Source organism: Ambystoma mexicanum, chromosome 1q (assembly GCF_040938575.1).
Source record: "Ambystoma mexicanum isolate Mex_15411 chromosome 1q, UKY_AmexF1_1, whole genome shotgun sequence".
Lineage (NCBI taxonomy): Eukaryota > Metazoa > Chordata > Amphibia > Caudata > Ambystomatidae > Ambystoma > Ambystoma mexicanum.
In genome coordinates, this window is record NC_090922.1 from 480,068,223 (window position 1) to 480,212,401 (window position 144,179).

Genomic DNA, 144,179 nt, shown 5'->3' on the forward strand with positions numbered 1-144,179 from the left:
TGGCCAGCTATGGTTACTGGAACAGTGGGTCTCTCAGGTAGCTCTGGGACCACACATAGAAAACACTGGCCACAGTAGGAACTGATGTAAGATGGTCACTTTCAAATCTTGACATCACTTCAAAGTTCCTACAAGAACAATCTATCAAATGTGTGCAATATCCGGCGCTAAAGGTTTACTAGCAGGGGAATCACTGGGGAACCTACCATTGCAGGCCCTTAAGTTGGATGTCATATAAAGAATGGCCACTTGTTTTACACTTCCTTATTTTCTCTAAGATTTTGAGGCTGCTAGTTCCTCAATTCCCCAATTCTTATCTTCCTCCTCCATATTGTCATTCATAATGTCTAAAAGCTCATATTGGAGATTAAAGTCTCCCATAATCATAATCATAAATGGATTGCAGGGCTTGTTATTAGGATTGGATAAGCAGGAGCTACAACCAGCCCCTGAGTATCCAGCAGTAACTGGTTACCAGGAGCTACCACTGGGAAAGGAGAACCTAATGCATAGTGTTACGCAAATCTTCTACATAAAAAGCAATAGTATAATATATCCATTATGTATGAACCCTTCTGCTTTCAATGTCATGTAGATGTGTGATAATGATTATTTATATATTGTCCCACCCAAATGCACAGGGATCAGTTGGCCTGGGGAGTCAAAAGTAGCTCCTGGTAACTGCTGCTTTTAAGCTAACCAGGCTCTTCTAGGCTATAGGCAGAAGCTAAATAGCTCACAGCTCCCCTCAATTCTGAACCCTGGACTGTGGGAACTCGTCCTCCAGGCATCCACCCTCTCTCGGAGGAGAGCAAATAGCCTATTTCCCCCTTGTGTGGAGTGGCAATTGTACAAATTAATAAGTAATACTTTAGTGCCGTCCACAAGCCTCATATGTAATTCCACAAAATCTTTTGAGCCATTATCAATAACTCTAACACTTGTAAAAAATGCAGCATTGATCCCTATTAGTAATCCTCAACTTAGTCTGCCTCCCTTGCCTTGGACAGCTGGGATGGAAAATGTTGCATATCCCTGCAAATTGGGTGCTGCTAATGCCAAGTCCCCTGGAGGCTTATTATATCATTGGTGCGAATAAACATTGACCAATTCTCAGCCATTATATCTCTGAACCCCCGTGATGTTCCATGAAATGATGTGCTCCTTCAACCCTGAACATAACTCATCCACAAGAGAACATACTACAGCTCTAGAATCAGGGGCTGTCCCATTGAGTGTACAAGCTCTATCAGTGATGGGGTGCACAACCCGTCAGTCAAGTAACTCTGGAGTCAAGTTATCAGAAGTAGTTTCATGGGGAATGGATAATAATGGAGTTGGCAATGACAATGGCAGGTTTTGCCTCCTTCTTTGCTAATACTTAAAAAGTCCAAAGAAAGGTAGCAGGCGCTCCTCTCCAGAAGGAACATGGCATGATAACCAGTTCTGAGATGAGAGTTTGCAGCACACACTTTTTGCTCACTGTACCTTTCACAGATAGGAAATATCCATTTGCATATCAGTCTTTGTCCCGCCCACATGGGCAGTCCAGCACCGAAATGCTATGGCAATTCCTCTCTGAACAAGAGTACCAACAGCAACCCCATACACGTGTTTCAGCCTTGTTGGGCCTCATCAGTGAGGTGAAGCGGCGCCTCTCTGAGCAGTGAGCAGGGAGTCCACGTCTGGTTGCCGCGAGGTAACTCAGAGTGACCAACCCCAAGTTCCCTACAAACATTTCAAAAAAATTTAGCAGGCGCTCCTCTCCAGAAGGAACATGGCATGATAACCAGTTCTGAGATGAGAGTTTGCAGCACACGCTTTTTGCTCACTGTACCTTTCACAGATGGGAAATATCCATTTGCATATCAGTCTTTGTCCCGCCCACATGGGCAGTCCAGCACCGAAATGCTATTGCAATTCCTCTCTGAACAGGAGTACCAACAGCAACCCCATACATGTGTTTCAGCCTTTTTGGGCCTCATCAGTGAGGTGAAGCTGCGCCTCTCTGAGCACAGTGAGCAGGGAGTCCACGTCTGGTTGCCCCCAGGTAACTCAGGGTGACCAACCCTGAGTTCCTTACAAATATTTCAAAAAAAGGTAGCAGGCGCTCCTCTCCAGAAGGAACATGGCATGATAACCACTTCTGAGATGAGAGTTTGCAGCACACGCGTTTTGCTCACTGTACCTTTCACAGATGGGAAATTATCATTTGAATATCAGTCTTTGTCCCGCTCACATAGGCAGTCCAGCACCGAAATGCTATGGCAATTCCTGTCTGAACAAGAGTACCAACAGCAACCCCATACACGTGTTTCAGCCTTGTTGGGCCTCATCAGTGAGGTGAAGCTGCACCTCTCTGAGCACTGTGAGCAGGGAGTACACGTCTGGTTGCCCCCAGGTAACTCAGGGTGACCAACCCCGAGTTCCTTACAAATATTTCAAAAAAAGGTAGCAGGCGCTCCTCTCCAGTAGGAACATGGCATGATAACCAGTTCTGAGATGAGAGTTTGCAGCACACGCTTTTTGCTCACTGTACCTTTCACAGATGGGAAATATCCATTTGCATATCAGTCTTTGTCCCGCCCACATGGGCAGTCCAGCACCGAAATGCTATGGCAGTTCCTCTCTGAACAAGAGTACCAACAGCAACCCCATACACGTGTTTCAGCCTTGTTGGGCCTCATCAGTGAGGTGAAGCTGCGCCTCTCTGAGCACAGTGAGCAGAGAGTCCACCTCTGGTTGCCCCCAGGTATTCCCCATTTCCCTCAATTCCCCAATTCTTATCTTCCTCCTCCATATTGTCATTCATAATATCTAAAGGCTCATATTGGAGATTAAAGTCTCCCATAATCATAATCATAAATGGATTGCACGGATTGTTTTTAGGATTGGATAAGCAGGAGCTACAACCAGCCCCTGAGTATCCAGCAGTAACAGGTTACCAGGAGCTACCACTGAGAAAGTAGAACCTAATGCATAGTGTTACGCAAATCTTCTACATAAAAAGCAATAGTATAATGTATCCATTATTTATGAACCCTTCTGCTTTCAATGTCATGTAGATGTGTCATAATGATTATTTATATATATTGTCCCACCCAAATACACAGGGATCAGTTGGCCTGGGGAGTCAAAAGTAGCTCCTTCTAGGCTGGATAGGCAGGAGCTAAATAGCTCACAGCTCCCCTCAATTCTGAACCCTGGACTGTGGGAACTCGTCCTCTAGGCATCCACCCTCTCTCGGAGGAGAGCAAATAGCCAATTTCGCCCTTGTGTGGACTGGCGATTGTACAAATTAATAAGTAATACTTTAGTGCCGTCCACAAGCCTCATATGTAATTCCACAAAATCTTTTGAGCCATTATCAATAACTCTAATACTTGTAAAAAATGCAGCATTGATCCCTATTAGTAATCCTCCACTTAGTCTGCCTCCCTTGCCTTGGACAGCTGGGATGGAAAATGTTGCATATCCCTGCAAATTGGGTGCTGCTGATGCCCAAGTCCCCTGGAAGCTTATTATATCATGGGTGCGAATAAACATTGACCAATTCTCAGCCATTATATCTCTGAACCCCGGCGATGTTCCATGAAATGATGTGCTCCTTTAACCCTGAACATAACTCATCCACAGGAGTGCATACTACAGCTCTGGAATCAGGGGCTGTCCCATTGAGTGTACAAGCTCTATCAGTGATGGGGTGCACAACCTGTCAGTCAAGTAACTCTGGCATCATGTTATCAGGAGTAGTTTCATGGGGAATATCTAATAATGGGGTTGGCAATGACAATGGACAGGTTTTGTCTTCTTTGCTACTACTTATAAAGTCCACCCTGCATGATGTGGGTGTTCTAATTTGAATGTTTATTTTCTCCCACCGTGTAGCAGCTGTGCCTTCTGACGTAGGTGTTGTAGACGGCACCAATTTTGTGTTGGGTCTAAGGGATTCCTTAGTCAAAGGATCAGGTAGCTTTATGTTTGATGCTCTCGGTAGTAGACCTACCTCCTAGTCTTCTCCCCTGGAGTTACTATTTCAATGCCTTGTAATATAGGAGGATTCATACTAATTGCGACTTCTAGGTCTGGCTGTTGGGAGCACCCTCTGCTCCGTCATCACAAGACCCTCAACTAAGTTACCTTCCACCATCTGGACCCTAATATAGACCCTCATTGTAGAGCCCAGAATATGATCACATGCAGCAATGTCTCTTCTTATAATGTAGTAACAAACTTTTGTGGCTCTCAGGCAATAGATGACCTTATTTGTTAGACTGTCCCTAGACTTCCTTTGACTGTTCACTATCTTTGGGACATTAAGCAAATAAAAACAAGATTTGGAGGCATGGGATTGAAGAGGTACTTGCCTGTCACTCTTGCCCGGTTCTTTACTGTCTCCACATTGCCTGGTAGGAGGGTTCTTAGCCTCATATATGCATTAATAACCCTGGCAATTAAATCATTTGCCCCCCTGAATTAACCCTGGGGTGCGAATGGCTATCACCCCCTTTTCGAGGGCAGATAAGGGCCGTAACGACCTACAGCCCTGATTAGGCTCAGGCTAGTGGGCTGTTATCGACCATGTCCACCCCTGGCGTGGGTTGATTGCCATATTTCATCCATTCTGCCCATGTTCTCTGAACAGCCAAGAATAGGCACACTGTAGTGTCTCTCATATAGTAATCAACCTTGTCCAGAGTATTTATTTTTTCATGCAGGTTCATAAAGTGCCTAAACATAAACCCAGCTCACAGAGCACTCCACATCATGCCAAAATGGTATCCATGGTGACCCACTGCTGGTAGTGCCATATGCAGCAAGTTATGACTATCATATAGTAGCACAGTTGCTGGGTACTGGACGGTGTCCGCTAGGTAGAACTGTAGGCAGACTGAAGAAAGAGGGATAGGAGGAAAACAGATAGCAGAGTGATGTATATAGAGAGACTATGCTCTGGCTTGCACTGAGTGCCCACACTATGCCATGATATGACTTTCTTTCTCTGTACGCGCCTCATATTGTTTGCATAACTGAAACTTGGCTTAGACATCTGGGCCTTAGTTAAAACAAGCCCTTCCTTCTCACTATAATATTATTCATTTTGATCGTACTTCCCCACATCCCGGCGGTGGGGTGGCACTGATATTTTATTCTGATTTTACCCTGATGGTAATTCCATGTAATCATTCTATAAAAATTGAAGCATTACTGATTTGTAGTTTATGTTTCTTTTGTAACACATATTTTAATAGTAAATCATCCTCTTGGTGCAGACTCAGCTTCTTGTGACTAATTTACTGCAGAACTTCAAATCAAATTTACTGACTTATAGTTGGTGATTTTAATTTAAGATCTAATTCTTCTTCTGGGTCCTCTACCCAATTTCTTAATGCAATGTGTGAAGGCATCATGAAGCAAGCCACAGAACTTCCCCTATGCTAAGGTGGGGTTTCCCAACCTGAACAAAACTAAGGAAAGTCTGAGTCAGAAAGTTCAACTTAAAATTCTGTCTGTTTCCAAAGCCTATCTTTGCCCTCACAACTAAAGCTAAGAAATGTGCAGGGATGTCAACAATAAAATAAATGGTGATCAAAACAAAGTTCTGAGCTTCTTCCAGCTCCTAGCTTCCTTTTCAGGTCCCCTTCCCCAAGTTCAAGAAAGTTCCACAAAAGTCTCGGGATTACCTTTTCCAAGTTCAAAACAATTCCACAAATCCTTGGTGCTCCCTTCCCCAAGTTCAAGGCAACACAGTTTCAAAGAAAATGGTCTTGAGGCTTCTGTCCTCAAGACAGCATTGCAGTTCATCAGGTCTCAGGGTTCCCTTCCCCAAGACGTCAACTTGCCAACTTATACTTCAAAGTTCAACACAACTCAAGATCACTTAAATGACTCCTTCTCAGTTTACTTCCGCAATGTCTTTACCTTTCACAATTGAGGGTTCCCTGGTCTAGGCGCAGTTGTCAGACCACAGGGTCCGCCCATTACAAGTCGTGCGACCAGGAACCCTAGGCTCTTCAGCTCACACAGGTTCTTTTGTATTTGCTCCTGTGTACAGATTCAAATACACTTAGCTTCTCCTTGTCGGCCTCTTTGCTTTATGTGAAGTTTCATACTCTCTTGGCTTCTCCTGGGTGGCGTCTTGGCTTTGCCACAATGTGTCACATATACTCTGCCAGTCTTTGGCTTAGACTCATTGTATTCATGCATAATGATCATTGGATGGTGGTTTTATTTCTTCCCCACTTTTCTGTCATTCCCTTTTGCAAACTTCCACACTTGCTGTCTTATTTTGTGTGTTGCTTTCAAATGGGAACTTTCACATTGATCTTTCATCAGGTCGTAGCTGTCCCCAAAAAAGTTTTCATTCAATTCGGTATTCAATATTCGTTACTATTTACTTTGCTGCTTAATTTCCATTCAACCTGTGGCTTTGGGTTTGTTTCAATCTGTACATGCCATTTGGTTAATTCAGCATTCGTCTGGCTTTCACACAGCCCCAAGGAGCACCCCAGCTTCGAGTGACATTCCCCCTCACTCACTGATCCTATGCCTTCCTTTCGGGCAGCTGTGTCACTCCACTTCTGTTTCACCTGCTGGCTTGCATGAAACCGTGAGCCTGGCCCGCACTTCGATGCTTCTTTGTGCTCGCCAGCAGCTCTGCTTCCCTTCCGTGGATGCTGGCAGTGACTTTGTTTCCTTTTTTTTGCCTGCAGCTCCAGCTGCGCCTTTCTGACCACATAGGCTCCAACACCTGTGGAATTCTGACTGCCCAACTTTCCCTGGGCTCCACAGGCCCTCGGGATCAAATGCCAGCATCTTGGCTCCTCTGCATGACCCACCACGGCTGCTTCCTCATAAACAGGGCTCCTTACTGGTCTCTCCCACAGAGCCCTCCCTGGTGGTTTCTCCCACACAGGCCTCCCTTTTCGTCCCAGTGTCGCTGGTTTCCTCCCTTCTTATACACCTGCAACCACTTGACAGGTTGCATGTATGAGTTCCCAATTAGTATTGCCTGACTACCATTAGAGGGGCATGCCTGACCTTTGTAGTACTCTGCAGGCATCTTCCTCTTCTCAGTACTGGAATGATGAAATTACCTACTGGTGTTCACTGCTCCTAGTTGCCTCTTCCTCGTCCCAGTACTGTAGTAGGTTGAATGCGGAAAATTGAGGGGAGCTGTTTTACAGTAGACCATAAAGGCCGGGGGAGGGTTTGGTTGGTACTCAGAAGGGAAAGGGGAATACCATGTCCCTCCTGTCTCACCCTTAATCCTTCTTTTCTTCACTCTCTTCCTGGTGGTTCTAGATTGGTAATATCTCCTGGCATTTTGTTGGTCAGTTGGACAGGGGTAGCTATACCCCATAACTGCTTCTAGGATCGAGGGTTTCTCCTGAATTGGAAATGCAGGATACTGGGTCTCACCTAACGACATCTGATCCCCAAGGACCCTCTACCCAGTTGATCCTCCCTTGCTTTTCCACCACCAGGGTCAGGATCCAAAAGTGATGGCCTTTCCCTGGCCAGCTGAGTCTTCTCAGGGGAGTACCAAGGGGAGTAGATGTGAGGACGCCCTCAGGTTTCTCTCAAATGCATAATTTGGATTTTGTGCAATTGGTTTTTGGTCCCTCTCACTATGTGGGTAACACACAGGACCTGATTTTTGCTTCTCATAGCTGAGGACCCCGCGTGAACGCCAGCACCAGACGCACTGCGATATGGGACCCACTTGGCCCTTTCCAGCTCACAGGACCCTGAGAGATGCCGGCCGTCAGTAACCTACGGCTTTCTTTAAGTGCATTTCGCACCCGCAGTCCAGCAACCATTTGAGGATTGTCCACAGCATGCCACTGATATCGCAGCAGCAGATTCAACGGACCACACCGCAACTGGTGTCCCTCCAGTCGTACCGCAATTGGGGAAGTGAGCCGACGCTGTGTGCAGCGTTCCAATAATACCGAGCCGTGCAATTGATGCGCCGGTATTATGCAAAATCCACTGTTCTATCACTTGAACAGCGATGCGATCAAGTTCCCTCACTGACACCTTTGAAATCATTTTATGAGTGTGTCCCATGTTGCCGCACATGCCCAGTGCCGTGAGGGAGTATTTCCAATGGCACAACGTTCCGAGACTGCGAGACCGCCCTCCGTTATATTTATTCTTGGTTTGGCAGTACCTGCAGCCTCGAAATTTGATTTATTCCTCCTAAATTCTACCATTAAGGAACATATTCATGACATCAGTACACCACCCACAAGGCCTTTTGTGAAGAAATGACCCATCCTGAAGATGGCCACAATATCCACCTTTGTATGAACATCTGAGAAAATGTCCAATCTAACTTCTGGCCGAAACATGTCGACTTTTTACATCTCAGTAAACTCCTAAAGTTAGGCGTTTCAAAATATCATTACATAGGGCTATAGGGTGTATTTATTTACCCATTTACCTATTAATTCCCCTTTTTTCTTTGGTGTTTTCCCTTTTGCCTTGGTTGTTTATGCGCTGACAAAAGAGTTTTGTTTGCCTTTGTGTTTTTTACTATGCAGTTGTATTTAATTGTTCCCTTTTTAACTTTTATATACAGAATTAAAAGTTGTTCTCATGTATGCGTCTGTATTTGACCTTTTGTATCTGCTGACCTTGGTGTGAATGTTGTCATGTAGATTGTTGTGAGTGTGACCATAAGTGTTTCAACCTCCTCTTAGGATCCTTGTAGTGAGGGGTAAGCAATTCTCAGTGCCGGGTTTTCCCGACACATTTTTTCCTCCTGATGAAGGCCAGCATATAGACAGGCTTCAATCAAGCCCTACCTGGCCAAAACACACCGTGTCGATCCCCTGTGACACAACTGTGCCATCCCCCTCTCGTGTATGTTTTGTAAAAACTGTTGTGTACACCTTGTGTGAACCACACTTGGGACCATTCTCAGTCCCGGGCGCACCCGCTTTCAACTGTAGGTTCTTCCTACCTCATTTTGTAAATGTGCCTCCATGTGGAGTTTTGACCTCAATATCTCTGAGGTTGACACTTACCTGTGTTAGCACTGTTTACAATCACTCTGGTCCTTTTTGTCTCAAACCTTCGTGCTTATCGAAAGTACTTTAAAGTAACTATTTAGTCACCAAAAATGTTCGGTGTTGTTTTGAAATAAATATAAAAACATTCAGAACCACACATCCGCTTGTAGGATCTTCCATCCTGATTATTTTTCATATGTATACATGTACCCACCTAGGTAAATCAGGACTCCGCCAGGTGCCCTAATTTTCTATTGAGTGGTTGAGGCCAGGAGGGAGGAGGAGAGGTCAGCTCACTCAGAGAGAAAAGAGTTGATTTGCCCAGGAGGCCGGTACAGAGTAGCAACAGTAAGATAGTGGCTAGGAGAGATTGAGAGCCTGCAGACATGTATGCTTATTAGTTTGTATGCTGAGATGGGGATGCAGGGTTTGGGTATGTATGGGTGTATGTATGCATGTAGTATGCTTGTTAGTTTGTATGCTGAGATGGGGGAGGGGGGTTTGGTTCTGTATGGGTGTATGTATGCATGGTGTATGCTTGTTAGTGTGTATGCTGAGATAGGGGTTGGGGTTCGGGTCTGTATGGGTATATTTATGCATGGTGTATGCTTGTTAGTTTGTATGCTGAGATGGGGTGGGTGTTTGGGTCTGTATGGGGGTATGTATGCATGGTGTTTGCTTGTTAGTTTGTATGCTGAGATAGAGGTGGGGGTTCGGGCCTGTATGGGTATATGTATGCATGGTGTATGCTTGTTAGTTTGAATGCTGAGATGGGGTGGCGGTTTGGGTCTGTATGGGGGTGTATGTATGCATGGTGTATGCTTGTTAGTTTGTATGCTCAGATAGGGGTGGGTGTTCGGGTCTGTATGGGTATATTTATGCATGGTGTATGCTTGTTAGTTTGTATGCTGAGATGGGGTGGGGGTTTGGGTCTGTATGGGTGTATGTATGCATGGTGTTTGCTTGTTAGTCTGTATTCTGAGATAGGGGTTGGGGTTCGGGTCTGTATGGGTATATTTATGCATGGTGTATGCTTGTTAGTTTGTATGCTGAGATGGGGTGGGTGTTTGGGTCTGTATGGGGGTATGTATTCATGGTGTATTTCTGCTAGTTTGTATGCTGAGTTGGGGGGTGGGGGGTTCGGATCTGTATGGGTGTATGTATGCATGGTGTATGCTTCTTAGTTTGTATGCTGAGATGGGGAGGAGGGTTCGGGTATGTATGTGTGTATGTATGCATGGCGTATGCTTGTGCAATGCACACCCCTCAGTGCCTCCTGAAGACACCCATGGGAAAGTTGGTATTCTGAACATTTTAAATCACATCCCATTTGTCAGATCAGGGTCTGCTTTAAAATGTGCAGAAAAGCCCCCTGGTTTGTGCAAATGTGTAATGGGGGAGAGGAGAGGACTTTTAAATGCACACATTCAAATGCCATTTGTGATTAGCACGTCTCATTTGAGACAAAAGAAACTGCAAATGTAGTTGCAAATGTAGACTGTTCTATGTCCTTATTTTATAAAGCTTGGTAATGTTTACCCTGAAGAATAATAGCTCCTTATTGGTTATTTAGGATGCTGCCTCTTCCTACACATCTGTACACTTCTCTCCCTGCTTATGACCTGGGTGAAACAATCCCTTCCAGGTCTATTTTGATCTCTCGCATCCTTTCCCAGATCCCATATGGGTTATTGCAGCTCAACACCCAAACACTGGTTTTGTCATGTTAATTGGTGGGAGGACCAGGCACCTTTTCTGCTTCATTACCTGTTCATTTAATGATAAACAAATCCACAGGTTCATGAGTAAATAAGCTCACCTATCAAGTGTCTGTAAACGAGTTTGTAAACAAGGCACAAAGGGCAGGGAGCAGTGTCTTTGGTCCTGGGAGGAGGAGGCCGACCGTGGCTTTCTTGTGGCTGTACTTCCTGCTGGGCTTGGCCTCTTTCCAAGCAGCTCATTTGGTAGAGAATATCCACCTGGTCCCCCAGTGTGGTGTTGCCTCCTGACTTCACGCTTTGAAAAGGTGCATTGTGAGAACAGATTACTCTTTCTGAAGTGTGGGCGATAGTTAAAAGTTTTGTGGGGGCAGTATGCAGCATGGACGCACACACAAGGCAGCCGACAACTGCGCTGACACTTTTTAATGGAATGCAGTAGAAAAAGGAGGGGAAGAACAAGTGTTGGCTGAAGCCAACCGGTTTCTAAAACGTCAAGTACCAGAATGAAAAGGGAAAACAGGACTGGATGAGCATCTCAAAGATGGCATGGGGCGTAGGTGCATAGGTGTGTTTTCGTTTGGTAGCCGTCATGTGGTGTTGGGTGATGTTTTGTAATTTTGCAATCTCATCTCCCAATTCCAGATAGACAAGGCAGCAGAGAGGGGAACGATCAAGAAAGTGCCCGGATCCACCTTCATGCAGACAGCCTAGAAACTGGGAACGAACATAGACTTCAGACTCCCGACCAGGTAAAAACTGTTTCTTATGACACTACAGTAGCTTGGGTTCTCTGTGTGGCTCTTTGAACAATATAAAGCTAAATCAGGCAAAGTTAAGATATCTACCTCCTTTGCCTTTTGTTGAAACGTGACCCAAGAGTATGGCCGACCCAAACAGCAAAGTATAGCAGTCCAAAATACTGTCCCCGCCACTGCCCTCCTATATTGAGCACTAACTTTCCAAGGCATGTACTCCTTATGGCAGTTTTAGTTTTACAAAAATGACTTTTCGAGAAAGTTGAGGTTTCCAACAGTGCATTTCTAAATTTTGTGCTCTGGCTGAATGTTTGTTTTGAAGGTTGGATGTGTACGGCGCAGCTCTGCCACAATTTCAAATGGCTACTGTAGAAGGGCCAGCCAATCTCTGCATTCACCACCTTAATCTCAAACATAGCAGTTTGATGTGCTATGCAGCCTGCTATTCCTGAAGGAAGTATCCATCAATAAGTGCGTGAAAAGGTATGCTATGTTCTTTATCTGATCTTGTGCTTTTGTTGCTTCTAGGCCTGTCTAGGCTTGTCTAGAAAGTATATAATTTGTATATACCCTAGACTTGGCCCGTCGTACTGGGAGCATAACAGTGCATAGTGTATCTTCCCTGAAGTAGTATTGAATCTGCCCTTTACTGTTGGTACTCCATCTCAGTACACAGGCCCCAGGGTGCATTGCATCACTGTTTGTGCTCCAAAGATGTCCCTGCCAAAGTCCAGTGCAGTTAAAAAAAAGAAAGATTGACCAGGAGTGTTAGGGAGATTTCTCACACAAGTGCTAAATTCCCTCTACATTAGAGCCATCCAGCTCTTTTGCTATATGTTTGGGCTCACCTCATAGGCATTAACCTTTTCTTGTGTATCACCAAGCACCTTCAGTGCAGTGACACAGGGTTGTCTTTTCAGACTTGCCACTTTGAACTCCATTTTCTGGCACTGACTACTGTCTCCCAGAACATGTAAAATTGCTGACATATTTAACGCCTTTCAAAAGTAATCAATGATTTAAATTTGCCATTAAATACTCTGGTAGACGTGACGACTGATGGGGTGCCAGCCATGGTTGGGGAGCAAAATGGTTTTATTGGCTGCTTGAAAAGACACTTGGGCGAGAAGGCTGTCTACTTATAAAAATATCACTGCATCATACATCAGGAGGCATTATGTGCATTCACAGGAGTCATTGACTTCATTGTGAAAACTGTTAATTTTATCCGTGCACGCTCTTTAAATCATAGATTGTTTCAGGCGTTTTTAGAAGAGGTAAAGGCGGATTATGGTGATGTCATATATCACACTGATGTTCGATGGCTTAGTCGTGGCAATGATTTGAAGCGATTCTTTGCTTTACGCCAGGAAATTAAAGCATCCTTTGATGAAAAGGGAATGGACACTTCTGTCATGCAAGTTATTGACTGTGTAGCTGACTTTGCTTTTCTGACTGACCTGACAGGCCATTTGAATGATTTAAATTTAAAGTTGCAAGGAAGCCAACATCTAATATCTGATCTGTTTGAGGTATGTGAAGGTCCGGAAGGAACTGCAAAATGTTGTTGAGAATCGTTTCACACAATTCAAATCACAGCAAGCCTCTTTTAAACTTTTTGCAGACCCTTTCTCTGTTGATGTTGAAAGTGTGCAACCTGAACTTCAACTGAAAATTACTGTCGGAGGAAGCATTAAAGATGGTATGGCAGTACTTACAATTGTGAGCACATTTTTTCACAAATGAAACTACATAAATCCAGCCTAAGGACAAGGCTCACTGACCAACATCCCCATGCCATCCTGAGAGTATTTGTATTTGTATTTATTTTTATTTATATAGCGCCTTACCTGAATGCGCTTTACAGTTTAACAACAAGAATACACAAAACATAGAACAGTAGAAGCAAACAATATAAATGAATTAGACCAAAAAACAGTATGTAGAACAATTTGCATGTGAGAAGGAGGAGAAGGGAAGGGGGATGGGGAAGGAAGGGTGAGGGAGAGAGATTAGGGAGTAAATTACATAGTAGGAAGAGAGATCATAGGGAGGAAGTGGGAGAGTGGCTAGAGCTGAGATGGGGGTAATAGAGGAAGAGAGAGAAAGAAAGAAAGAAAGAAAGAAAGAAAGAAAGAAAGAAAGAAAGAAAGAAAGAAAGAAAGAAAGAAAGAAAGAAAGAAAGAAAGAAAGAAAGAAAGAAAGGGAGAGAGAGAATAGGGTGTCAGGGGGAATGAAGGAGTGATTTCAAGGAGGAACGAAATGAAGACTAGGTGGGGATGGAGCGGATGGAAAGAGGCAGGGAGTTCCAGTGTAAAGGGGAAAGGAGCTGAAAGGAGCGGAAACGAGAAGAGGCACAAGTGGGGAGGGGGAACAGAAGGTAATAAAAGATCAGCAGAGCGAAGGGAGCGAGAGGGGGAATGAGAGGAGAGAGGAGAGATGTAGAGGGGCAAGGTCATGGAGAGATTTAAAGACAAGACAAAGGAAGTGAATTTTAAGTTGGGAGTGGAAAGGAAGCTAGCCTAGGTTGGAAAGTGAGTAAGAGATGGAGTCAAGGGGAGAGAGAATGCAAAGGGTGTGGATAGCAGAATGGAAGATGGATTTGAGGGGGGCAAGGTGGGATGCAGGGAGACCAAGGAAGAGGGAAGAACAATAGAAGAGGCGAGAGAAGATGAGGGAGGAGATTAATAGTTTGGTATCATGAAAGGTGAGAGAGGAACGGACTTTACGGATGTTAAAGAGGTAGTAGCGACATGCACGAGAAGTAAGGGATATATGATGGGAAAAGGAGAGCGAAGGATCAAGGTAAATGCCTAGGTTGCGAGCATGGGTGGAAATGGGAAGGTTAGAAGGGGGGAAATGATTGGAAGGAGGGGGAGTGGGAGGAGTAAGTGTGTTAGAGGGAAAGAATAGTACTTCAGTTTTATCAGTGTTAAGAGAAAGATAGTGAGATGACATCCAGTTTTTAATGGCGGTAAAACAGGAAGAGAGCTTTAGATGTAGATCATGGGTAAAGGAAGAGAAGGAGAGATATAGCTGGGTGTCATCAGCATAGAAATGATGAGAGATCCCGAAGGAAGAGATGATAGGGGTAAGGAGCGAAGTGTAAAGAGAGAATAGGAAGGGACCCAGGACAGAGCCTTGGGGAACACCATGGTCCAAAGGGAACGTAGGGGAGGATCGACCACCCCAAGAGACAGCAAAGGAACGTTGGGAGAGGTAAGAGGAGAGACAGTTAATGACAGAACCTTTGAAGCCAAAGGCGAAAAGAGTATTGATAAGTAAAGGGTGATCGACAGTATCGAAGGCAGCCGAGAGGTCAAGGAGAATGAGAATAGAGGATTGCTTAGAGTAGCAAGCGGTGAGAAGGGAGTTAAGGACATAGGTGAGAGCGGTCTCAATGGAGTGTTTAGGGTGGAAGCCAGATTGAGAAGGGGGAAGGAGAGTAGGAACAACATCACTGGAGACCGAGATCCAAAAACTGATAGCTGAGAAACGTGGCAATGTTTCTCAGTGATCAACTATGTCTGGTTTAATGTTTCATCCTGTATGATTTGTATATTTATTCTAGTGCCAATATGTCCTTTGCAAAGAAAGACATGATAAAAGTGGAATGGAAAATGTGTACTACAAAATGTAAGTTTTAAATACAAATAAAGACCGGTGCACCTCCAAAAAGTTATTCTTTTTCCATGTGTCTAATAAAAATGAGGGCTTGAAAAGGCCTCCCACCCCGCAACCGGCCCCACCCCACCCCTTCCACATATACTTTCTGGCCCACTATAGGCGACATGTAAGGTACATTCGGCCCTCTACCAAAATCACTTGTGCACCCCTGGTGTACATAGTCAATCTGCAAAGGGAGGTGGTGCAGTAGATTAGAGCATGCAGCATTAGAATGTAGAAAGTAGTGATATTCCATATAACATTTATATCTGGGATTACTTAAATGGTATGGGGCCAAAATAAATAAAATTAAAGGCATGAAGCTTTGGTTTGTCAGAGGTTTATGCAACTATACAGAAAGGGCTGCAGCTCACAACCTGTGCTCAAGCTTCAGCTCTTACTAGCTGTCTGCATGTACGAGACTCTCCAAAGCTTCATTCATCAAAATTATATGGTGGATCAGCACATTTTTTAAATCAAAATACTGTGGGGGTCAGTACATGTTTGTAGGTATGCCACTGGTAATACTGGCTGGATACTGGCAAACTGGCCTACCATTACAGGTGCCTGATATCCTGTTATTATTGGGATATTCGCGGTTGCCTGCAACAGCGGTCTTTCCCCATTCCATGGTGTCCCATAGGGCTCCATGGAATTGAATGCCAGTATTACCAGCACCAGCATTACCGGTGCCGGTAATACTGGGACGTTTTTGCCTGTGGGGGCCTGATTTACCTCCAGCTCTTAGTGTAGTTTGGCGGTGCAGTAAAAGTACTGCTAACAGAATTACCATCACTTTTCCCACCACTTTTCCTGCACTGCCAAACTTGTAATGACCCCCTGTATCTTCTAAGCTGTCTATTGTAGACATTTTGTATTGTGCTTCTGACTCACATTTTCTGATTTTTCATTTTGCCAAAGCATTTTGTTATGACGACAGAGACTGAGAATGGGTTCAGTAGATGAATTGTGACCAATGTGGTCTGGTTGTGACCTATCCACTCTGATTGACTGTTCCATTGTAAAAGTGATTGGGTTTGGGGTCATCAGAGCCTTGTTTCACACCTGGTCATATGATGGCTTCTTTCAGAGTTGAATGCAGCCATTTCTCATGAGACAATGATTTCAAAAAAGGATGCTTGAATATCCATTCTGCCACCTAAGTGTGTGGGCATTGCAGTCTCCAAGGAAGATATTTTAAGAGTGTTCTATCAGTTACGTAGTGGTGTTATGTTAATTGTTTTTCAAATAGGTTATTATGGAGAGATTACATTTGTATAGCACTGTCCTGATCTCGCCAATGAGTTTTTGTACCGGCATATAGCAGTGACAGACCAGTAAAACAACAGCCATCAGTTGACAGTAAGGGTTAAATATATTCAGGAACATGCAGGAGCTCTAGGTTAACATTATTGTCGTCTTTACAGAATGATTTTGCAATTGATGCAATGGGGAGGATCAATGCCTGCTCAGCCACTCATCCAGCTGCCCTTCATTATTTATTTGTTTATGAGCATTGATTATGAGTAGATGCACCTTGGCTTTCCCAAAATAGCTATGATCTCTCTTCTGCCTTTGACACAGTCAATCATGCCATCCTGCTCAACTGTCTCTGTGATAACCTGGGTATCACTGGTCAGGCTCTGGCGTGGCTGACTTCTCTCACCTCCGACTGACCCTCCCAGGTCCATCTTGGGTCCTTCCTCTCCGATATCTTTATCTATACCTGTGGTGTCCCCCAAGGGTCTAACTTCTCTCCCTGGCTTTTCAACCAATGCCTGGCACTCCTTGCCCACTGCATTGCTGCTTTTTGCCCCAACTTTCAGTGCTATGCGGATAACACCCAGCTCATTTTCAGGCTACCCTCGGCCTCCTCTGCTCCCTCCCTCATCTCTGATTGTCTTTCTGCCATCCATGAGTGGTGTGCCGCCAATGACCTCCGCCTTAATGCCAGTAAGACTGAGATTCTACTCATCGGCACACCCGGTCCCTCCTTCCCTGCAGCTCTCTGGCCGGCCTCTCTTGGCGCTCTTCCTGCTCCCACCTGCACAGCAAAAAATCTAGGAGTCATCTTCGACTCCACACTCTCCTCTCCTCACATCTCCGATGTCTCTAAGAAGTCACACTACCACCTGCACCTCCTCAGAGGTATACTTCCTTTCCTCTCCTTCCCCCAGAAGTTCACTGTCTCCAGAGCCCTGGTTCTCTCTAAGCTGGACTATTGTAACAGCCTCTATCTAAATATGCCTGCCTCTACTCTCTGCCCTCTGCAACTGATCCAGAACAGGACTGCGAGACTTGTCCTTGGCCTCAAGCCCAGGGATCGTATCACTCCAGGACTGAAATCTCTTCACTGGCTCCCAGTGGCTATGAGGATTAAGTTAAAAAACCCTCTGTATTGTCCAAAAGGCCTTCTGGGGCTTGGGACCACAATACCTTCAACTCTCTCTTCCTAAATATCTTCCTTCTCGAGCTCTCCGCTCATCCGCATCCAACTACCTCAGGGTCAGTCGCTTCTCCAAGCAACGAGTTGGTGGTAGATGTCATGATCTCTGCTTCCAAAAGATCAGGACTTGCCCGACTCCCTTGGAAGCAGACCCATAACCCCGGTTCCGAGTGCCAGCCAGTCCCAATTGGGACCTTTTGGACCCTGTCCTGGCGCCAGTGGCACCAGGCTCATAAAGATGCCCAGTCCCAGCGCTGGAAGCACCGGGCTCATAATGCTTGGGTGGACTTACTTGCAGCAGACCATGCTGCTTACTTACCTGCCAGTTGAACCCCTGATCCTCTTCTGTTTGGGACTACTTTTCCTGTTGGGTGGGGCAGGAGCCACTCCCTAGGTTCAGAACACTGGAACTCTTCTGGAAAGCAGGAACTCTTTTCTTTCCTAGGCGTGGCTGTGGAAGGAGACACCTAAGCACTACAGGAGGCTATTTAAACCACACCCGATGGATGAATCTTGCTTTGTGTTATTCTGCATTATCTGCAGCAGAACGCTCATCGTGTCTTCTGCTTCTGATCCTGGGCCTAAGGGAACAAAGGCTTACCATCCTGGAATCCAGTCTTCAGCAGCACCTGTAAAGACAAAGAAAGAACAGGTTAGCACTACGGTCTTCAGTGGCAGCGCATCTCTTACCTGGTCCATCGACTGTCACCAACGCCTCGCGCTGCATTCCGGCATCTGAAAGACAAAGGCTTACCTACTCTTCGCACGCTCCGGAGGCCTTCGGCGCTGCATCCCACATCTGAAAGACAAAAGAAGGTGCGTTTAAAGACATTGGGCAACTTTATTACTCACGTGCCATTACTCCTTCCCACGCCGAATCCAGTGGGTATTCCAGCACCCTTCAGCTTCTCTAAAGCTCCGAACTTGTACCTGCAAGATAAAAGGGACAGTTAGTGCGCATCGTGAAGCAGGCTACAAGCGCTTACTTAGGTGCTTCCAGGCGCTTCTATTCCTCACGCGGGTTCGATCCTCAACTCTCATCAGCCCGCCATCCGCCATCGCCGGAACCCTGCAAAACAAGAGATATCATTACAAAAGACTTTTAAGACATTTGAAGTGCCCAGAACTTACCGTTCGTGCAGTTAACGACGGACAGCAGTCCTCTGAGGTCAAGAGGCCTGCACCCTTATCCAGTGAAGAAACTGGTTACGGCACCCTGCCCCGAGGCAGATGGAGAGCTCGGCGTTCACTTACCTAAGGTGAGGGCGTTAACCTTTGGGGTTCTACAGGAGAAGAGAAAGGGAAGAGGAGAGAGGCACCCAATAACCCCAGTTCGTTAATCCCATATTTTCTATCTGCAGACATCTTACTCTTCAAGTCAGACATACAGTGCACAGAGATCCAGCCCAAAGAGCCAACCGTGTGTTACACATCACCTTTGAAGATACGGCATTCACCCAGTCAAGACCGGCGCCTCTGCGGGAATCAGGTGAGCGTTACAGAACACAAAGCCTACCGCAAAACTCCCACCCAGGCGCTATGGAAACCTCGGATACCGACCAGCTAGCCCAGTTACTTGGGGAACTAAGAGCAGAAGTGCATGCAGCCCGTCAGGAAACGAATGCTCTAAGAAGGGAACTGATTATTTCCAAGGAGCGAACAGACGATCTCGCTAGACAATTGCTACAGTCACAAGCCGGACAAACTCCGTTACCCGCATCAGGGGCAAATCTTCCTTCAACATCCTCTACGAACCCAGTGCAGATCAACCTACCTGGGAATGTACCTCTGGCTCCGCCCGAACGATTTTCTGGTGACCCAAAGAGGTTTGCAGTATTTATTAATCAGTGCCGGTTGCACTTCTTATGCCGGCCAGCAGCCTTTCCAACTGATCAAGCTAAGGTAGCTTTCGTGCTTTCGTACCTTAGTAGCAATGCGGCAGACTGGTCGATCCCTCTAGTTAATCAAGATGATCCGGTTCTCCATGATTTTCAAGTTTTTCAGCTCAGTATGGAAAAACTGTTTGCAAGACATTCACAGGGGCAGGCCTTGGACAATGAGCTCCTTTCATTGCGACAGGGTAATCAAGACCTTTTGGCTTATATTGCGTCTTTCAACAGACTGATAGTGGAAACTCGATGGCCTGAGGACAAAAGGATTACGCTGTTTTATAGAGGTCTACGTGGAGAGCTCAAAGATGTGTTAGCCCAAGTAGTGAATCCCCCGCAAGACTGTTCGGACTATATTGACTTAGTCGTTCAAATTGACCACAGACTGCAGAACAGGAAGGCCGATCGTTCCAAGTTTGATGCTCGAGTATTTTCCAAACCACCAACTCCTACCAAAGGAGTAGACACCGGGGAACCCATGCAAATAGGGGGCCTGAAAGGACCACTAACACAAAAGGAGCGGGAAAGGAGAAAACAGCTGCAATTATGCCTCTATTGCGGAAACTCGGGGCACTTTCTTCGAGACTGTCCGGTGAAACCAGCCAAGAAGGCAGTAGGAGCTGCAGTTACCAGGGTCACAAACTCTGAGCAGGGAAACGACCTCGCCCGACAAGAATAGAGGTCCTCTTGCCGAGCGTTAAAACCAGTTCAGTGACCTCGCATTTCGTGATACCTATGGTCCTCATTAGCCCTGAACATCCGGATCGATTACATGCGATTGAAGCTTACGTCGACAGCGGTGCCATCGGCAATTATGTGGATCATGAAATGGTTTTGAGGATGAATCTGACTCTTTGTCCAAAGGCTGTAAAGGACGTCATTACTACGGTGGATGGTACGGAGATAGCCTCCGGACCAGTAACGCATACCACCCAAGAAGTGACGCTAGTAAGTCAAGATGGACACCATGAGAAGATCGTGTTCGATGTGATCAAGGCCCCTCAGTTCCAGATTATTCTAGGAATTCCTTGGTTAGAGAAGCACAATCCTCAGATCGATTGGCGAGCAAGAACGGTTCAGTTTCCAGAATGTGTCTCTACTTGTCACCCTCGACCTGGTGTTGCACTGGCAGCAATTTCCTCGGAGGCTCCCCAGTTACCTCCTGAATACCTAGAATTCCAAGATGTTTTCCGGAAGGATCAGGCTAACTCTCTACCTCCTCATAGGTCTTATGACTGCCAGATAGACCTGATACCTGGATCTACTCCTCCTTGTAGTAGAATTTATGCCCTCACCGAGCCTGAGAATCTTCACCTCCGACAATACCTGGATCAATACCTAGCGAATGGGTTTATTCGTCCATCCAAGTCCCCTGCTTCCTCAGCTTTGTTCTTCGTTCCAAAAAAAGAAGGGGACCTTAGAACTTGTATAGATTATCGCGCCCTGAACCAGATCACCGTTAAGAATAGATATCCGTTACCTTTGATCCCTGAACTCCTGGACCAAGTCAGAAAAGCATGCATATATACAAAGCTGGATCTTAGAGGAGCCTACCACTTGGTACGAGTAAAAGAGGGCGATGAATGGAAGACGGCCTTCCGCACCAAGTATGGGCTATTTGAATATCAGGTCATGCCCTTCGGACTTTGCAATGCCCCGGCCGCCTTTCAATATTTTATGAACGATGTCCTCGGAGAGCTCATAGATGTGTGTGTTGTTGTTTACATTGACGACATCCTCGTTTATTCTTCATCGGAAACTGAACATCGGAAACACGTGAAAATGGTCCTCGAGAGATTGCGTCAACACAAACTTTTCGCTAAGTTGGAAAAATGTGTTTTCAACGTGACTGAAGTTGAATTCTTGGGATTCATATTATCACCTAGTGGAGTGCGTATGGATTCAAAGAAGGTCGATGCAATTCTCAAATGGCCATCGCCATCCTCCGTAAAAGGTGTTCAAAGCATGTTAGGCTTCGCTAACTTTTACCGCAGGTTTATCCCCGAATTCTCTCGAATAGTCCAGCCCATCACCGCCTTGTTAAAGAAAAACAAACGTTTTGAATGGTCTACCGAGGCGGAACAAGCTTTCCAGAATTTGAAGACTAGATTTATCTCTGCACCGATCTTAAAACATCCTCACCCAGAACTCCCCTACATCGTTGAAACTGATGCTTCGAGCCTTGCCATGGGGGCAGTTCTATCACAAAAGGACCCAGTAACCAATCAGTTGCATCCCGTGGCATTTTGGTCCCGCAAATTCTCGCCTCCTGAAATCAATTACACTATTACTGATAAGGAACTTCTAGCTATCAAGTCCGCCTTTAAGGCTTGGCGGCATTATCTTCTGGGGGCCCGACACACCGTTACTGTGATTACAGATCACCGAAACCTGCAATATTTGAAAACCGCAAAAGCTCAATCCTCTAGGCAACTCCGTTGGGCACTATTCTTTGCCGAGTTTGACTTCATAATTACCTATCGACCTGGTACAAAAAACGGTAAAGCTGATGCCCTTTCTTGGATGGGAGTGGAAGAACATTTGATCAATCCTAAACCTGTACCTATCATTCCCGAACAAAGAATTCTAGGTGTAATCGCCACACAATCCATAGAGGAAGTTAAGGATAAAGCCAGGCTACTGGTAACTCTAGCAGACATACAGAATTGGCATCTGCAGGGAAAGGACTTTACGGTGAAGGACAACCTATTATATTTCCAAGAACGGTTATACCTGCCCAGCACAGATTTACAGAAAAAGGTAATCTCTTGTTATCACGATTCTTTAATGGAAGGACATCCCGGTATGACCAAGACCTCGGAAAAGATCAAGCGCTACTTCTGGTGGCCGTCTTGGCAAAAAGATATCAGAGACTTTATAATGTCCTGTGGAGTATGCGCCCAAAACAAGAGTCAAAAGGAAAAACCAGCCGGCCTCTTACGCCCTATTGACATCCCGCCTCGCCCTTGGCATACGCTTTCTATGGACTTCATCACCGATCTACCTCCATGCTTCGGATACAATACGATCCTAGTAATCGTGGACCTATTCTCCAAGATGGCGCATTTCATTCCACTCAAAGGCTTACCAACAGAAGAAACTCTGGCCCGAGAATTTCTCGAAAACATCGTCCGACTGCACGGTTTTCCTTCAGTTCTAATTTCGGATCGAGGTAGTCAATTTATTTCTCATTTTTGGCAAAGTTGCTGTCGGTCGGCTCAAATTGATGTGAGACTTTCGACCAGCCACCACCCTCAAACCGACGGACAAACCGAGAGGACCAATCAAACTCTGGAACAGTATTTGCGCTGCATGCTACAACAAACTGAAAAAACTTGGAAAGATATCCTTTGGATAGCCGAATATGCCTACAATAACTCTGTCCACTCGGGAACTGGGAAGACCCCGTTTTTTCTTTTATACGGTAGTCACCCTCGAACCTCGGAGTTGGATCCACTCCAAGATCTTGGAACACCAGCAGTAGACCACCTGCATTCTACAATCACCCAAGCCTTTAAGGAAGCTGTTTCTCACCTTCAAAGGGCTAAAGAACAATACAAGAAAGGAGCAGACCAACATCGGAAGGAAGCCCCCCAATATCAAGTAGGAGATCAAGTCTGGTTATCCACCAAATATCTACCTCTAAAAGGACCACGCACATTCAACCCAAGATACCTTGGTCCCTATTCCATCACTACCATAGTAAATCCAGTAGCGGTCAAGTTGGACTTGCCCCCTCACATGAAGATACATCCGGTCTTCCACGTCTCTCTATTAAAACCCGTACAACCTCAAACCCGACTAACTACATCTCCAAAACCTATTCTAGTTGATGGAGAACTCGAGTTTGAAGTCAAAAGCATCCTGGATTCCAAGATCCCCAAATCTAAACTATTTTACCTGATTGACTGGAAAGGCTACGGTCCCCAAGAAAGATCCTGGGAACCTGCAGAATATGTCCACGCGCCTCGTCTAATCAAAAGATTTCATCGAACATTTCCTAACAAGCCCAAACCCCCGGAGAAGCCCGGTTTGGGAGGGGCCTTGAGGGGGGGTGCTGTCATCATCTCTGCTTCCAAAAGATCAGGACTTGCCCGACTCCCTTGGAAGCAGACCCATAACCCCGGTTCCGAGTGCCAGCCAGTCCCAATTGGGACCTTTTGGACCCTGTCCTGGCGCCAGTGGCACCAGGCTCATAAAGATGCCCAGTCCCAGCGCTGGAAGCACCGGGCTCATAATGCTTGGGTGGACTTACCTGCCAGTTGAACCCCTGATCCTCTTCTGTTTGGGACTACTTTTCCTGTTGGGTGGGGCAGGAGCCACTCCCTAGGTTCAGAACACTGGAACTCTTCTGGAAAGCAGGAACTCTTTTCTTTCCTAGGCGTGGCTGTGGAAGGAGACACCTAAGCACTACAGGAGGCTATTTAAACCACACCCGATGGATGAATCTTGCTTTGTGTTATTCTGCATTATCTGCAGCAGAACGCTCATCGTGTCTTCTGCTTCTGATCCTGGGCCTAAGGGAACAAAGGCTTACCATCCTGGAATCCAGTCTTCAGCAGCACCTGTAAAGACAAAGGCCCTCATTAGGACCCTGGCGGAGAGGGTATTACGCCGGCGTAGTGCATGGCGTACCTCTCCGCCAGACTACGAGTTCCCGTAGCGCCATGGAAGGATTTTTACGCCTGCTTTTTGCAGGCGGAAAAATCCATGGCGCTACGGGACTCGTTGTTAATTACGCCACCGTAATCTACGGTGGCGTAATTAACGCCTTCCCCACTCCCATTATACCCTATGGGGCAAGAATGGGAATGGGGAAGGGTAAAATCGGGATTGGGGACTTACCGCCCCGCCAAGGTCGGCATGGGGCGGTAATTCCGCCAACCACCTTGGCGGAGTTGGCAGCTTTGCGCCATGGACCATGGTGCAAATTGCACCATGGTCCTCCGCCAAGGTCCTAATGAGGGCCAAAGAAAGAACAGGTTAGCACTACGGTCTTCAGTGGCAGCGCATCTCTTACCTAGTCCATCGGCTGTCACCAACGCCTCGCGCTGCATTCCGGCATCTGAAAGACAAAGGCTTACCTACTCTTCGCACGCTCCGGAGGCCTTCGGCGCTGCATCCCGCATCTGAAAGACAAAAGAAGGTGCGTTTAAAGACATTGGGCAACTTTATTACTCACGTGCCATTACTCCTTCCCACGCCGAATTCAGTGGGTATTCCAGCACCCTTCAGCTTCTCTAAAGCTCTGAACTTATACCTGCAAGATAAAAGGGACAGTTAGTGCGCATCGTGAAGCAGGCTACAAGCGCTTACTTACGTGCTTCCAGGCGCTTCTATTCCTCACGCGGGTTCGATCCTCAACTCTCATCAGCCCGCCATCCGCCATCGCCGGAACCCTGCAAAACAAGAGATATCATTACAAAAGACTTTTAAGACATTTGAAGTGCCCAGAACTTACCGTTCGTGCAGTTAACGACGGACAGCAGTCCTCTGAGGTCAAGAGGCCTGCACCCTTATCCAGTGAAGAAACTGGTTACGGCACCCTGCCCCGAGGCAGATGGAGAGCTCAGCGTTCACTTACCTAAGGTGAGGGCGTTAACCTTTGGGGTTCTACAGGAGAAGAGAAAGGGAAGAGGAGAGAGGCACCCAATAACCCCAGTTCATTAATCCCATATTTTCTATCTGCAGACATCTTACTCTTCAAGTCAGACATACAGTGCACAGAGGTCCAGCCCAAAGAGCCAACCGTGTGTTACACATCACCTTTGAAGATACGGCATTCACCCAGTCAAGACCGGCGCCTCTGCGGGAATCAGGTGAGCGTTACAGTAGATCTCTCTCTTCGGCCAGGGCCTCCTTCTGAAACAGCCCTCCTGCCTCCTTGAAACTTGAGGAGAACCATCTCCGGTTCCGGAAGCACCTCAAAACCTTCCTCTTTGCCTCTGCTTTCTCTCCCCCTCTCCCCTGCTAAATTCCTGGCTGAAACGGCACTGGTTACCTGGCCACCCTTCTGACTCTCGGCCCAGGCCCCACCATTTGCCCACCTGCACTGCCTCCCTGGCAACCCCTGCACTGGGGACTGTTTTCTGTATCCCTACAGTCCCCCTACTGGCACTTATGTGTGCACTTCCTTGCACTTGCCACCAACGGCCTTTTTATTTATCTATTTTTATTCTACTGTCCTATGTACTGCATTTTCCCCTCTCCCTTGTCCATGCACTTTTCCCTTTCCCCCTCCCCATGTACCTGTGCGCTCTGAATGATACCTGGCCTAATAGGATCATTGTTCTTTCTTCCCTTTGTTCCCCCTTCCTTGCCTCGTCACGCCTCGAAACACTTGTGTATAGGAGCGTTATAAATGCCATATCATATCATCATATCATATCAATCTTTAATTCGTTTTTTCCCCTTGGTAGAAGTATATGAAATAGAGGGTTTTGCATAGGTTTTTTTGGGATATTTAATTCAGGCCTAGTACTAAAATGCAACACTTACTTAAGCTTTGAATATTTCATTCTTAAAATTACTGCAAGGTCAGACCTTTCACCAATTGCTTAAATGATTTATAATCCTGTTAATTATAATTCCAACTTCAAGTTAAAAATCCATCAACTTGTGAATACTTACAAATGCTGGAGAGTAAGATAATAGTTTTATGTGATTTAAATCTACACAAATACTGTCAGAAGTGTCCTTTCATTCAGAATTGTCTTTATTAGAAATGTTAGGTCTAAAGCAGTGCCAATTTGGTCTTATCCTTGCCACGGGCCATCTTTTCAATTTCAGTTTAGGTTTTAACATGAATGTAAAGGAGATAGATGTATTGCTTGTTTCCTGGTCAGACTCTGTCCTAAAAAATGTTACTGTCAAATATGACCACAAAGTCATGGGTGATTCCAAATCTAGTGGCTCTAAGCAAAAGATTGAACTTTGCTGGCAATTAAAGACAGTCGCAGTAGCATTTTTGAAGAACACCATAATGCTTTGCCATTTTATTGGGAATAGTTCTGATTCTCCTGAATTGTTGTTATCTAATTTTAATGATAACATGATTACAGTTCTTGATATTTGAGCACCTACTATCACATTCAAAGTGAAATCTATTAAACAGAAAGAACTTTCCACAATGAATTTCTGAAGAATGTTCCAATCATGCAAAACTCTTAAAATGTATCTTGAGTTGGCTACCTTAAAAGAGAATATTAATATGGTGTTCTTTTTCAAGCTGTGTATGATTCCTTAGCTTCTTTTTTTCATTTCCAATAATGCCACAATTCAGGCTTCTCTTACCGCTCAATCCAGGTTCTGTGGTTCTCCCTTAAATGCTGCAAATAATAATTCTAAAGGTATTAAACATTATAAATGTCGTTCTGTGAATAATAGGGTTAAACATCTAAAGCCTATATCTTCATCACGTGATCCACGCCCATCTTCAAGATCATGTACTGTGCCACAGATGGCCTCAAGAGCACACAAACTCACAGGGGAGGATCAAGGAGTTTTCATATTTTATTTTCAATGGGCCTAATGGCGGTTTATAGTGATATTTTCGAATTCAATAATTTCGAATGCATTCATTTCGAATCAATAATGTCGAGAAAAAAATGGTCGAATTTATTTATTTTTTTATTTTTATTTTTTTTATGGGGGGTTCCCCCAACCCCTTCTTTTTTAAAATAATCCTTTTTTTACGAGCCAAACCCCCAAAAAAACATATAAAATCAATAAATAAATATTCAACATTTTTTTTTACATTCTTTTTTTTTTAAATGAATGCATTCGAAATTATTCATTCAACATTTTAACTGCATACCCCTAATGGCCAATCCTCACTCTCTAACCTAGGGATGGGCAATTCTACCCTAAACCAGGCTTCCCTCAATCCCAGGATTGGTTCTAATGATTGGTGCCCCCTATTATCTGATATCTGTCTACCATCTTGTGATGGCCTGAAGGCAAGTGCCTGTAACACTTATCTCTGGGGCCCAGCAGGAGTGCCTGGTCTGGTCTGTAGTGCTGGTCTTTCATGGTTCTTCCAGACCACTCCCTTCCCTCTTCACACTGCTGGATGAATATCCAGTGGACAGAAGACTGAGAGTGATGTGGTATACGTTGGTGGTTTTTGCTTCCCTCAGGAGAGTCTATCTGGTTCTCTCAGGAATCCTAGGACAAGGAGGATAGGGCTTAGATCATGGGCATCCAATCCAACCTAGCACCACCTCCCTGCACCAATCCTTGTACAGTGACTACTTCCACCATTGGCTCACCTTTATGTTTGCTTGTAACAGTCTGTTCCTCTCTTTGCAGGTTACTCCAGTTTCTTCACTGGGTAGGGTGACCCAGACCAGCTGTGGCACGACGTTACATTTGAGGAAGTCTTTTGGAGCACGAGGTAGGATCAGTTCCTAGTGCTACCACCAATGTCTATTTACAGGCTTGGTTATAGTTTTTTTTTATGTCCTCTTTATGGTGTCTGTATTCTGTGGTTTACTTTGATTGCAGTGCGCTCGCGCTCACATGTGTACCTCTCTCTCTGTTTTCCCTTTGTAGGTCCCAAGAGGTCCTGCTGTTCGGTTCTGACGTGTTGTTTTCAGCAGACCCTCGCCGCGCGCTTACCGGAGCTTGGGGAGCAGAGCATAATAAGTATGGCAAGTGATGGGGGCGGAGCTGAGCGCGGGATCCGCAAGAAGACACATCGATGCAGAGCGGAATTGCTGGATCAGGCGATGTGCTTTGGGTAAGTGTAGCTGCAGATTGAGGCGCTGGAGTCTGCATTCAGCACACCATAGCTGCAGCTGGATCTGGACGAGATGCCGGAGGCGGTGGATCCTGCACAGGGATCTGAGGAGGGAAGCGTTACGCTGGCTTCTCTTCAGCCGGAGAAAATACTAAGTGCCGGGTGTGGCCCAGGGTGGGGCTTATATAGCCCTGGGCCTCACCCAGCACCACTAGACCACCACGAGTTCTTGTATTGTAGGCCCACTGGAGGACATTTTGGATTTCGCCGAACGGCCTGTCCTGGGGGCCATTTTGGAATGGGCACTTAATGTTATGTGCAAGCACAATGTTCTTACGCCAAACACCCATCCTCTTAGTCCAGCCATTACCTGTTCCACATGCTGGGGCCTTGGGGATCATGACAGCACTCCCCCTCAAAACCCCCCAAGGAGAGCTACACCGGGACCTGGGGCTCTGGATGATCTCGATGATACCGAGCCACTAGACGTAGTGCATACACGTGGTTTGCTGGCTCCCAGGTTCTGTCCAGAGCACCATATCCCTTCCAGTCAATTAGGTAATAGAGTTTCTTCCGAATCACCTTGGAACCCAGGATGTTCTTAACCTCGAATTCAGCTTCTCCCTGCACTGTTATAGGAGGAGGTCGCTTCAACGTATCTCGGGTACCCAGATGCATGGGTTTCAGTAATGAGACATGAAACACGGGGTGTATGCGGAGTGTGGGAGGCAAGGTCAATTCCATGGCCACAGGGTTGATGATGGTCTTTATGGTACCGTGGCCGAAATTTCCTAGGCCCCTTCAGTTGGATATATCTTGTGGCCAACCATACCTTGTCCCCTACCTGGTTTCTTTTTCTGTCTGCAAAACGTTTCTGTGTAGCCTTGGCTTCTAAGAGGGCCGTGGTGGCTTTCTTTGGGGTGTTTTTGATATTGGCGTGTAGACTGCTTACAGCTGGCATGTCCAAATGTGCTGATGAATCAATGGCTCTCCCATGCAAGAATAAGAAAGGAGCAACGCCAGTGGAACCATGTATGGTGCTATTGTAAGCATACTTGGCTGCCCATAATAATTCTACCCAATTCAGGTCCGTCTGGGTAAGCATACACCGAAGGTATTGCTCGAGTGTCTGGTTCGTTCTTTCCGTTTGACCGTCTGTCTGTGGATGATGACTGCTAGACAGATGGATGTAGATCTGAGCCTTGGCACAGCAATTCCTCCAAAATTTAGACACAAACTGGCTCCCCCAATCAGATATTATCGCCGGAGGAAAGCCATGTAACCTGACGATGTTGGTTAAGAAGAGTTGTGCCAAAGTCCCTGCCATAGGTATTCCTTTCAGAGCAGTGACGTGTGCCATCTTGGACAGAAGATCAACTAACACCAAGATAGTGTTGTAGCCTCCACAGGATGGCAGGTCCGTGACAAAGTCCAGTGAGATAGTATGCCATGGGGCCGGTGGAATGGATAAAGGGCAGAGCAGTCCCTGTGGTTTGGTCTTTTGTGTCTTATTCCTGGCGCAGATATCACAAGACTTCATGTACTGTACAATGTCCTTTCACCAAGTAGGCCACCTGAAATGTTGCTGGACCTTTGCCGTGGTCTTGGCTATCCAGGATATCCTGCGGTAAGAGTATCATGGTACGTATTCATAACCTGATTGTGCATTGCAGAGTCTGGCAGGTACAAACGGTTCTGGTAATATGGAAGACCGTTTGCTTCCATTTGTTGTGGTCCTTGAGTTGTGCAAGTTTGAACCTGTGCCAGGCTCATGGATCTCCTGATCTTTTCATGTATATTATCCAATGAGATAAATGAGATACTACTGCTAAGTCCTAGTAGCTTCTCTTCTGGTATAATCGGCACGGGTGTGGGACTGGCATATGCATCTTCTTCATCGTTGCCCCAACCAATCCTAGATAAAGCATCCGCCTTTTCATTCTTTACACCCGGGCAATAGGTGACAGTGAAGTCATATTCTGAGAAGAACTGGGCCCACCGCAGGTGACGATGGTCGGTGAGAACCGTGATTGGATGTCGTGCTCCCGAGAGATGATGCCGCCATTCCTTGAAGGCAGCTTTGATGGCAAGTAGCTCCTTGTCTGTCACAGCATAGTTAAGTTCTGCTGGGTTGAATTTCCAAGACCAAAAGGCCACTGGGTGCAGACGGTTGGTGTTAGGGTTTCTCTGTGATAACACCGCTCCCATGGCCACATTGAAGGTGTTGGTTTCCACCAGGTATTGCAGTTCTGGATTTGGATGTTTAAGTACCGGGGCTGAAAGGCCTGTTCATCGTCGTTGGTCCAATTGAAAGTGCAGTTCTTACAAAGTAAGGAAGTAATAGGATGAACAATCTCAGAGAAACCCGCTATAAATCGCCTGTAAAAGTTAGCGAATCCTAAGAAGCTCTGGATGGTCTTGATTGAGGTGGGCGAAGGCCATTGGAGAATGGCTTCTACCTTGCGGTTGTCCATCTGTATACCCTGAGGGGTGAGTATGTATCCAAGAAACCCCACCGTGGTTACATGAGAAGCACAATTAATGTTATGTGCAAGCACAATGTTCTTACGCCAAACGCCCATCTTCTTAGTCCAGCCATTACCTGTTCCACGTGCTGGGGCATTGGGGATCGTGACATGCCATATCTATCTATCCTCCATCAAGGATCAATCTAGGGTTCCGATCTAGGATTTCCCCAGAAGGTGGTTAAGGGTCATGCTGTCCCGACACCCTGGTCTTCACCCTTTCTATTCCCTCTTCACTATTATTTTTCTCTTCCTCAACATCATTGCCTACTCTTCATAACTCCACCCACTGTCTCTCTGCTCTCTCTGAGTTTCTAGTTCTCCAATGTTCTCTTTCTAAAGTGTACCTCCACCCTTTGATCTTACCCTCTGCTATTTCCTTTCCATTTCCTCCCACCAATACTACTCTCAATGATTACTCTCCCCTTTTCACTCTACTACTAAGTCCCTCCTCTACGTCACTAAAAATCTCCCCTCTCCATTTCCTTACTCTTCTAACCTTTCTGCTACTATGCTCCCCTCTCCACTTGACTACTACCACTCTCCCCTGTATTCTTTACTATTACCAGTCCTCCCTCCACTATTAGTCAGTCATTCTCCTTCCACTCTCCAGTCACACTTTCACCCACTCCATACCTTTCCAATACTATTCTCGCTCAGACAAATAGCATGTATATTCCATACAGACACAAAACAATAACTCACAGTTTCTAGAAATAACCTTCACGCTCCTCCAGACTGTCCTTTCTCCTTCTGGTCTCAGAGTCTGCCACCTACTTCTCCTCTGACCTCATCTGAAGAAAGAACATCTTTCTGTTTACTCGTCCTGTTCCCCCCTCCTTCTTCCATTGGTGTTTCCCTTCTTGTTCCCATGTGCCAATCAGCCCCTATCTTCCCAGCGAGGTAGGTGTCCAAGGCAAGTGAATATATAAAAATCCCCTCCGCTTTTCCTCTCACATGTCCACTAGACTTTGTCAATGGCATCCTGTGCAGAACAATGTCCAAATTCATGACCGAGCTACAGCGCTCCTCATGAAGCCACTCCATGGCTAGTCTGCAGGTGGGCACATCAGAACATGAGAGAGGAGTGTAGCGATCCATACTGCTCATTACAATAGTTGGTGCTGCGTCACACAGCAGTTCACTCTCTATCCGGTGGCAGTGGAAATGCACTGGCAAGAGGCATCTCCCTGGAGACTCCAGTGGGCTGCTTTCTTGTGAGTGATCTGCCAGGAATAATGTGTACATGTGGTTTTCAGAAAGTAAAATAAAGGGACTGGGCAGTAATGTCATACAGAGGTATGGGGTGTCTGATCAGCAATGAGTCAGGCAAAGGTGGAAGGTACAGGGAACTGGGAATCCTCCCAACTGCCACCTTCACCCACTGTGATAAATGGATCTGGTTTCCAGCCTGGTAGGTCTACCACCCTAGGCTGCGAGGGGTCCCCATCTCTTCTTGACAAGGTCAGATTACTGATCATGTCACACATACCACTAGTTGAAGATGTAGCTATTTTTGTAAATGTGTCATTTCAGATAGGGATTGTCTCTAGTTGTTTGAAAGAAGCAATTATATTAACCTAGCAAACATAACCTAAGATGTGTGTCTCTCATCCTGAGAATTACAGGCATATCTCCAACATCCCCATCTTCAGAAACATCCTAGAATGAGAGGAAGCAGATAATTTGTCAATGGAAAAGAAGTGTTAGAGACAGAGGAAGAAAAACAAAAATCTTTAGTAAGATCTTAAATGAAACCCTATAACTCAAATGTCACTATTACCGAAGCGAAACAAGTCATAATACCAGATGCACCACCCCTCGTGAATGATTGAAAGCGGAACAATACACAACAAAATATGTGCACAAGCCATGCAAAATAAAAATATTGCATTGAACTCTACAACACAGCATGGTGTGAATTCCTCTAAGAGCCTGTGTGAACATCATACGTGCTCCTTATTATTAGCACCCTCAGTGGTGGAGCCAGCCAATCAGGAGGCATGGAACGTGGGCTGACACTGCTATTGTTAGCCTGCATTCCAAGCCACCTGATGGCCGGTTCCCCTACCGTCCAGCTTCCCCCCAGTGACCCTGCTTGTAGTTTTCCACCCTCCCCCAAGCCCATTTACCTGATTGCTACGTTGGCGGGACCCGTGCTAAGTAGGATTTTCAATGCTATTATATGCACTGGGAAAATACTAGAATCTTGGTGTTTGGCTGTGGTTCTACCTGTATATAAAAAAGGGGGAAGGGCCTCACCCACTAACTTCCACCCAATGGCCCTCATTACAACCTTGGCGGAGGACCATGGTGCTGTTAGCACCATGGTCCATGCCGCTAAGGTTACGATTCCGCCATGGTGGATGGCGGAATTACCACCCCATTCCAAGGTGAGTGGGGCGGTAATTCCCCATTCACCATTTGCCCTTCCTCATTCCCATTTTTGCCCCATAGGGCATAATGGGAATGGGGAAGGCGCTAATTACGGCACCGTAAATTACGGTGCCGTAATTAGCTCCAAAGTCCCTTTGCGGGTTGGATTTTTAACGCCTGCTAAAAGCAGGCGTTAAACACCAACCCGCAAAGGGACACTTGTAATCAGGCGTTAAGGGTTAACGGTGCCGACGGCGCCGTTAAACCCCTAACGCCTGAGTTGTAATTAGGGCCAATCTCTTTTAGATTGTGTTAGAAAGCTGTTTAGGAAAATCAAACTAAAATATTTGCAGGAGTGGGCACACAGGAATAACGTTATCAGTGATCCTCAAGCTGGATTTAGAAAACACATGGGAACGATGGATCAGTGCGTTATGCTTTTTATGTTCATCCAAAAATACAGTGTTTTAAATAAAATATATATTTGTATTTGGTATTCTTGGACTTAAGGACAGTATTTTATTCTGTCTCTAGAGTGACTCTCTGGCAGATTCTTGCAACTCGTAAGGTACCAGCCAATCTCCATTGTACACCAGTTATGTTCAGGAAATAAGGCCTGTGTACGTTGTGGTTTGAGTGGTGAACTGACGCGAGCCTTTGATGTTGATATGAGAGTTAGACAAGGCTGTGTCTTGGCTCCCCTACATTTTAATATTTTCAGCTAAGAAATTATTGATGTTTTTTTGAGGGAGTGCCAAGACTGTCCTAAAATGGCATCTGTGAAATATCCTGCATTGTTTTATGCAGATTATGTGATTTTGATTGCCACAAACCCACAAGGCTTGAGAAAATCTATCTCTGTCTATTTCTTTGGCAAAATGTAAAGAGTTGTCTCTTACATTGGACATTGATAAATCCAAGGCAATGGTGTTCAAACTCCAATCTTCCAAATATAGACAAGTGATGGTGAAGGTAGAAGGTTTCCCACTAGAAAATGTAACGTTTTATGATTACCTGGGAGTGAGATTTCACATGTCTCATGGCTGATAACACAAGTTGATACATCTGCAATTACCCTGGAGAAATCTAGCAGAGCTGCAATGTCTATTTATTTTAAATATGGTAGGGATGCACTATCTCCAACCACGGACTTGTACCACAAACAAGCTCTATCTGCCTCAATGAATGGCTCGGAGATATGGGGGTATGACAATGTTGGTAAAATGAGCATCTGTGAACTTGTACCTTTACCATTGTAACTTTACCATTAAACTTGTTCTTTTATGGGTCGGATTATGGAAGCAGCATGGTCTGGAAAAACTTCAGGATGCACTGTTCCATCTCATGTCATTGGAGGGTGGGGAAAGTTTGAAATGGCTTCAACATGTTAAGAGAAATTTCCAAAGTCTGGATGCTGCTGACATGTGGGTGAATCCCCAAGGTTTGACTCACTTGACTAATAAGATTTTAAAGAACATAGGGAAAGTGAGAGCTAGCTAAAATCTTATGGTAGATGTTGCAAAACTAAAGACAAGCTTGGATTATCTTGAGTTTAGGTTACAGCTTGGATTCAAAGGTTACCTGGACACGATTGAAAAATCTTTGTATTTGCATTTTAGGCTGGAGATACTCCAAGTTGCCTTCTATACTCAATCATGGAGGGCCTTGGAGTCGAGTGCATTCCCAATGTGTGGGGTAGTCAATGAAACAACCTTACAGTTTTTGCTAATACGTGATAAGACCTTGCGACGGAGATGTATGTATCTTCAACCAATTTTAAGGGAAATAGGGATTCATTTATCTGTCCTTGCTTTGAGATTCCTGGGCCAGTGTTTAGATTCTCATGTTGTTTTCTCAACTGCCCATTACATATAGAGGGCGTGGTGGCAAAGGTGTAATGCTCTGAAATATGTAAATTTAGAATTAGGAGGTTGATGATGGTCTGACAAGGGAAAAACTATTTGGAGTTTTATTAAACTGCTATTGCCTGTTTTGTTCTAACACCATTGTGCTGTGTAGGGTGACATGCTGAAAGCAAGAAAACATTCAAAATGCTAAACATTTCCAAGTGCTAGGAAATCTTCATTTATTTAAAACAGAGCAATGATGATGGAATGTGTGACTTGGGAAGGGTGTTGGTAGCAAATGTTGCATGTAGACCCAGCGGAGGGCAAAGGGAGCTTTCTATGTTGCAGTTATGAGAGAACAGGGTTAATTGCTAGAAAAAGGTAAAAGTACAGAAAAGGTAATGTGTGGGAGATGGTGCAGACTACATAGAAATGTATAGAGGGACAAGATGAGAACAGAGGTGTTAAACGTGGCTGTATACAAGCTTTGGGTTGGTCAGTGTTTTGTGTGTTTTGGACTCCTTGAGGTGTCAGGGAATAGATAGTGAGTGGCAGGGGTTGAAATCTGCTTAACAGGGACAGTGTAGACCGTGAGAAGCTGTCCCTGTATTGGTGATGACAGGCTAAAATACAGACCACTGTTCAAGGCCTCAGCCAGGTACATAATTCCATTATTTTCAACGTCACTTTGAATGGTAAATCGCATCTTTCAGGCACCAAAGAAATAATACTTGTAGATCCTGTCTGATAACAGGTTATATATTTGGTTTGATTGGTGAAAGTTCATACTTTGATTGCAACCACAAGGAGTTTAAACCGTGTTGCCCTAGATCGTTACTTTGCGTATTACACAGGGCGGAAAAGTGTTGTATCCATTTAATTTGGACTATCAAGTCTGTCTAGTTATGTGGAGGTTTAAAATTAGCATTCAGGCCATCTGCAACCATTCTCCAATAAATCTGTTGGTTACCTCTTATCACTGCCCTTTCTAGATTGAAAGTCTCTCTACTGCAGTTCTAGTTTACTAAATTATACTGTTTATACCCTCTTTCCAAATATCGTGCCGCCATCATATTTGCAGCGCTTTCAAATTCTGACTCTCTATTACATATTCTCCTTGCTCCGAGAAATTCGCCCTTTGGATTATTTGTTTATGTAATTTTTTTATCTGCACTGCTGGTGTGATACACAGCCTCGTGGGTTCTTTACAACTACATTTTCTAAAGGGAATGCGTGGCCAGCTGTGATGCGTTGAGCAGCACTATCTGTGGGCTCCCGTACGATCCTTCATTGATGTGCCTATAACCTGATTAAATTTGCTTTTTGGACCGACTTCGGAGCTCTGGACGTGCCTGGAGCTTACTCGTGCGAGGGGAGCCATGGGATGGCCCAGGGCTGGCTGTGGAAGATGTTCGAGATGTGGCACTCGCCCTCTGAAAATGGCGCTGCCATATGATGGAGCAGGCGACAAGGAGGGCACTGCAACAAGGTGTTGGATGGATCCTGCGAGGTCACCACAGCAATAGCAGAGCAGCCTCTGCAGAATCAGTGTGACGTCTGGTGAGGGTCTTGGATGCCGATGGAGGAAGCAGGCGGTGGAATACTGCTCCTACACGCAGAGAAGCAGCCATTTCAGCTCAAACAGTGAAGATGCAGGGGGGCACTGGAGCACACGCCTTGAGTGATGTTGAGCTGCCGGCTGGTGGCGGGTGCCTGCTGGCAGAGCTGGTGCGCAGCCTTTAGGTACTGAGCGGTGGCACGCCAGTGTTGCTGCACTGTGAGGCTTCCCTCCACCTCGAGGGTTTGCAAACCAAGCAAGGGCAGCAGGGATTCTGCTTGTGGATGGGCAGACCACGAAGCAGCCTAAGGAGCCTGCTTACTTTGTGGAGGAGCTGCAGCAACGGAGGGAAGAGGGCCCTGTATGCATTGGTACTACCCTGGCAGACACTTGAGGCAGCAGAGCATTGGGGGCACATACCTATTGATTGAGGCTGACAACTATGTGGGGTCCCACAGCTGAAGCAGGGACATTACTGAGGGAGAGATGCTCCAGTGAATGTGCACGCTGCCATTACCTATCTCAGTGCTCCTGTACTGGCTCCTGGTGAGAGGCACATCATGGATGGTGCACTTTGTGGCCACCAGCTATTGGCACTGTGAGGCTGCACTTCATTCCTGGTGCATTGGCCTATGTGGAATGGGCTGCAGGGATTCAGCCTAGAGTCTGGCAGGTGAACGAGCAGACTGGGGTGCCTTGCTTGATTTGTAGAGGAGCTGCAGCGATGGAAGGGCACTGCAGTAAGACAGTGCTGCCCTGGCTGGTGCTGAGTTGGAGAGTGCGGGTGGGGCACAGACCTATTACTTGAGGCGGACTTCCCTGTGTAGTCCCGCGGCAGCAGTGGGGTGCCTTCAGGAGGGAGACATGCTCTGGTGACTGCAAACACACCCCCATAGACTGTCTTTCGGTCACTGGGCTGGCCCCTGGTGACGATTGCTTCAAGGTTAGCGGTAGGCTGTGGCCACCAGTGCTTGTAGCTGGATTTTTTGGGGAGGTGCCTGTTCTAGAGAGAGCAGTAGAGTCTGCTTGTGTAGAGGTAGTGTGCCCTTCCCTCGCAATGATCTGACAGTGATATAGGGCTGCGAGTGGCGAACTGAGCCTTTATATCTTGACTACCCATCTGCTCACGGCTGCACTGGTTATGTGTTGTATAACAAGGGGGGACGCGGACACTGCTGGTTTGTGGTTGATGGGGGAAGCCAGCATGAGGGGCCCAGGTCTGGGTGGAATCCTTTGAGTGACCACAACTGCCTAACATTAATTTCAAATGCTGGACACGCACAGCAGGTGTAGTGCCAAGCATACAGTCATGGAGGACTTAACCCATAAGGACAGCTGCGGTGCAGTTGCCTTTGCCTCAGCGGGGGAATCCTCATCTGTGTCAATGAGACAGCAGGGAGAAGACACAATTTGGCAGTGATCACAGCATTGCAAACGTCCTTGAATCACAAAGTTGAAATGGTCACTGTCAACGTTGGTCTCTTGCGGCAAGATGTGTGTTCCCTTGCAGATTGGCTTGGTACAACAGAAGCGTTGGTACAGGAGAATAGAACTAATATTGTTAGCAATCAATCGGAGGTTGCCACAAGGATGGAGAAGGTTTGAGCCTTGCAGCATTGTGCCGAAGATGCAGAAGGCAGAGCAAGAAGGAATAATGTCCAGATCCTAGACTTCACACAAGATGGGTATCCCCTAAACCATGGAACTGGGGAGCAACAATCGAGCAGTGCGTTCGTCTGAGCAGGGAGATTATTGAGGGTTTCCTACCCAAGGTTTGCACCTTTTGGACTTTTTCTTGGGGCACGACCTAACATCGTCTAAGACCCTCATGTTTGGAATGTCTTCAGATCTATCTACATTTCAGTCCGCTGGCGACATGACTAGATTCTGAAACATTCAATACTTTAAGATGTAAATTCAATTTCATCTCCAGTCCTGCTTGGGTGGCGGATTCGAAACAATTATACAATTTTCGGCCCAAACGAGGACCAATTTAGGGTTAAGGCTTCTAACAGACTTCAAGATCTACAACCAAGTCTTTTGAATTGTCTAAAGCTTCACCTGTGAGAACTACTGTGTTATTGTCAAAAGTTTAGCATCAACATTTACAGCATATAGAGCGCCCTGAAGAAGGCGACTACTGGCTCACTTAATTGAGCCAGATAGGTTGATTTCGCCGAAACTGTAATGACATTTGAAGATCATTTATGTACAGTAGGGTCATGAATTGTGGTAATTAAATTGCGACTGAATGGTTTAATGTATTAGATTGGTACAAGTATTTTATACCAACATTAATTCATCTATTTTATTGTTGTTATACTGTTTACATATTATGCAATTTTATAATGTTTTGTGATGATTATTAAAATATGAAAATATGAATCTGTTATGATTGAGCCACTATTCCTTTCCACCTCTATTCCTATAATTGTGTACTTAAATTAATATAGTACTCCTCCATGTGAACTCTTCCCCTTCGGGGTTTTTTTTTGCCAGATCCTAGACTTGCCAGAGGAGGTACAAAGGGGGGCCTTACCTCCTACGCTGAGCACTTGTTGTTGCAGGAGGTAGTCCCAGGAATACTGACACAGGGCTTCACAATAGAACAAGCCCACAGATCCTTAGCTAAAGGCAGCTGCCTGATGCCCCCCGAGGCCGCTGATTGCAAAGATCCTAAATTATAAAGACAGGGAGCAATAACTGGCTTTTTCCAGGGATGGAGGAGTGATAGAGCATCCTCAAAGCTAACCATCTATCTGAATTACACACAGCTGGTGTAGAGGAGGAGGGCCGCATTCAGCCTCACCAAAGAAGAGCAGCTGCGTCGGGCAAACGTGCAATATATGTTAATATGCCTGGCAAAACTAAAAGTGCTTTATGATGGTCGATCAGATTTCTTTGAGGACACTACAGCGGCACATACCTGGATGGATAACAAACTTTAACTGTTGCTGCTGCTCTGTGTCGTGGTATGACTGGCAATCACTTTTGGGCATCCAAGATTAGCAAATGGCGTGAACCTGGTGATTGACACCCCTATTTTTTCCCCCTTGTGAGGGTGCCGCTGCCTGTTGCATTTGCGGCTGACACTTTTCTATGAACGATGAACACTTTCTTCTTTTTTATGCCAGTTTTAAGGTATTGGCTGCAGTGCGTCACCTCTGGTGTTTTATATGTTTCTTATGTGTTATAGTTTTTTCTGCTCATGTCTGAGGTCCGGCTTGTGGCAGTGGCCGCACTTGATGATTGATGGGATGATTGGGTGGATATCGAGGAAGGTACTGTTTGGGGGTCAGGTAGCCGGTGTCTCAGAGGGGTTGCGAAGGGCCTATGGAAATGAGTGGGACCCGAGGATGTTTCAGCATGACCAGTAGTGTGTGTGTTGTCACATGGAACGTCCACAGTCTGAATGGCTATATTAAAAGACTTTGGCTGTTTGCATATCTGTGCAGAATGGGAGTGGGGATAGCTTTATTACAGGAGACACATCTTACAAGTGACAAACAGAATACGCGTGCTGGGAAGTGGCGTGGGCAGCTGTACAACCCCCCCTTCTCTGCATTTGCTAGAGGTGTACTTGTTTGGATTCCTTTAGGAACCTGGAATCCAAGGCTGATGATGAGGACAGAATAATACTAGTCCTTGTGCTCCTGGAGGGAAGGAAGATGTGCATTGTAAATTCTTATGTCCTCAACCCTGCCACTATTCTCTTTTTGCTTCACTTTACTCAAGACTGTCTCCTTATAGAGGTACCCTATGGATATGGGTGTGATTTTAATTGTACATTGGTCCCGGCCATCCAGATAACACATTTAAAAGGCCTGCTCCTCCAGTGAAAACTTTAAGGGAATTGTTGAAGAACCTTGAGTTGATAGATGTATGGAGGGTGACAAATGCAGAACGGCCCTATTCGTACTTTTCTGCCCCTCACAGGGTGCATACCCGCATAGACTATTTTGGTGGAGGAGATCATGCAAATTTGATTTTGCGGAATACACGTGGATGCTACACGAGGAGATAGATAAACCTGGGAGGCTATTGGCCTGATTGTGTAGACGAGAGGATAAGAAGGAGACTAATGCTATACAGGATGCACAGGGAGTCACTGGGCACAGGCAAGAGGAGATTAATGTGGTCTTTGCTAAATATTATTGGACTCTGTATTCATCTGGAGTGGAGGCTTTTTGCCCAGGCATTACCGAAGCCTTGTCTCATATCGAACTGCCTTGCCTCCAAGCGGGCCAGAGGACAGTGCTGGATGCCCCGCTCTCAGAGCTGCTGGTTGCTATTTGAGCATTGCCGTCTAGTAAAACCCCAGGAGCAGATGGATTACCAGGGAATTTTACAAGGAGTATGCTGAGAGGAAGAATACAAGATAAGGATGGTATTTAGCAGCTTGCAGGAATCAATTATAGCCCCTCTGCTCAAAACAAATGTCATCACTAGCCTTCAGCTCTTACAGACCCTTTTTCATGGTCAACCAAGACTTTAAGATTCGCACACCCCTGTTGGCTGCCAAGTTAAAGAGAGTGATTGGCACCCTGGTACATGTGGATCAGACAACACCACGTGGAACATGAGGAAACTTCACATTATAAATAGTACTTAGGAACATGGACTTGGATTGTGCGATCACCTCCTTAGACACTATTAAGGATTTTGATTCAGTATGATGGGACTGGTAGTATGAGTATCTGTGTCACTTTGGTATTGGGGATTGTTTCTTGAGATGAGTGTGCCTGGTGTACACTGGACCCATGGCCAGGGTATGAATGGGTAGGCAGATTTCTAATGGGTGGGTGCTGGGAAAGACACTAAGCAGTGCTGCTGTTTACCCCGTGGTGGTTTCTTCTTATGCTAGAGCCGCTCACAGTCTTTCTTAAATCAGAATATTCATCTTGGTTGACGGTGTCAGATGTACGCAGATGTATGCTCCTCTACATTATGTACCCAGAGGTTAATTTACAATATCTACTTGATGTGATTGACTGATTTGCTGAGGTCTCCGGTATACATATCATCAGATCAAAATCCTGCTTGTTTCCGCTAGCCAGGCTGCACAGCCTCCGTAGTAGCTCGTTGCCCATCTTAGGATTGCACTTTTAGATACCTTGGAGTGAATGTGCGGCACAACTTCCCCGCCTCGCAAGAACATGATACGCAGAGGGCTTTAGACGGTACAGTTAAGTCTACAACTGGAGAAGGCTACCATTGCTGATGATTGGTAGATTGGCACTCTTGAAAACTGTGGTGTTCCCTCGCCTGTTATACTGTTTTGTCAACATACCTTACAACATCCCCCAAAAATTATTTTATAAGTTGGATTCTGTTAGCAGTGATTTTGTTTGGGCGGAACGGAGGTACAGGATTGCACTGTTTACCTTACAATGGAACTGTGGGAATAGAGGGGTCGGATTACCCTCTTTGAAATGTATTACATGGCAGGACAGTTGCAGTTTGTGATGGGCTAGGTTGCTGATGAGCCTTCTTTGGACAACAGTCTATTACAACCTGCTATTAAGCAGTACTTCCTAACGAAGGTGCTGTGGGTACATGAAAGCACATTTTTGTGCATGCCTCACCTCTTGGAGCTGGGGAAGACCTCGCGACACAGGAGGTGTCGGCTTCTGGGAGTTGCAGACCCTTACTCCCCTAACATCTCCCTGGTTGTGTAGGCGGTGGCTAGGGTGGGAGACCTGTTGCAAAACAGGAAGATGCTGGATTTCAGCTCTTTAACCCAGATCTCAGGAATACATGCAGGCCAATTTCTGTTGCATTCAGGCCTCGTGAGGGAGATGAGGAACTTTGTAAGGGTGTGGAGTCCGATCCAGTATTGGAGGCCTTGCATGATATGTCTGAGGGAGGCCACGTTTTCTCCAGTATATAGAAACTGGTTTCCAGTAAGATGGCGGAGCCAGCTCTAAGGGTGCATTTTCAGTGGGAGTCGGGCCTGGAGAGGAACTGTACAGATGTAGAACGGGTTTGGGCCTTGAAAGGTCTCCAGAAATGCTGATTCAAATTACTGCAACTGTTTGTGACACACAGGACATGTATGACCCCAGACAACATTTCTCAGTTGCCTGGCGCAGTACAGCAGGTTTGCAATTGATATGCGGACGATGGGGCATATATGTTGCACATGTTTTGGAGCTGGATGGCAATCACAGACCAAGTGGCCCATGGGGTATTGCAATGTATTCTTGGCCACCTGAAGACTGCCTTCTGGGGATGTTGCCACAGGGGAAGAAACACAGTGCAAAATGAAGGAGCTGAACTGCAGACTGGCCTAATGCAGGTTTGCTATCACATAGAAGGTGAAGGAGGGACCCAGTGTTGAGGCATGGTAGTATGATTTGTATAGATGGGCAATGGCGGACACTTACATCTGTATAGCACTGTAAATAGAGGTATGAAAGAAGTTATCAATGATATGGTTACTTGGAATGCCCTGACACAGGTGATGTTTGCACCCCCGGATGATATGCTCCCATAGAGGACCAAACTGAGTTTGCAAATGGATGCAAACCTCTACCCTGCATTCATGTGCCCCTGTGCCCTAGTGAAGATTTGTTGGGATTCCGGACTGGGACTGTATGAGCAGGTGTTATTGTATGTTTATTTTTATTGTTTTCTTGTCTTTCTTCCATTTCCTATTGTTTTTTCTTTTGATATTGTATTGTTTGCTATGATGTTATGAACAGTATTGATTACAAGCAATAGGTTGTATGTGTTGTTTGTTATTATAAAATAAAAACACAGTTAACAAAATGACATTTTCTCAAAATAGCAATAAATTGGAAAACATTCTATGCAGAACATTGCATCAGTCGCTGTACAACTATCCAAAAATGGTATATAGGAAAATGGCTACTTTCCAAAATAGATTATATCCAAGTTTTTTAAGAACAAGTAAACAAGAAAATGTATGTTTAATGAACCCAGGGGCTTTTAAAAAATGTGAGGATGTGTGATCTGTCCTTATGCACTTGATAAAACCAAAGTAATTAAATGATCAATTCGAAGATAAATCGCAGTTAGAACATTCATGAACTGTAAAACCAAATTTGTGATTTATGCAATAATATGGATTTGGGGAAAATATTAGATAGGAAACACAATAATGAAACTGCATGAATGTATCAAAGAACATCTAATAGGGATTGGTTATAAAGACCAATGTCAACCGATCAGTGTACACTAGAAAAAAGAACACATCAATGCTGATATACAGAAACGTAAAATTATAGTCTGAGTGGATTAAACCATTAGAAAGATAAGGAAATAAAGAGTTTGAATTGTGACAGCATGACACAATTTGGATAAAGTATATGAGTAGGGCTGTAGTGGGTCTTATTCAGGACATGACCAACATATTTTTTTAATAAACCAGCTTTTACTTAGAAGGGGGTTTGGATTTTAGGATTTTATGTTGTACTGATTGGGAATATGAATATTGGTAGGCAAATTCAAATTCAATTATACGAAAAAGGAAATAATATTTCAGAATATCGCTTTAGAGTGAATGTTTTCTAACACATCTTAAGTAAAGAGTTAAAGCAGGGTTTACACTCAACATCTGACAATGTGCACCTCAATGGGCAGGAAGTTTACCGATTTGAAGACTTAATATGTTGATTTTGGCTGATCACGCAAGGGTTCTTTGATATTTCAACATTTTTCATCATGGCTGGAACTCTTTATATTTGGTGAAAAATGGAGATATAATTTGTGGATTTTTTCTATTGAACTTACTATAGTCTTCTTATATACACTTATAAACATTAAATAATATAACCTTAAAAAAGTAGGTATCATACCACAACAATAAATGATTTAAGTGTATGGCATGTTGCTATCATCCTAATTTAAAACAATACGGGTCGCCTGATGAGGTCATGACGAAGTCACGTGGGTGACATCGCACACTAAGCGTGCACATGCATGGCGCCATTGTGGCTCTTTTGTAGAAATGATGTACCAATTATATAAGTAGAGATAAATTGTGTGGCAGACACTTAAAGGTAAAGCAGAGGTCTTGCCGAGAGGCTTAGCTACATTACAATGCTTTTTATAATGCATGGTCATATGTTGAAGGGTGACCTTTGAAAGCGAGAGCCTTTAGGTAATGTAATAGGTTATAAGGGGATATGAGTACAAAACTATGCTTAATTGGACTAAGAATAAATGTTTGCTAGAGTAAGGTGATCCATACTTAAGTGTTACATAGTACTAAGCAGAGTAATTGATTTCATATCAAAATGATATTGGAAATCAAAATATTCTCTATATTGTATATTTTTCATACAGCTGAAAAGTAACAACAGAAGATGAGACTACAAGAAGTTGACAATTATGTAGCTAACTTGCAACCTTTGGAAGATTGCACGTTATCAATATCAAAAGTACAGGTAAATACACAGTTTTTATTCTAGAACTATAGTAATATTATTAATTTCTTGTGGGAAAACATTTTTTATTATTTTTTATTAATACATTTGGTCAATATACCAAATTTGGATTTAATGAGCACTTAGCAGAATATATAAATCTTCTGTTTTCAGATGTAAGCATTCTGATTTGAAATTTGGATGAATTTGGAGACAATAGTTAAGAAGGTGAAACCACAATTTGAATGAAGGGAGATTTTAAAAGCTGGTGTCAACACTAATTAGGAAAGGTGCCTCACTGACATTGCATTCCACTCTTTAGATATTAATTTGTATAAGATTCAAGGTTAAAACATGACATATTAGTAAATTTTTGGATATTGTGTGTAGAGTTTGTCAATACTGTATGTAGGTGTTGAAGACCATTATTAATTATGTGCTTTGATTCATTGAGGCCAAATGTGTCATAGGTCATCTAATATATAACCAATGTTGTTAACTATGTCTTGATTGTGTATATTTTATGTTTTACGATTATTTTAAGATTCTGTTTTTTTCTTTGATTACCCTATATGCTTCCTTGAAAAAGATCCTAGAAGGATTATAAAACGTGTTGGCACAAAGGAATTAAAGTGAATAGAACCAGTTTTTTTTTATTATCCAACCCGTTGTTTCTTAGTTCGATCAACAAACTTTTACAACTTTAGTGATGATAATAATTTCCTTGTTTTTACACTTAATATTTACAATACTTCCATCCATTATATTACAATTCTATTCTCTTTTCATTTTTTATACAAATTAATATAATTTAGAAATTTTAACAACTTAGAACTTTTCCATCAACTATGCATCATAAAGCAAGTTGTTAATAAGCATGACTACATGCTTCTCACCAAGGATAGACTATTGCTTCTTTTGTTAATGTTTCAATATCACATTAAGATAGACTCAGTTATTGAAAAATAAAATGACATCAAGGGCTTAAAGTAAAAGGAATTACTGTAGATGAATAAGTGATTGTTTGAAAATATTGTGTTAAACCAAGTCATTTATTTGATTTCTCATAAAATCGGCTGTGAATCAGGTCTTTCAATGAATCTGAAAAGTGGGAAGTGTCTTTGCTCTGTGGTTGTTCTTAAAAAATGTATACCTTTCTGTTATCATGGAAACATAATAGAAAATTAGGAACCCCCACAATAGAGGTAAATCCAGTTAATGTTTGAAAGCGAAAAGGCTTAGGTCGTTTAGCACTAGTCTGAGGTTAGGTTGCCCTCATGCAAAAATCCTCATTACTAGGGAGTAGGCATTTGAAGTTCCTCCAAAAATACTAGCAGTTTTTGTTTTGGCCTTTTGCAACCGAATACTCAAAAATTATTTTGAGAAATTTGTAATAAATAATAATTGTTACACTGACCTGAAGGCTTTTTGGCTTATGTCTGACCACAAAGGTTCTTCTAACATATTTTATTCTAAGAGTGTGAACCATTGTCCTTTTGAATTCAAAATATTTTTCATAGCTAGACTCAGTTCCTTCTCAGTGCACAGATGTACCTCATGCAGAATATCCTGAAAGCTTCTGACCTTTAATAGTAAATTGGTTTCTCGTATTGTCTTATTCAAAATCTGCATAGAGACCAACATATTTAAGCAATGAACCCCCATGGGTGGGGGGACTTTACTGGGCCACGTATTGCCCAGGCAATTACAAGCCTGAGTAAAGGAAGGGCTTCATTGGAGACCGGGCATCAAATACGCATGAAAAAGTACCCCCAGCTGTAGGAGTTTATTCTATTAGCATCTCAGAATGTTTTACCAGGGTGCTAATATGTTTTGAAACAGAGTGTTTGCCATTTCTCAACTTGGAAAAAACTACAAATCAAGATGTCCACCAGGTAGTCCCTTCTCCCTGTCCATGGTGGCCATTGCGGCGTCAGGGAGGTGCTGGGAACACTGAGCCTTCCTGGCGCTGGCAAAGGACAAGGGAGCACCAGGTAAGTATGGCATTGGTAGGGGAGAGGGGGATGCAGAAACTCAGGTTAGGGGTCGCAGGAAGGGGGAGAAGGGGACCATAGCATGCTTTTACCTGCTGTCCCGCTAGGGAAGCTCAGATTAGTGGCTTTACAATGAGATGAAGACCCCGTTTTGAGCTTTCTGATTGGCTAAGAGACCGCCACGCCCCCACCGGGTTGCCAATAGTCCTCATGGCGATGTTTCTTGCATTCTGTGACTGTTCTCTTGAACGTTTACCATGGGCTTTTATGTCTATCCAAAATCAGCAGGGACAAATTGCATTCAATGTTTTTATTGTAGTCCCTTCTGTAACCATTTCCTTTAATTCTGTATGAAAGACACATTCACATATTTGCAGTAGCTGAAAACAAAATGTATTTATTTTTCAAACACAATGTCATGTAAGTTATTTGCTGTTTTAATTATGGAATTTGTCATAGTGTGGTATATCCTTTGTTGAATACTGGGACTCTGACAATTTGCTGTTAATGGACAAGTTGCCCATATGATTACATTTTCTCTTTTTCAACACAACTGTCGCAGAAAGCCTACATAATTTCATAGCAAAGGAAGTTTTACCTCCAAAACAATACGAAAAGAGATTAGGGAGGTGGGTTGTTCCTGGGATAGCAGGAGATGCAAGTGCCAAGCCTGTGATGCTGATGTGTACAGGTCAAAAGTACCTGGGTCCTGGGAACTTATCTAGTTGAGCAGATTTGAAAGAGACACTTGGGGATATATTACCCGAAGGGAAGAGGAATATTTCTAATAGGTTGAAGTGCTTTGAGTGTGGTGCACTCACTGCTGTGGGAGAGTTTAATATGACTAATGAGGAGGGCTTAGTAACAGTTCAATTAGAGTTGCTCTGCCAACTGCCAGGACTGTGGCGGCCGTATGAGGGGGATTTGTGTGTATAGTGTAAGGTAGTAGAGGGGGTGCTTCTTCGATGCTGGAGAGGTCTGAGCAATCAGAGTCAACATTCATCTGAGTCTTGCTAATGGCTTGACCATGACATAAGGCAGATAGGAGAAGAAGAGGAGGGCAACCCCAACGTGTGTTTATTTGGATCTTCTACTCATAGTCATATTTCAGAAGATGCAATGGATCTGTTCTACGTGGCCCTGGGAAAAGGAATTTCAAGTTGGAGCTGGCAAGGAGAGGGTATTATGGATTCCGGTGCAGAAATGAAACGGGAGAGGACCAAGCATAGTATGATATGGTTTTCACATGAAGGAGGGTGTTTCAGTAGTTCTGTATATCATAAGACCATACACCACCTTAAGATGCACTCTTATGTATGAAGCAGCTTTATTTTAATTTTTTAAATGTCCCCTGTGCCAATCCAAACCTCACTGATTAAAGAAATATTTATTGGACACAGCCCTGGAATGAAAGAATCGTTACATGCTGCTTGAATATCGCTTTGTTCACAAAAGTGGTCTCCTTCATGGCTCTTTGTGGATTCAGCAGTTGATGCTCATCAGAAGGGTTCAATAGAAACAATTTATTTTTCTCAAACATTCCAGTCAGCCTGGACATCAGGCCTCAAGCTCGTCGGCAGATGCTCGAAGTGGAGGAGACAAGTTTGGTTGCCCATGGAACTAAGATGGCCACTTGTGACTTCAGTGTCCCACAAATAACATGATTGCCTCTATGACAGACTTCCACAGTGTGACCAATACATGCAGAAAGGAGGTCAGGCAGGGTCACATATACAATGGTCCTCTTCATGAAAGCAGACTCTCCTCGTTCGTGATTCAGGTCCTGCAAGCTTCTTTCACACAAGCAGCAATACTACTCCTAATTACTATGCTGAGGATGGGAAATTGACTCTTTGTCGGTGGAAGCAACACATTTAAACTTTAATTGCATCTGAACACTTTAAGTCAAACTGGAACGCTTTGATCCTTTCCATGCTGAGAATTCCTACATCACAGGCATCCTTTGTAGCACACATTCTTAGGCTGTATGCTTTCACAATATCACCTGCAATGTAAGAACAGCACACAGTGAGTTAGTGAGTGAGTGAAAGCTTTATCTATCGCACACTCTACAGTTTTAACTATCTCCAGACACAGTATAAACGCAAAAGCAAGTCACCAAACATAATGTTATACATTTGATTTATCCCTTGAGGGTGGAATTAAACTCCCATCCTCCTCCTGTGATTCCTGAAAGAGAAAGTCTTGCCACTGATGCACATGATAGTGTTGTTTCTGCAACAGAATCCGAATGAATTTGCTGTTTCAACCCATGGAGAAGGTTTTCTGTTCTTGTTATGGAGAAGAACTGCTTCCAGTTAATTAGACAAGTAGTTTAACTGATGGAATATAGCAGAGATATAATAAACAACAGTATTGTAACCGATATATCCTGCTGACCTGTGTGCATAGGGGACACACCTGGGGCCAGATTCCAGAAGCTTTGCACCAGAGCAATTGCAAAGTTGCACCATATTAGCAGTAGGTCGAAGTTTGCCCTAGTGCAAAAATATTGTGGACATATTAGAAATCATTTTCACCATGACAAGTGCACTTTTTTCATGGTATAAGCACTAGGGCAAACACTGCCCTATTGCAAAAAACATGCACTTTGAATGTGCACCAAGTTATAACTGCCAATACAGTGACACTTTGCACTTTCAACAGTGCAAAGCTTCTGTAATATGGCCCCAGTGGGTTTTATAATCGTTACACAGGGGTATCATATTTGCCAGCATATGTTAGGGGGTTGGGGGAATTATCCAGAGGGGAGAGGTAGTGTTGAGTGGCACAATCATTGATTGGCAAGATGTCCTTTAAAGAATAAGTTATTCAGGTCAATTTTAGGTGTAGGATTAAGGAGGCCTATCTGATCTACACAGGTAACCTATTCCAGAGACAATGCACAGATAAGGCCTTCCCTGTTGCACAGATAAGGTTTTTCCCTCTTGCAGTTCTTTGTTTCCAGTCTGAAAATGTTATGGCTTCTGGTGGCCTGTTGGTCTCCAAAGACAGTGAATTACATGGCAATAGAATCAAATGACACAATGGCAGATGCAATGTTTTCTTTCTAATAAGTGTTCAAGGAGTGGAGGGGCCTCATGACTTACTCAAGGTTCCACATCACATGATTTGACCACCTGATGTTCAAGAAAACTGCAGTCCATAAAGACCACAAAATGGGCGTACATTTCTTTCAAGTACATCAGTTTACACAATATATAGTGTAATGCAGTTTGTTTATTTTGAATTAAGTACTCCTTTGCATAGCCAGGATTGGTTTTCAAGGTAATCACATGAGATACTTCAATGTATATTGTGACAGTGCCAGGCGGGATAGTAATCATAGGACCTGTCCAACTGGGAAGTTCCATCTCGACGTTCACCATCAGCAGCCCTTTCAGCTTCTCCTATTGTCTATTGTGATATCTAAGTTCTAGAGGATGATACATGTGCACATTATTATGGTACCTAAATGCATCATAAAAGTGAAAATGTGTTTGTTTGTGGCAGCTTTTGTGGTGAAGGGTTGTTCCTTATACAATTCCACACCGTTTTAGCAATCTGAACCACATTTTACATAGTTACCCGTTAGGACCTTTCAAACATTACTAGCTACATGACATTTGGACACCCCACCTCTTTCCCTGGATTTCAGCACCTTCACACATGAGATGGATGCCTGAAATCGGCGAAACATCAATGTAGTAGTAGAAGGACCAGTCCCGACACGGGGAACACAACTCGAGGTCCAGGCTTTAGGATGCATGCTTTCCAAGATATTTGCACCGCAATGCACCACTCCCGGATGAGGTGTGTGGAGAGAGAGCAAAGAAGGTCCCAGTATACAGCAGCACACCAATTCTCGCCACTTCCTAACCTCTGCACCGGGGTATGGCAGCCAGTCACACATGCCCATTCTCATTGCAGTTTACTTCACGGTGCAAAGCACATCAAACAATAAGCGAATCGGAACAGGGACATACAGGATCAGTGTTATCATGTCTGTCTACAGAACCCATTCGGAGAACGAGTACTTCTGCTAGTAGTCTAATAAAGTTACTTGAAAGATATGTCCGATAGGGAAACACAGACAACGCCAGCCTCTACACTATGTACCTTTTATAGGAATGTTGGCTACTTTGCTGCCTTAGCCTACAGAATGAATACTCTGTGATAATGACCCCCTATCTCTGTCTATAGTCTATTTAATGCATTAAAGATAGCCAAGGAAGGATGTCACTATTGAATGCAATCAGTTATTTTAGAAGCTTGCTTGCCTTTAGAAACATCCAATATGTCCTGGAAGGACATGATCACCACAGTGACATTTTTTGCATTTCCCGATATACTGATTATATAGTACAGGGGGTACTTACCAACAGGTCCCATGCTATGCCAATCCACACTGGTTTGACAAGCCCAGCGATTTAAAGGGGTTAATAGGATTGAACCAAGTTTGATCCAAACCAAGTGTTTTCAGAGCTTCTATCTCATTCTTCATTTGTGTCCTCGCTCTATATATGCAAATTCTAGAGAAACAACCCCTGTTGGAGATACCACCTTAGAGCAAGCCACCCTCTATCTTCATGTCTCTTATATAACGTTAACTGAGATGAGGTTGTATGAAGACTGTATAGGTAGTAAGGTGAGAACAGGTGGAGATAGATGGAGAGTGAGACCGAGGGTCGAACATGAGCAAGAGTTAGAAGCATTGAAAAATGTAAAAAAGCAAATGAGGGAAGGGTGACAAAATGAAAAGTAATAAAAGAAGCAAGCAAATTATTTCAGATCAGTCAGATACTCTGTTAATTATCTTAGAGATTGCTTTCTAGCTGCCTGAAAGAACATCTCTGTAGTTTACCATAAATTGATTTAGCTGGGTCTGAAGTCTGCATGAAGCCACGCCTGCAGCTCCCAATCATTTGACTCCCAGTGCTGAGGAGCCAGACATCTTGCAAGCACAGAAGCACTAACCCCATACTGCAACATGGTGACAGGGAAGCACAATGAACCCTTATATAGTGCCTGTAAGGTGAGTCCCTGCCAATGCAGCCACTGCTGCTTCACAACATTTGCACTGGCCTCCCTACCTCCCCCACCTCACTTCTGCAAGTCTGCAGTCTTACCCGTAAGCCAGCAGCAATTTGGCAATGATTCAAAACATCAAACACAAAGCATTCTTGGTAAGCGAAGATACATACTGACCCTCTTAAGAGTCAATAGATTCTTCACTGTGTACTGAAGTTTTTGATGGAAAAATGTGTTGTTATTACTTGGCACGGAGTAAAGGGATTCAGATTGATAGAAATCTGTCAGGTTTTAATCCTTAAAATGTTGGTGGTGTGGAATGCTTTGTCTTTTACATCATTAGAAAATTGGAAACCTTTGACTGCAGAAGTGAACAAGAGTAATAATGAACATGGTCATTTTTATGGAGAAAATTGCATGACACCCTGGACTCTCATTTAAAAAAAAGCATTGGCAAAGCCAAAAGACCTTGCATCTTAAATTTAGTATTCCTGGGTCCAGGGGTGCAGGGTAGCTTTTAGGAAAAGAACAACAGGAGTAACAACAACATGTAGTGTATCACAAAAGTGAAGAATACATCAATGTACCAAGCAGCTCGGACACAAACCATGCTTTTAAAGGTATCATTCACAAATCTATCCCCAACTTACAAAGTTCCACTTGTTCCAACAAAATGGCAGGGTAGGGAGGTTTCATCATAGGAGATTTGCTCGAAGCCAAATCCATCAAATTAATTCTGCCAAATTTGGCCGCAAATATATGTGGAGGTGGGTAACGGTAATAATTAAGGTGGGGGAGGCAACGCAGGGCTGCACAGTGGTCTCTCCAGCATAAATTTGCATATAATCTCCTCGATGAAATCACATAGAACCAATATGCCCACTTCTGTAACAGAGCTTTCACTAAAATGTGCATGTTCTGCACCATGGAGTGGTTGACTGGCTCTGGGCCACGCTTTAATGTGTATCTTCGAAAGCTGAGCAAGAGAATTAAAACTCTCTTTAGCCTCTGATAAAGCTGAAAGAAAAAGTCATTGGCATATGCATGTAAAATAAGTGCGATACAGGCCTTCTGATTGAGAAGGGCACCAACGTTCGCATCTGCCTGCTCTATATGTACACAAATACCTGCCACAAATAAGAAAAAGTGCAAAAGGTGCACCCACCTCAACTCTTAACTCATAACATATAGGAGGTAATCGATGGGAAAACTCATTGCTCATATTGATCCTTCGAGTTCCTATATGCCACCTAGCGCGAATTGCTCTAGACCATCCAGGATTTGGAGACTGGGAGACACCAGCTATGTTGCCAGCTTTTGTTAACAAGTATTGGCAAAGCCAATAGGTCTGGCTTTGTTATAGTAGAGAGTAATACTTTCCCCCACCCCTGTGGTAGCTAATACAAAACATATTACCCTGTACATTTACAAATCCTGATCCTTGCACATTGTTGAAACATTTTTGTGAGAATTGTCTTAATTGAATGCAATAGTGTGACAGGGGCCTGGATACAAATCATACATACACAATAATCCCTCACTGGCAGATTCCTGATGAAGATAGGTGAAAATGGAGAACATGACGATTAAAAAGTAATTTTTGTTCCTCCAAAAAGATTTTGGGAGTGAGAAAATGTGCCCAGTGCATCTTGAATGAGTATAGCAGCACGTACATGGGCACAGTGCCCACAAGCGAGAGATCTGAAGTGATTTGGTATGTTTTTGTCCCACCTCCACACGTGAACAAAAGAAAAGGTATATTGAGTGCCCGTTGGACAAGCAGCAGAGGAGGATTCTAAGGGGTGATTGTTGGGATCTGCAATGGGATCATAACCCAGCCCACTCCAGAAACTTCTGTGGTCCATCAATGGGCACTGGAGCCGGCCCATAGAGCAGGGATGGGTCGTGCCTGGTCCTTTTATGATGCAGCCCATTGTAAGATACTAGTGTAATTGCATGTGAGCTGAATCTAGTGCTGCCACCATTGCTGCTGTTGTCAACAGACATTTAATCCCTAATCAGTCGAGGCTATTGGTGATGAATTATTATCATATTTCGGACACTACAAAATCATTGGTATCTTGGCTCTTAAATAGTAGGTGCTATCTAACATTGAATATGTTTAATATTGAAGATGTTTAATATCAAAGCACTCCTCCTCGAGGCATGTCACTTTCAAAAGCAAGGGCGCATTAAGTAGCCCCAAATTCGGTGAACATTAGCGACTGCTGACCATCTTTGTCACATTTAAATTGGCACACCTTTGGGATTCTGATGTCCTTAGATTGAGAAAGTATATATGCCCACAAACTTGCTGGACAAGTAGCGTCAGAGTGCAACGTCTAGATACCATTGCAAGACCAATGGTGAGCATTATGCTGTTTCTTTTTTTAATGACATTTTTATTGATTTGATAAGACAACAAAATACAAACAAAAGGGCATTTTATACATTACATGAAAGCAAGATGCCGAGATGTCATTTGGGGACACCAGGGCTTGCAGCTGTGACCCCCCATGGTTACAGACTCAGAGCTGCTCCCCCTGACATCTCCTCTGCTACCCCTCTACTGGAGATTGTATTTTCTTTAAATAGATTGTTGTTTTCAACAAGCCCATGCTCCATGATGCCTCCCTTTGAGTGGTGGGTGCAGTGCAACGTTATATGGACTGGACTGAGTGTTTAAGCTCATGGTTGCTAATCAAGCAACTCATCCCCCGCCATCATTGCAGACAGCCAAGCACCATCAATGAATCAATGTAAGCTTCACTTCCTTTGTCATCCACAATCCTTCCCTGACTCCATAACTAAAGCGGCCTTCACTCTTTCCCATCTGAGTGGCATCGCCGCCGCCTGGGCCAACCCGTTATTGGAGGACAACATCCCTACATTGTACGATTTCGATCTGCTAGTGGCAGAAATGACCAGGGTGTTCGATACTCGTACAAAGCACAAACCAGAGACCTAGAGCTTTTAGATTTTGCCCAAGGAAAAAACAAATTGGTTGAGTACATCTCCCGATTTAACCAGCTGTCACTAGAAACTGCCTGGCCCGAAAACAAAAAGGCAGTTGTATTCTACAGAGGGTTAAATGACACCATGAAGGATGCCCTGGCAGTGCTACCCACGTTGCCTGCCCAGTACCCTGAACTGGTGGATTTAACACTCCAAGTAGACGCTCGAATAGCCGAATGCAAGACCGAAACAGGAAGGACACCTTGGTATTTCACTCCTTCCAGCCCACCTTCCAGTGTTCCTTAGGGAGAACCTATGCAAATAGGGGGAATACGTAGTCCTATTTCCGCCACCGAAAGGGAACAATGTAGGAACTCCAATGCCTGTTTCTATTGCGGTCTGAACGGGCACTTTGTTAAAGAATGTCTGCGGCGTCCAAAACGTCCCATAGGTTTTCAGAAGGCTCGTTCCTACATCTGGGGGCAGGGATAAGCCTATACTCAACCCCCTCCATACTAGTCCAGCCATACAGTCTCACATGACCCATGGTGGTAAATGCTTTATTGTTCTCTACTGATGACACTAGACACCAGGCCCAGTTATTAATAGACTCCGGGGCCACAGGCAACTATATAGATATATCACTTGCCGCGTCCTTGAATCTACCAATACAGAACAAACTCCGCCTGAACCTGTACAAGCCGTAGATGGCTCTCTACTGGTTTCAGGTCCCATTAGGCAACAAACCGCTCTTCTGACACTAGTCATTCATGATACCCACCGAGAGGTTATAACCTTTGATTTGATCACCACTCCACAGTTCGGTATAATCCTCGGAATACCGTGGTAACGGGTTCACAACCCAGTAATTGACTGGACCCAGGGCCAGGTGTTCTTCGAGTCACCTCATTGTCAGGAACACTGTTTATCTTCACCTACAAACATGGATTCCCCTTCCCAAGCTCTGGTGGCCATGCTCAGTTGTCCCTTGACGATTCCCTGTCAATGGCTCCAGACCCTCCTAATCACGCCGTAGGTGCAATCATGCCTGGCATCCCCTGAGACTACCATGACTTCCTTGATGTGTTCAACAAAGGTTGCGCGGAGCATCTAACCCCACATCGCCCATACGACTGTCCCATCGACCTTGTCTCTAAGGCTGCCATACCATGCAGTCGTAATTATTCCCTATCCCCATCCGAAGACCAAGCCCTGAAGGAGTATATTCAGACCTCACTCCGGTTGGGACACATTAGATCTTCCCAATCCCCCATGGCCAGTCCCATTTTCTTTGTACTGAAGAGGGAAGGTGATCTTCGGCCCTGTGTAGATTACAGGCGACTCAATGACATTACCATAAAGAACCAGTATCCCATACCACTGATCAACCTTTTGCTTGACCAACTAACCCATGCCACAGTGTTTACCAAGCTTGATCTCAGGGGGGCCTTCAATCTGGTCTGGGCGAGACAGGGCGACAAAATGGAAAACTGCCTTCTGTACCCGGCACGGGCTGTATGAATATACCGTCATGCCCTGGTTTATGTAACGCCCCAGCTACGTTCCAAAGGTTCATGAATGAACTATTACCCGATATCATTGTCATCTATGTGATTATCTACTTAAATGATGTCTTGATCTTCACCCCATCCATGCAAGTATACATCGAACATGTCCGAGAGGTTCTTGCTCGTCTGAAGGCAAATTCATTATACGCTCTTACACCACTTATTGGGGGCTAGACAGCCCATCTCTGAATTCGTGTCAATAGCCGCCAGGTCCGTTGGCACATAATCTTTTCGGCCTTTGATTTCGTTATTCACCTCCGCCCAGGGTTTGTACATGGTAAGGTAGACGCCCTGTCATGCCTGCCTGGCGGCGATTCCCTTCTTAGTCTTTCCTGATACCCTGTTGGACAAAAAACATTTAATCTGCCTCTGTACTCCACCCCCATGCTTACTGAAGTCTGTTCGTCAATGGGTGTCTCACAACCCGGATGTGGTACACAACTGGGACCCAGTGTTTCAGGATGGTCTACCCTTCGTAAAGAAGAGACTCTATCTACCCATGCAGGAAACGCGTACCCAAGCTCTGGAGTGGTCCCATGATGCGATTATCAACCGTCACCCAGTCCAAAAACGCACCTTCGCCCTTCTGCAACGCTGGTGCTGATGGCCCACTATGAGTAGGGACACCTACGAATACGTCACCAATTGTTCCATTTGTGGCCAGTGCTAAAATCGTAGCGGACGTCCCCTGGGCCTGCTCCAACCTATTCCCCTTCCGCCTAAACCATGGCACATGGTAACCATGGATTATATCACAGACATGCCACGAATAAAGGGGTACGACACAATCTGGGTGGTTGTAGACTCCTTCTCCAAAATGGCACACTTTATTCCTTGTTCGGGTATCCATTCGGCTCCTGTCTTGGCTGGTCTCTTCTTTCGTTCAGTGTTCTGTCTCTTTGGCCTTCCCTCTATACTAGTCACAGATCAGGCCTTTCAGTTTACCTCACGCTTCTGGAGGGCACGCACAAACTTATTGGGCATTGACGCATGATTCCCTTCATCATTTCACCCCGAGACGGATGGGCAGACAAAAATGGTTAACCAAACTCTCGAGCAGTAGTTGCGCTGCTTGTCCCTCCAGTACCAACACTCATGGCATCAGGTTCTGCACATCGCTGAGTTTGCCTATAACAATGCTGCACACTCTTCCACTGGCTTCTCACCGTTTTACACTTTATATGATCAACATCCCCGTTTTCTGCCTATTCCTGACTTTCCTGTCTCACACACACCTGCGGTGGACATCTGCCTTAGGGACTTAAAAGCCCTACAGACTCAGGCCCTCGCTAATCTCAATGAAGCCCAGGTTGCTATGCGTCGTGCGGCAGACAGGAAACACGTAAGAGCACCCTCTTATGTGGCAGGCGACAGGCTGTGGCTGTTCACCAAGCACCTCTGTATTCCTGGTTGTCGGAAATTGCTACCTCAGTACGTAGGGCCCTACAGGATTATCAGAGTCATCATTCTGTTGCGGATCGCCTCTCCTTGCCGGCCGCCTGCCACCTGGCGCATTCACCCTGTTTTTCATACCTCCCTTTTGAAGCTCTGTCCTGTCAACTCCCGGGTTGTTCTGCCTCCTTCACCTGTCCTGCAGGGTTCCTCGGGCGAGTATAAGGTCCATGAGATCCTCGATTCCAGATTCAGTAGGGGACGTTTGTATTACCTAGTGGATTGGGTGGGGTTCGGCCCTGATGAAAGGTCCTGGGAACCCAGGGATGATGTCCATGCCCCTCTCCTGGTGTCTCAGTTCCACAAGTCTCACCCTTCTTGCCCACGGGGACGTGGGTCTTTGGGGGGGCTCTGTCACACATTCCATCATGCATCATGTACGCCCGATGCTACTATTTCACGTCATGAAACCTCCAATATTCACACACTATAATCACGTAGTACTCAGGTTGATCCTCCCAGGTTGCAACATGGGGGCCGAGTTGCACGCTATCTCCCCGGTATTCTAAAACAGAAGCATACTTCATTGCGGCCACACTATGCCTGGTGGCTGCGGTCGCACTGTGATTGGAGGTTGCCTGGGAGACTGAACCACGTCCGGGAGACACGATTGCGCGATCACGTGAGAAGGACGCGGTCACATGATTGCTTTACCAAGGTTATGTTATAAAGTAATGCCGGAAGCACCGTACGGTGCTTCACAGCTGCGTTCTCACACCAGTTTATGGCATTTACTCAAGTTGCTACGAACTTCTATTAATTCTGGATTTTGACCACGGCTTTCGTTCTAAGGACCCGCTCTTGTTTCCTCCACTGCTACGACACTTCTGTTTTGGTTCGACTCTTAATTGCTATGGACTCAGCGAGGCTATACGGACTGCTCTGCTCTTACGTTTGGTTTTGGCACTTTGGATTTGCAGATTTTTCCCACGCTCCTGATCTCGGTCTGTGTAACTGGACTGCCTTGGAATTTCCCTGTTCTGTACTGCGCTCAACATACTCAGATTCCTACCTGAGCTTTCATCTGGTTCCACGTCAAGTGCCTTCCAGTCACAGGTGTTACAACAGCTGGTCAAACACCTTTTCCTTCACTTGCACCACTCTAGTGGGGATCTGTCAGGTATCCTCTACACCCTTTCCACTTACAAGTATTCCCCAGTATACCCATTGGTAGGTGCCATTGCCTTTATTTGTGATTGAATTTCTGTACATATTGTCCCGTGATTACTTCACTTAACCCTTGTTTCCATGGCAGCTACATGGGGACCCAGTGCATCGTTCCAGCCACCTGTGGCCTCAATGACTGGTCAGTGAGTTATTTATATCTCTCTGATTGGTACTTGGGGACGGAGGTATTCATAATCTTCGCAAGAACAAGTTTTGACAACCAGCTTGTCATGGCCCCCACTCATGGTAATAGCCTTCACATCACTGGGCTCATTGCTTCAGTTTGAAATGCCATTACCAGCCAGTACAAAAGAGCCAGCAAGTCATTAGCACTGTCAAAAAGTTAAACTATGTGGAATTCTTGGATTGTCTGTGAGAAGTATGCCAACATCCACCAATTAGGGATGAAAATGACATGTCAGAAGGATATGGAGCCAATGAAGGGGTTTGCGTAGCCATTTTTGAGATCTATAGAAAGTACTAACTCATGTGGGACCATACCGGTCATATTGTTGTTCTGTGAGTTGGCTTCCTATGCGCACTTGAGAGAATATCTTTAAAAGTGAAGGAACTACTTTTTTTGGGAGATGTCAAACATGCACATTAATTCAGCGTGTAATATAATTAATTGAGTTGTGCATCTGCTACCACAATATGTGTGCAACCTAAAGGTGACTGGTTCAAAAACCATTTGGTTGATTTGGTTTACTAATAGTATCACACAAGCTGTATTTGGCATATCATTCTCACGCTCCCTCTCGCTCTTTCTCTCTCTCATTCCCTCTCTTTTTCTCTTCCTCTCTCTCTCTGAATGTGTCTTGCTATGCCTCTGTCTCTTTCTATGTGCAGCCAGAGAATCAAAAGCATGTTGTTTTTTGCAAAAGCAGCTATTAAGAAAAACAAAAAAAGAAATAATGTAATTGTATTATCATTGTAAACTGTCTCTTTTAAAATTCTACAATGTTCCTTTCTATTAATCAGTTCCCATGTATATTTTAGTCATAATTAGAAGGTTACACATGTCTTAATTTGGCAAACACATTTTCAAAACATAGAACAGCCATATATCCTAATTTCTGAGAGAGGAATCCAAGATCGACAGTCTGGTACACTCCTGTTGTACTATTCTGAAGCACACATATGAGAACGGACAGGGAGACAAATAGCTCCATTGACAGTGCCCATCTGCTTTGCATAAAATCAAAGAGCCTTTTGGAAATATAAGAATCACTACAGATCTTTATGTTTGACAAAAATGTATGTAGCAGAGCATTGTATGCTTCATTCACTAATTAAGTGTCTTCTACCTTCACCCACTCTACTCCACCTGTTGAGAAGTGGAGTGGAGTGAGGTTCCTTATAGGTAAGGGCCTCCTCCTTTTTTGAGTATGCCCCTACTCAACTTCTCTCTGCTACTCCTATCGCTGTTCTGATACTCTATCAAGCTGTGGCCCTCTCAACTCCTTCTTCGCTGACCTCAATGTTCTCCTTAAGTCACATCCCACTGACTCCCATTGTAAATATGAGTGACTGTCACCTTCCACACCCATCTTAAATGTATCTTCCCCCTATCTGGCTACTCTCTATTTCCTCAAGGACCAGCCTACATACTCTGGTGGACACTCTTGTTACCTTGTCTTTCTCTATAATTTGCATTCCCCCTCTGACCTCTCCATTGATCCATCCCCCTCTAATCATGTCATTGTTCACATCAACGTCTCAGTCCCATCACCCTGCACTCCTCCTCTCTCATCTTAAATGACCAAGAGGAAATTCAAGCAAGACTTTCTTGACCCTTAACATCATGTGAGGACATCTCTCCTGTCTTTCCCCCTATTCATGCCTTGTTCATTGACCGTGCCTTCACTCACTTTCACTACACACTTATGACTCCCTACCAACACCATCCTTCATGCAGATTCCCATCTTCCTGCCCCCATCCTCGGCCCTGGACCACCTCTGAGATCCAGACCATAAAAACAAACATATGCCATCACCTATGAAGCTGGTGCAAATTTTGAGGGGTCGGATATGTGAGGCGGACAACTTTGTCAAGGTTTTTCTACGAATGCCATTTTGTTAAATCAGAAGGTTGGATTAATGCCTCACTACCCCTACCCTGATGAGGATATACCTGCCTAAAATAAACTAAAGGAAACACTGTAACAAAAGATATTTGTCCCTCACACGTATGCATACAACAAATAAATTAAATAATTGATGGCAGTTCAAAGAGAACATAATTATTATAAGAATTGAGTTTGTAATGTTGTAATGTTGCAATCCTGGGTTGCACCAATGTTCCAACACAGTTCTTTGCAACTTCAACTTGTCAACAGAATGTTCCAACACTGTTCTTTGCAATTTCAACTTGTCAACAGAACGTCTTAACACTTCAATAAGTCAACAAAGAAATGTAGAAGGTTATTTTTCTCCCCATAGAACCAGAGATAGATGTATCATCTTCTGAAGAATGATAACTCCTTTACAGCAGTTTTAGCAAAGTTCCTTTTTCAGCACCTTAAACAACATAGAGTGTCTCCACCAGCACCACTTTATTCTACTTCGCCAAATTCTACCTGGTTTACTTCCATGTCAGGCCTACTACTACATTTCACACCTGGTCTACTCCCATGCCAGGCCTACTCCTCATAACATGTGCAATCCGGGTATACTCCCCTACCCGACCAGCGTTTCAAAATAATAAGAGGTTTAGATCAACTTACAAGAGGTTTGCAACCACTCTTGAATGAACGATAGCACAGGGGCATTGTGCTGGTCTTGGAAGCAAGACCACAAAGAGCAACAGATGTTCAAATCCTGGATCTGTGCTTAGAAACCAAACTGTGCATTATAAAAAAACCAATAAAATAAAATAAATAAAACTTCACAGTACTCATCATTTTGCAGCTTCAAAATTTTAACAACTCTTCGGGGAAAACAAGATTCTCATTGGTGCTCTTTAATATTCCTCTGCAAATCATGCTCCTCTCCTTCTGAATAACCTTTTCCAGAAGGGCAGACCTTTTGCCACTCTTGTTTCCCCACTGCACCAGTAACCAAATACTGACAAGGATATGGTCTTATTCCGCTTCTCCCTTGGTTTAGGCAATGTGAGTTTATACCAAAATTTGCTATAGTCACAAGCATTAGTTATTGCATTAATTTTTATTAATATTGCCCCCTTGGTTTGCTTGATACTCCACAAACTCACACACTTAAAGTTACAGTCATTTGGTTTTGTAAAATGCAACTTTCTCTGCTTTTTAATAGTTTGGTATCCAAATTTACTTCTAAGACCATTTTCACTCATACGCGGGTGCTGCTTTCTAATATTTCGGCATTCCGAATCACTTCTAGGATAGTTTCCACTCACGCATGAGTGCTGCTTATTTGTTGAACTCCTGCCTTGAGCATGCAAGCGGGTCCAGAGCACTACAGGGTCACTACCAACTTGGGAACTCACCAGGTAAATCGTGCACCTCCAATCACCTCGCTTTTCGCAGGATGTATGCTTTTGTGGCTGCTTGCGACTCGGCAAACTGCTTCTCCTGGTCCGCCATTGCCCGCACCACCTGCAACGGGAGCTTCTCCAGCTCCCGTGGCCCTCAGGTGCATGCCAGCCATCGGAGATAGCCCCCTGGGAAGGAAAGTTTCCCTCGCTTTCGTTTTCAGCTGTGCATCCTCTGGAGAACAGGTCCTCAGAGGGAAAGCTTCCCTCCTGCACGCTTCCTGATGCGCAACCACTGAACTTCAAGCTAGTGGAGACACAGACCCTCTAAGGACCGGCAACTGTCTTCTGCCGAACAGTGGTCCCGGCCTCTTCTTCCTCCTCCAGCCTCTGCCACGGCTGCACAACAGCTTCATGCTCACTCTGCTTGTGCTTCTTGCTCTCCCTACTGCTCTTTCTCATGGCCTGCACCTGAGGGGGCCTTTTAAGCCTCTCAGTCTCTCGCAGGTGTGGGTAATCTGAATTAACAATCTACCCACTCCTGCAGCATTGTACCTTTTTAGCCCTCTTCTTTGTCCCAGTACTTATGGAATTATGGGACTTCAAGTCCCTAAAGGCAAAATACGTTTTTATTATTTCTTCTGTTTTGCAATATGCCATTAGGGGGTTGGTGTTTCAGGGAAAATTGAATAAGGGGGTGTCCCATTCCTCCTGACCCACTTCTCCCATCATGTGATCCCCCTGCAGAACACTCCCCCCAGAGTCGTGATCAGAAGTGTCTGCCTTTCCCTGGTCACATGAGAAGGGTCCCATGACAGGTTTTCTGGGGAACTCATTACTGATTCATCAGAAAATTCAGGACTACCATCCCATTCCCAACCTACAAAAATGTCCTGGCTGTTCTCTCTTCTGCAATTACCAATACAAACTTTCATCTACCCTTCAATCTTTGCTCATACTCCCAAGCCAATCTTCATTGCCTCCTCGCTTTCTGCTAATGACTTTGCTCTCTACTTTGTCAATAAAACCTCTAAAATGCTTGAAGCTGTCTTGCTCCCCCACCTTCCTTGTGTCCTCTATCTTCTCTGCTCCTCCTTCTATGCTAGAATCCCTCTTCACTACCTCTCCTACTGTATTAGCACACATCCGTTGCATCACCAAGACATCTTGCGCTCCTATTGACCCATTTGCTCATCAAACGGTCAAAGACTTAGCCGTAATGACATGCCTTTATCTCTCTGAGCTCTTTGACCTGTCTCCGCTGAACTCTTCCTTGCCTCCTTCAAATCTGCAACTGCCCAGCTCCTTTTTAAAAAAACCCTCTGCAGAACGATTTTCCTGGCGCACCATCCCCCAGTTCACATCACACCCCATTATTCAAAGGTCCATAAAGGGGTGGTCTTTAATGAGAGCACTGAGTACCTTGAGGAAAAAGGCCTTGCAGATCTACTTCGATCTGCCTTCCATAGTAAACACTCCACCAGACTGCACTGATACATAATTCCAACTTTCTCTATGATGTTCACCACTCAAAACTCTCTTCCATAGTCATCCTTTTGGACTTCTCGAACACTATCAACAATTTTAACACTGTGGACGAGGCTATCTTCCTCACCCTCCAGGAGTGTGATTTCACAAATATGCTCTAGCCTGGGTTGCTTCCTACCTGCAATGTTGCTGCTTTTCAAATCTTCTAGAACTAGCAAACCTCAAACCCCACCACTGTCAGTGTCAGTATCCCCCAAGGATCAGCTCTGCACTCTCTGTTACCTCTGCTCTAGATACCCCTATATCATCCTATGAATTTCACTATCACCTCTTTGCTGACAACACACAAATCTTTTTCTCCTTTCCTTCCTTCACAACAGCCATCTCGGAAGAGGTTATTGTCTCACTGAAAACCGCCACAAGATGGCTCTTTGTTCCCTCATGCTGAGTTGTTTCTGCCAGCCACCAAAGTCAGCCCCATCTCCTCCCCATCTAAGCACATTGCTCCCTCAACCAAAGCTCGCAACTTTAGGGTCCTCTTTGAAAGTTGCCTCCAACTACATTTATCACTACAAGCTTGTTTTAACCTTCTGAACATTTGTAACATTCATAAATTTTTTACCCACCATTACGAAAAACTCGAATTTTAACCCTTGTGCCCAGCATACTCAAATATTGCTCATGTCTACACTTTGGCCTTCCTCTCTACTCCTTTCTTCCTCTAGACAAAGTCCTCAACGTCGCTACCCCAACTCACTGCAATACACCCAGATCTTCCCCCACGGCTGCCTACGACACCATGCTTATTGGTGCTCAATGCATAACTGCTCCCTTTTCAAGTTCCTTCTCCTAGCCTGCAAAGCTATCAATGGTCTTGCTCCTCAGTAGCTAACTGTATCTCGGTCTACTCACCATCTCATTCCCTCTGCTCATCCTCTACACTGAACCTCACTGCCCCATGCCACCATGTGTCTTCTCTCCCTCTACTTTTTCTCTCTACTTGCCTCTCTCCATTGGAACACGCTGCCCGTTGCAATCAAAGCCAGGCCGACAGTGAATCTCTTCAAAGCTTGGCTCAAACTTCACCTACTGACCAAAGAGGGAGTTTTTCCACCACCCACCCCTCCTCCCCACATGACCCCACCACTCTATACTTGTATAATCGTTCTGAAGCAGATTTTTAAGTGCACTATAAATGCCATTAAATAGAAATAAAAGAAATGTGACCAGAACTCCTATTAAGTTTGCAGAACTTGCTCCCTACATTAAGGTTCTCTTCATAAATAACATGTTTCTTTGTCACGTGTCTATGGCCAACTTTCTTCACACCCTCCCAAACTTGCTTATTACTTGTTCTAATAATTGTGCTATTATAATGCACTCTTCTGGGGCATGCCTTCGCTATCTGAAATGTATTTTGCAAGTCATTTCTGATCGAAATTGACATTTTTCAAGCCACTCATCCTAACATTAAACTTTTTGTAACATTGAAACATATTTATTGATTCAGACAGCCTCAAGATATGGATGTGAGGATAAAAGGGCTGTGACATCAGTCACTCCCCTGGGGTCCAGGGGTCTTCAGGAGATCATGTTTTCTTTCACTGTGTACTATTTTAGAAAGGTCTCAGGCTAAGGATGGCTTTTCGCATTCTCAGTGCCATATGCATAGACATCATAAGAGAAATATTTATATATGGAAGATGGTATTTTTACAGTACAGCAAAACTGTAAGAATGCAGTAGTAAGCGTTATAAAATTGAATTCGAATTTGGGGCTCTAATGGCTCGCAGTCCAAATATATAGACCTAATTTCACTGAGGGTCTTTAATGTGAAGGGGGATGGTGGATGTGAGAAAAAAGTCAGACTGCCGGAGAAGCAATTCAGCTAGCATGGAATGCGGCTTTCACTGAAAAATGAGGTCTGCGTTCCTGGTGAGCTGATGCAGATGGGTAGATTCACAAAGCTTTTTTCCAGATTTAAGCGCAATATAGAATTGGAAAGGTTTGTATGTTTCAGTTGCACATACTTCACAAAGCAAGTCATACATGACTCACTGGTCAAGTGGTGCCTGCAGAACCTGCTCATGTTTATGAGCAAGCAGCTTAAACCCTGAGCTTCTAATTCATGCACAACTTACCAACATATCTACCTCAGAGGGCAATTAGACGGGCGTGATAGGGAAAATGTATGGGAGGAAAATACTGTTTGTGAAAATCCACAAATCGTAAATAACCCGAGTAATGGTAAGGATTTGCAAATGCATTTCCCACAACTATCTTCCTAACTTATAGCTAAGTGTATTCACCTTTATGTAGCCGATAGTTGTGTGAAAAGAACAAAATGCTGTCAATATGGCACTATGTGTGCAGGAAGTGACAACAGAGAAGTCAAACTTATTGTAAATCAAGCATATGTTGCCCATGTTTTTTGTGCTAATTTTATCCTGTTTTACTTTCCGGCCACACTGAGGTGTCATTTATGGATTGCCTACATTACTCTCGTAACTGCCAATCTTCGTGAGATGGCTAAACTGTTCTTTCAAATAGCTCTTTGACGTTCTGATGCCATTGTTTCTAATGGTCACATGACATGAAATGATCTAGGAAATCTGGCATGCACATTCAAAGTTGGGAGCATAAACTGGCCAATGTACATATGGAATTTGAATAATTCACAATCATTTTACAGTTTTACAGTCTCTCCGTCCAGTATTTTAAGATTGTAGACATTCGAAAAAATACCTGACATGCCATTGTGAAGTGATAACATTCAAAACTGTGGATTTGGCCAATGGTCATATGTCGGCCACATTGGATGGCAGCTGGTGTCACATGGTCTACCAGACATTTCCAGGTCCTGAAGTAGCAGCTAAAGCCTTCTAGTCTACAATGAAAAATACTGTCTTCCAAAAAGGGGCCTTCTTTGTGTTGTGCCAATGGGCCCCAGCAACGGGTGCAGCAACTGGATTATGGACATTGCCAACTTCCATAGAATGGAGTTGTGTCAGGGCATATACGAGCAAGGATCAAAAATAGAGATACGGCCAAGCAATACGGTTTATGGTTCAACGGATGGCAGATAATCTCCTGCAGGTTCCTGCGAGTCATACAGCAGCCAAAGCATGAAACGTCTAAAGATTGGTCAAAAGACCTCTGTTAGACATTGACCAGTTATCAATGCACATGGACACCCTCACATATTTTTCCAAGTCCAAAGGGATGCACAACATGTTATACCTCATTCACCTCTACGGCAATAAAGCAGTCTCTGGGTTTACTAATCACTTGGGCATTAGAGTCGCATGTAGTCAGAGGAAGATATTGTAATTGTTTTCAAATACATGAAAGTCTTCGTCCACATGAATGAAATTCAAACAAGAAACATCACAAGGACAATGATCGCACAGATGGAGCCTCCATAAATCATGCAAGGAAAATCATCACACAGGTTCACCTGGTCTTTCTGCATTTCCTGTAAAGTCGGAACATTGGTTCTCATTCCCAACGCAGGTAATATTTCTGACAGCTGTGCAGCCACTGGCTGACTGGTCGGTGCTACAGTCTGGACACTTGAATCCATTTGGGGTCTGGAGAATAGGAGGAACTAAAAGACATCAAGGAAAGCAAAAGGCAAGTCAGTGATTGTTTACAACATATCTGAAAAATGTAAAATAACACACATTAGAGAACGGCTTTCCTTCAAAATAGTTTATTCATGCCGATTTTTTGTAATGTTAATTTGCCTCTTATGCTAATATTAGCCACAGGTTCTGCATAATATATTTAATTCTGTAAAAAATAGAGATGGTCATTTTCTAGGCTCCAGAGTGTAAAAGTCAGGTGTAAAAGCATTCATGCCTTATTTTTTTCACTCCCGGGACCTTTTCCACAATGTGGAGGCAGCGAAGGAACACAAAACAGAATTAACTTTTCCTCTGTGCATTCCTCCCCAGACTTTAAAGCACACACATTTACGCTGCATGAGGTTCGAAGGGAATATAACTGTTTTTAATACTATAATGTAATATACAGCCAATATTTATATGCTTTTTTAAAACAGGTATTAAAATAAAAGAGTAAGGAGGATTGTGCTTGTTTTCTCAGCTTCTATTTTCCACTCGTTTTGTAAAAGTGAAAAAATGCAGGTAGGTTGCCTAACAATGCGTAACTGCTAACGTTGGTTCTCCCCTTCATGCAATTACCACTTTTAATAAAATTACTCTTTTTGACAAACTATTAATCATATGGGGTAAAAATTGAATTTGGATTAACACCCCGTAGGGGGTTTCAGATGGCCTCACTGCCAATCAGAGAGCACGGAATGCAGGCTTTACCTCAAATCGAATCCCATGTTCTGAGCCTGCATTCCATCCCCTGTGAGAGGGGGAGGCAGCCATTTTTCTGCTGGGCAACAGGTAAGTGGGCATATGTTCCCTTCCCCCCTTCCCCAGTTCCACTTCCCTCACCCACTGTCCTCGCCCCATCCCGACCCCACTTATCTGCAGCCGCCTCATCACTCGTCCGCACCTGGGACACAGTGTTTTGGCGCTTCCCCTCCATGGCAATATCCGAAATGGAAAGGGAGAAGGGACTATGTGTAGTTCCCTTCTCCCTTGACCATGAGAGCCATCTTGTTTTGTCATTTTATTTAAAGTTGAGAAACAGAAATCATGCTCTTTCTCAACTTCAAAAAACGATCGGCATCCCGGTAAGCATGCTGGGATGCTCATAGCAATAAAACCCTGCATGTGGCAGCATTACCATGTCTGCCTTAGTAAAATATATTGTGAATTTCCTGGAGGCTTGTCGTAAAAGCACCTGGCTCTACTGTATTGAACCCTCTTGAATTGATACATGTTGAGTTGAGAGAAGAAGACAAAAACATTTAGTACTCTCCTCAGCAGTGATTTTAGAGGCTGGACATTGAAGGTACCAATTAATTATTCCCTCATGTTCTGTGGTCTTGAAGTAATTTCAAATGGATTCCCGCCTATCCAAATCTGCACCAATACCATGCACCCCCTTGCCCTTTCAGCCCAACAGATTCAGCCAATGTGCCCCTTTATCTTGCCATCAACCTTTCCATGTTACCTGTAAAGATGGCTTAGTAAAATAAAAATACAACAAAGTAACCCAGAATGTGAAAATCAGTCATACCAAACAAAGCATGTTTCATAAAAGGTTTAAAAACAATATCAGGGGATGGAAGTGGGGCGTTTCCTGTCTTAACAAGTAACACAGTTGGTCATTTGTTTTAACCCTGGTAAACCGTCTTTATCGGTCAAGCAATGTCTCATTGTAGTTCAAAGAGGTAAACTATTACCAACAGTCGAGTAAAGCAGATTTTGGGGTTGGCCACCTTCTGCCCACATATGAACGTTAAGTGGCATATATAGCATAACACTGTCCCTTAATCCAGCCAGCAAGATAGGTATTAGGATTGGCAAATGTTTTCTGTAAATCACCCCACTTTCAAACCTCTTAGTCTTCACCAGGCAACGTTTTAGCATAGTTTTGTTTAGTACCTATCTAGTACTTCCTCCTTCTTCTAGGAGTGTTCTTTCGGAATAGGATCAAGCCTTTTGTTTGTTCATCCAATTGTCGCTCCTTCGTCTTTTCCTTGCAGTTTAGGTGGTTGTGTGCTTTCATTAGATGGGGCCTGTCCATCTGAAACAAGTGCAAGTCCCAGAAGGCCTTTCCCTTTGAAGGTTGTACAAGGGGTTATCTATTTTGTAAATTAGTATAAAAGGGAGGCCCCACTTGTAAGGGACACCTTTCTCCCTATTGTTATCTCTTTAATTCCCCTTCTTTTTGCATAGTATCACCATCAAGCCCTTGTAGAAATGCAATAAATGGCATTTTAAAACCATTTCTTCTCAGTGCCAGACTTTACCCATAGCATTGTTGTTTGCATAAATGAAAATGCACTCTTTCTCCAGCATGGGGTCTGGCATGGATTCACATGCTCATGAATATTCCCCGTCGTCAGGCTGGGAATCCTCGGTAAAGAAAAATCAGTATCAGTTTTGTTTCTAATCTGTCTTTCGTAGTAGTAACCAATCACTGATCTCTGCGTCATACTGACCACAGCCAATGACTGCCATCTCCCTAAGCCCCGCCTCTGGCAGCCATCTTCAGATTTTTACCGCACGTTCAAGTGTTGGGATCCTCGTGCTATTGTTCTCGAGCTTTAGTGCGTTTTCGCGCTTTTTCTTAGGAAAATTCTCTCTTTTTTCGGTCAAAGAGCCTCAAGCTCCACCGTTTCTTTATCCGATCAATGGGTACCCGTGTCAGATTCTTCTACGCCCCTCAAGGGTGAAGATTTTGTCGAGCCACGCTTTTGGAGGACTCCAGAAGTTTCTCAGGCCCATCTCGGACATGGCCCAGGAGAAGGGAAGCTCGACGCCCAGAAAGCTGTTCAGGGTCTGCCCTGGATGCCAGCTTCAGAATGTCTTTAAGGAGGATGAACACTCCCTTTGCCTCTGCTGCCTGCATGAGGACAAGACGCACGTGGAGAAGGACTGTGCGTTTTGCGGCAATATGTCGGAGCGGACCATGAAGGACCGCCATCTGCGTCTCGCCAACTGGCTGGAAGGGAAGAGCCCGTCAGGCGAGAAAAAGAAGAAGAAGCCTGAGCGGTCTTCTAAGACCTTTGAGGGCGCCCCGGCGACGGGGGCCCAACAGAAGGCCAAGCACAGCGAGTCCGCTGGCACCGGGAGCGCCGAATGTTCGGGCTCTACGGGTGCCAGGCAGGGCGCATCCTCCCAGGCACCATCAACCACGAGCCAATGCTCTGGCTCGGGTAAGAGGAAGGCCGAGTACCCGGCGAAGCTCCTGGAGAGACCCCGGTCGAGCTCGAAGGCCCCATCGGAGGGGGAGCGAGGCAGTGACCTTCCCCTCAAGGAGAAGGCGGTGAGCGCACTTAACGTGGTGAAAGCCTTGATCCACCCGGCCAAGGCCTCTATCGAGAAAGTCGCGGCGGCCCTGGCTCAGCCTGTGGAGGCTACACCAGGGTTGGCGACCTCGGGGCCCAGAGTCTCCCTGCCACCGCGGAGGGAGTCCTCTTTCATGCCCATCGACAGGACCCCCGTGAAACCTCCCACGGAGAAGAAAAAGGGGGGGCAGGAGGTCGTCGTGGATTCGGCCTCAACCTCTGAAGAGGAGCTGATCGAAGTCTTAAGCCACGGCGTTGGCGGGGAAGAAGACCAGCCCGTCGGGAGGGACCCCGACATCGGAGACGATGATAACGTCGAGGGTGCCGACGGGGCTCCTGACCGCCCGTCGGAATCCCCTCAACCAGTGCCGCAAGACAACTCAGCGGCCATTTTGTTGGCTATACAGTCCTTATGCTCGGAGATAAGGACAAGATTGCCGTTACCACCAACGGAGGAACCACTCCCGATGGGGGACCCTGAGCCAGGCCCTTCTGGGAGCCCTCCTCCTAAGAGAAGAAGGATTCATCCTCCACCTCCTTTTCAACCATCGCGCCCTGCTCAGCCCTCCTCCCCGTCCACGACCCGTGGGGATGATAAGGGGACGGACACGGCCGCGACGGGTACAGACGACGAGGCTTACGACGAGGATCTCCCGTCGTCACCTCCTCCCCGGGCTTCCCCGCCCGACGAGATTGGATCGTTTCATGCCATGATCGCCAGGGCATCCGAGCTTTTCCAGCTCTGCCCGGAAGAGATAAAGAAGGAAGGTTTCCTTTATCAACGGCGCGAGACCAAGAGGAAGACAGTCCTCGCTGTACCTCTACTGGACGATATCTGGGATGAGGGTCTCGCCCTCCTCAAGAACCCATCCACAACGCCTGCGAGAAGGGATCGGTACGAGAAAAAGTACGGGGTCCCGGACGCGGCCCCCTTGTGCCTTCGGGCACAGCCGACCCCGGACTCGGTCGTTTCCGCGGCGGCCAGGAAGAAAGCGGGGGGGGCCTCGGCCTCTACGTCAACCTCCCCGCCGGACGGCGAGGGAAAGAAATTGGACACGATGGGACGCAGAGTCATCTCATCGGCAGCAACGACGATTAAGGCTGCCAACGCCTTGGCTATCGTAGCCCGCTACGACAGGGAGTTGTGGTACAAGATCGCCCCCCTGCTGGACTTCCTACCAGACGACAAGAGGGCGGAGGCCCTAGAGATCTTGCAGGAAGGAGAAGTGGCGTCGGACCACGCCATTACGATTGCGACGGACATCGCTGACACTGGATTTCGCCAGTTGGGCAACGGCGTGTGCCTTAGACGGCGTGGATGGCTCAAGGCAACGGACTTCCGGCAGGACGTGCAGACCAGAGTCTTGGACATGCCGTTCGACGGGAGCAACCTGTTTGGGAAAACAGTGGACGATTCCCTACAAGCCATCAAGACGGACACGGAGACGGCCCGGGCTCTTGGTGTTCTCCAGCAACGACGGCCGCCCTTTCGGAGCACCGGAGGCAAGCAGGGTGCCTCCAAAGGTTCCGGCGGCGGATATTCCACTTACCGTCAAGCGGCCCGTTCGTCTTCACAGGAAGCCTACAGGGGACGAGGCAAGTCGGGCGGACCCCGCCGTCGTCGCCAGGGAGGACAAGGCGGCAAAGCCTCGTCGAAGCAGGACTGAACCGGCCGTGGGGTCGGGCCCCCACCGAAGCATCCCGGTGGGAGGCCAGCTGGCGAACTTCGTCAGCGTGTGGGAGTCCATCTCCACCAACCGTTGGGTGCTGGACGCCCTGGCCCAGGGTCACGTGCTCGAGTTTCTAAAGAAGTGCCCGCGCGTCCCCCCCGTGGCCAGGAAGGAACATCACGTCCCTCAACTTCTCTTGGAGGTAAAGGCGATGCTCAAGAAGGGCACCATTGAGCTCGTCCCAAACAGGCTTCGGGGCTCCGGAGTTTACTCAAGATACGTCCTTGTGAAGAAGAAGACACGAGGATGGCGTCCCATCCTGGACCTAGGACGACTGAACAAATTTATCAAGGCACAGAAGTTCCGGATGGTCACCCTCCAGCACGTCCTGGGTCAGCTGGAGGAGGGCGATTCCCTGTCGTCGTTGGATTTGGAGGATGCTTACTTCCATATCCCCATCCTAAAGGGACACCAAAAGTTTCTCAGGTTCGTGGTCCAAGGGCGTCACTACCAGTTCAGAGCTCTTCCCTTCGGATTGAGGTCGGCACCCAGGGTGTTCACCAAGTGCCTTGCACCGGTGGCGGCACGGCTGCACCTGGAGGGGATCCACATCTACCCCTACCTGGACGACTGGCTCATCCGAGCAAAGACAAGGGAGCTCGCCACGGAGCACACGGCGAGGACCGTCCAGCTACTCGCGGACCTGGGATTCTCCATAAACTATGCCAAGTCCCACCTGGTGCCCGCGCAAGACGCACTGTTTCTGGGAGCGAAACTCGACACAGTGGCGCTTCTGGCCTCTCCGTCGGAGGAAAGGACGAGGGCCATCTTGGGCAAGGTGCAGCGGATGCTGGTTGCGGACGCGGCCAGGGTGAGGGCCATCAAATCCCTCCTCGGAATGATGTCTTCTTGCATTTATCTCATCCGCCTGTGCAGGCTTCGGATGTGCCCGTTACAGGAGTTGCTGGACGCTGGCTGGATCCAGACGACGGGCAGCTTCGAGGACAGGATCACACTCGACGAGAGCTTCCGACGAGTGATCCGGTGGTGGGGCACCCACGCGCATCTGACGGCGGGCATGGACTTCCAGACCCCGGGCCACCAGAAGACAGTGACCACGGATGCCTCCCTAGAAGGGTGGGGAGCGCACACCGAAAATCTGCACACGAGAGGCCTTTGGCTTCCGACAGTGAAGTCCCTCCATATCAACGTCCTGGAGCTCCGTGCAGTGTTTTGGGCCCTCAGGTCCTTTCTTCCGTCCCTCAAGGGCAAGGTGGTGAGGATATTCACCGACAACACCACCACCATGTTCTACATCAGGAAGCAGGGCGGTACCAGATCCCCAGCCCTGTCCAAGGAGGCGCAGGATCTGTGGCATTGGGCCGTCGCCCAAGGGATGTTTCTGGTGCCGTTTCATCTGGCAGGAATAAAAAACACCATCGCCGACTCGCTTAGCAGGAGCTGCGCTCGTTCCACAAGTGGGAACTACGACAGGATCTAGTGGACCGCCTCTTCCGACGGTGGGGCACACCCCAGATCGATCTGTTCGCGACGGCGACGAACTCCAAGTGCCAGAGGTTCGCCAGCAGGTTTCCCCAGCCGAGGAGCATGGGCGATGCTTTCTCGTTCCCCTGGGAGGACCTGTTTCTATACGCGTTCCCTCCATTGCCGTTGCTGATCCGGCTCATCAACCAGCTCAAGAGGTCACGGTGCAGGATGATCCTCGTCGCACCTGCGTGGCCGAGGCAGATATGGTTCCCGGACCTTCTGGACTTGTCAGCGTCCCCGTCAATCAAGCTGCCAGTGGACGCGGATCTTCTCTCCAGGGAAGGAGGCGCCATCCTCCATCACGACCCGAAGTCGCTGAACTTGCAGGCCTGGCTCCTGCAGCGTTAGAGTTTGGAGGCTACGACATACCGGCCGACTGCAGAGAGGTTCTTGCAAAGGCCAGGGCATCCTCAACTCTTAAATGCTATGGACACAAATGGAAGAGATTCTCTGTCTGGTGCCACGCACAGAAGATTAACCCTCTACGGATTACGGCTCCCCAAGTACTGCCGTACCTACTGACGCTGGCCAAGGCTGGACTGGCGCACGCGTCCATCAAGATTCATCTTGCTGCGATCTCCCGATACACCAGAACCACGGGACGGACGTCTTTGTGGTCTCATCGTCTGGTGAAAGAATTCATGAAGGGACTGTTTAGATCGTTCCCGCCGGTGAAGGCTCCGGCCCCAGCGTGGGAGCTCAACGTGGTGCTGACCAAGCTCATGGGACCTCCGTTCGAGCCTCTGCACTCGGCTCCGTTGAAGTTCTTGTCGTGGAAAACAGCGTTTCTTGTGGCCATCACCTCCGCACGACGGGTGGGAGAGATCCAGGCCCTTTCCTGCAAGCCCCCGTACTTGACTTTTCACGACACGAGGGTAGTGCTCAGGACGCACCCCTCCTTCATGCCCAAGGTGCCGTTGGACTTCCACCTCAACGAACCCTTGGTGTTGCCTGTTTTCTTCCCGTCGCCTTCGTCGCCGGCTGAAAGGACTTTGCACTCGCTGGATGTGGCTAGAGCGCTGAAGTTCTACGTGGACCGCACGAAGAGTTTTCGGAAGACGTCACAACTTTTTGTGAACTTTGGACCTGGCAATCAGGGGAAGGCTCTCTCGAAGGCTTCCATTTCCAGATGGCTCTCCGGCTGTATCATGTACTGTCATCGGTTGGCAAACCGACCGCTGCCTGGCCGTCCGAGAGCCCATTCCACCAGAGCGATCGCAGCTACCACGGCGTTCCTATCTGGTGTGCCCTTGCTGGACATCTGCAGGGCTGCTACGTGGAGGTCGACGCACACCTTCACGAAATTCTACTGCGTCGATCGGGATTCCAGGGAGGAGTCCAGGGTCGGCCAAGCTGTGCTGCGCAACCTGTTCGCCTAAGGTGAGCCTGGTGAGGAGGTAAGAGATGTTTAATGTTGAGTTTTGGATGTAATGCTTAATGTTGAGCCTTTGCCACCTCCCGTGGTTGTGCATGTGTGTACTGCTATGTATTCTTTTATTCATGAGCATGTGAATCCATGCCAGACCCCATGCTGGAGAAGGAACAAGTTACTTACCTGTAACTGTTGTTCTCCAGCATGGGTCTGGCATGGATTCACATGCGAACCCTCCCGCCTACCCCTCTGCGGCTCTTCACTTGGTCATACTGCCACTTCACGTGCTACCAAATCTGAAGATGGCTGCCAGAGGCGGGGCTTAGGGAGATGGCAGTCATTGGCTGTCGTCAGTATGACGCAGAGATCAGTGATTGGTTACTACTACGAAACACAGATCAGAAACGAAACTGACACTGATTTTTCTTTACCGAGGATTCCCAGCCTGACGACGGGAATATTCATGAGCATGTGAATCCATGCCAGACCCATGCTGGAGAACAACAGTTACAGGTAAGTAACTTGTTCCTTCAATGACATCTGGGGACAACCTATTCTATGCTGATCTTGGGTAAATAATCTATGGGTATGTTCTAGGCAAATATTGTTAGTTTCCAGTCCTTGCAGAATCTTTTGGAAGACTGAATGTAATCAGTCAGATGGTCATTCACGACTGATGCTGAGAATCCTCTAACATGACTGATACTGCACCTCTGTCAATTTTCCCTGCCTTCTTCTATGTTATGCATGGCATTGATGCTTCTGTTAACCTCCACAATATGCATTGGCAACTCTTGTAGATGGTCAGTGTGCTCCTCTCATCCATTTTCCAATAAAGGACATCTTTTCATTGCTCTATGACCCTGACTTCTCTTTTGAGATCCACTATCTGGGTCTTTATGTCTTCCCTAAGTGCTGACATATCAGCCTTGATCTCCTTGGATGTCTCCTTCAGGAGATGTTTCATGCTATCTTTAGTGTTTGGCAGTTGATGGTCCAGGGAATGGGCTCACCTTGAAGCAGTTGCTTTTGTCATTTTCTCATATCGATTTCTGATTTTTGATATTTTCATCTGGGCACCTTGAGGTTCTTTTGAGATTAGTTGATGCCACCCTGAACAAAGCACAAATTGCAAAGGTACAGATTATCTCTGTGGCCTATTGCGGCCCTGTCACAGTGCCCCCCGCCTGACTTTCTGTGCCTCACCAGGAAAATAGTACACTGCTAGTCACAGCTTTGAGTGGTATTTTAGGGCACTGGTTTGCGCCCAATGACCTGGTCTGAGGTAGCCACATCTTTTCTTTTCTCCTGTGGCCCGTTTACCTTGCTATTCATGCTTTATCAGTGTGAAAATGCAACTCTTTGGTTGCAGGAGAAGTTTGTGAGAAGAGGTTTTCCTCCCTCCACAAGTTGCTTCAGTTAAGCGCCATAGGTGCCATTTTGATGATGGTGGCCACACCCGGGTCAGAGGCTCAAAGGAACTCTGACAGGCTCAGCAAAACTTCCCTCGTCCTATCTGTAGTAGTGGATGTCTTCTGATGGCCATCCTTCCGTTTTTGGCTACTTTGGGATAAATGCAGTGCCATTCTTTAAAGTATTTTTGAGGGCTGGAGTGGAAGCTTACAGGAGCCATGACTCATGGTTGTCCTGCATCGCCACATCCCATACACTCAGTTATTCTTAACTCTGCTAAGCACTGGTCACCTGCACTTTACAAAGCAGGTAACATTCCAATGACACTTTGTTTAATGGGAACCAAACTTCTGTTTTAACACAGAAATGTACCATCAGGATTGGCATAACTTTCATTGTCTACTAAGTGACATAGCACTGACCTGAAATTGATCAATGTATCTCAAAAAAGTAAAACTTCCCTTTTATGTGAGACAGGAGGTGATAGGGAAGCCTTCACAATAGTTTCATGGCATTTACCTAGGCCTCTCCCAGAAGTAAGGCTTACTCAGGCATTGACATCAGGTACGCAGTTGGCCAACTATATCCAACATATACCGAATAAGTACCATCATTTGTCAGCTATTGTTATGATATGCTTTAGCACTGACAACAAATGCCAGATATGACTATCATATGCCAAATATTGCCATCAAAATACAAACACTCACACCATTTCCAGGTTGTGTTGCCATAACCCAAGGTACTTGCTCTTGTGCCATCAAATGACCAGGTGATCATGCCAATGTCAAGCACGTGACCAATTAGTATACAGTGTCATATTCCATTGGGTCCGATTAAGGTTCATGCCCTTGGTAACTTTTCTGAGCAGAAGGAATGCTGAAACTGACAGGCTAACAACGAATGCCTTTTGAAAAGGGTGATTTCTAAGAAATGTGACATTTTCGTCAGTTACCAAGTAGGTCTTTGTTGGGGAGAATTCTCATAAATGTGCAAATTTCCCTTACCTTTTGAGACCCCCAGCAACTTTGCTGGATTTCTAGGACTTTAATTTTTACCTGGAAAGAGTGTGAACCTTTTTTCCCACTCGTTCATGTATTTTGATATGTGTTTTACTTTTGTGTTCTTTGGATATGGAGTTTTAGACAACTCCATATGCATCATCTTTTCTTGTGTGTCACTGACTACTGTCTCCCAGTGAATGTAAAGTTAAATTGACTTTGCTAGTCTTTTTAAATTGCTAGACCCAGCACACACTGCCTTACAGCAGAGTGCTGGAGGGAACACCTAGTATTCCCTAGGCCTACAAAACTCATGTAGCACTCAAATGCTACCCTTTCCTCTCAGAATGGCTGGTGGCAGTGGTAGCATGATTTTCCCAACCGCAACCCGTTTAAACGCTCCGGTAGCTAAAATCCACCAGAGCCATGTTTTTCAAGATGGCATCTGAGCCCCCTCTGTAAAAACTGAATTGTACGATCGGACTGAAAAAAAAGGTCTGACCGTACAAAAAGTCAGAAAAATGCGACCATCAAAGTTCGAACCTTTGATGGTAGCACTGTAGGTAAGTAACACAACCGAAAAAAAGAAAAAAAACGGGGGCTGCGTGGGTGTCCCACGCAACACCTCGCTCACTTTATTGTGGTATACTGAGCGGGGTGTTGCGGGCGACACCCCTACAGCATACCCGTAAAAAAAAAGAAAAAAACAACAAAAAAATAAGAGGGGTATAGTGTGGTATAGTGAGTGGGGGTTGCGGGGGAAACCCCTGAAGCTCCCGAAAAAGAAGAAAAAAAAAAAGAAAAGGACCCTGCTGTGCCGGTTCCCGATCACAGAAGTGAAAGGGAACTGGCGCCACAGGGACTCAGCATGTAAAAAAGGTAAGTAGGGTTTGTTTATGTTGGGGGTGGGGGTGTGTTGAGGGTATGGGTGGGGGAGTGTTGTGGGTGTGGTTGGGGGTGTGGGTATGTAGGGGTTCTGAATACGTGTTTGCATGGGAAATGTGCAAACCTTTTGTGGGTCGCACAATTTCGCATGCAAACTTTTCCGTCGCAGACTTTTCTGCAACGGAAAAATCACGCAAATCTGTAAAAACAGGTTCCAATCTACTTTTTTCACCATTTCTTTTTGGAAAGGTCCTTCTAATGTTTGTCTCTGCGCACCAAACCATGTTTGGTCCCTTTGTTTGTTTGCCTTTGGCGGGCATCAGTACTGAAGACCGCCTCTGGCGCCTGAGTGTCTAGGGTGGATGGGAAGTGAGGGAGGTGCCCGAAACTCCCTGTGCTTAGTCGCCTAGGAGACCTGAATGCACTTTGGCATGATTGGCTGGCTGACTGTCCGGCAAGGACAGCCACCATGATGGGGGAGTGGCAGCTAGGCTGGAATGAATGGAAGAAAACTGTTTAAAAGGCAGGTCTCTGGGACTTGGAAGGCAGAGTCGACCACTGGAACGAAAGAACCGAAGACCAGCTGAAGGAAGACGACTGCTGCAACTCCTAGACCATTGGTTTGCCCGGTGAAGCCCTGCTGCAGGTCCAAATAGCATGAAACTCCCTCGACAGAGAAGCCCCTTCAAGGACTACTTCTTCCCTTGAGCTAGTGGGAACAACCAACTCGCAAGCCTCCTGGAAACCATCTCCATACTGGTTGAATTTTCTTCAGAGTGCTGTTGAAAACTGGATAGCCAGTGAGAAGGATACCAGTTTGTGGACTTTAAGGCACTCACACCTTAAACCGACGTTTTGCCAAACTTGTGGATCCTTCACCGTGCAGTGCAGGAACCTCCCAACGTCCTCCCTCTTGTCCCCACGGCTGAGGCCCAGGAACAGCAATATCTGCAGGAACTTCCAGGAACAATTGCCTCAGCCACAGCTTTTATTCATTACCAAGTTACTGTGCAAACGCGGTTGAGAAATCCTCATCCTATCCAAGACAATGATCCATTGACTTTGGCCCAGGCCTATTGAATTGAACTGCCTCTTGTAGTGAACTGAAAATATTTGCCCTGCCTAAGAAAAGTATTTGTGTTTAATTCTTATAACTTGTGTCTATTACCCCCTTTTTAAAGTTTCTGAAGTGCCATTTTGCTCTCACTTCTGGGGAGCCTAACTTGTTCAGAAACGTATTGGTTGGCTACTCTAGTGTATTGAGCTGCTTATTGCTAGTGGAATGTTTTCTAAATGACTGTGTAAATAAATTAATATTGTTTTACCAAGAAACCTTCAGTAAGTGTTTCTTTGAACCACTGTGATTGCAAGTCCTTTATGTACCACCTTGTACTGCTCACATCCCTTTTGAGATAAGCCTGGCTACTCAGCCCTGCTACCACAAAACTGTGTAGTACAGACTTATACCAAAGGTGAGATTGTGCGTACACCTGTAGTCTTAGTTGTGTGTAGTGTTACTAAAGGGTACTGCATGTAATTCTGCCAACAGTCTTCTATGTATTAAGTGCAGTATTAACTTTCTGTGATAACCTCCTGCTTCCTGGTTGTGAAGTGTGGTCACACACACACACACACACACACACACACAGTACTTTCAAGCCTTACCCCATTGCACTTCTGTTAGAGGTTTGTAAACAGGGTAGCCATGTTGGCCCAGTAGCACAAAATGGGGACCAGTGCAGAGAATTCCTGACCTAGTTGTGAAATTCAGTTTAAGTTCTTTTCTTTTGAATTATATTTCAAAAGTATGTGGCAGCTCTGATTTGCTAGTGGGAAGTTATCAGGAAGTTTCATAGATATTTTGTTCATTTCATGACAAGAGGATTCCACTGCAGAGGAACATGCAAACATTGTGCAGCATACTACTGGTCACCAGCTGGGTTAGAGCATGGCAGAACCAAAACATGAAATACCAATACAGGAAAATATCTTCACAAAAATGAGGACCACAAAAAAAGACACATTTGAAATGTGTACACACTCAATTAATGCCATAGTTCCCTCATTAACTTAAATGTGAAACCGAACCATGCCTTTAACAGTGTGTTTAAGGTTTCTATTGTGACGTTAAGCCCTGTTCCAAGGGCTGGAATTGGGGGTAACGGCCAGGCAGCCTAACTTCACGGCCCATACTAATAGCCGCCATGGAAAGGGGAACGGGGCTCCATATGGAGCCCCGCTCCTGTTTCCATGGCGGCCTGCAGGAGCTGAGAGGTAGAAGCGGCTGCGGCGAGGAGTGTTGCTGCCGCAGAAATAAGGTAAATGGGGACTGGGAAGGACTGAAACAGAACGGGACGGAGGATGGGGGAAGGGTAAGATGGCAGCAGGAGGAACTGGCCATCAGATGGGATAGAACGTGGGCTTTCACCAATGGTTCAAGCCTGCGTTCCTAGCCACCTGATTGGCTGGCACCCCCCACCAGGGTGCTAATGGTTCTTACATTGACTAGCAAAGGCACAGTCTGAGGGGAAATAGTGATTAGTGTTCATGTTTGACTGTGTTTTATGTGAACCAGGAGGAGGATGGTGGAGTGTTTTACTTTAATATCTCCCCAATCTCCCCAGAGTCCTGCACATGCTGTGTTGCTGCATTGGTTGATTGAGCCTAGTAGATGCTGCAAGTGCAGGTGGAAGGGTGAGTAATTTAACACATGCAAGGGTCACCCACCTTTCTTTCTCCAATAGGCAGTGGTTCCATGGCATTTTAACAAGGGGCTGCGAGGGTCCACAAAGCATGGCATCTGCCAATGCAGTCAGATAAAAAGACAAAAGCCTGTGTCGTGTCAATGTTGGCAACAGTGGTTTGAGAAGGTGCATGGCACCCACATGTGTAACTCCTCTAGTTTGGCTGAATGCACTACAGGGAGGAAAGAACAAGCTACGACTATGTGTGGGTAACGCAAATGCAAAAACACCACACAAAGCATTGCTTTTTCACCTCTCATAACAAACAAATACTTGGCAGACAATAAACAAAATACACGGTGTACTACTTTACTACGTATTCAAATTGTATTCAGAAATGTAATAGTTTTCTTTTGAGTTTGGAAGACAAAGAGGTGCACCTAAGAAAAATGGCTTCTTACTGAAGAGGTTACCAGGCACTGACGTTAGGCATGCACATATTACCTTCCTTTTGGTTTTCAATAATTGACAAGTATATCCCTGCTATCCTCCCTTTTCCCCCTTCAGGAGAATGCTCATGATGATATTCTACCTGAGCAGGGATGAAATAATGGTAACTATGCAGAGGTTGAAGTGGGCACCCAAAAAGAGACACACAGCACCTTTCTTCTGACTAGTGCTATCAGATCATGCTGATGAAAGGGGAATTGGTCCATAGCGCACAGCTACTTTCTCCCAACTCTAGGCTGAGTTAGACAATAAGATATGGTGATTGTGCCTTCGTCTGAGAAGAGGTTTGGCCCAAGCTGCAACATCCAATGCTGATTGGTTGACAGCAGTGCAAGGGAGAAACCACCTGCCAACATCGTGCATCCTTACTCTAATGCACAAACACCCCTGATTATTTTATTTTGTTCACCATTCACCTGGAAATATAAATAGTGATGTTGTAATCCTATTTGCAGGATTTAAACCATTTGCATATGTTAGAATGCATGAACATGAAAATCAAAAATAGTAGGTTGTATGGAGAAACGTATTGACTTCCCCACACACCCAAAGTCCGGTGATATGACATACCTTGTATATCCCCTGAGTTACATGAGTCGGAGTCACAGCACTCTCTCTTAATCCACAATGACATGTCTGTGCCCCGGAAGACTACTTCTTTACCACAGGCTGGCTGTTTGGAAGGATCGAGACAGCCCTTGAAGGCCAATTGCATGACATAGGGCCCTGTTGGAAAACACAGATTCTTAAAACGAAATCCCAGCATCTGGACGACAAGGAATTTTACTCAAATAGACATAAGAGACGCAATGCTTCTTTCTGAAAGCCTTTTCAGCCTGCTGTTAGATCCTCTTGCTCTTTAGTACAACATGTTCCAGAAGCCAAAAATGTTGCCATGTGCAGCTCAGTCGGATAATAAGGCAACAAGGTTCTTTTCTTACACCTTTATTTATTAATGCTCAGTTGCACAAGCAAACAGAATACCACACAGCTCTTTGAGTATAATTAGGCAGAGTAGTTTACAAAGTAAGGCACAATAAATCCAATCCCCACTTTTCCCCTGTTATGGATCACTGCCATACATGCACAATGTTGTAACTTGCATACTAAATATGCTAAAATACAATAATTAGGCTAGTTATTCTTATGCAGACAGTGGATTATCATTAATCAGGTGCATCTTATCCTTGGACCAAATATTCGTAGGTCGACGAGTCATTGGGAACATAGAAATACACAGTTCCTCCAAGTTATTAGCCCACTCAACGGGCCACTGTTCTTGAGTAGGAGCTCTCTGGTGTGTCTATCACAGGAGGATACATCTTTTGGCTGAGAGGAATTCAAGATGTAATAGTGTCCATGGGGAAGCGTCAGGGCTATCATATCAACTAAATAAACAGACAGCCGGCAGTGACAGTAAATGGCCTCCTACAATCTTCCCAATGGTTTTACACACCTCCTGCCATAACTTCACTAAGCCTGGGCAGGACCACAACAGGTGTATGTATGTTGCCTCTTCAGATTTGCATCTGGGCATAAGCCCTCACAATCCTGCTTAAAATGCTGCATTCTGGAGGGGGTAGAGTGCAGTCTGTTAAGTATTTTGAATTCTATAAGTTGGAAGCCTCGCAGGTAGGGGTAGGAGGAGGGCCAAGGGAGGCCGGCCAGAGAGTGAGCGGAAAGCATGGTGAATGTGTACCAATGAGGAGGATCTCAGTCTTGTTGGCATTTAGGCAAAGATCGTTGGCGGCACATCAATTTTGAATGGCGATTAGGCAATTGGAGATGAGGGAAGGAGAGGAGGTGTCGGAGGGAAGCCTGAAAATGAGTTGGGTGTCATCAGAATAGCACTGGAAGTTTGAACAGAAAATGGAAATGCAGTAGGCGAGAGTTGCCAGTAGGTGAAAGAGATTATACATATACAAACATTTCACATATTATTAGATATATTGACACTGTTGTGTCCACATTCTGCAAATGTGGGTGAAGATAATATGAGCACCAATTAAGTAGTATTAACAGTAGAGGCATACCACTTAAAAAAGAATATAGGGCCTCATTACACGGTAGGCGGTAGGGGTTTACCGGTACCGGTAAGGGCACCGGTACTGGTAAACCCCTACCGCCTTACTACGAGTTCCCTTTGCGGGACCCGACTTTAACGCCTGGTTTTTCCAGGCGTTAAGGACGGGACCCGCAAAGGGATCTCGGAGCTAATTACGGTACCGCAATTTGCGGTACCGTAATTAGCATCTTCCCCATTCCCATTATGCCCTATGGGGGCAAAAATGGGAATGGGGAAGGGCCTTGGTGAATGGGGAATTACCGCCCCCGCTCACCTTGGAGTAGGGCGGTAATTCCGCCATCCACCAAGGCGGACTCGGTACGGTACCGGCGGCAACCATGGCGCTAATAGCGCCATGGTTACCGCCTACTGTGTAATGAGGCCAACAGACTCATTTGCTGGCAGACCAGAGGTACAGGTAACTAGTAGACGGCACATTAATGTCAGCCACTTACATCACTGTAATTAATACTTAAAATCCTGGAAGCGCTTGAATAAATAGTGACGCAACGTAATCCTCCAGTGCGCGCAACCAAATGGTAATATATAAATGCTTAATGCTTAATGATTTAGAGGCGCAATGATGTAGAAAGTCGTAACATAATCCATTGGTTCAAATAGAAACATTGGTCCTCATTACAGGGTTGGCAGAAAACCTTCCAGTATGCGGCAGGTTACCAGCAACCCCATAACACTGTTTCCCCCGCCTGACTTCCTGGTGCCACCGGGATATCATGGCAGGCGGTGAAAATGGTAAATCCCCATTCCTGTGGAGTCCCATAGGACTCCATGGAAATGGGGACACTGAAGCAACAGCACGGTTGCTAATGGTGCCGGTGCTCCAGTGACTTCTGGGTTTTCATGCCGGTATAGGCATGAAAACCCGGCAGGTCAGGCCTTCTGGGGAATCCATGGCCCCTACCCGCATTGTTGTAGTACGGCCGTCCGGAAAGGGTGCCGGTACGTTGCTACCAGCACCCTTACTTCTGGAATGCCATAGTTATAATGAGGGCCATCGTATCTTTAAAAATGTTTATTTAAGATCCAACATCGCGCGCGATCCACACCATAACGCACAATCACGTCTGACGGACCATGTGATTAAGTGTCTCAGTACAAAGCCAAACGCTGGACAGGAGGCTGTTTTTGCCGCTCCTTGTCCTGCACTCAGTTCAGCGATCCAAAGGCAAGACAGCTTATATGGAGAGGATATTCCTTCCATATTCAACAGACTATTTATACATTCTAAGACTGCTTTTCCATCTTTTAACAGGACTACCGAGGCATACAATTAAGAAAATAACATTGCCTTTACTTAAAATTAATACTAAGAATAACAGCAAATGTGGGTGCCATGATTCACAACCTTATTAATGGTCTTTCTTCAGGACTGATAACAACAGGATTGTTGAGGCCCTAACAGACACTGTAGTATCACATTACTAAGCAAGTGATCTTTGTTATGAGCATACTATAGACATTGTGAATTGCATCGTGGATGGAAGGTTTGGAATACATCCTAACCTCTGGCATTGCTCTCGACAACCCTCCAGACCATCGCTCTTCGCCTGCCAGGCCATAACAGAAGAGGAAAGACCATCTGCAAATAAGGCTTGGATCAACCCCAAAAGGGGCAGTCCAGCCCGAACTGCTTGGTCACATCCTTTCTGCACAAGACCATAAGCATCCCCAAACTTGTTTCGGCCTTGTTGGGCCTCATCAGTGAGGATTAGCTTGGGTCTCTAGATCCAGCAGGCACGGGACCCACGTTTGGGCATACCCGTCCCACTTGTGGTGACATCCTAACCTCTGGCATTGCTCTCGACAACCCTCCAGACCATCGCTCTTCGCCTGCCAGGCCTTGTCCTGCACTCAGTTCAGCGATCCAAAGGCAAGACAGCTTATATGGAGAGGATATTCCTTCCATATTCAATAGACTATTTATACATTCTAAGACTGCTTTTCCATCTTTTAACAGGACTACCGAGGCATACAATTAAGAAAATAACATTGCCTTTACTTAAAATTAATACTAAGAATAACAGCAAATGTGGGTGCCATGATTCACAACCTTATTAATGGTCTTTCTTCAGGACTGATAACAACAGGATTGTTGAGGCCCTAACAGACACTGTAGTATCACATTACTAAGCAAGTGATCTTTGTTATGAGCATACTATAGACATTGTGAATTGCATCGTGGATGGAAGGTTTGGAATACATCCTAACCTCTGGCATTGCTCTCGACAACCCTCCAGACCATCGCTCTTCGCCTGCCAGGCCATAACAGAAGGGGAAAGACCATATGCAAATAAGGCTTGGATCAACCCCAAAAGGGGCAGTCCAGCCCGAACTGCTTGGTCACATCCTTTCTGCACAAGACCATAAGCATCCCCAAACTTGTTTCGGCCTTGTTGGGCCTCATCAGTGAGGATTAGCTTGGGTCTCTAGATCCAGCAGGCACGGGACCCACGTTTGGGCATACCCGTCCCACTTGTGGTGACTTACGCAAAACAGACAGCCACTTGTGTATGTTGGAACCATTACCAGGGATCAAATGCCATTATGGTTCACTATGTTCCTCTCCATTTGGCTGTGGGGGGTAGCTGTATCAAGTTTAAATCAAAAGGATTCAAAGGGCGTGTGTGCAGCTACCCAGTATAATTGGAAATCTGGAGCTGTGAACCCTCCCCTGTGATGTGGTTCAGTTATTGCAGACCATTTCAGGCAAACTTCTCCAGAATGCCACATGAACTTAGTAACTAATGCATATAGCACTTTAAAGAATATATGGCAGGCCAGATCAGTATATTCTGGAAGTAATACAAGAATTTGGGAAGCACCACTATCTTCAGGGGAGAGATCTTGCTCACAAATGTAACCGGTAGCTGCAGTAATCTATTCATTTGTCCTGCTAATACTGCCAGGTAGGCCTGATGATTCTTTATATAACGAGTCCCATGTGTCCCCGATCTTAACAACTAAATACCAAAAGCCTGTAGGGGTCCAGATAAAGTCCTTAATGTCCACGGGCTTTAGAGTGCTGGCTTGTGAGGGGATAAAGTTCAGATTTAGACCTGTTCATTTGTAGGCCCGACAGGGCACCAGGCATAAGGCACATCTTGTAGGATGGGTTCTAGATTCATCTGCGGGTTACTTATTTACAATAAAACATCATCAGCATATAGTGAGATAATGTTGTAACTCCCCCTATGATGAGCCCTCTGTGTGAGTGATGTGGCCTCTTCATATCTGCAATTGGTTCGATGATTATGCCAAATACAAGTGGTGACAGCCTTGACGGGTACCCCATCCAATCAGTCTGGCTTCAGCATCCGGGTGGTGCAGAGGTTGGGCGTGCGATCCGTGTGTAAAAGACATAAATGCGCAATGAATTGTGGTCCGAACCCATAATGCACCAGTACTCTGTACATGTATTGCCAGGGCACGGAGTAAAAGGCCTTTTGGGCGTCCAGCATGGACAGTACCGCCTGCACACAGAGGTCTATATGAGCCATGACTGCAAATACTCTGTGCAGATTCAAGCTGGTGGAACTACCAGGTATGAAGCCAGAATGGTCTGGATGTTGCGAGGAAACAGGAATGAGAAAAGGACACAGAGGACACATGGTATTGGTTAACGACTTTTATTAAACAGTAAAGGGGTTAGAAAGTGCATCACTGTCTCTTATCTAGGAGGTATTACCCAATCTCAACCAAAACTAAGGGTCTGGCCTATGTCCAAAGCAAAAATTGCCTTTTCCCGAAATCCTATCCTAGCCCTCAAATTCTAAAACTAACTCTAAGGTATTGACTGTGACTTGAAAAGTACACACAAAAGTTCAACAAAAAGATACAATCCAACACAATTTCCAAATGGATAATGTTCACAATACCAGGGAATGGGTCCATTCCCCTGCTTTCTCTCCACCAAAAACAAAAGTTCCAAAGTATAAGTAAGTTCTTTAAGGTTCAAGAGGATGCCTCTCTCCTGTTGGTGTTACAATCCACATCAGGGGAAATAATTCCCTTCCCTAAGTCTTTTCTACAAACGTAATTCAAAACCCCAACGGCATCCCCCTTCTTTTTGATTCTCTTTTCAAAGTGACACAATTTGGGTGCAGGTCCCAGATTTGCAAGGCACCTGGTATACTCCCCTGCCAGGCTCTCTCATGTAGCTCCTTTACAAAATTTGGGTGCAGGCCCCAGACTCACCAGACACCTGTTATACTCTTGTACCATGTTCTCTATTTATTCCTGTATTTCTTGCATTCACACAGTTCCCATATTCTGTATTGTTTTCACCAAAACACTGGGTCTCAAACCCACTTTCGTTTACTTCATTTGTTGAATGTCCAATCACCTGGTATACTCCCCTGCCATGTTTTCTCTTTATTCTGTTATTTCGCAAACTACACCATTCCAATATTCAGCATTACTTTTGACAAAGTGTCGGGTCTCAAACTCTCTTTCATTCACTTTCTATGTTATATACCCCAGTGACTTACCCTCCTTGCTTGGGGTCACCCAATTTATGTACCTGGTGCTTGTCACTACTGGGTGGAGCTGCCGACTCTCCCCAGTGACCCAGCTTCCCATCACAGGGCTCATCGGCTTTCTCTGGCGTTCTTCAGGTCTCTCGTGGAAAACACATGGAAGAGCCTGGTGTCCCGCCTCCACTTCACAGGCTTACCGGCTTCGCCTGGTGGCTTCCACGTCCTTCATGGCTTGTGCCTTACTCCTGAGCCCTTCTTCGTGTTCGGGCAGAATAGGCACTGCTTCTTGGTTCCCGCGGTCACCAGAAAGGATCCTCTTCTCTTCCCGCTGGGATCCTAGCACGTCAAACCACATACTGCAGTCCTTCTTCTCTCGCCGTCTGCCCATTCGTCTGTGGGCTTCTCATGCCGGCATCCCCGGCAGTAACTAGTCAGTTGAAACTCTCCTTTATCTTCGGCTTTTCCATCTTTAAACTCCTGCTTCCAGGAAGGGATTTGCGTAGAGCCAATCGGCTTCCGCCAAACACTAGACGGCTCCTTCTGATTCTGCTGATTATTCGGCATTACTCTGCCCTTCTTTCTCATCTCAGTCTTTATTATTCTGTTGGTTGCAAAATAGTGAGGGATACTATCAGCAGGCTTTGAGGGTTGTTGAAGGGGGTGATCACAATATTCCATTAAGACATGAAGAATGGAAAGGGTATCCCTAAACGGGGAAAGTGGATTCCATGTCTCATCTGATGATGCCGGGGTCCCCCCGCCCCACTGAGGTTTGCCTCCCTTTATGTGATCCTTCCACAAATAGCCACCCCAGGATCAGGATCAGGTAGTGGTTGCCATATGAGGAGAGGCTACCCCTGGGAACAGAGTGATGACATCATCAGATTCATCAAAATGTATATTATGTGTTCCATAAGTGCATAAGTCTATTTGGCATTGATTTGGCAAATAATTTTCACATCTAAATTTATTTGCAACAATGGCATTTAGGACCCACAGTCCTCAACCAGTTTCCTGGATTTCAAGAGCACTATAATAATAGATTCTCTCATAGTTGCTGGTAGCCATTTACGCGACATAGCCTCTTCCCACACCTCCAAAAGTATTTTATTTAGAAGAGTTTTGTGATGTTTTTCAAATTCTACAGTAAGTCCGTCTGACCCAGGCGCTTTGCCTGAGGGGAGGATATCAATAGCTGTACAATGTCTTCTAATGTAATTGGTTGTTCCTACTGTGTCCTGGCATCACCTGATAGCTGTACACTTAAAACATCAATTTCAGAGTGGTGCTTGGAGTATGCTGAAGGTTGCCCTGCTTATTTAATCACAGAGCCTGCCTGATGACATCCTCCGGGAGCAAGTTCTGGGCATTTTGTGTGCCAGCTGGAGGTGACACTGATCCAGTGTTAATAGAAGGATCGCTAGAGGTTCAGTGAACTCCGGTAAAGGATTTGACTGTTTGGGAATGCAGGAGCTTATATGCGGTGCAACTACGTGTGGTAATGGGGGAATTGGTGTAGCTTGGTCTAATTTGTCAAGACTAAATTGTTGTAATCAACAACTGGAATACTAAAATCATAAGTGGCCTGTGAAACTGTAAACATATATTCGGCCAAAGCCCTCTCAACGATACGGGGAGGTGGCCATTGGCTGGGTAGGGGGTGTGGCAAACGTGAGTGCGCCCAGTTCCTTCCTCCGAACAGACCCATTTTTATTTAGTTGGTTGCGCCGCAGAATACATGAAGCGGAAGTAAGACTTCCAGAGGTGCAGGACAGTTTGTTGGGGTTGGGTGGGAGGGTGGTAGGGTGTAGGGTGGCATTGAGTTGGGTGTGTGTTCGTGGCTCTCCAGTATATTGAATAAGTCGTGGCTGGAACAGTGACAAAGAGGGGGTTGTGTAGCACTGCCAACCTAACACATGCAGACATAGTGAACGCTTGCAGTTGTCTATGCAGTTGTCCATGCAAATTAAGGTTGATGATTTTATGATTGGCAAGTGACAGGCGGTTCTCCAGATATGGGATTCTTTTGTAAGGGCCAACATCTGAGGTGACTGCCCTGGTTTTGGAAGCCAAAAAGCATGTACATACCTCCCTTGACGACCACTCTTTTAATCAAACTACAGGGATTGGTACACTCTTTGGGTTGCTGCTCCATTTACAGGGTAGTGCTGCATGAATGGTTGAGGGCAACAAACAGGCAAGGCTTTCCTTTCAGATCACCACCTGGTCCTCCCACTTCTTAGGACAGCCGACTGGCAGTGGAGGAGGGTGCGAATATAAGCGAGATGAGTCGAACTCTGGCACATTCCAATGTAGATATGTCAATTTTCCTATATCAAACGAAGATGGGTTTTGAATCGATCAATTGAAAACTGCACAGTCTTGTTTATAAAGTTGACCGTATGCAGCAGCGAATTGAAAAGGAGAGCGGAAGGATCTCCAAGGCAGAGCATCAGATTGGGGCACTGGAAGACTCAAGTACAGAAGTGTGTCATGCTATGAGATCTTTGCAGCAGGAAGTAACTGGGTGTGAGCCAAAAATGATGATCTGGAGGCCAGATCTCGGCAGAATAACACATGTATAATGGGGGTTCCCGAAACCACAAAGCCATAGAACATGAAAGTATTTATTGAAGCCGTATAATAGATGTATTGGCCCACCAACCCCTGTCTCAACAATTTCTGGTTGAACAAGCCCATTGTGGGCCAGACCCTAGGCCAGTGTTTGCCCATTAATTGAATTACAGGTACAGAGACATGATTATTCGGAAGGCAAGGGAACTCAGTGATCTTCAATTCCAGGTGTCCAAAATTTCTATCTACCCAGAATTCACCGAAACAGTAAAGAAGGCCTGCATATCATTTTTCTCTGTGAAACGTCAGTTGCGAGAGCGTGGGCTACAATATGCCATGCTCTATTCATCCTAGTTTAGAATGATTCACAATAGGAAAATACACTTTTATACGGATCCGGCAGAGATGGTGTTATTCTAGGAATCACTTCCCAAGTGTTGATGCTACTACAGGGCATGAGGACCATGGTTACGATACCGGTCGGACATATAAACCACCTATTGTATACGTTTACTGTGGCTATATGAAATGAGAGTACTTGACCGTTCTCTTATGATGTCGAATATTTTAGTGAGTCTTCACCGCCGAGAAGGGCTGGGGCACTATGAAAAATAAACCTCAAGAATGTAATAAAATTGCCTATCCTTATTTAGTAGTTCGATTGAAGTGGGTTGGGCCTCCGTGTCCGTTTAGGAGTGAGGCAATATTGCTGTCATCCCTGGGATATCTCCCACTGTTTTTGGTTTGGGGAGGGTATGTGTTGATTTGTGGGGATTTCACTACAAGTTGGGGAATGGCAGTGGGACAGAGTTGGGGAGGTGTAGGGGCTCAAAGGAGATTGGGTTTATATGTTCAAATCGGTGTAAGGATAAATAAAGAGAGTGACGAATGGTAGAAGTAATGTTCCAGATATAATATTTTTGGAAGTTTTATGGCCAGGAACGGGATGGGCTTAAGGTGGTCAAATGCACACACGTTACTCAGTTGGAATGTTCAAGGTCTAAATAACCCTGCTAAAAGGAGGGCATTTGTCACGTACTGTAAAAGACATCGAGCAAAGATCCTCATGCTCCAATAAATGCATCTAGTGGGGGCAGCGAACATCAATTTTACAATATCCTGGGGAAATGCACGTTGCTACGCATCCTGCTCCAGATTCTCTAGAGGGGTCTTAACCCTTTTACACAGGTCCCTAGGGTTTAAGGTGTTGCAGAAGGAATGTGATCAGGAGGGTCGTTATGTTATTAGCTCTGGGGTATTAGCATCTACACGTTTGACACTAATCAACATCTATGGACCAAACATTGATGATCCAGGAAACATAACGGGAAAGCGTCACTTTTATTCTCAAACTCATTTGATAATCGTTGGTTTAGATTTCACACTAGATACTATATATAACCCCACTTCTGAAATATATAGTGAATTCAGCAGAGGCAAGAGGTATAGTATCCACTCTCTGCTATCAGGGGCAAGATACAACCCCTAGGACAGATCTCCCTTGTCGGAGACGGTGGGAGGAGGAAAAAAGGCTGGGTCTAGACACTAAGGTGTGGTCCTATATGTGCATGTAAAAGTTGCCTTTGAATGCTAGGTTTAAATTGATTCCGAATAAAGTGTTGCATAGAGTGTATTTGACCACATCCCGATAGAGTAAGTTTGATACCTTTGTTAATGGTAGGTGCCCTAGATGCAGAGAGCCAGAGGGGGCTTTCTGCATGTGATCTGGACATGTCCTAAATTGTCTGAGTCCTGGAATCAAGTGTTGGACATGATAGGATGGATATTACAAGTTGAAGTCCCAACAGAAACTTTATGATGCATGTTTGGATGGCTTCCTGCACTGAGTAAGAGCGCTAGGAAGCTACTTTCTATTGGATTATTGTTGGCCAAACTATGTATCTGGATGTCATGGTCCAGTTCGGAACCACATGTGTTGGGTAAGTGGCTGAGAGACCGGATCTGGTGCAATTACACAGAATCTGAACTATGTAGAACAGCCCTGTTTAGTTCCAGGCCCAATGACATATGGGTACTATTTAGAGACTTCCTCAGAATTATGCAGCTGCTTGAGGAGGATGTGGAAACGCATAGGCAGATCATTGGGATGTGTATACTGAATCAGTTCACACTATTTAATGACATGATGGGCTCACAGGTTTTATCATTACAGGTGGTTAGCTATTCTGGGCATGGCTGGCAGGAAGTTAAATCAGGCCCAGAATTTCTTTGTGGACAATACATAGACTGCATGTGGGGAAATAGATGCATCCGTACACTTCTCTGCTCTATGTTGTACTATTCCCAAACGCATGTATGCTTTTGTTTCTTTACTGCTTTACTGATGTACTTACTGTGCTTGTATCACTATTTTTTCTGCTGTGAACCGACTTAAATAAACGTTGTTAAAAATAAAACATGCTAAACTACAATTGCACCAGGGTCTGTGCTATGGGCCTTGTGGCACCTTTGTGCAGTGAGAATGCTTTTTACTTCATATTGAGACTCTCGCTCTTAGGGCCTACATCTTAAAGACCAACCAGCAGCAGAGTATGCCGTATCAACCGGCAAAGAGAATTGTTTCTACGTTTAGGAACTGCTCTTCAGGCCTTCATCAATTGAACCTGCAAAGGGGCAGAAAATGTGATCTCTGCTTAGTTGGCCATTCAACGGGGGTATTGATCACAAGGTGAAGCCTACAAAGGCAGATAATTGTGAATTTTTTGCTGAGGAAACCAAGGAGATCTACAAAACTGTAGTGGGGTTTTGGGGCAAGAACTGAAAAATATCTGTGAACCAATCAGAGTGCCAAGATCATGTCTGCAATATCAATATGTAGGTGGAGAATAGCTTTAATATAAAGATAGCAGAAGGAGGATGGGGCTAGGGGAGATTTATGTAGAAGCATAGATAGCCAACCAGTCCTTCCTGCTCAGCTCTGACCACTTTATTTGTTAATGAGATATCTCATAGCATAAATGAGACTGCTTCATAAAGCTTAGTGTCATCTTCAGGTCACAGGCTTGATTCCAAATAAGATAGCTCCCAGGATTATTGCACCTGTTGCAAAGATCTGTGTGTAACCTAGCAGGTCCCAGATTCCCCTTCCAGTAACATCCCTGAAAGGGTTACTGCTCCTGTGCAACTTAATTTTGGAGTAATGGGTTGTGTGTCATTTGTTAATTGGGGAGGATTTCATCATGGGTAAGGATGCAGCTTGACTGACCAGACTTATGGGACATGTCAATGAATGTTAATCATTCATTTGTTTCACCACTGCACCCATATGCTTTTCATTAAAGGTTGACAGGGTGCGTTGTCCTTGTGCCTAGCATTAATGATCAGAGAATTTGTCACATATGTTATGGCTTGACTGATGTTTACAACATGCATATTTTATATTAATTAGAGTAGATAGGCTGAAAGCAAAGGCACTAGCTCCTACTTTGTGTCTGGGGTTTCGTTGATGTTTCCCCCTTTACAAACCAGAGAAAATTACTTTCTTAAACATTGACTTGGTGTTCCCAATGTATCCCCAAATTATGCAGTGCCTAACGGGGTGGGATCGGGATTAACGGAAGATGATCTTGTAGTAGCACCAGCCTTGCATTGGATAAGAGTGTGGAGTAACAGCAAGGCAGCATTAACTCATATTATTACACTGGCCACACCCCCTAGCGTTGCCCGGGTCTGTAGCTGACATGCACGTGGGGGTCTGCTATACCCTTGTGCATGTTATATTGTGTCCTAACTGCCTATTTTTAAAAAGTCGCAAAATCAGCAATCTCCCGGAATCACCTATACTGATAGCACAGGGCTGAACCCCGCCCTATGCAGGGCGAATGGGTCGGGTTGGTCAAATTTCACTATCGCCAGTACACCCAGACGGGTATGTCGACCGTAGGCCAAAATGTCAGCCCACCAACTGTTATGGGGCTAGAGCCAACCCCGAACATACAAACACCCTTTCACAAATATATAAATAGATTTATATAGAGCAATTCGGCCTCATTGTGAATTCCAAGGTTCGGTCACAAAAAGTGATCCATGTAGAGTATTAATGAACTTTCTCATTTTTTTAACCAAGGTTATATGGATTTAACATCTCGCCGACATTTAAAAACCTCTTTAGTGAATTATTATTATTCAGAAAGCGATAGTAAGGAATTAATTAAATAATGTTATCCTAACATGTACTTTTAATTTCGCATAATATTTTGGAATATTTGACATACAGTAATTCTAAATCTGAGTGATGCTTAAAACACGTGCCGGACTGAACTGTCTGTTAAGGCAAAATGTTCTTCTAATAGCTCAGCAGAGGATGAAAGTAGTTTGTAATGTCATGCTCTTCAAGAAGACTTACAGAGCTATGTTTTTCTCTCTGGTTTATATCCATACTAAAGAGTTTAATTCAAGGCCCATCCTAAGGGATATCGGTTTTACGCAAGACGACCTGTATTATGCTTTCTATTGATACGAGAGCTAGTGTTATGGCCTTGTTATCATAATCATATTTGCAGCAGGCTATGAAGGTAGGAACATCTTTTAATGCTTTTCAATTCTGATTTCATTCATGTCTCGCTCCCATGAGTCTATTGTGTATGTTAATCTAAGTGCTATGAATCACGTGTGTAGGTTTATCATCATGTTTTAATCTGAAATGAAGTGAACATAGTTGCGAGTATTTGTGTTTCTTGGTTTTTATTCTATTCTATTTATTTAAATGTTTATTATTGGATGTATTTTTGCACAAGTTTTATGAAATTGACTATTCTGAAATAAACTCAGATGATGATGAAATGAATTCCAACTCTCCGGAGTAATGTGAGGATGAGCTGCATTGATTTGTTTTGGCACAGGGTATTTCATTGAGGAGCGAGCTGGGAGCTTATAGAAAGATCATGCAATTGAGGTTCAGCTTCCTAGGCATTTGGACGAAACTAGTTACATGGTGATATTTGTTATTTTTGCAACTCCATAAAAGGGAGGTTCATTAGTGTTAAGATGGATTTCTAAACTCTGACCTGGTGGGCAGAGGTTTAGGAGGCCACCCTAGTTTAGTGGAACAGGGGAACCTTCTGGACAAACCAGGCCAATCTATGTTAGCTTGGCAGGCGGTCAAGACTAAGGGGGTCATTACGAGGTTGGAGGTAACCATACCGTAATTTGCGCCATGGTTACCCCCTTTCCAGGTACCGGGTCTGGGTTCCTTAAATGAGGAATTACTGGGCCATTCCAACCTTACAGGACCCGCTAATTCCTCATTCGAGGAACCCGGACCCGGTACATCCCCATTCCCATTCGAGCCCCCATAAGGCTCAATTGGAATGGGGAGGGAGCTAACAACGGGCCCCTTAATAACGGGCCCGTTGTTATCTCCCTGGTCTGCTAGCAGGACCCGCTAAGGGCCCCTGGTTTTACCAGGCACCCTTTGCGTGTCCTGCGAGCAGACTCGTAATAGGGCGGTAAGGGATTAACGCCCCCGGCACCTTTACTGGCGCCGTTAAGCCCTTACGGCCCACCTCGTAATGACCCCCTAAGTCTCAGCAGGGGTGAGAGTGATCGGAAGCCCATAATGAACACACACAGTAAAACGCAACAGATTACCCTTAGACAGATTTATCATAGGCCTTATAATCAAAACACGAATAAACCACATTTATGAAGAAACAGTACCACACAATATCATACACTATCTAACACTGAGGTCCATAGCATTGAGACTTGCAGCCCACTGACTATCCATCATAATGGGCCGGCCCTACAATCTACAGTATTGAGCACAAAGTACCTTACGCCTGCTCCACCCTGTTGGTCAATGCCCTGTTTTGGCACCACTGTCACTATGCCTGCCTCATCATGATTGCAATTGCACCTAATGTACACTACTTTTTATTTTCGAACTTAGGTCATTACATACCTGTGCTTTATTCCTTAAACTGCTATCATTGGTCGACAGCCTCTGTATGTAGAACTGACGCTATCTGCTAAATATCTATTCTAGGTTGCAGTACATTTGTGCTCTGCTCCCCACCAGTTATCATTGGTTGACATCCTTCTGTATGTAGAATTGACCTTATCTGCTAAATAACAAATCCAGGTTGCACTATATTTGGGCTTTGTTCCCTAACCGACTCCTTCTTCACACTGTGCCACCCTAACACACTACAACACCACACTGTCGAACCTAACGTGCCCTTGTTGTACTTGCTCATTGTGCTCATACTGAACCCAGTCGAATGTGCCTATGTTGAATGCTGCTTACTATGCTCATGCTGAACCCAGTCTAATGTGCCCGTGCTAAACATTGCTTACTGTGCTCACATTGAATTCAGCCCACCAGACTTAAGTTGAACCGAGCCCTGCCCATACCAATCCTAGGTCTATCTTGCCCATTCCGAATTTAGCCTACCTCTGTGTCTCTACTTGTAGACTTGTGTAGACTATAACGACCTACAACTGTCACTAGCATTGATTTCCTTCTGCTGCCAATGCTCTAAAGTGTTCCTAACTGAACTGTTTTATACCACCACTGCATTGCAGCGCCTTAACTAAACTACCTGTCTGTTGACACTCTAGTGCTAACAGTGCCTATATTTCACTGCCTCGACTATTACTGCACCAAGGCATCACAACTGAATTGCCTGTCTGACACAATATAGTGCTAGGCCTGTTGTCCAGATTTGACAGTATTACTCATATTTAACAGAATGTACCTATCAGGTATCTATTCAGCACTGCTGAGAGTAATCCTCCACCTTATCTACTCATCTAGCCATTCAAGACATACTTTCAGCCCTGCCTCTACAAACACCATACCTCCCACCATCATGACCCATTCCCACCTACCAACACCGCTCACCTTCCCACCCACACTGCCCCACCTATCTATCCCCTGTTGTCCTTCCACCAGAAATGTCAGACTAAGTGCCAGGCCACCCAAACTACACAAACCTCGTGCCAGGGACTCCCCCCATTCTAAACTGTCTAACTGGACTCCACCTGAGTACATAGTCACTCCCACCATTCGACCCATGAACAGACCTAAGCACAACCCAACCAGCTCTGTGGCCAAGCACAAGCCTCACAACATACCCACTCCACCCATTCCTACCAAAACCATCACCCCTCCCATTAGAGGTGCCTTAATAAATGCACGCTCCTTAGTCGGCCATGCTACAGACATAGCAGACCTCATTCTAGAAGAAGAACTGGACTTTCTAGCCATCACCGAGTCCTGGCTCCACGCAGCTCCTGTCCCAGCCTTCATGCTAGCTATCCCAGATGACTACACTATCCTCAGAGCAGATAGAATAGAATCCAGAGGCGGAGGTCTCGCCATAATTGCCAACACTCACCTCAATATGAGACTTGCCACCTCAGACAACTTCACAACTTGTGAATCGCTAATAGCTAAACTGCCCACTGCCAACTCTCAAACCCTCACCATTCAGTTATTCTACAGACCCCCTGGGCCTCTAGGCTCTTTAGAGGAGGATCTCACTACCATCCTTATTAACAACCAAAAGAATACGTCCCGGAGCCTCCTCCTAGGAGACTTTAACTTAGGCCTTAAAGACCCCAAAGACCCTCAGGCCACCTCATTGACAAAACCCTATCAGAATTAGGATTCACCCAAAGAGCGACCCTCCCCACCCACAACAAAGGGAGAACCCTTGACTGGGTCGCAGACTATAACTGTGTGACTTCCATCACCGCCATCTCACCTAGCCGTGGTCCGACCACCATCTCCTTACCTTCTCCCTCGAGGCCTCATGCCCCACCACTAATAACCCACTAGCTTCAGCCATCCCAACGAGAAATAAGAAAAACATTACAGCTGAAAAACGTATCCCTCTCGTTCTCCCGACCCTGAACCTACTATCAGCAACTTCCAATCCTCACTCCCTCGTAGATGGCTACAACAAAAGTAATGAGATCAGCTTTAGATCCCATTGCACCGTTAAAACTGAGAAAAAGCAAACCCAAAAAATACCTGAACACATGGTTCTCTCCCTATTTGAAAGCTCTCAGATTAGAGAAACGAAAAAAATGAACAGGTTTGGAGACAATCACCCTCGGATAATAATAAGCTGAACCTCAATAAAATAACTGCAATCTACAAAAAAGAAATCATAATCGCTAAACAAGAATCCTACAACTTGAGAATATCACAAGCCAACTCTAGTACAAAAGAATTGTTCACCATCATCAAAGAGCTGGAAACACCCATCCCTGTCCTTGACACATGTGTGAAAGATAAACAATGGTGCACCAGTGTCTAAAATGTCCTTGTTAATAAAGTTGCAGGACTACAAATCGAAATTAACAACAAGAAAGAATCCTTAACCCACTCAGCCCTCTTAGCCAACACCTCCTCCCTTATCCCACCCCATAACTCTACACCTAACCCCCTTTCCCGCTTCAGCCTCTCCAAAGTCTCCACGTTAGAGGTGGAAAAAATCATCCTCAACCTCAAACCCTCGAACTGCCAGGGCAACCCCTGCCCCTCACAAATCATCAAATATGCGGTAACAGACCTCTCAACCTTCATTACCAAGCTCATCAATGCCTCCTTCTCCTCAGGTAAAGAGTCTTGGGTTCTCCCCTTACTCAAAAACCTTCCTTAGACCCATCAATACCCACGAACTACAGACCCATCACCACCGTCCCCTTCCTGCTAAAAATACTAGACAAAACAGCTTATCTGCAAATACAACAATACTTAGAAATACATCATCTCCTGGGATTCCGGCAATCGGGCTTTAGACCCCAACATGGGACCGAGACTGCTCTCATTGATCTTAGAGCTCAAATTGACACCCTTAGAGACAACGGGAAAACTGCTCTACTACTTCTACTTGACCTCTCAGCAGCATTTGATTTAGTAGACCACAAAATTCTCTGCAACCACCTATACTTAGCAGCCCACTTCTCGCAAGAAGCCATCGGCTGGATTGAATCTTTCCTTAACAACAGGTCTATGCATGTCTTCTCTACATCAGCCTCCGCCGACCCTATCCCCATCACATGCAGGGTTCCCCAGCGATCATGCATCTCCCCTACACTGTCCAACATGTTCATGAAGCCCCTGTTTGATGATCTTGACGGTCTGGGTATCACTTTTACCAATTACGCCAATGATACCCAGATCCTCATCCCGTTGACGGGAGATTACGACAAGGATTTGGCCTTGGTGAACAGGGTGTACCTCATCATGCAGGCATGGATGGCCTCTCACAGTCTATGCCTGAATAATGACAAGACCGAGCTCATCATCCTTGGTTCCACTCCTAACTTAAACAAACTGGATCAAAACTACACTAGCTTCAGCATAGATGGCAACTATTTTAAGGTAGCCAAGGAAGTTAAAACTTTAGGATTCTATCTAGACTCCACCCTATCCTTCCGTAAACAGGTTAGTTCCATGGCCTCATCTACAGCCCACACATGCAAACTAATAAGAGCAGCCAAACCCTTCCTTTCAACCCAGAGTGGTACCACCTTAGCCAGAGCCCTAATCCTATCAAAACTGGATTATTGCAATGTCCTATATGTAGGAGACAATAAATATGTTACAAACAAAATCCAGATTTTGCAAAACAATGCTCTCAGAGCAGCGCTGAGTATCGCCAAAAAAGAACATATCTCCAACATTAGGAGAGCCCACAACTGACTAACCACCACTGACAAAATTATGTTCAAGGTAGCCTCTTTGACACACAAATGCCTCAACAATGCAGCCCCTCGCTACCTAGTTGACAGAGTCAAGAGATGCACCCCCAACTGATCTACCAGAACTGCCATGCCAGCCTACTCACAGTCCCTAGGTTCAAACAAACCAGACCTGGGGGCAACATCTTCCAGGTGATAGCAGCCCAACACTGGAACTCCTTGCCACCAACCTTAAGGACACCTCAAACCTACCCCCACTTTAGGGGCAACTACATTCAGTGGATAAAGGAAAATGACCACTAACCTCACCCTTGCTTGCCCCACTATGTACATTTGTAAATTGCCTGTTATTGTATCTGCCTTTGTAACTGCAACTGCACTGACCCATGTACACACCTGTAATTACTGTACAGCACTGTAACCAAGCTGAGAATGACCTTGCTGCTCTTGCGCCCTGATACCCGTGGCTCTGGCGCGCATTACAAATGAATAAACATAAACAATAATGCGATTAGCCTTAGGCTGATGATGGGGGAAGAAAATAACCACAAACTGTAACAGTGAAGGGGTTAAATCAACACAAATATCAGTTTAGGCAGTCCTTCATCAACAATCCCTAACTTATGAAGTCCACCCCTAAGATGAGAGGAGCCTAGTGCTGAAAGTACAATTGTGCGTTAACAACACGCGGTCATGCGTAAATGAAAAAGTGGGTGGGGCTTGAGGTGATGAAAAATAAGTTCCTATTCCTAGGAGAGGGTCTACCCTTGCAGATAGAGTGACATTCGGAGTTCGCGAATAGCTGGGTAGCGCAGGCTAACCCAGCCCAGGTGAGTATCTTTTGAGGGACACTCATGTGCAAAAGTGAAAGGATGTGCCAGGGGGCCACCGGTAAGTTAGGAAAGTACTCACCGAGCCTCGACACAGACTGGACCAAACGTTAGCAGTCTAGCCCACTTTGCCTGTTGGTGTTAACCCTGCAGATTCAGGACGCTGTGGCTCTCAGCGGTTGCGGTATGGGACGATCGTCTGTTACGGGAAGTTTGCTTTTTCTCAGCCTTTGAAGGAAGAAGAAGATTTGTTCCAGCTTCAACAGGGCGACACAGGGATGGCAAATGCTCATGGCGTGGTGCACTCTTGTAAATCACAGCCCAGAGGAACTAGGACAAGGAGATTTGGTGGTAGAGGGCCCAGGACCACAAGCTAGCAATTCCTCAAGTCTCGAGTCCCAACTTGGGACGGCAGCGTTCCTGTGGTGATACCCTGCGTTTGAGTTGGTTACTTCAATGGATGGCCCAGGAACACTTCCGAAGAGGCTCTTTGCGAGGGTAAGTAGGAGAAGCCAAGCATAGTTGTTCCCATGACTCCAAAGGGGTGAAGCGCCCTTGTGTGCCTTCTTGGTTCCATGAACAAACAGGTGTCTGCGGGGACAACAGCGGGGTCAGGGTGCCAAACCTTCAAAGCATGTCACTGGCGGTTCCTCGAGTTTGCTTTCTTCTTAAGGATACTTGGCTCCTTATGAATTTCAGTGTGAGCCTCAGTAGATCGACCTGGTATGGATGCAGAGCCCCTTCTCTTATCCAAGATTCGATTCCTGCTCAAATCTCAGATAGCCAATGGAATATCTGCTCTCTTGCATGCACACCAGACGTGGGCCAATCGTAGCCCACGGTGGTTCCAGTCATACTTGCACCAGTAGTTTGGATTGGGACCAGACAGTCCCAACCCTCTTCCTGGGCACTAGCACATGTGACAAGCAGGAGCCCGCGAAAGTTGAGGTTTCCGCGGGAGGCTGCATGCCCAAATAAGGAATAACCAGGTCCCTCCACCTGGGGGAAGGCAAAGACCCCTATGCGCGGTACTCTAAGGTACTTGGCACATAGATAAAAAAGTTACCAAGAAATGGCAACAAAGTGGAAAACTAAGGGAGACACAGTTTCCCAGTACTGACAGCCTGAAGGGCATGTCAGTTTCCCCATAACAAATGAGCGAAAGCCCAGAGGAGTGTAGCTGAAGGCTGTGCTCCACTGGAAAAAAGTCAGGTTAGGTACTCCAAATAAAAGCAAAACGTTTGGGAGGTTCACAAACGGAGGGAAAATTGCACCTAAGGGGAATCTTTCCTAACAATTAGCACATGTAGTATGTACAGGGGAGGGCCTTCAGAGGGTGCAGCAGAAATCATGTGTACACAAGTGACAGCAGGCATTCAGAAATACAGTCATGGTGGAGTGCAGCCTCTGGCAGAACAGAGTGCATTGAAGAACAGAGATATAAGCGAAAAGTAAGAACAGGAGCATGGCATAATGAACTCATGTAGAACTGGGATATTAGGCAGGAGTTTCCTGTCCTCCCTATGAAAGCTGAAGAGTGTCCTGTTCAGAGATCTGAAATCTAGACCGTGCCTCTATGCTCAGTAGCTGTCCTGTCTTCATATACCTGCATTATCAACTCCATGCACATCCTTGAAGCTCATATTGTACTTTCCAGAGAGACAAAGAGAGAGAGAGGCAGTGTTTATAGGGAGACTATGAGCCTTTGGAGGTGAATTTACATCTTGTAGAACCAACTGTGAGTCTCGGTAAGACCTGTATAAGAAACGACTGACTTCGTCAACTAGGACAACTAGTTGGACAATATGAAGTTTTACATGGGCTTGAGGCATGGCTTGATGTGGACTTGAATGTGTTGTTTTGTTGTTTACAGGTTAATTAATTCATTGATTTTTTTATAGCACTCTATAGTCTCTAAGCACAGGATTGGGATTCAAACCTCGGTTTTGCTCTGCATTGTCTTGATTCCAAGACAAATGTGTTACCCCTGAACTATCATACTGGCCCAGGTTTCCAGACTTCAATATGGTTTTGGAGTGAGGTTTTAGATCTCAGTGCAACTGACACAGAGCCATAAATGGGCTTTGGTTTGTCATTTTCCCAAATGGGTAGCATTGGAGAGGCATTGATGCAGCCTTAGGTTAGCTTTCTTAAAGGTGGAGTATGAGCTATTGTTCATAGTGCCAGGTGTGTACACTACAGAGGAAACAAAGGCTGAGAAGACAAGATTAGCCAAGACCAATTCTAATGCATGCCAAAAGAAGGTGATAAGATATTGTCAAGTGGGAAGATGGTACCAGTCCTTTTCCCTTAATAAGGGATTTCGGAAGTGTTATTTCTTTACTGGATATACAGATTCTGACTTAACAGTCCATATTGCACCCACCACCAGGCTTGAATGTGGATTATTTTGTACTGGCTTTGGTTTACTGCACATGTGATAAGATCGGACCGAAGGGTCTCAAGCCCATCTCGGTTCTTCCATTAGATAGGGGTTGGAAAAAATGAATTAATCATGTTCCATGAGTGTTCTCTGTTAGAGTGTAGTGTAGTTCTGGACTGATTTGTTTACACGGGTGAGCAAGCACTTGGGTCCTCTGCTGAGAAGGCTCCAAGTCCTGTACAAGGTTGCAATGAGAGAGTTACACCAGATCAGGGAGAGCTATTGGTTTTGTTATTTTCAGTTTGCTGCTGCTATTCCCTTCATGTTTACAACCCAGCCTTGGCTCATAGGAAGCAGATACCCATGAGATGGCGGGTGGTATCATACCACTGGTGGTCTCCTCTGTGCAGGATAAGTGTGCTCCGCTGTGGTGTTAATGTTAATGTTAATGTTAATGTTAAAGGACATTTGTACTGCGCACTATCACCACCGGAGTGGTCCCCTGGCGCTCTGGCGGCTCTGAAAGAGGGGGGGGGGGCGGGTGAGTTAGTGGGTGGAGGTTGGAAAAGTGCAAGAGAGCTGTGATGTACTGTTGGCAGGCTCAGCCCGGTGGGTCCGTCGGCTGGGCCTGGGGTGTATGCGGCCGGTAGTCGTTGTGTACTGATGTGCGCGTCTATGTGCATTTATTGTTTTGTTGTTGCAGTGTGGTGAAGTTTGTGCGGTTTGTTGTGCTGGAGGTTTGTGGTTGTGTTTGGTTTGGAGTTTGAGAGGTGTAAGCGGAATAGGAAATTGTTAGTGGTCTCGGTTAGTTGGCAACTATATCCTGGTTGACCGGTTGTGCTCACGTAATCTCGCTCGATGGGGTTCTTGGGCATCATGTGCCTCTGGAGGTTCGTGCTCGTTTTGCATACGAGACCCCTTGAGCATCTCACTGCCTCTTCTGCCCGTTCTGTCAACAGCGTTGCATGCTCCCCCTGCAAGTGTGTGAGAGGTTGGTGATGCTGGCCATGTTTAAGGATGGATTAGGGGGAGGGGCAGTCCAAATTTATGGGGAAACTCGTAAAACTCTGCAGAAATATTTGTCATACTTATGTTGAGTTGGAAATTTCATTGTAACAGAGGGGAAATAGTCTGTAAATGTCCAAACATTTCAAAACCTGCATTTAATTTCTAAAATATCCAGAGAATTTTAGAAATCTGTGCTCAGAAGTAGTCTGTATATTCTACAGGAAAATGTAACACCCGCCCCTCCCAGATTTGGGCTGCCTCGGATTTAGGGTGAAGAATTAAATGGAAGGATGGCCTTGACCTGCTGCAGAGTTCTCTGGAAACCGTCACGTGAGAGGTTTGAATGTGGACAGTGTACAAATTATTTTCCATCATTCCAGGATACATATAATGTGTGCCATTGGGGTATGTAATAATAATAGCTAGAGCACTGTGCAAAAAACGTAACGTTTGCAATATAATCCTCAGCGAGAGAGGCATAGGCCAATAAGGAGGCCAGCAATGCAGGCAGAATCTGCCAATAGAATTCTTTACCTGCTTTCTGTGCCTCTGTCTGTAAAGGATGGCCATCTGCAAGGGTGTGGGCTGCTCATCCATAATGGGTGACGGGCGTCGACATGTCACATAATGGATGAGCCAAGCAAGCAGCTGAGGGTACGCTCCTGTGCGGAATTTAACTGAACTGCCAAAGGGAACCGGAGTGCCCAATGAGATATGCCAGACGGGGACATTTTGCTTCCCCAGCCTTGCATCACCGAGTAGGGATGCAGGCTGCTAGATGGATGAATGTGAATGTGAGAGCCAGTGCTCCTGTGCCTTGGGTCAAGCAGCAGCATGATGGAGGTGCTCTGGCTCCACTGTGCATATGCAGGAGCCAGAAAGCACTCTCATGCCTCCCACTTCCTGCTCCACTATCCATTCACACGCCTTGTCCCCACTAATCTGTCCCTGTTGTCAGCTGCAACTATGACTGCCTTGGGAATAGTATTAATATTATAATTATTTATTAACTGTTTTTTTTATAACACGCTTAAATTAAATTATTTGCCAAATACAAATACAAAAAGAATAATGATTTCTAAGCCCGGACCTGCAATTCGAACCTGTGTTGCTTTGCATCACCTTGCTTCCAAGGCAAGCGCGTTGCCACTGAAATGGAAATTACGCCCTCTACCTTTTTCAGCATCTTAGTTTGTAGTTTATTTTAAGGGAAATTGGATACAGGTATAAGTGGTAACCACAAATTCCTTTAAAAAATACTATTAGCACACCATCCCATTTTAAAGCTTAAAGTCTAAACATTCGATGATCGCCCATGATCTTTTAACCAATGTTGCGTAGGTGAATGGTTTCGTTTTAGGTTACTAACTTAGCCCACTTTTGAGAGGCTTAAATTGCCTCTCTTTGCAGCTCCCACAACTGACACGTTATTGAAAACTGGGCTCCTGCTTTGTTTATGATGGCGTTTTGAGACATTCCATCCAAAACTACTACAGCAGAACGTTTCATGTAAACGTTCAAAATCTCGTAAAGTTTCAAAACAGGTGACGAATACGCTGAAAAATGTATAAGAATTTTTGGCAGTGCCATGAATTATGTCTTGGTTGGCAGTGGAGCCACAGTTTGCACAAAACACTCACCATTATTGCTTTTCTCCAGACCTTTGATGCAATGTGTGACGTTATCAGGACAAGCTGCAAACACGCCACTGCAACTCTCAGCGTTCATGTTGGTGCAATGTTCACAAATAAGAGAATTCCCTGAAGAGAAAGAGAATGTTTATGCTCTAAGTTTCTCAAGATTCCACTTAAAAAGACACACAATGATGTCCAAAAGGAAAACTAAAACGACGTGTGTCCTAAAGAATCACCTGTTGCAACTTCTCATTGAAATATGGTAATGCATTGGGTGCAATTTATTTATTCAGCACTGACGAAGAATTCACATAAACACATGAGAAACTGATACTTTTTAAGGAAAATGTTCTATAGCATTAGCAGAAAACTAACCATTACATATCCTGTTTCACTAAAAATTGTTAACTTTGGAACAATGGATGTCCCGTGCTATGAGAAATGATGGTTGCCGGTGTCACCACATTAGCTATTCGAGCACAGAAACGTAACAGCATAACAACGTACACCCTTGTTACAGTAACACGATATGTGCAAACCATATATACTCTGGAAATGGGCCGCAGCGAACCATCTAGGTAGAAAACTAAGGCTCGATGAGATTTTATTTTGCTTGAAAACTCTGTGCGAGATTGTGGTACGAGGGCGTGTGTATTCAGCAGAACCAGACTCATAGCTCACATACCATCCCCTCCAATGCAGTCCTCTGGCAGAATATGGGGGAAAACATTCTCCCTTTGGGATCTTATTGCAGAATAGGTCTCCAGGAAAGATGGTGTTCTGCAATTAAATCTCAGTGGTGGGGTGGAGTAGAGGGAGAGTGTGTGCAGAGGCACATGTATTTCACAGTAGGATCACAAGTCACAGACCTCCCCTTCCTCTGCAGCCCTCAGACAGAACCTGGGGAGGAGGAAAACATTGTTTGAGAAGTGGTGAGAAAACCAATTATTTTCCCTCTCCCGAGATTCTAATTCAGAATTTAGTGTTCAGTGTAGAGAGTGTACAGCGGAACATGCATTTCAGAACACATACTGCAATAGTGTCTGAAAGTTGGGCCATAGAGCGCAATGCGGAGGGCAAGAAGTGCCAGGTGTTGGTTGAACAGCCAGGGAGAGAGATTAGAGCCTTGGGGAACACGACAGGTAGAGATAGAGATAGAGGAGAGGAAGGAGCCAAGTTGGAACCGGGAGGGTCGATCGAAGAGGAAGGAATTCAGACAAGCCAGGGCCTGATTGGTGATACCCAGGTAATCACAGAGACGGTTGAGCAGAATGGCATGGTTGACTGTGTCAAAGGCAGAAGAGAGTTCAAGTAAAATGAGGACACAGGGGCTGTTGGAATCAAGGTTGGAGAGCAGGTCTTCACGGATGTTCAGGAGAGCAGTTTCTGTACTCTGGCCGCTCTGAAGGCAGACTTATGGTCATGGAGACAACCAACAAATTCAGTGTGCAGATTAAACTGGGAGATGGCCAGCTTTTCAAGGAGTTTGCCTACGAAAGGAGTAATGGAGATTGGACGATAGTTAACCAGGGAAGAAGGGTCGGCAGAAGGTTTCTTAAGAAAAGGGTGCACAAGGGAGTGCATCAGGAGGGCGGGGAAGACTCCGGTGGTGAAGGAGTAGTTGCTGCCAGGTGGTCAATGTGGACCTTGATGGTTTTGGAGAAACAGTGGTAAACCTGTTTTGACAAGACTTTCATAGATCAGGCTTGTCTAGAAACCTCATCTGAGGAGAACAGGGGAAAGGCAGAGAAGGAGGGGGAAGAGGTGGCCGAAGAAGGGTAAGAGGAAGAGCAGGGAGTAGAGGGAGGAGGGGGGGGGAGAGAGAGGATAGGATGTCCTGAGTTTTAGAGATGAAATGAGAAGCCATGGCCGTGCAGAGGGTCTGGGAGGGGGCAGGAGAGGTAGAGACTGCAGCAGGATTGGTCAGCTCCTTGCAGATTTTAAAGAGTTTGACCTCGTTGTTAGATGCCGCGGAGACGCAGGCTCTCTTCTTGGTGCAGACAGAGAGCCGATATTGCCTTTGGAGCAGGCGGCAGGCCAATTTATCAGAGGATGTGCAGGAAGCACGCCATTTTCTCTCCGCCACCTTGCACTTGCGTTGAAGGGTGCCGAGGTCTGAGTAATATCAAGAGTTGCACTTGACTTTGGGCTTCAAGCAGATCCTCATGACAGGGGCAAGAACATTGAGAGTATCAGATATAGCAGAGTGGAGCATGTAGAGGGCTGTGTCAGGGTGTGAGTCAGCTGGGGGTAGATAGGGGGGAGTGAGAAAGTGGCGGTGAAAGCCAGTGCTGGAGTTGGATTGGCCTGGATTGGCCTGAGCGGTAGAGAGGGTAAGATCGGAGGAAAGGGGAAAGTGATCACTCCAGGAGAGAGGAGTGTTGAGAGGAATAGAAAGGGGAAGGTCCGAAGAGATCAGAACATCCAGAGTGTGCCCTGCAGAGTGAGTAGGGCCAGAGGGTAGAATAGAGAGTGACAGAGAGTCGCAGAGGTCACGAAAGAGTCCAGTGGAAGGACAGGAAGTATCCAGGTGGATGTTGAAGTCTCCAAGATGGAGAAGATGAGTGGTTGCGACCAGGAGGGAAGAGGAGAGGTCTGCCCACTTAGAGAGGAAGGTGGAGATCTGACCAGGAGGCCCATAGATGGTAGCCACAGTAAGGGAATGGCCAGAAGAGAGAGCCTGCAGATGAGGCATTCGAAAGAGGAGTAGGCCTGCGTAGCAAAAGCAGAGGCAGGTATCCACTAGGGGAAGATCAGAGTACACCACCTCCAAAATGGTTGGATCTGGGCGCAGAGAGGATCTTGTAGCCATCAGGGAAGAGAGTGTCAAAGTCTGTGACAGAGCTGGCCGTAAACCATGTCTCTGTGAGACCGAGGACATCAAGGTCAAGTTCCTGCAGGAGGCGGCAGATGTCAGAGGAGTGTTTGACAGCTGAGCAAGAGTTTAGAGTGGCAATATGGAGAAGGTTGCTATCCTTGAAAGACTTCTGGGGAGGGGTACAAATCAGAGGTATGCCCTGCGGAGGTGTAGAAGCAGCTCGAGGCAAGACAGAAGAGGAAGGAGGAGAGGGCAAGGTAGGCAGGGAGGAGGCCTGCCTACCCCCCTCGCTGTCCTATACAATCTACCCTATACATTTTGTACCCAGTTGGCAGATTATTATCAACAGCGACCTGAGCGGTATAATGTAGACAGGTTTCCGTAAGTGCAAACACATCAGGTTTATACATGGTAATGTAGTCAGCAACCTCCGCCCAGTATTTAACTAATGAGCGGGTGTTCAACAGGGGTACAATTAACAGTTTGTCCGAGAGTATTTTATCGTCGTCTGTTTTGATGCCTAAGGTAGAATTACCGTCCCTGAAGAATTCCTCTTGGATCAGTAGAATAATCTGATTACTCGGTGAGAGAAGGGTCTGTATTACTAAACCCTCATTAATATTAGTTTCCACCGCATTGGATTGATTATAAGTGATCCAGGAATGAGGTAGCTTGAAATAAAGTATCTTATATGGTAACCATAATTGGAAGGGGAGGGGGACTTATGTGTATTATATCTGCCTCTGTAGTAATATCACTGCCAGGGTGCAGAGCTAACAATAGGTATTTTCCCAGGATTTTAGCCCATTTGATTTGAGCACGGGTTCTCACTGGAATTGACTTAATTAATACTGCAAAATAGGTAGAGGGGCACAATGGCAGGGAGTCTTACCTAGTATTTTAAGAAAGAACTGGAATAGAAGGCAACAAACCTCTCAATCGAATATGTGCGCCCTTCTGGAATATATGTTCTTAGAGCAATACATTAGAAATACTGCATTTAATACCAACTACATAGCTTTGGGTGGAGATTTGGATGGTCCTACTTTTGTCTTAACCTCACGAAGTTGTGAGTGCACATTTGGACTTTTATAGAAAAAGCTATAATCAGAAACATCTCTTCTGTATCTTCCATTTGTAGTTCTCTGGCAGACTGCTCTTTTCTTTGCACAAAGGCAAGCCTCACTAGTTTCACCCTCCATTAACAAGTTACTTGCCATGGTGGCATTAACGTCTGGAAAAATGCCTATCATCTGCCATCTCAGGAGAACGGCTTGTTACGAGATGGTGCAGAGTTTGTTCAAAAATACTTGGTCATTTTACCTATAATTCCTGGAGCTATTAATCAGAGCTGTGTTTCTACTAATGTTGCCACCTTCTGGGCCAAAATCCTTCGCATTCCTTAAGACTAATGACTCTGACATCATCATCTTTGAGTGCCTGGAGACCATGCAAATGGCAGTGGTGTGCGCCTAAATCAACATAACATAACATAACATAACATCTCCAGAACAATCTCCTTTCCTTGATTGCTTTTTCCCACATCTACCGTTTGTTGATTCTCAGTGATTCCAGTAATTCTGAATTCACGTCAAAGCCTTCATTTACCATGGAGTCACTTAGTACATCTTTCATGTTACTCCATAGATTATAATATTTCAACTTTACTTTCAATACTCTCTAACATTGTGTAAATAACTCTGATGCAACTACGATAGACCTCTAGTTTCTGATGGAAGTGTTCCTCTTTGTGAAGTTTGCGCAATTTACACAGATTGTATAAAGTAATTTATGACACTGCTTACACCAAAACAATAGATTCTACGTAATTTGACCCTATTTTGTTCTATACTCAAGACTGTTAATGTTCCAGAACATAAGTTCCTGCCTGATAAATTATTTTACTATCAACGTAATAGAAATGTGTTTACCAGTAACATAGTCTTATCAGCAATTCCCACCATTAACTTTCGGGATGAGGAGGCTGGCTTTCTGTGTTCTCTTCTGACTCCCAATTAGTAAAACTCATTTACGGGCAGCGGGTTCTCTGTGCATTTGGTAAGTGTTTGGTTAGCAGGTTCTCCGTGCATTAGGCCATCCACTTTTGCTGGGTTAGGGGCCTAATAGAAGGGCCTCCTATGACACCATTCCTTTCTCAGTCGACCTCGAACTTCTGAGCAACAAATTAAACAATTTAAAATATGCAGATTTAAGAAAATAATGCAAAGAAAGTAATCATATCTCACCTTCAGTGATCACAGCAAACAGGACGGCCACGGCTGTGAGGAACATCCTCATGGTTCTGGTTGTGGATGGAGCTGGGTGATGCAGAGGAACCTAAAGTGTGCAGCTTCTCTTATCCTCTGTACAGCTCCTCCACAGGACATGACTTTTATACTGTTGAAATGAGGAAGGGGGAGTCGTCCCTATTTGATGGGAGGAGGAGCAGAAGTGGCAGGTCTGCTGTTCCAACTGCTGTGTGATTGGGTGCACTGTTGATGCTTTGTGGCACGCCCCTAGCAAACCTCTAAAGAACCGTGTAGCATGATGTAATGCACTCAACAACATCAACTTGGTTAAATGGAGAGATGTTTCTTTTCCCCTCCTTCGTGATTAAAGTTTCAAAAATAGATGTAAACGCATACCAGAAAAAAAGTTCATCATTATGGTGATAAAGGTAAAACGTGTGGAACCACTTCACTATGATGTCCAGATAGACTGATTTACTAGACAGCGCAGAACGCTCTGTCCCACTAAGTGTGCTGGAAGTGCTCCTGTTTATCCTACTTAACGAAATGGTGCAGGAACGACACAAGAGGTGCAGTACTGTGCTTTTGAATGTTGAATGACCCAGGATTAAAATCCGCACTGCTGGTTTTGCAGCTACTGTGAAAAGGGAACCCCACACCGTTCCAAGCGGAAGTGGAGTTAGTAGCAGAGAAGTCAGACATAACTTGAAGTGATACTTGTAAGTGGAAAGGAAAACACAATTTCAACAAGGGCTCAAGTCGAGAGTGCACGCTGGTGGATGGAGTCCCCCACGTTTTTTCAGGCGTCCCCACACTTTATTCAGACAGCACCTTGATATGTTAATTACTGCTGGGGACGCCATATTCCATTGGCATGTAAATGAGTCCCCACACTTTTTTCTTTATCCAGTGACACACGAAGCATTGCAGTGTTTGGATAGTGCACCAACTGCTGTGCACCTTTTAAGTGGCATACTTTCAAGTCCTGGTCGTATCTAGTGAAGGGACACGCAGTTTAAATGCGCCATCTATTCAGTGTTTTTTTTGTCTTTCTTTCTTTGTTTCTTTCTTTCTTTGTTTCTTTCTTTTTCTTGTTACATTTGTAAAGCACCTAAACACGCAGGCATCAGGGCACTTTTAAGGAAACCAGTTACACATAAAGACATAAAAGCAAAGGCGTGTGCGGCTCCGGATGCTTACTTCACACGCAAAGACATTTCAGTGAATGTACTCAAACCATATAACGGTGTAGTTCAGCAACGAGACAAGTTTCTAAGGCCTTGCAGAAGGGTCACTAAGATTCCTCTCTCCCCTTTGAAGTGGAAGGGCGGTGAGCGTTGGTGAATCGTAGAGAGGTGTGGGATAGGAGTTGGGATCAAGGCTTGTTTCTTTTCTATTTTCTGTTGTATGGAGGTAAATTTGGATCGCATGGCCTTTTGCATATCTATGCACCATGGCTCATCTTTGGAAATGGTGGTGGGGAGGGGGCTGCTGTTTCTAACTCTCTCAGGATTCTAAAGAATTCCTGGGAGTTGGAACTGGCATTCGATATTCTTGTGTAATAGGCCGTCCCGTTGGCTGTGATGGTAGACTGTTTATATTCTTTGGCAATTCAGTTGAAGGAAGCCTTAGACTGACTGATCTGTAGGGCCTTTCCCCCAAGCTGCTTCAGGTTGTCTTTTTCTCTGGAGCAAGGCCTGGAGGTCGGGGGTAAACCAGGAGTTGATGTGACCAACTGGTTTCACTTTCTTGGGCACTAAGGGGGCCACCAAGTTTACTGTCTTGGTCATGGTGTTTAAGTTGATAGCTAGTCAAGGTTCTCCAGTGGCAGTGGTTTGTGATGAGGTGAGATGGACTCCTTGGAGATTTTGCAGGTGCTATGTGAAAGGGTAGGAGCCAAAGCTGGGAAGTATGAGACTGCTGTTTCAGCTGCGGGAAAGTGAATGTCACAATGTGGTGATCTGGCCAAGGGCAGGGTAAGTTGGAAGTAATCGAGATCTGGCTATTCAGATCTGCAACCCAGTCCAGGGTTCTGCCCTTATTGTGGCTTGGGGATGAGACCCGACGATTAAAGCTGAGGTTGGAAAGTGTGTTGGGGACCACTGAGGCGGTGGTGTCTGAAGGGTCATTGAGGCCTAAATTAAGGCCCCCGAGTACTATGGTCCTGAAGGTAGGTTTGAGATGTTTTCCTACCGTGTGAATGAGGTCTTCCTCGAGGGAGGTAGATTGGCCTCTTGGTCGGTAGATGATGTGGATGGTCACAGAGTCTACCGAGGAGGTCGTGAGTTTGACTATGAGAAGTTCATAGTTATCTTCCATAGTGTTGTTTGCCTGTCTAATGTTAAGAGAGTCTCTGTATATGAGTGTGATCCCTCCTTCCCTAGAGTCCCCGCTGTTATATCAGAGTATGGTGAAGCCCTCAGGGAGTGCTAGTGACAAGGCTAGGCCTGAGACTTCATGTAGCCAGGTTTCAGTTATAGCTAGCAGGTCTAGGTCTTGGGTTATGATCAGGTCATGTATGTCAAGGGCATAGGCCGGGAGTGATCTGGCATTAATAAGGGCTCCTTTTAGGATGGAAGGGGTTGAGTTTGTGTGCCGGGGGTTTGTATCTGGTAGTGCGACTGGAGGCTTGGTCTTCCTTCGTGTCAGCTAAGGGTGGCAATGTGTGTTGCATTCTGCGTGGATACGTTGTTGCGGCTTCTGATGTTGTTGTTTGGGGTCTGGCTGACGTTGGTTGTAGGTTTCAGCTGACCTTGTTTGTGTTTGCCAGTGGTGACCCTTGAGGATTGGAGGTGAGAGTGTTTGAGGGTCAATGGGCTGTTTTACTGGGTGTCTCGGAGGCTAGGAGAGAAGGGTTTGGGCCCTAAGCGTATTCTCCTGCCTAAATGTGCATTTCTAGTTAAGATGGACATAGGCGGGCAGTGGGGTTTAATCCTGGTGAATCTTGTGTCCAGTCTTCTATTCTTCACTGGGACTGTGGGTGGTTGTTGGGTGCACGTTGGGTGAATCTGGCTGTAGTGTTTGAGGCTGAGGTGGGTCTGCTGCTGCTTGCAGTAGTTTCAGGATCCTAAGAAACTGCATGATGGCATTGGTGTGCGGCTAGGACTCTCCTATAGGGAAGCTGGGTGAGTTGTGCCTGGTTTGAGGTTGGGTCCTCTTGGCTTGGGACCGAAGGCGGTTGTAACACTATCTATTGCGTGAGCCTTGGAGCTTGGTGACTGCACACGGGACACACAATTGGGGTTGTTGGAGGGTGGCGTTGTGGTCCCTCCACCGTACTAGGTGTTATCATGGCACAGTGAGATTGCACATGGCCCCATGTACAGGTGCGGACAAGATCTCAGTAGTGCCTTGTGGCCATCAATGGGCAGGGTCAAGTCAGGTATTGGTGGGCGTCTTAGAAGCGGCTTGCTGAGCATACTGCTTGTCTTGGTTTACCCTCTCGACGGGCGAGTAGAGGCAAAGCAAGGCATAGCAGCCAGTAGGAAGGGGGTCGGGCAGGGAAGCACAGTGATTACTGGGCAATAAAGAGTAACACAATGATTCAGGCCAGATACATCGAAGCCATTTATGTGCAACAGGCCTATCTTCTGTCAGCTGCGACTCGGGTGTGATTGGAAGCTGCAATATTTGCAGCAAGCAGCAGAGAGCAGCAGAGAGCTCCGGCAGCCTTGAGACCCAACCTTTAGATGCGGCCGGTGTCTCCTCCCGGCTTGGGTGAATCACAGCCATTCTTTTGCTGGCAGACCAATCGGCATGCTGGATGCAGGTATGAGCAGCCCAGTGGATTTTGCTCTGCATCCAGGCAGCCATCTTGTCAGGTGCTTGTTCAATGTAGTACCACATATCTTCTCCATGCTTGGTGAGCAGTGAGGGGTCCCATAGTGGATGGTGGGTACAGCGGAGCAGCAGAGATCTCCTGCAGCCTTGTGACCCGGCCTTCAGATGCGTCCGGCATTGCTTCCGGGCTCGTGTGAGCCATGGCCATTTGTTTGCTGGCAGACCAATCGAAATGCTGGATGGAGGTATGATAAGCCCAGTGGAGGTTGCTCTGCCTCCAGGCGGCTATCTTGTCAGGTGCTTGTTCTATGTAGTGCCCCGTGTCTTCTCCATGCTTGGGGCTGAGTGGGGGTCCCATAGTGGATGGTGAGCACAGCAGAGCAGCAGAGAGCTACTGTAGCCTTGAGACCCGGCCTTCAAATGCGGCCAGCGGAGTGGAGTCGAGTGATTGGAGCAGTCTGTGCAGTCGGTGCATGTCCGGGACGGCGGACTGCAGCGGTGTGCATGCAGAACTTCACCCACTCATCAATCTCCTCCGAGAAACAAAGGTAATTCTGCACCCGGCTCTTTAGCGCCGTAACCTCCATGCACTTGTAAATACTTGTTAACAGCTGGGAGCGACCATCTTTGAGCCAAATTAGCTTGCCGCCGCAGAACCGCTGCATGACTGAATTTCAAGGCAATATCTGAGGGACAGCATCCATATCTTATCTACTTGGCGCGAGAGAGCTCGACCCTCTAAGTCTATCTTGAGGTATTAAGGCGTTCGCTCTCATCTTCACCAAATATACTCAAATTGCTAAATGAGTGGGTAGTGTTTTATTAACCCCTCGTTCCTATCTATAAAGGAAGAAGAAGGGGAGGTTTAAAATACAGTCCCCTCTCCCGTCTACATTTCCTTCCAGCGGCATTGGCGTGTTTTCGGAGCGAAGCAGAGGGGACAGTCATCGCTCTGTCACGCCAACACAACAGTCTTCTGTGCAAGGAGTAGCAGTGCCCTCACGAGTTGTTGGGAGTTAAGGTTCATACGCCTTTGTGGTCAGTCCTTACGACCTATTAGTGCTTTAGTGCATACATTTGTGTACTAAGATTCGGGGACTGTTGGCTTCCTGCCTTTGACCCGAGATCTTTGCTTCTGACAGATAAGCAGCATTACAGCAAGTCTTCCTCTACCAGGTTAATCTCCCCCCAACAGATCACCGATCTTGGGGACTGCGAGCCTGTGGCCTTTGACCCAAGTATTGGGGTGACTTTCTATGCTTCTCTCTAAAATGTATGATCTTTGAAGTGCCTCCCAGGGAGCGCAAACCAGCTGTAACAACCAGAACAATGCTAACGAGGTTGGCAGGATGACTCAGGGACAAGGGATGGGGGGACAAGTTCAAGTTTATTTAAGCACTATAAGTCGGGGGGTGTATTTCACCATCCACCTACCGTCTATCCATCAGATAACTTGGCTCCAACTGGATCTGATATCTGGAAAATGCCGGTGGTGGCCAGGCAGGAACTGGGTGAATCGACTCTGCTGAATTATCCCATCCGTGCCCTATTTCAAGGAAAACTTGACTACACGCTAAGGACGACTACCATGAAGAATGTGATTTCAAATCATCTTATGTCAGCGACAGAGTCAGCGATTAACTATACTACAGATGATCTTCCCAATCAGGGGGCGGAATCTGCACAACCCGAGGACCCCCAAGCTCAATCCACTCCTAATCTCAGTGAAACAAAAGATGAAGAGCTTCCCCATTTGGAAATGGTTATTCTGGGACATTTATCGCATGATTCAAACAGGACACTAGGAGAAAAGGGTCTGGAACAGGGAAAGTGGGCTCCTCTCCAAAAGCCCACTAATTTGGCAACCAATCCTCAAATGATGTGCAACCAGCAACCAGCAAATGTATCTCAGGAACTTGTGCCTCCGGCAGTAACGGCACTAAACTTAAGTTCATTGGTCAAGGTTTTTGAAAATTTCAAAACAGAGGTTCAACAGCATACGGGCATACTGCTGGAGATCACAAAGGACCTGGAGATAAATAAAATGACTATGGTGGCCCTAAAATCTGCTATTAATGAATGTAATGGGTGAATCCTTGACCGAACTTTGCAAAGAAACCAGAGAGCAATCAGTAAAAATTGATCATTTGGCAGAACTATTCAGGGAATTAAAACAGGATTTGGCGATTCTATTGGAGAAATCAGAACGCCCTGACCAAATGACAGAGGGATGAAGCAAAGTAAGCTCCCCAATGCCACTCTAGATCCGATCTTAAATGATACTCCCTTATCAGCCTCTGTGATGGAGGAGTTTCTACGGTTGGCGCTTGTGGTAGACCTTGAGTCCCCTCAGGAAGATCTGGAGCAGGGGTCGTTAATAAATATATCATCCTCAAATTTGGATCCCTAATTTGGCCAATAATAATCAAGGCAAACCAAAGAGGAAGCATCAGACAACAGATTCCAATCGATTCTTCTGAAAATTAAAGGAAGGTCTGAGTAAGGAAGACAAAAAGCAGAAAGACAAGGAACCCATAATTGGCCAAGGAAAAAAGGGGTAGAAGATCTCTAAATCAAAGGACTTAATGATCATAATCCTACTGGAAATGGAGAAATAGTGAAACTAACGGTAGGAAGTCAAACAGAATCAGTTGAGCCATAAAGTAAATTGCTCCAATTTTCCTGTTGGCCAAACGAAAAGGCAAACCTGTCAACCCCCTGGTAAAAATTGAAAATTGAAAAAAGACTAAAAGTGGAGACTCTGAAACTCTGGGGAAGGTCCCCATTGTTATCAATAAAGAGGATGAATGTAGCACAGGGGAATTGAATAACAGCGGTTGTGAAGGTCTTCCCCGCCCAAGGAACAAAAGTAATCCCCAAGTGCAACAGGCTGTCGCTTGATTAGAAAATGGGAGTGGCTCAATAATACAACAGGAGTCCCTATGGGGAATAGCAACTTTGTAATGGATCAGCAGAAAAAATCTAACCTTACAAACAAGTTTCGGACCTCAATATTTTTCTCTCAAGAAAATTGCCTGTTATGCAAAACGGGATACCACTAAATCGATCAACGATTTTGTCAGAAATGAAGACAATTCCGACTCTGAAGTACTTTACAACAGCAGACATTGAGGTTGTGAGCTTCCCTTTTGGATCTGACACGAACACTGCTGAAGTGGTGTTAAAATCAAGACTCGGCTTGGATTTAATCCTAGGAGAGGCTGAGGCATGGGACCAAAAGGGACTGAGGATTTCACAGGTCTGTCCTGCAGCAACAACTGGACAATCGATGAGTCTTCAGAATCAAGAACGAGCATCTGCTGCGCAGGAGGGAAATGTAGCGGTCCCACTGAATTTGTGGTAAATGGTACCTGAGATAATCTCACAAGACTTCCTGAAAATGGGCATGACTCAGCAGAAGCTCTAGTAAAGACACAGATTAATGTACTGTCATGGAATACCAGAGGATATGCCTCTTTCTCTCAAGAGCCTAGGAAAACACAAATAATTAAGACATTTGATTTAATTTTGTTTCAGGAGACTTGGTTAACCAGTTTGGTGGAGATTGATGGGTTTTCTTCTTTCCAACAGCTGGCACAGGGCTCGGCGGGTGGTAGACCAACAGGGGGTCTGTTTATGGCTTTTAACAATGATGTTTTTAATGCCTCTAGTATACTACCTAATGAAAGGTAGGGCATTTTCATGGTGATGGTAATGAAAAGAGGCATTAAATTGGGTTCAAGTTTGATAGTTGTAAACTCGTATTGGAACCCCAGTTCTTACCCTCTAAATGGGTACCTGCAATCTCTCTCAGATTGTCTGGTTGAGTGTTCCTCCCAATATCCAGCAGATGAAATTATTATTGCTGGAGATCTAAATTCACTATGTATTTCCACAATTTTTCTATCTACAGGAAATTCCCGTCCTAAAAGCAGTAATGGCATAACCTGGGTAGATTTCATGCGGGACTGGGATCTTTGTTTGTTTAATGGCAACATTTGGGGGGACATTCCGAATGTACCGGCCTGGCACAGAGGAACATCGTTCTCAACGATTGATTATTTTTTTGCCTCCACAAACATCTTTGATAGCTGGTTGAGATTTCAAATAGGGGAGGGAAAAATGGATGATCATGCAATGCTAACGGCAACCCCATGCTTTGAAGGCGATTTAGTGGCACCTGTCTTTGACCATAAGTTGTCTACCAACTGGGCAGGAAATTACATTAGGAAATTTGATAGAGGGGGGAAAGTGCTCAATCATGAATTGAGCGTTATGGTAGGTCAATGTTCTGACGAACAATTGTCGGGATACTGTAACCCTTGGGGGTTTTCTCCACTTTATCTCTAAGTTGCCCTCATCAGACGCTCCGCTTCAGAATCCACATTAGATTCACAAACATACTTTTAATGTAGAAATTATAGAACAAAAGAAAAGTTGAGACAGCAAAGGGCGGTGTTAAGAAGGTCTCACCGGGATCTCATGTAGAGTGTTACAGAGTAAGCATCCGAATTCTTAATAATAACTACAGAAATTGGTTTCGATCACATAGGCATTTTTTATTCCAGCAAGATGGAGAAAGAATGCTCCATGCGCTTTCTCTGAGAAACTCCAGAAACTTTTGGACAATGCTTGGATCGAATAACGACTCTCAGGATCAGAAACAGGATTCCATTATACAAGAACAGGTCTGGATTGATTCATTTGGTGGCTCATGTTTTACTCTTTTCTCTTTTAAATTTGAATGTTTTGATTGATTATTCACAAATGTGATTGGATTGTGCATATTGTCTTATTCTTATTTTTACTTTCATATGTATGTCTTTGTTGAATGTGCTAAAAGTCCAAAAATGTGGCTAATGCACAATAAATAAAAAAAATTATAAAAAAAGATGCGGCCAGCCTAGCCTCTGGGCTCGGGTGAACCACGGCCATTTGTTTGCTGGATTTCCAATCAGCATGCTGGTTGGAGGTATGAGCAGCCCAGTGAATTTTGGCGGCCATCTTGTCAGGTGCTAGTTCAATGAAGTGCCCCATGTCTTCTCCATGTTTGGGGGTCAGTGGGGGTTCCACTGTAGATGGTGGGCGCAGTGGAGTCACAGAGAGCTTCTGCAGCCTTGAGACCCGGCCATTTATTTTAAAACTGCTTAATATGTATGCTACAGCGATCAAAGTGCGTCTTAGAAATTAACTCTGTTTTTATAGCAATTCTAGAGCAATTCCCCATGAAAGTACTGCCAAGTAGTTTACATGCCGACAACATCTGCTACAGTTCGTAAAATTGAGGGTCAGAGAAATATGCGCATATTTAAGTAATGCTGTGGGTTATTTATCACTGCAAAACTTGGTTTGAAGAGGACCATCCAAAGTAGGGGTTCTTCTAGGTAATGCAGTTGGATTCAGAGCAAGGCCAAAGAGTACTAACAGAGAAGTTAGTACCATCATTGGAAATGCAGCCCCTCAATCTTCAGCAGATCATAAAGCACCATTCTATAGAAGTAAAGTTATATGAGGACACCGCAGCTACAGCGATTTGGGGCACTTAGAGAACAGATACACAGAAGACATACATGTGCTTCATTTACTAAATCACCAAGTTTAAAACTCCTAGACCACGTCATGCACTTCCATTCACTTTACCTTCTCCACACACTCTACCCCAGCATCATGCATCTGCATCGTCCTACTTTACTCTATTCTGGCCTATCATTCTGACAGATGCAATACCCCCCTCCAATACATCCTAACCTGAAACCCAGAAACACACACAGACAAACACATACATGGGCAAACACATGGACACGCACACACACACACCCTTTAGAAGCTTAAACAGCCACTATTCTATTTTTCTCGGTTCTCCAGATAAAATTGGTGCCTTTGTGATCTGGTGCTCTTCCATAGCAAAGTCCTTAGAGCATTCTCAGATTAATCACAATTTTCACTCCTCTGTTCACTCAGCAACATTTTTCTGACCACGCCTCTAAATGGTGACGTTCCAAAATGTTCTAACTGATAATGTACTCACTTCACACTGCTACGGATCATCATTGTTATACTGTCTACTGTCCCTTGCATTTGCTTTCTCATCTCCAACTACTCCACACCTGATTACATTTAAGCATCTTTTGTAACCCATAGAAAATATTCCTAAAAACCTCTAGTCTACTGCAACTCGCTTGGTCTTTTTGATACACACTGGTCACACTCCGGTGTTGAGGGTGATCAGTTTGCAGCTACTGAACACTACAAATGAAAGCAGGTCAGTAGTAGCCAGCGATGATAGCCTTTACGCAACCACTCTCCTTTCCTTTGCCTTTATCAAGTTTTCACCTGCTGCAACAGCTGATATAATGATTCTATGTATAGTGTTCTATTAAATCTTTTGCAAGACCATTTGTCTCAGGTTGATGTAAGGCTGTGGATCTTAATGTATTCTATCCAAATACTCCGGTTTCTATCTCACTAGGTGTGAACTGGTCAGTATTGTTTATAGAGAACAGAGAAGTTCTAGGCAGTAGCTTCCTTTGCACACTGCAATTAGTAAAACATATAACATTTGAGGCGTTGACATCAGTTACTGTCGCCACATCTGGCCACGTATAATTTGGGACATCGGGAGGGTAGTGCCTGAGCAGGCAAAGCATGTCCAAAATGTTTCCATTCCTGCTCAGGAAGCGAGAGGCAGTGACTGCAGCAGATGAAGGCCCTATAGCTCCACCTTCCATTCCTGCTCAGGAAGCGAGCGGCAGTGACCATGGCGAGATGAAGGCCCTATAGCTCCACCGTGCATGTTAGGAACCAGGAATCTCTCTTTCTGCTTCTATATTTTTGTCTGCGTGGAGTGCGGGAGCCGGAGGCCTGGAGAGGAGCACTGAGTCTGAAGGTGATTGGGAAACAGGAAACAAAAAAATGCCATACTGATTTTATGTGTGCATGCAAGGGTGTTGGAAGTGGATGTATTAGAGTGCAGTGTGTATGATGTGTGTGTATGGGTGTTAGTATGCGTGTGAACGAGAACGCAGTGAAAATGTTGTGGGTGCTGGTGTGAGTGATTGATTAGGAAACCGTATGGGTGATTGACTGGTTGGTGAATGGGTATGAATGTGAGAGTGTGCACAAGGGTGCGGCCCATTGGTTACTTGGTTGAGGAGCAGTTAGGGTGCATGGGTTATGCTACAATGGGGCAGGCAGTCTGGACATTTTCTTGCTGTGGCATGCCATTTTTTGCCCGCATTAAAGTCAAAGCCATCATGCAGTGGAAGGGGGGATTTTTGCATCCAGAAATTAAATGTTTATTATTGTATATTTGGCAAAATATTGTTTAATAATTTGTTTATGTATTTGTTAAATATCCTTATGACAGATTGGGATGAAATGTATTTGTTGACATACCAATAAAAAGATATTTTTTAAAAAAAGAGATTAAATGTTTATTGAGTGTGTCATTGATTTTTTTCTAGCAGTAAAGTAAAATACAACATGATGAGTTTTCGTACATGTTAGGGGTGGGGGCATATATGCAGCCAAGGAGGAGATGATGTTTTCCTAATTTGTGATTGCTTTTTGTACTGGCGTTAAGGGCAAAGTGAACATATGTGTTTTTATATGGTAAGGGGAATAAGGAGATGATTCCTGACTGTTGTATGGCTTTTTTTTTTACTGTTATGATATGGTAGATGATATGGCATTTATAACGCACCTGTACACAAGTGATTCTAGGCGCAACAAGACAAAGAGGGTGACAAAACAACAATCTTACTAGGCCTTGTGTCAATCAAATCGCGCAAGTGCAGGGAAGGGGAAGGGGAGAAGTGCCAGGAGGACGGGGGGATGAAGAAGTGCAGGTAATCAGAAGTGCAGACAGCGAGTGGCTCATAAGTATGGGGAGAAGGGGCTGTAGGGTTGCAGATACAGACCCCAAGTGCTGGGGGAGCCAAGGCAGTGCAAGGTGCAATGGGACAGGCAGGGACCTTGGTCCAAGTTCAGAGGGTGGCCAGGTGACCAGCGTGCAAAGCAGATGGGTAATCAGCAGGAGGGAGGAAGAGAGAAAGCGGAAACAAAGAGGAAAGTATTGAGTTGCTTCCTGAACTGGAGGTGGTTCTGCTCAGGTTTGAGAAAGGCAGGGAGGCTGTTCCAGAGGGAGGCCCCAGCTGAAGAAAGAGATCTGCCCCCCATTCTTTGCTTGGAAAAGCGACTGACCCTCAGAGAGTTAGAGGTGGATGAGCAGAGAGCTCGAGAAGGGGGATGTTTAGGAAGAGAGAGTTGGAGGTAGTGCGGGCACAGGCCCCAGAAAGCCTTGTGGACAATGCAGAGGGTCTTGAGCTTGTTCCTTGGTGCCACTGGGAGCCAGTAAAGAGATTTCAGAGCTGGAGAGATACGATCCCTGAGCTTGAGGCCATGGACAAGTCTCGCAGGCTTGTTCTGGATGAGTTGTGGAGGATGGAGAGTAGAGGCAGGATAATTTATAAAGAGGTTGGTGCAGTAGTCCAGCCTTGAGAGGACCAGAGATCTGGAGACAGTGAGCTTCTGGGGGAAAATAAGGAAAGGAAGAATAACTCTGAGGAGGTGCAGTTGATAGTTTGACTTCTTAGAGACGTTGGAGATGTGAGAAGAGAAGTAGAGGGTGGAGTCGAAGATGACCCCAAGGTTCTTAGCCTCACAGGTATGAGCAGGAAGAGGGCCCAGAGTGGGCAGCCAGAGCAAGAGAGGAAAGGAGGGAGCTGGTGTTTCGATGAGGAGGAAATCAGTCTTACTGGCATTTAGGCAGAGATCATTGGCGGCAAACCACTCCTGAATTGCGGACAGAAAGTCTGGAATGAGAGAAGGAGTAAAGGTGGCCGAGGGGAGCCTGAAAGAGAGCTGGGTGTCACCCGCATAACACTGAAAGTTGGAGCAGAGAGAGGCGTTAGAGGTTAGAGAGAGAGATGGAGATAGAAGTGAGGAAAAACCCAAGCTGGACCTGAGAGGGTCGATTAGTGAGAAAGTTGGTCAGCCGGGCCAGGGCCTGATCAGTGATACCCAGGTTATCACAGAGGCGATTGGGCTTCAAGTGGATCCTCATGACAGGGGCAAGTACAACAAGAGTGTCAGAGATAGAATGATGAAAGTTAGAAAGGGCTGTGTCAGGATGTGACTCAGCCAAAGGTGCAGTTGGAGGAGAGAAAGTATTGGTGAAAGCCTGAACTGACACATGATTCATGGGCAGTGATGGAGTTGGCCTGGCCTGAGTGGTAGTGAGAGAGAGATGGGATGAAAGGGGAAAAGGATCACTCCAGGAGAGAGGAGTGGTGAGAGGGGTGGAGATGGGGCGGTCTGAGGAGATCAGAACATCCATGGTGTGTCCTGGAGTTGGGCCAGAGGGAAGAATAGAGAGAGAGTCACAGAGGTTGCAAAAGAGTCCAGCAGAAGGACAAGAAGCATCCTGTTCTTACAGGCAAGGTCAACATGATACATTTTCTTACATGTCCGTAGGGAAGAACATGTATGCAGCCAGCAAACAGATGTTTTCTTACTGTGGCATGACAAGTTTTGCTAGTGTTACGGGCAATGCCAACACAATAAATGTTCTTACAAGGTTGTGACTGTGGCATGATATTTCTACTGCCAAAAGGAGTATGTTCTTACAAGGGATTACTGGCATATATTTGCTGAGCAAGCATGAAGATGTGTTTCATGGTATTATTACAGACATTATGGGACATTATGGGCAAGGCAACCATGAGTATGTTTGTTTGTGGGAATACTGGCATATATTGTCATTCTGTACATGCATGGGCGCACTCAGCATGAAAATGCTTTTCTATACTCGTTTATGAGGGGCAAAGGCATCATGAAAATGCTCCTGTGCAACATTGGTGACTTGGAATGTAATGAACACTACAAACTGTTCATAAACTGACTGGCTTTTAAACCAATTTTTCATGAAGTGTGCTGTAAAATGAACCAGTTTAACCCATTATTTAAAAGATTTTCTCAGGGGACAAACTCCCTAGTTTGGTTGGTTCAGGCTCCCTTACTACGATCGGTCGCTCACACATTTTCGGCCAAGAACAAATTCTCTTGCCTCCCCCTTGGGGTTGGCCCGACTAAGTTAGCTTCAGGCCCCACTTGTAAAAAATCCTGGCTACGACTCTACTTGGAATATTGATGCATTAACCGAAAAATAAAACGTGGCAGACAAATTAATTCATATATCAAAATCTCTCTTCACATTGGCAAACATTGAACACCGTCTGAATTGCAATGCTATCATTATGTTATCTATTCCTGTAGAGCACTCTTTCACTACAGTTTCTGGCATCCCAGAGCTAAAGTGATAGGGCAATTAAACACAGGTTAGGATACTAGAAACAACTGGGTTTCAGTGTATTTTGGAATGTGGTCCTCTGTCAATGTTTACTTCTCTATTTTTCATATGTCAAAAGCCATTCAGATGGGAAGGACCCAGCGGCATTGAGTTTTTTAGATATGTTTTTATTTCATAAGTTTGGTCTATGAGTGATGATCTGTCCGATATATCTTGTCTGTGAGCACTGTATGCATGGAAGATTGAATAGCTGTGAGTCTAGAGAAAAGACATTTCTCTTTTTCTCTTATCCCTTTTAGCTAGGCAGCGCACCACCTGCTCCTAGGGATATTTCACTCCCAGGGATAGTGTAGTCCTTCGTTGAGGGCTGGAGACAGTCTAGTTAGTCTGTTGATTCAATCTAAGCAGTAAAATAGCTTGTCTACTCAGGTCACCCTACAGTCAATCCTGGTCTACCATCAACAACTCCTATGTTATCTCCTTGTTGACAGGTCTTGGGTTCCGATTGGTCACACAGGCATTTTCAAACATTTTGTTGGTTTGTAAAAGTTTGACATATGTTACATACATACTGCAAGAGTGAATTTGGAAGGATTTGGTGACCAGGAGTGGTTTTTTGGAAAATCATGCGAGAATTGGCATAACTCATTCTCAAAGGGAGAGGGTATAGAGGAAACGCATGGGCCTTGAAAATGACCGGTAGTCGAAACACGTGTCGGCTGTTCACAATTTCAAGAATTAAGATACTTTTGTGATTTATCACTGAAACTGATTTTTGGAGTAACATTGAATCTGTATGAACCAAATTTAAGTGACCTTGAACTTGTATTAGGAGATGTTATTGATTTCCTGTGGTTTGAGCGCGAGATATCTTCACGAACAATAATCTCTCTGTTAATTTATTTCATACTTTGTGGGAAGTTTGAGGGAATGGTATTACTCGCTGCCACCTCTTTGTTTAGCCATTTGTTTTGAAAATTTAATTCGAGAGTGGAAACTAGCGCACACGTAATAGAGAGATCCCACAACCTTATTCACCACCAAAACACCTTACACTTGCCTCAGCACTTGCTTGAGGCGCGCACACTCTGCAAGTGGGCGGAGTCAGATATCGTCCTGCAGGTAAGAGTTAGCACAAGCACAGGATAACTTCAACAGCCGTGGTCCGCCACCAAACCACCTTATACTTGTCTCAGCACTTGCTTCAGATGCGTGCACTGAGGCGTGATGCAGTTTTTATAATTCTCTGCAAGTGGGCGGAGTCAGCTCTTGCTCCGCTCTTGCTCCGCAGGTAAGAGTTAGCACAAGATAACTTTAACAGATGTGGTCAGCCACCAAACCACCTTACACTTGTCTCAGCACTAGGTTGAGGCACACGCACGCCACAGGTGTTTTTATAAAACTCTGCAAGTGGACAGAATCAGCTCTTGTTTTGCAGGTAATACTTAGCAAAAGCACAGGATAACTTCAACAGACATGGACCGCCACCAAACCACCTTACACATGCTTGAGGCATGTCGCAGGAGTTTTTATAATCCTTCGCAAGTGGGCCGTGTCAGCTCTCATTCCGGAGGTAAGAGTTAGCACAAGCACAGGCTAACTTCACCAGATGTGGTCTGCCACCAAACCACCTTACATTTGTCTCAGCACTTGCTTGAGGCGCATGCGCTCAGGTAACTTGCAGGAGTTGTTTTTAATCCTCTGCAAGGGGGCGGGGTCACTGTTTGTTCCGCAAGTGAGAGTTAGCACAAGCACAGGATAACTTCAACAAACATGGTCCACCAAACCACCTTACACTTCCCTCAGCACTTGCTTGACAGAATGGACCACTGCAGACTGCCTTAATGGGACTTTGTGGGATTTGTTGTTCCAGGCAATTTTGAAACCCTTCTGTCCTCTTCTCTAATCCTGTGGCTGCTGGATCCTAATATGCCACCCACCATCTACAAATGGTAAAGCACCCAGCAGAGTGGACTGCCAAACACTACCTTAGCTGGACATTGTGGGCTTTGCGGCTGCAGGTTGTTTTGAAGCCATTTACCTCTCTCCTCCCGTGGGTGCTGGATCCTAATGCTCCTGGACCTCCTCCAAATAATAAAGTGCTCAACTGACTAGACTATTGCAGGTTCCCTTAGAAGGACCAAAGACTGCCTTAATGGGCATATGCTGAATGAAGCAGACAATGAAGTTGAGTATTTGGAGATTGAATTGATAATTAAGAGGTATGCTGGCTTGCAGTGTATGTATATGTCATATTATGATCCTTACCAGCATTTGGGAATCAACAAACTTAGAAGAGGTTCAAGTTACATAGGTCAGGATGCTTACTAGTCAGGCTATACACAGCCCATCTCTTCAGCACTTCCTTTAAAACAGTGTATTAGACCTGCAAATACACAAGGCACTAATATAATGTTCACATAATAGCAAAAGGGAAAGGGGATACTTTAGCAATGCAATTATATATAAAATGCAAAAGATATAGGACATCAACTGTGGGATTATCGACCACATTACATGTGTGTACTTTGTGTAATTGCATTGCAGACATTAAGAGTTGGCTAACTCAGTGAACGTGTTGCCCTCATGTCCTGAACATTTCGTATTATACTGTCAAAACATAGAGTACAGTGTGTCTAATGAGACAGTTCTAAAGCAAATATGGCACTTAGCCAACAGGATCTGGTGATTGAAGCAGGCTGTAGCAAGGCGGGTTATCGCTGTGAGATGGTGAATGCAGGAAAGCTGTGTGAATAGGGATGTCTGCCAGTGGATAGTTCTGGCCAAAGTTATTTGGATGAACTATCAAGGCTATTCTGAATTCAATAGTTTACTGTTTATGGAGGCCCATCTTTTAAGCACAACAGCAATAACCTGAGACAAGCTTACAAAGAGAGTCGGTTAGTTGCTGCTGAAGAAGTTTGCTTTGGAATTTTGGAGGGCTGCATCTAATATATTTTGCTCAGAAAATAATTTTTGCAAGGTTCCTAACATAACAATCTATTGGGAAACCATGCAAGGACAAAGGAAGACTTTCTGAACACAACTTAATGCAAATTTGAATTTGTAACTCAGAATTGTAAATTGACTTGCACATACTTCAAACGTATGGACCAAACCCAGATATGTAAAATGCACACTTTCTGAGCTTGGAATTTTTAGGTGGGTGGGTTGTTGTGTGACCCTGCAGAGCTGGTGAGAGGAATTAGCTACTAAGCACTGGATGTTGTCTTTAATACTGAGAGGTTTGAAACAATCTGATACAAATAAAATACACCTTTCTACTGTGGACGAGTGTGTCCATGTCAGAGGCCTAGTTTGCTGGGTAAAGCAAAATAGCTTGTGTCTGAGGCTTGTCACAAGGATTTGCAATGTACATTTTCACAAAGTTAGTGCTACACCCACAAGATGTATGCCACACCCAAATTCTTAAAATCGATGTGATGTTATTTGGTGGATCATTTTAGCATTTTTAAAGATTGTGGGCCTCATTCCGAGTACGGCGCTAACCAATGGCGCTATTAACGCCTTGGTTGACGCCGTACCCGGACCGGCAGCGCCTTGGTGGATGGCAGAATCACCGCCCCATTCCAAGGTTGGCGGGGCGGTAATTCCCCATTCACCAAGGCTCTTCCCCATTCCCAAATGAGCCCCCATAGGGCTCAATGGGAATGGGGAAGATGCAAATAATGGTGACCGTTCATTACGGTCACCGTTATTGGCTTGGAGGCCCCTTTGCGCCCTCGACTTTAACACCTGCTCAAAGCAGGCGTTAAGGGCGAGGGCGCAGAGGGAACTCGGAGTATGGCGGTAAGGGAATACCGCCACTGGTCTCGTTACCGGTGGCCGCTATCCCTTACCGCCATATTCGGAATGAGGCCCTTAGATTTTTGCTCCGGACTAATTTTGGGCTTCCCCACACAGAACCTAACATTTTGACTAGGTGGTGAAATAAAACATTAGACATCTCTACAAATCTTTTTCCAATGAGGTTCTGTTGTATGGTGGGAGTCTCTTCACAAATACATTTTGCAATAATAGTGAGTTATAGAACCAGATTTTCACCCAGGACATGTGCTTTTGTATAACTATGACGGAATGTCTAGTGACCTGCGTCAGTACAGAATGAGTAGCGGTTTCTAAACTCCTACACAGCCTCACAGTACTAGTAGAACAGCAGTGATCTCAGTCATGAAGGTGAAACAGGGACAAGATGAAAAATACACACCTTTTGCTTCCTTAAGATAGCATGGGCCAAGGGAATGCTATACTCTTCAAGAGGATATGAGCCATCATAAAAGCATCTAAATAGCAATGGTGCAGTATTTACCAAAATAAAAGAAATATCCAATCAAAAGTGATACTTTATTTAAGCTAAAAGGACAGATATTTTTGTTTTAAAGCTAGACACCCACCCCTGTAATGAAATACACAGTGAATGCGTACTTTGGGTGAATGAGGCACTTGGATTATTGAAAAACAGTGGTCTGCGGTCAGCAGTCTTCTCATAAAAGTCAATCAAGAATAGGCCCCCCCAAGGAATACAGTGTGGCCTTAAATTAGGGCCCATAGAACAAGGCCAGGGGGATGGGACCACTGTTAGTTACCTTATTGTCTTCTTTCCTGTACTGCGTTCAGCTGGTTTTCTGGGTGCTTTCCAGGATGTGAAATCGGGTTTGAGGTGGTTTCCGCTGGTTCGACAGGATTCAGCCATAAGGTGCAATTCAACAAGCAGCAACAGCTCGAACTTCAAAAAATTTAAAGAAAAGCTGTGGTGTTCAAATCCAGGTAGTTTTAAGTTTTGATTGGGTCTTGATGCATAAAACCGCTAGTTTGACTCCAGCGCTGATCTGGCACATCCGTATCCAATGACACAAAGTGGTTTAGAGACTCAAGGATTGAAAAGGCTTGGGATAGGCAGACATTGTTTGGATTGGCATGAATCAAAGGCGCTCAAAGTAGTCTGAAGCGTAGAGTGTCAAAGGCAGCTCCATTTGGGGCTTTGCGAGCCCTGAAGGTGTTTGTAGCACTGTCAATGGCTCAAATCAGCTTTAAATGGCAGAGAGTGCCAAATGCAACTTCATTTTGCCTTTGGGTTGCTGTGAGACCCTCCTCTGCATCTCTGAGGCACGGCATGTCTCTCCTCTATCCTACCCAGCTAGCAAGGTTGCAAGGACACTTGCAGTGCTTGCCACTTCAGCAGGCAGACTCTTGGGTACCAGTGTCCAGCTGCATTCAGGCCTTTTCAAAATCAGGTCACTTCAAATGTTTCCCTGGAGCAGTTGTCAGAAGGTCTGCCCCATCCTTGAACCTCCTATCTTCACCCCACTGGCTGGGGACTTTGAGACGTATTTTCCCCAAGAAGGTTCCAGGGAAATCTTGTTGAAAGCTTCAAGAAGATGGTTCCATGAAGAAAGACGATTCAATTAAGGTTGGCCTCACCCTCTTATGTGGTCATTTTACCACAACAGATTGGTAAATTCCAAGACTTCTGAAAGGCATCAATCCTTGCTGTTGTAACAACGGTTATTTTTGTGATGCAAGCTCACAAAGCACCTTATCTGCAGGACGGTAAGGGGGTCTCAGGATAGAAGTGTGGCCTGGACATATTCCGGATGGCTGGACCCTTCTACTGGGTACTGTTTCTCTCCCTAGTTGCAATATTCGCCCCCACCCTGTGTCTACCTGAGTTCAAAAGTACTCCAGTAATTATCTCTCTGGTGTGTTGCAGGGTTCCATTTGAAGCTCCAAGCCCTCATCCCACCTCTAGAGGAGGTCTGTCCTGCTCTCCCAGGAACTTATCAAACCTTCCCATAAGAGAACAAGTTTCTGGGGCAGGTCCAACATCTGTTGCGGGTGGGTCTCCTAACACCAGACGCAGTACACAAACTGCTCCTCTGGTGCAATGGTCACATGGTCACAGGAAACCAGTTGCTAATCAAATAATATCAGATTGAGGTCTGGCTGTTTGAACTGCACCTCTTCATATGCCACTATATCAAACTAGTAATAGTATTAGATTTATATTTAACCAAATTTCTGCCACCAGGACAAGAAGCAATGCAGGTAAATATGCTTGAAGTTGCCCCTGCCAGTGATTCTGCCATCTTCGTGATAGCAGAGATTGGTAATCTCCCCCTCTGTGTGGACGTTTCACAACCTCTATAACTTGAAACTTCAGTTGGGCTATTGTGTGGTGATATTCCACAAAATGTCTTGCTAGCAGTGGTTTCACACTCTTGCACCTGATATTAGATTTATGCTCCGTCCATATGTCTTTGACGGGTCTTTTGGTTTGTCCCACATATATTTTACCACAGGGGCATTTGATGGAATAGATGACCCCCGAGGGGAGGCAGGTTGTAAAATGTCTCTGTTTTATTTTTTTGCCCGTATGGGGATGAGAGATTGTCTCTCCTTTAACCACATTATTACAATATGTGCAGTTTAAACACTGGAAAGTTCCCTTTTTTCTAGTTTACAAAACACGTTGCTTATCTTTAGTGGGCCTCTCAGCCCTTAAAAATGTATCTCTAAGATTGTGTCCGCGTTTGAAAGCCATCATCGGTGCCTTTGGAAAGAGTTTATGTAAAATAGGATCATTCTGTAATATTCCCCAGTGCTTTCTCATGGTCTTGCTTATTTGGAAGCTTTGATAGGAAAACTTTTATATATAAAGGAGTGTAGTCGCCTTGCTTTCATCTCTGGTTGTCAGCAGATGATGCTTGCTGATTAAGCTGGATCTTTGTTTAGCCTCATTCAATACTTCCTCTGAGTATCTCCTTGACTAAAATGCCTTTGAGGCAATTCAAAAAAATCTGTGGTGTCTCTAAGGTACGTGGGGATCGTCTGTATCAGAGGTTGTAGTAATCAATCAACGTATATGGCAAGGGGATCAAATACACTATCTGATCCTGCCCCTATTGGTCTCAATGGTGGATTGGTGTGGTTCTTATGAATTTTGGGGAGACCATAGAATATAGGTGTTATTGAATATTGGTTAATCAGACATTCGCTTATCTTTTCACTGATCCATTCATTGTCACATGCTTCACTAGCTGTACTTTCTATGAGAGCCTTAATCCTGTGTAGGGGGTCGCTGTCCAGTTTGATGTAGGTGGTTTCGCCATTCAAAGGTTCCAGACATTTTTTGGTGTAATCGGAGGTGTCCATTACTATGATTGCCCCTCCCTTGTATGCCGGCTTGATTGTGATATCCTCATCCTTGGCAAGTGTCTCAATGTGATCTAATTGACAGTTCTTCACATTCAAGGGTGTTGTTCTTTGGTAATTGATCCTATTCTAGTCTGACAATATATTCTTCCCAAATAGGTTCAGAATAGAGTTTTGTATGTGGGGGCCAAAATCACTCTTCGGATAGAGTTCTAATCTTTCATCTCCATATTGTGTACACTCCATGTTTTTCTTGGTCTCCAAAAAGATTTTTAATTGCAATTTCCTAAACAGTCTGTGGATACAGACTTTCTCCTCAAACAATGATGTACTACAAATTGGGACAAAAGATAGTCCCCAGTTCAAAATATTGAGTTGGCCACTCACCAGATTTTTACTGGAAATATTAACTACCAGATTCTCACCTACTTGTTCTTTCTTTTCTGTTTTTTTCCCTAACCTTGTTTTTCTCTTGGTTTTTCTCTCAATCCAAAAAAAACGCCAGTGTTACCTGGTCCATGGTGATATTTGCTGTCCAGATAGGCTCCCAGAACTTCTTTTGACAGTTTCACTCTGATTGTTACTTGCATATATGGGTTGCTGTATTCCCTCTGATTGGATTGGGTCCCCAATGTTACTATTACTACTACTGCTACCAGTATTGGATGAATTGGGGTGTTGGGGTTTCCTTTTGTTCTGATTGCGATGATGGTAGTACTCCTGCCAGCTGTACACAATATTATTTAGATAATCGAAAGTATCCCTCTTAAACTTTGTGAGTTTCCTCTGTTCAATGTCTGATTTATATCCTGCGAGTTTGGAGTTCACTTCCTCCAACAGTTCTGACAATTCCTGTGCTGATTTAAATTCAGACAATTGGATCTTCAATGCGACAATCTCTGTGTCAATCGAGGTAAGGGATTTTGAGAGTTCTTCAATTGTAAGAAGGATAAGGTCCAATGAACACTTATTTAAGATCTGGTCCCACATAGCCACAAACGACTTACTTTCACTACAGAAAGTGGGTCTCAAGTACACCCTCAGGAAAGGAAGGACACCAACTCAAACAATCACTGCTGCTTTCCCGAAAGAACACCTAGACCTGACATGGAAATAAAATTCATTTATTTTATTTTATTTTTATAGCAGGAGCCTAGCTCGAGAGCCGCAGATCGCTTTACAACATGAAGGTGCTATTATTTGGTTTAGTATTTTATGAGGTAGCATGGTACAGTTGGTGGAGGGAGGGTTCATTATTTGTCTGGTTGGTATTGTTGAACGAGAAACTTTATAGTGTTTTGCAGAACTTGAGGATGGTGGGGCATGGCAAGCCTCTGTAAGGATTGAGTTCCGGATGGTTAGGACATGGCAAGAGAAGGACTGCTTGTGAGTCTTTTCTTTATGAGCTAGTTTGTACACCAACCTTTTGATAGTTTTCCCATGTGAGGTGGGAGAGACCCGAGAGGTATCGAGTCTAGCCAACAAGTCCGACGGTGTTCTGTTTGAGACTGCTTTGTGAATGATATGTGCAGTTTTGAAAATTAACATGATGTGGAGGGGAGCCAGTGAAGCTTGGGCAGTGTTGGAGAGATATAGTCGAATTTGGGGCCGCTTGTAATGAGGTGAGCTGCAGAGTGTTGGTCTGCCTTGAAGGAGGCCAGGCAGTATTAGAAGTATACCAGAAAAAGTAGTGGAACTGTGACACAAGGTAGAGGGGGACATAATTAGCAGGAAGGCAGCAGCGTGCAACACAATTCTCAAGGGTTGCAGCCATGCTGATTGAGAGCCAATTAAGTTGAAACAGATGTCCCTTTAGCTGTAACTGCCATTGGGTAGTAAAGTGGAGAAGTGTGCTCTAACTTCATAAAGAACAGTTCCGGAATGGTGAAAATGGTTTCAAAAAGTAGTTGAACTGTTAACAGTAAAAAATAAAAGTAGTGGTACACCACTCCGGACCATTGCTGCTCACTTCGACCACTGAGGCCAGGTGCTCAGCTGCAAGCCTAACAAGGAGGATATTTCCTGCATCAACGTGTGAGATCACAAGGGCTTGGATCACTATGCAGAAGCCATGCAGGGGGCCCAATGGCTTGATTTTGTGGAGATTTGCAGGTACAAAGTTTGCACCTTTTTGTCTGTGCGCTTTTGGCTGTCAACAATGAAGACCAGGGATTACGTTGAATCATTCTATTCCATCCATTGTTTCATCAGTCGGTGTTTGGTGAAGGGACCAATGGGGATGAATTATGCCTTATTAGTACCCGGCGAGGGAGCAATCAGAATGCAAGAGCCATTCTGATTGGCCCTCGCCGAGTCATTACCAGGCCAGGAATCCCTCTGTCGGGATTCCACGGCCTTTGTCCCCGGCAGGGGGCGTGGCAGCCCCTCAGCCAATGAGGAGGCTCGAAGCTAGGCCATCCCCGTTCCGAGCCTCCCCGCGGTTGAGAGGCTGCCTTCGCCCCCCACCGCGGACTCGGGTAAGTCTTTAATTTTTTTTTAATTCCCTTCCCTCCCTTAACTTACCTTCTTGTTCCTGCGTCCCCGCTCTGCGCCTCCACACGGCTAGGTGGCTTCCCTCATTCCCCGCCGGGGACGCAGGTCCGTTTTATTTTTTCCCCGTTTTCCCTTTCCATGGCTGCCATTTTCTTGGTCGTTTATTTTTTTTTTTTCTGTCCCGAAACTCCGCAGCGTTTCTGGACAGAAAAAAATGCTTTTAGTGCCCCGGTCATGCACATAATGCGGGCCAGGGTACTAATAGCAATATGAACCTATTATTGCTATTAGTACCGGGGCTTGACTCGGGGCCTATACCTTTGGGCCCCGGGGCATTACCTGAGTCGGTAATGCCCCCCCCCCCGCTCGGGTCATATTGGTAAGTGGTGTTCAGCTTGAGGTAGGCATTTGACATACATGTTTGGACGTAAGCCAGTCATTTGAGGGGGCCAGTGAGGTCCAGGGCTCCATTGACCATAAGGTCCAGCTGAGGATCTATAGCGGAATGATAGATGGCTATGTTCAGCCAATTTAAGAGAGTTTCCAAGTGTACCATGTATAGATTGGAGTTGATTGGGGAGAAGGACATGGGCGGACCCATGTATGACTGAGAATCAGTTGGATTTCAATGAGCTCATCTGGATAGCAGGGCGTCTGCCAGATCAGTAGGCTGCAAACCATTTTAGGGCATTACCAGATATTCAAACCTGTTCCAGAGGAGGGAGAGGAGGGAGAGCAGTGTTATCTGGACAACAGTGTTGAATGCAGTCCAGAAGCTTAAAAGAATTAAGAGGCACAAGTTCCCTGTCTCAGTGTTTTTCAACACATCATCTACCAGTTGTATGGTTGCAGTCTCTGTTCTGCATTTGGGGTGGGAGCCACACTGGTAATTGAAGAGGATACCTTGCTGGTCGATTTTGGCAAGCAATTAGGTTGCAACTAATTTCTCTATAACTTCATGATGAACAGGAAGCTTGTGATGGGTCTGTAGTTGGTTTGATATACTGGGTCAAGTAAGGTTTTTTTCAGAATGGGTAATTTGAGACCTGTTTTCAATATGTCTGGGAATGCAACTGTGCTGAGGGAGGTGTTCACAATACAGAGGAATGTGATGGGGCTGGCCCAGTGATTTTTTTAACAGGGAGACCGGAAGCAAGATGTCTTTGTAGGGTTGGTAGGTTTTAGGGAAGACAGACTGTATGAGAGATTCTTAGGAGAGAGAGGGATGGAATCGTTTCGGGAACTAAGTGCCTGTGGGGGCTTTGTCTGGATTTGAGACATCAATGAGTCCATGGATAAGGGTACCCTGGTCTATTCTCAAAGGTTTGTGGACTCCCTCCACCGTGTCCAGACATCCCTATTCCCCACAGCAAATTCTGAGACATAAATCTAAAGCACCATAACCCTTACTGTCTAAGTCTAATCTGTAAAAGGGAAGGGTCTAAAGGCTTGGATCTACTTCATCGATCCCCCTCACAGGATTTTCTAATGGGACCCTTACTGTGGTGTGCAGTTATATTTTCAAATTCAATAATTTCATAAGTCATAATGTCGAAAATACAAAAACTCAAATTATTTTTGAATTTTTTTCGAATAATGTTCCATGCAAGTTAAGTGTTTATATTATATTTTATAATTCATCAACATGTTAATAATAATAATATCAACATTACAAATATATATATTAGTAAAATGGCAAAATAGTTTCCATAGTAACTATATAACTATATATTTTAAATATAATAATATACAATATCATAAATAACTGTAATAAATAATGTTATAATTATTCTGTAGTCTTTTTTTAACTTTGAATTAACAGTTTACGTTTTCTCCGCTTGATGGTGGTACAGGATTACAATTGGGAATGTTGATTATGTTGTTGTTTGTTATTGTTATTTACGTAAGGTAGCGTAAGTCCACGTTTGCGTGGGCGCCATTTTTAAAGTCCATTTCGGAAGTGTTGCCATGGCGTTCGGGTCTCCGTGCTCTCTGTTCCTGGATTTTTTTGTATTTGGATGTTTTTTTCCTTGGATTTCATGGATTTTATGGATTTTTTTCAACATATGGACTGTTCCTGTTGGATCATGGATGTTTTCTTGGGCTTTTTGGATTTTTACACTTTTTTCGTTTGCTGGATGTAACTTTTTTGACTGTGGATGTGGATATTTTTATTGGTTGGATTTTTTTTTTCTCCTTTGGATTGGGTTCTTCACTTTGGGATCGTTGGATTTGTTGGGTTGGTGTTTTTGGCTACTTTTGGAATTGACATGCCGGATCGTGGAATCTTCAAAATCGTGAGTATTTTCAACATTTTAAATTGTATGCAATAGAATCTAGGTAGTTTTCTTTGTCATCTTGGTTAAATTTTTGTACTATTTGCTCAATTTTTTGGTCATAGTCTCTGTATTTTTTCCTTTTTAATTGGGCGTTTGCTAGTGAAATGCTTTGTGATAGACGAAATTCTTGATGGGATTGTTCATATTGTAATTCTTTTAAAAAGTGCCATAAATGTGGGTTTTTCGTGTCCCTCCAATGCATTATTAGTTTTCGGTCTTCCTTCCAATACGGCTTGGTAGCAATTCCATAATTTTATACTATATTTAGGCCTTCGTCTTGTGCCACTTCTTGTTAACTGTCCTAACCAAGTGTTTTCCATCTATTCTAACAAGTCTGAATTTTCCTCTTCATGATTTTTGAAATAGTCACTGTCTATTAAATGTTCCTAAACATTTATAACGTGATCCTCCTTAACAAATGCCAATCCGAAAAGTTTTTTCATGTTCTCCTGATATGTACTGTCCTCTGTGTATTTTGTGTGCAGTCCCAGTTTTTGCATTTTTTTCCAAATGGCTTGCGTGAAATGAAAAAAAACATCCTTGTATGTTGGTGTCTGTATATATTGCTGAAAATGCTTTAATTTGTGCCATTTTTTCAAAATCCATGATTATATTTGTCGGTTTTGTTTCTGGTACTGAGTCCTTAATTTTTTTAAACAGGATTTTGTAAGTCTCTTCACTTTTTTTGGGCATCAATATGTATACTAGGGGTATGTTAATGTATCCGTTGTGAACTAGTTGTTGTCCTCCCTTTTGTGAAGTTATATATTCCACGTTTGCTGTCATTGTCAATCTAAAACAATAGAAAAAATCATTTCACTATTTCTGTCACACATTACTGGAAGTAAACCGTTCAAATTGAATATCTAGATACATATTTGTTATGGTAATATTACCTGTATTTGCCTGAAGTAGCTGTATTGAATGTCCTTTAGTCCGATCTGACGTTAGGTTAAGTCAGGTAATGATGGTTTTTCACAACCGTCATCTGTTCCTTGGTATCTAGACAAGGTTCTTTACTCTTGAGTTTCATCTATTCGTTTAACCCTTACTTCTCTTATTTTTGTGGTGTTTTCGTTATTCATAATGTATGTAATGTATTTTATTTACGGGTTTCGGGGGAGGAGGGGTTGGGGGGGAACCCACTCCCATAAAAACGTTACTATTTTTTACATTTTCCATTGGTATGTTATCATTGCTTAGTCGACTTTTTTTTCAACATTTTTTTTCGAATAAGTGTATTTTTCTATGTTCTGTATACGTTTTCGATATATTTTTATTCGACTTTTTTTTCGACATATTTGCATTTCAGCATTATGTTTTCGATATTATCACTATAAACCCCTTACTGTGGGTTGTTCATGCTCTTTCTCTCTTTCTCTCTCCCTCTCTCTCTCTCTCTATAATTCTCTCTCTGTGTTTCTCATTTTCTCTCTCTTGCATCAGACTCACTCATGCTCTGTCATTCTCTCTCCATTCCACTGCCTCATTCATGCCATTTCTCCTCACCTTTGACTTCTAAACTATCCCTCTTACTCTCTCTCTACTCTCCTCCCACCTTTAATAATCCTTGACTCCCTCTCTCTCTCTCTCCCAGCTTTCCTCTCCAGAGCCTCTCTCCCTCTGCTTTCTCTTCTCCCACACTGCATTACTTCCTGGGTTCTGCTCCTGTCTCTCACTCTCTCTCATTCTCCTCTCCATCTACCATCTTCCTCTGCCTATACTCTGCCCCACCCTACTGCTCCTACCTATTCTATACTATCACTCTTGTATCTCTTTCTCTCTCTTTCTCTCACTCTACTCTGCTCACTTACACTTTCACGCCCATATCTAACTCCTTCCTTCCTTCTACTCTCACACTAATTTCTCTGTTTTGCTCTCTCACAGACTTTACTAGTCAGTCTCTATGATCCCCCATACTCTACTACTTTAGTTGGTAACACTCTTTCTCACACAATACCTTACCTGATCTCGCTCACACCATCACCACAGTCTTCAGAATACTTCTCTCCAACACCTGCTCCAATCTCGACTTAACCCAAACACCTTTCATCCTTGTTCTGTCTGGCTGGGCTTGTAAAGCCCTGGTTACCCCAGGTTAGCCCTCCCCATGTTCCCACTAGTCTTTCTGGTCACCTGTTTTCGGTGGCCAATCTAAACCTAGACTTTCCCCATGAGGTTGGGTTTGTACAGTATAGCTTTTAAAAATGCCTTTTAAGCCCTAGCCTCTTTTGGTCACTACCATGCTCTCCAGGTTCAAAGGGAATAGTCCACTCTTGCTGTAGGGATGTTCCTCACCAGGCAAGTTTGCGAAAGTTCTTTTTCCCTTTCCATCTGGTGCAACAATGGATGGAAGCCTCTGCATGACTAGTGCTTGGAGATAATGAACACTGTGCAATGTTCTGTTCTTTCATGTGGATCCAGTCCGGATTCTTCCTGCAGCTACTTGCAGTCTTGTGGGATGGGTAGTTCTGAAAGGGAAAGAGAAGAGATCTGTACAGACAAGAGGCTGCAAGGCTTGCATTCAAGACAATGGTGCAAATGCTGTTACACCACAATCCACATTCAGGGGTGTCAGGGATTGGGTCACTTCAACTTCATCACCTGGTTTCTCTGATAGGATCATCTCTAGGAACTGCCATGATAGGCCTCCTGCCTAGGAGGGGTCCCTGCTCTCTTTTGGCAGGGTCAATGTTCTCCCCTCTGGCCTGACTCACACTGCAGGGCCACTCTGGATTTCTGATCCCCTCAGACATTCCCCTCTCTGTCCCTCTCACAACTCCTCTCTCCTGGAGTGATCACTTTCTCCTTTCTTCCCATCTCACCCTCTCTACCCCACAGGCCAAGCCAACTCCATCATTGCCACCCTCCTTCTTGGTCATCCGACCCATGAAGTGCGTATCAGTTGAGGCTTTCGCCACTACTTTATCACCCCCGCCCATTCCCCTATGGCTGATTCTCACCCTGACACAACCCTCTCCGCGCTCCACTTTGCTTTATCTGATACTCTTGATATCCTTGCCCCTGTCATGAGGAGCCGCCTGAAACCCAAAGCCAAGTGCAACTCCTGGTACGACTCAGACCTCGTCACCCTTAAACGCAAGTGCACGGTTGCTGAGAGAAAATTGCATGCTTCTTGTACATCCTCTGACCAACTGGCCTGCCGCCTGCTCCAAAGGCAATACCAACTCTCTGTCCTCACCAAGAAGAGAGCTCATATCCAAGCCCGCATCTTGGTGGCATCTAATAACTCGGTTGAACTCTTTAAAATCTGCAAGGAACTGGCCAATCCTACTGCAGTCTCAACCTCTCCTGTCCCTTCCCAGGCCATCTGCACGGCACTGGCTTCTCACTTCATCTCTAAAACTCAAGACATCCTGTCCTCACTCTCCTACTCTCCCATCCCTCCCCTTACTCCCTGCTCTTCCTCTAGCCCTTCTGCAGCCACCCCTCCTCCCTCCTTCTCTGCCTTTCCCCTGTTCTCCGCAGACAAGGTTTCTAGAGAAGTCCGACCTATGAAAGTATCATCAAAACAGGTTCACCCCTGTTCCTCCAAAACCATCAAGGACCACATTGACTCCCTGGCTCCTGCCCTGGCTGACTTCTGCAATCACTCCTCCGCCTCTGGAGTCTTCCCTTCTCCCCTTAAGCACTCCCTTGTGCACCATCTTCTTAAGAAGCCCTCTTCCGACCCCTCCTGCCCGGCAAACTATCACCCAATCTCCATCACTCCCTTCCTGGGCAAGCTCCTGGAGAAACTGGTCATCTCCCAGCTTAATCTCCATGCTGATTTTGTTGGTAGTCTTCATGACCATCAGTCTGGCTTCAGAGCTGCCAGAAGTACGGAAACTGCTCTCCTGAACATCCATGAAGACCTGCTCTCCAACCTTGACTCTAACACTCCGTGTGTTCTCATTTTGCTCGATCTCTCTTCTGCCGTTGACACTGTCAACCATTTCATCCTGCTCAACCGCCTCCATGATAACCTGGGTATCACTGGTCAGGCTTTGGCATGGCTGACCTCTTTCCTCTCCAATCGACCCTCCCAGGTCCAACTGGGGTCCTTCCTCTCTGACATCTTTTTCTCCACCTGTGGTGTCCCCCAGGGATCTAGCCTCTCCCTGGCTGTTCAACCAGTAGCTGGCACTCCTTGCCCATCGCATCACCACTCTATGCCCCAACTTTCAGTGCTATGCGGATGATACCCAGCTCATTTTCAGGCTACCCTCGGCCTCCTCCTCTCCTTCCCTTATCTCAGGCTGTCTGTCTGCTATCCAGGAATGGTGTGCTGCCAATGACCTCTGCCTTAATGCCAGTAAGACTGAGATTCTACTCATCAGCACACCCACTCCCTCCTTCCCTGCAGCTCTCTGCCCGGTCTCTCTTGGCCCTCTTCCTGCTCCTACCTCCAAGGCAAAAAACCTCGGGGTCATCTTCGACTCCACACTCTCCTTCTCTCCTCACATATCTGACGTCTCTAAGAAGTCACACTACCAGCTGCACCTCCTCAGAGGTATTCTTCCTTTCCTCTCCTTCCCCCAGATGCTCACTGTCTCCAGAGCCCTGGATCTCTCCAAGCTGGACTATGGAACAGCCTCTATCTAAATCTGCCTGCCTCTACTCTCCGCCCTCTGCAACTCATCCAGAACAGGACTGCGAGACTTGTCTTTGGCCTCAAGCCCAGGGACCGTATCTCTCCAGGGCTGAAATCTCTACACTGGCTCCCAGTGGCTGCGAGGATTAAGTTCAAAACCCTCTGCATTGTCCACAAGGCCTTCTGGCGCTTGGGGCCAAAATACCTTCAACTCTCTCTTCCTAGATATCTTCCTTCTCGAGCTCTTCGCTCATCTGCCTCCAACTCCCTCAGGGTTAGCCGCTTCTCCAAGGAACGAGTTGGGGGTAGATCTCTCTCCGCGGCAGGGGCCTCCCTCTGGAACAGCCTTCCTGCATCCCTGAAACTTGAGGAGTGCCATCTCCGGTTCCGGAAGCACCTCAAAACCTTCCTCTTTGCTTCTGCTTTCTCTCGCCCTCTCGCCTGCTAAATTCCTTACTGAAACTGCACTGATTCTGCAACTGGGCCACTCTCACTGATCTCTGTCCTTGGCCCAGCCACTCTCCCCTTGTACTGCCTCCCTGGCAACCCTGCACTGCGGGAATGTCTCTGTATCCCTACAGCCCCCCTTCCCAGCACTTGTCTGCACTTATCTTGCACTTGCCACCAGCTGGCCCGTATTATTTATCTTGTTTTTCTTCTACCCCTGTACTGCACTTTCCTCTCTCCCTTTCCCCTTGCACTTTTCTCTTCCCCTCTACCCTTGCACTTGTGTGATCTGAATGACACTTGGCCTAGTAGGATCGTTGTCTGTCTTCCCTTTGCTCCCCACTCCCTGCCTCGTCGCGCCTTGAAACACTTGTGTATAGGCGCATTACAAATGCCATATCATATCATATCATAAGGACCACATTGACACCCTGGCTTCTGCTCTGGCTGACTTCTGCAACCACTCCTTCGCCACTGGAGTCTTCCCCTCTCCCCTGAAGCACTCTCTTGTGCATCCTCTTCTGATCCATCCTGCCCATCCAACTATTGCCCAATCTCCATCACTCCCTTCCTGGGCAAGATCCTGGAGAAACTTAATCTCCACACTGAGGGCCTCATCACAACTTTGGCGGTAACCCTTAAATCCGGCGGTAGCGCTATTACCGCCGGATTTAAGGGTCCGCCAAATCAGGGCTCATACCGCCGGTGGGAAATCCGCCGGCAGTATGAGCGCGAAATTTCCCCATTGAGCCCAATGGGGAATGGGGCATTCCCGAATTGGGCTCAATGGGGAATGGGGAATACCATTACCGCCGAACTCGTGATCCGGCGCTATTAGCGCCGGGGGGTTCGGCGGTAGGGCAGATAGCGCCGGCGCTAATAGCATCGGCGTTACCGCCCAAGTCGTGATGAGGCCCTGAATCTGTTAGTTGTCTCCATGACCATCATTCTGGCTTCAGAGCTGCCAGAAGCACGGAAACTGCTCTCCTGAACATCTGTGAAGACTTGCTCTCAAACTTTGACTCCAAAACCCCCTGTGTCCTCATCTTGCTTGATCTTTCTTCTGCCTTTGACACTGTTCCTTTCTCTCTGACCGACCCTCCCAGGTCCAACTGGGGTCCTTCCACTCTGCTATCTTTTTCTCTACCTGTGGTGTCCCCCAGGGGTCTAACCGCTTTCCCTGGCTTTTCAACCAAAACGTGGCACTCTTTGCCCATCGCAATGCCACTCTCTGCCTCAACTTTCAGTGC

The 144,179-nt window shown here is 45.3% G+C and overlaps 1 protein-coding gene across 1 annotated transcript; it reads right to left on the bottom strand.

Moving 5' to 3' along the window:
* Positions 1 to 47,297: 47,297 nt before the first annotated feature.
* On the bottom strand, positions 47,298 to 111,925 carry LOC138529173 (phospholipase A2 inhibitor and Ly6/PLAUR domain-containing protein-like). Its single transcript, XM_069640818.1, has 5 exons — positions 111,792 to 111,925; positions 106,734 to 106,853; positions 82,630 to 82,785; positions 67,497 to 67,646; positions 47,298 to 48,932 (listed from the first exon to the last, which is right to left on the bottom strand). The coding sequence occupies exons 1-5, from the start codon at positions 111,841 to 111,843 to the stop codon at positions 48,802 to 48,804; spliced, it is 609 nt and encodes a 202-aa protein (XP_069496919.1). The 5' UTR covers positions 111,844 to 111,925; the 3' UTR covers positions 47,298 to 48,801.
* Positions 111,926 to 144,179: the final 32,254 nt, after the last annotated feature.

Coding starts and splice junctions, on each gene's coding strand:
- LOC138529173 (XM_069640818.1), bottom strand. CDS start 111,843: ATGAGGATGTTCCTCACAGCCGTGGCCGTCCTGTTTGCTGTGATCACT. Junction 106,854..111,791: donor GTTTGCTGTGATCACTGAAG/GTGAGATATGAT, acceptor CTTTCTCTTCAG/GGAATTCTCTTATTTGTGAA. Junction 67,647..82,629: donor TAACTCAGGGGATATACAAG/GTATGTCATATC, acceptor GATGTCTTTTAG/TTCCTCCTATTCTCCAGACC.